Source organism: Drosophila rhopaloa, unplaced genomic scaffold (assembly GCF_018152115.1).
Source record: "Drosophila rhopaloa isolate 14029-0021.01 unplaced genomic scaffold, ASM1815211v1 contig_150, whole genome shotgun sequence".
In the NCBI taxonomy this organism is placed as follows: Eukaryota; Metazoa; Arthropoda; class Insecta; order Diptera; family Drosophilidae; genus Drosophila; species Drosophila rhopaloa.
Window position 1 is genome coordinate 2123773 of NW_025335029.1, and position 133368 is coordinate 2257140.

Consider the following 133368-nt stretch of genomic DNA (forward strand, 5'->3'; position numbering starts at 1 on the left):
CTCACCGTGGGCATTGTTAACGTAAGTTGATATGGATACGGATGTAATAAAATAATTTATTACTGATTTAGTTGGTAGGGTTTCATAGCAACAGAAGCCATTTAGAAATATACAAACTGTTAAATGTCAATATTTATTCAGCTTGAAGGACTATTTTTTTGTTTTCAGGAGTTTGAAATATGAATTTCTAAATTCTTTATGCTAATACAAGCAATATGAATGCATTTTTCCTTAACCAGTTTCACGCAGCTAAATACATTAACAGTATTTTATCATATTTTAAATAGGGCATCAATTAAATTATTTTTCTTAAGCTTATGTCAGCAAATCATAAAGTTTGTAGTTTATTATTTAGTGTTTTAGTGTCTAGTATTTAGTGTTTAGTATCTAGTAATTTCTAGATTTCGGATCATTTTAATTAATTTCTAATATTTCCACAGCTCCTCATGGCTTTTCTAAGACTGGGAACCCTGTCGTCGCTGCTGAGTGAACCTCTGGTCAATGGATTCACGACTGCTGCAGCTTGCCACGTGGTCACCGCGCAGCTCAAGGATGTCCTGGGTATCTCAGTGCCCCGGCACAAAGGCGCTTTCAAGATCATATACAGCGTTATTGATGTGATCAAGGGTGTGCCAGAAACAAATCTGGTGAACTTTGGCTTTTGTATGGCGGTGATCTTGTTTATGACCATCTGCAATGAGTGCTTGAAGCCGCGCCTGAGCAAAAGATGTCGCTTCCCCCTACCCGCAGAGCTGATCATGGTGATCGGAGGCACGCTGATCTCCAAGTGGTTGAACCTGAATGTCGACTACAAGGTTAATCCAGTGGGGACAATACCCAGCGGTTTGCCGGATCCTGTTCTGCCGCGCTTGGATCTGGTGCCAAAGGTGGCCGTGGATTCAATAGCCATTGCTATCGTCACCTACTCCATTATCATGTCCATGGGTCTAACTTTTGCCAAGAAGCATGGATATGAGGTCAGGCCGAATCAGGAACTTTTTGCCATGGGCATTGGCAACATGGTGGGCGGCTGCTTCTCTTGCATTCCCATGGCATGCTCCTTGTCGAGATCCGTGATCCAGGACCAAACAGGTGGGGTGTCGCAGATCGCTTCTCTGGTTTCCGCCTCGCTGGTGGTAGTTACACTCATGTGGATCGGTCCCTTCTTCAGCAGTTTACCCAGGGTAAGTAATGCCTTTGCCTTCCGCATTTTTATTTTCTTATTAACTAGTTTGTTATTCATCTTTTCAGTGCGTTTTGGCTGGCGTGATAATAGTGGCATTGAAACCGATGTTTATGCAAGCCAAGGAGCTGAAAAAGTTCTCTAAGCAAGGCAAACTGGAGATGTTCACCTGGATATCCACCTTCCTCTGCGTGGTGATAATCGACATCGACATCGGGTGGGTCTTAAATGAATTTTAAATGCCAGTTGTAGCAGATTACTTATTAATTTGATTATTATTCCCTCAGTCTTTTAATCGGCATCTGCATCTCGCTGTTGGCCCTCTACATTAAGGGCCTGAAACCCTACTCCTGCCTTTTGGGTTATATGCCAGAGGCCCCGGGAATCTATATGGATCTCAACCAGCACCGGAATGCCCTGCAGGTTCCCGAGACACGTATCTTCCGCTACAGTGGATCGCTGAACTTTGCGACGAGTTTGTTTTTCCGACGGGCTCTGTTCGAGGCGGTGGGTCTGGACAAGATTCCGCCGACAAAGGTCAGCAGCAGCAATAGTAACAGTCCCAGCAAGGGCAGCAAAACGAGCTATTCCCCGGTATCGCAGAACGGCGGCAAGGCAATCAATGGCCAGCTGGTGGAGTCCTCTGGTGGATTCAAGGTGCTCATCCTGGACTTCTCGATGCTGGGACACATAGATGTGGCAGGATGTCGCACCCTCACCGATGTGAGCAAGGAGCTGAAGGTGCGCGGAGCCCGTTTGCTGCTGGCCAGTCCCGTGGATAGGGTGTACGACACCCTGGTCCATAGTATGGCGCTCAGCGAAGGACCCTTTGAGATCTTCCCCACGCTGCACGATTGCGTGGAATATGCCAATGCCTGTCGGACTGCGTGAGAGGGTAATCCTGATCCGGATCCTGATCCTGCTCCTGACTTCCCATGTAAAGGGGATGCGGAGGTATAACCAGTTTTGTGATATGTCCAAGTGATAGCTTGTGAATCGTAGCACCAAAACCCCCTTCCTAGTGGCTAAGACCTATTTTAAACTAAATAAATACAATGTCGCCGTCTACAATCAAGCAGAATAGGCTAAGTTCGTTTAAGTGCCTCCACAATATGGATTTTTTGTACTTAAAACATACACAGCCCACCAGTCAAGGCAACCGAAGAACTTTTGCGATCAATGAAGCGCATTGATCTAGAGCAATTTGTACCAAAATGAACAATTCAAACACACACAATTAGTATTTAATTAATATGTATGAAGATGTATAAACTGTACATAAACATTAAACTGAATTTGTTGCAATTGTTTTGGAATGCTTTCTAAGCTTATTGGGGAAGGTAATTTATTGGAAACCGAGCAATAATTCTTAATATGTTTATATATACCTAAATATTTTAAATATTATACTTTCTGGGTTGCCACAATAAGGTATTCCTTTTACATGATAAAATATTTATAGGTATTGGAAATTGATTTCAAATAAATTAATTAACTTACCTTTTTTCATTTTACATGTTAAAATACGATTAAAAGTCTGAACCGATTTTTCTTGATTTTTTAAAGCCGACTTTCAGGCTGTACTTGAAATCATAGGTAATTTTAAAGAATTTTTTTTGCCTAAATATGTTTTTTTTTTACCATTTTAATCATTTAAAAACGTTAAATCTTTTTTAAGTCATATGATTGTTTTTTTTTTTATTTCAGGAAGGTTGCTTAAATTTTATAAAAATTCAGAGTCTATGTCATTTAACCGTGTTAAGTTTTATATACGAGTGGGAAACGATAATACCGAGCATTGATTTTTTTTTTACTATTATTGTACAAAATTTATAAACGAAAAATGTTATTTCTTAAATATTTTCATTATAAACATCCTTCTATTAATTTTTGCAGCTGATTTGATGAATATGTATTAAAATATAAGTTGCCAATTCACTTTAATGCTGCTAGAAATTACATCGCGTTGCCAACCACCTAAATTGAACTCTGGGTGATCCCAAGTCAGAGTGTTTCTTTGATCAACATTTAACATAAGAACAACTTAAATATAAACTTTTTTGTTTTGCCAAGGTAATTTAAACAAAACAAACCCAGCTAAATCACAGTAGGACCGAAGCTCGCTCAGTTCTGATGAACTGTTTAAAAACTCAGTCGCACTGAATATATTAAAATTTGTTCTACCTGAGTACTATGCTTTAGACATTCGAGGAGGATTGATAAATTAAAAAAAATGAAAATTACATTACATAATATGTTTGGCTTATTAGATTAAAAAAAAGAATAAATAAAAATGGCTGAGAAGTTAAGAAAAAAAATTAAGCTCATGTGGCTTAAATGAAAGAACCATTATTCCTGTTTAAAATAACTTTTTGGAAACTAGATATATTATAAAATTGCATATGACATTTTTTTGTTTCATTATCTACTCGGGATTGTAGTCGGAAATGCCTGACCTGATCGAAAAGCTGGATGCTTTTTGCTGACAAATCGCCACGTACAATCGCTGGAGCTGACACCGAACAATTAGCAGGTACATGACTAAACGGAGATGAATATTTTTGGGCTATTTGTTTGGCCAATATTGGTATGTTTGCGTGGGAGGAGGTGGAACATGCCCTAAGCGGCGGAAAAAAGGGAACACAATTGTTCCAACTGATTAGCCATTAAATGACTTCTGCCCAAGGCAACAAAATGCACTTGAAGTTTGTTTTGGACTTGTGTGAGACATGGGAAAATCTACATGCCTTGGGTTGGTCAAGATCTGAGAGTCGGTTGCGTTTTGTGGTTGTCGACCAAAATGATTGCCAACCCCCAAGCTCGAGTTTCTTGAAGGTCACTTTGCGTGGAAACTGAAATTTGGTTCAGGTCGTATAGTATGATTAAGAATTTTATTTTAAAGTGCCCTTATAAGAGCAATTAAATTCTATAAAATTACCCCTTCAACTTTTCCAATGAATTATTCAAGAGCTCAATGCATTTCCAATAACTCATTAATTTATTAATGAAATATGCAAATGATTGTTTAATTAAGATAGCTTAGATCAGTAAATGTTGGGGGCATCAGTCTAGCTTTGGAATTTACACACGATTAAATCTTTACTACTATGATTTTAATCAGATTTGTTTTATTTTTAAAATACTTTAATGAAAATAATCAATACTTTATATGGTTAAATTTTGAAAAAAACTAAAAGGTTTATAGATAATCTTATGTTTTACGTAAATTTTCATTTTAGACGTCAGTTCTTTCTGTCAGGTATTAGGTGGTTTATAGATAGAGTTTATAGATAATCTTATGTGTTACGTAAATTTTCATTTTAGACGTCAGTTCTTTTCTGTCATTATTATGCTTTTTGTATGCACAATTTTGCTTAAATTTTAATTATATCCCCTACTACGTGTTGTCATTTATTTTTAGCCTTATCTTTGACTCATTCCAATCATTTTAAGTGCTACAATTTAACGCTTCTGAAGCTTGTCACCTTCGGCGAGCTCAACGAGGCTTTCAACTCGCTCACGTTAATCGCATTTGAGTAAGTATATTTTCATAGGCAAAATTTACTTGTTTTAAATCGAATTAAGAATTTCCCGCAGTATTAATGATGCCTTGGTCACTTGAGAAGTAATCACACAGTTCGATTTCGACTTTTGTGCAATATTTTATCACAAGGCGCCTGCATACAAGTGTGTGGAGATAGATTTTATGGCAACTATAAAACGCAAAAGGTTCCCACAGCGAGTGTATAAGATGCGAAATAAACAGGCAGAGTAATTGTTTTTCATTTTTTATTATTTATTTCTATTTTTGCCATGCAACTTCCACACTTGTGGGAAACTACGGGAGTGGGGGCGGGTGGTTGTTGTTAACACGGCCATAAAAGTGCTAAACAACCCAACAAATTGTGGGGCCAACAACATATTGAGCTTTTTAAACCGTGCCGTGGAGTGTAAGTGAAGCTTGGGGGCTGGAGCTATTTGTGTATCGACAGCCAACTCTTTGACCTTAGCTTGAAAATGGCTTACAAATTACAACACAAAAATTTTAAAAAAATTAATTAAATTATGAAACCACGATAATTACTCCAACACTAAATTTTAGTTATTAAACTATTTGTTTGGGTAACAACAAAATTAAGTTGTTAACTACCGAAGGTTGTTCTCTGATGCAGCAATTGATACAAATTCACGTAGGTGAATGAAAAACTTAACTCAAATCGTTTTTTATTTCTTGATGCTTTTCAAATATTATTTTCTTGGAGTCCATCTCGACAAAAGCACAAGGACTTTACACTTTGCAACTGCCACCTGTTATTTACAAATAAAAAGTAAGACCGCAAATTAATACACGGGTGGCTATGTACACCAGTCAGGAAATCTGGATCTGACACAACTAGAAACCTATATTATTTAATAACTCGTGCTTAATCTGCTTTGTCAAACGACTTTTGGTGTCTCGTTTTGCGGGCTTGCTGCATGTCGGTTAAATTGTTTATCGACTGTTTTATAAATTATCTTTATATTTGTTGTATAAAGGCTTTGCGAATGTGTGTCATTCGGAATAACTAGAGGGAGTTCCTGGTGAAACAACTTGCAATCCTATTTTTGAGCAAATTTTAGTATATTGTGCCGACTACAATTATTATTATAGCACTGTTAGTCTTAAATCTAAAGGACTTTAAATGAAACATATACTTTTATCTCCGCGAAATACTCCAATGATCTAGTGAAAATTCTGAAAAATATTATGCTACATTGGCAACTGTGACGTAACGTTAAAATGTTCAAAGCAAGACGGCAAAAAAAAAGTTGTTTGCCATGGGAGAACTGCAATTGACAATATCAGCAGCAACAGCAATAGTCGAATAAAAACTCAATAACAATTATCAACTGCGAGTGACTCCCAAAACAAATGCAAGAAACCTGTATTAAAAAAAGTAAACAAAAAGTTCAAGAGTAAATATTTACGAATATTGAATAAATTGTTATCTACGTAAACTTAGCCAGCTCTTACGATCTAAATAAAATAAAATAAGCCTGCAAAAAGGATCTTCTAGTATATTTTTGAGTTACAATCCAATAAATGTGGTTTCAAAAGACACAACACCTAGTATACAATTTGATGAAAAATAAAATTTGACAATAAATATTGTTAATATGGTAGAACCAGGTAATAACGATACAACAACATCCATTTTTAAATTGTTTATCAGGCGGTGCATAAGACTTTAGACTGTCGTTCAAGAATAACGTTTATCGTTTTGAAAATTTCAAAATTTTTTTTTTTAAGATTTTTTAAGATGATGAACACTAACTCACCACTGGCCGCCAATAATTTTAATTTGATTGTTTTTATTTTCCTTCGTTTATTCAATTGGTTTTGAGATACCACCAACAGAAAAAATATTTATTTTAATGATAATTCTGTAATCAGTTTTGAATGATTTCCACCAGATAGGTTCTTTTTTTTGGTTTTCAGTAAAAATGATTTCAAAAAAAGTTTTTTGAAATACTAGCTAAACATCTATCTACCTTTAAGCAAGAGATAATAAAAATAATATTTTGAAAAAGGGCTCTCGAGCCTCTCTCGAAAGTGCGGCTGAAACGCATCTAACAAAGACGACTGCTGTCTAAACTTAAAACCGATCGCGATCACGTTTTATTTGCGCAAAGTATTTTCACATGCCGATTCGGCGAAGGGAAGCAGCAAAAGTCGAAAAATAGATGAATAAAATAAAAGGAAGTACGAAAAAGTTTCGAAGTATTTACGGTTTCCCTTCTCCCTTGCACCTGCAGCGCAGCTAAGCCAAGCTTAAGTCGGAGAGGCAAAAGTCGAACAACGAAGCTCTTTGTGAGCGGAACTTAATAAAAAACCCCAACTGTTCCTACAACCAGTTTCAAGCCAGCTGTCGAGCGGTACGGTAGGGTCGTCGTTCCCAGTTTGTGTAGTTAAATCGTTAACAGTGCGCGAGAACGGGTTGATATTGTGATGGATAAACATTGATCGATATTACCGATGTTTTGAAAACATCGATGTTAAGTTTATCAAAGGAAAAAAATGTTAATGTTGAAACTGATTTGGACTCTAAAAAAAACTATACAAAATTAACGAGAATAATTAATTACCACCAAAATGTTTAATAAATTGGTAAACAATAATTCCCTTCTTTTTTTTAGCCAACCCGCGCCGTCCATAACAATTTCCCAAAGTTTCTGTGCATTCAAGTGCAACTAAAATTAGTAGCTGTTTCTTTTGTGTTTGCTTGTTGTGCTTTGTGTTTTGGCAAAACAACAGTTTGGAGGCAATTCACACAGGCGAACACTGAGAAAAGAAAACCGCCAAAATTGGTTACCTAACGAAAACTTCGTTTGTGCTACGGGACGGCAGACTTGTAAGTAAATTAATTTGTTTATTCAAGCAGTTTTAGAATTGATTATACGTGTGTTTCCACCATTGGCAATACAAGTAGTTCAACTAAAAACGTTTTTAATGAGCCTAGCTCTCATTACCTTAAATCGTATTATATCTACTGATAAATTGATCAATTTTTGAAGGTTTATATATAAACTATAGCTTATAACTACTTTAATTTTATTTTTATCTATAGTATTTATTATTACACACTTAGCAAGGCTAGTGTGAGGTTGTATTATATATACATATATAAATTTATTTAAAGTGTTAGTTATAAGATATAAACCTTTAAAAATTAATATTTACATATATAATTATATAGTTAATCTAGCTGTCACTGAAAACTTTTACAATACTAGTTCTACTACTTTGTTGAACAGATAGACATGTCTATGCCATAAATGAATGTTCAAGATATGAATGTTCGATATGAAAAATCAAATTACTTACATTTGAGTATATATGTTTTTCTCCTCCATTTATGACCCACAGAGGATATTTCTTGCGAGATTCCTTAATCATTCCAATAGTTTTCTAACGCCTTCAAAACACTTTACAAGACAAGCTTATGAAAAGTGAGAGGTCTCAGAATCCGAGTTTTAAGTGCTCTATTATGATGTGTAGCACGTATGGCTTAACAATTACCATAATTTTAATTGGTTTCAGCTTACAGGCAGCAGATATTGGTAGTGAGTCGCCTCTCCGCCAACGCCCCGTCATTAATGGCGACTTTCAGATGACTTACTGTCATCTCAGGCACGATTCCCGCAACTTGATAACGTCGAATGAAAAATAGTGAATATTCAGACAGTGTGAGAACATTTTTTTAATAGCCCCGCGCCAATTACGTGGCTATCTCAACTGCGGCTTAGCTTATTTGAATTTGGAAAATAATGCTCGAAATGAGATGTCGTTTACAAGCTAGTTGAGAGGAGGGGGACATCATTGCTCAGCCTGCAATTAACTTTAATTAGCATTTAGAACATCGCAGTCTGCTTAGATGAATCAGAGATGGGGCGGCACTCGTAAATAAGTCACTATAATTAGCTAGCAATTTTTCGGGCAGGCTATTACTTTGATTTATTTGTTTTGATTGCTCCAACTTCAACTGGGAACCCTGAAGTGGGCATAATGATCGTATGTAACCGAAGTCTCTTATTAAGAGCCGTAACTGACAAAATCCACAAAACCACCTCCGATAATGAACGCTTGTCTAGGCGCATTGCGTTGGAAGCTTTGCTGCGGCTACGCCGCTGCCAAAAGTGGGTCATGGTTAAGTGTACTTCGGTCGCTTCGCGGTTCGCTTCGGACCCGGCTTAGAAACAGCAAATGGTCGGCCGAAACCACAGCTGCGCATGCGCACCACTCTCCCAGCTCCCCTCTTATGTCACAGGTGGAAAACTATCAATAGCGGAGTATTTCGTTCTATTATTATTTAAACTTAAGCACTTTTTTGAAAAGAAAAATGGCTCAATAAATATTAAAAGTTATCCATGTATATACTATGTAAGTTAACACGGTCAACCGGCAATAGAGAAGTTGACAAGCTGATCACTCGTAGCCGGGATGAGAATAATGCAAAGCCAGCGACACCTGCGGATATTGAACAACGACGGTACCAGAAGCCCAAGCTTCGGTCAGCGCTATCAGCGGGCAATGCACTGCAAAGCAACCGACGGCTACCCAACACCAGACACGGGGCGCCGGGTCAGCACTTTTAGGGCATAGGGCTAGCTTTCGTTATAAGAATTTATGTACTTAGTATTTAGTTGAATTTTGGAAATAAATCGTGACCGTCACGCCTCTCGAAACCTAAGTCTTCTCATTCGCGCAGTACCGCGCGTCTTAAGTAAATCCCGAATAAGGAATTAATTAATTTGTATATACATAGAAGACACTCAATAAAAAGTCATTAAAACTAATCTAAAGACGGTCTGTTAATGTGAAATTTTCCGTAATCACCTTTGTAATCCAAAAACTCATTAAAAATATAGTGAACAATTTGTCAGTTAACATATTGAATTTAAAAAGGTTTGTCAGGTTATAAATTAGGAGAATCATTATGTTAGGCACGGAAACAAATATTTAATTCGAATATTCAAGTTTTTTTTGTCTATATAATACTATAATTATCTAAATATTAGAGCTCGAGCTTTTAAAATGCTCAAAACTGATCGAGATTGGAGGACTCAATAATTAATCTACTAACCACTAAATCAATTTACTAATACTTAACGCAATTGAAGCTAAGTGTAAATAATCCTTATCTGTTTTTGCCGTCTAGAGCTGTCGCGCCATTAAGAACATCTGCATCTTTTCCTATCCCAAACTCCTTGCATCATCTTCCTTGCATCAAATTCCTGTTCGGATTCGTCTTTTGTAGACAAAAGTAAAAAATGTGAATTTAATATCCTAAATCGAATGGTTTAATAACAACTTTGTAATACTCAATAGGAAGACGACATGGGCTTCAGTTCGCGAATGGACTGCTGCGGGCAGTTCGTAAAGTACAGCCTTTTCATAGCCAACTTTGTGATATTCGTGAGTATCTTTGGGAATCACTTTATACACAAATAATTATATAATATTATTATTAATAAATTCCAGGTGGGTGGAGCCATTGTATTCTGCCTTACCCTGTGGACCCTTGTGGATCGCAGCTTCGTCAATGAGTTGCTCGGAACAAATCTCTTCTCGGGAGCTGTTTACGTCCTGCTGGTTACATCGATTATCATCTGCCTGGTTTCCTTTTTGGGCTGTGTTGGTGCAGGAAAGGAGGTCAAATGCCTGCTACTTACGGTGAGTAAGCGATCTAATGGATCTGAATAATTTTAATGCTCTAAGAAATATTTTAAAACAACATTTAACTTTCACTTTCCCTCTGCTATTTATACTCAAAATATATTTGTATAGTATTATTTGTATATAAAAGTACTATTTACTTTGTAAAACCTTACTAACTTCTAGTATATGAACTTCTATATAATTTCTAATAAAAACAATTCATAATTCAACCATAACATTTGGTTATCAAACCAAATTCTTTCAATGTTGTTCATTAGGTTATCTTTCATAATTTTCCTTAAGAGATCCCACTTATATACTTCTTAACAAATTTGCAAAGACCATTTGACATGTATATTAACCACCCGATTTCCCTTTTGTAGTATTTCATAATCGTGGCTTTAGTTTTCGTCACCATGCTAATTGGCGGCGTCTTGGGTTATGTGTTCCGTGAACGGGTGCAGCAGACCATGCGGCAGGTGAGTCGAATCCCCCAATAAATATGTGGAACTCCATTGAACCTGTTTAATATTCCAAAGGAAATGCGATCCACGATGGCCTTGTACGGCAGCAGGAGGGAGATCACCCAGGCCTGGGATTTGACCCAGGAGCGGCTGCAGTGCTGCGGAGTGGACACGTGGCACGACTGGAATAGGTACGGACCTGTGCCCGAGTCCTGTTGCCAGGAGCTTTTTGGGGGGCAGCGAAAGGAGTGCACCATCTTTCCCACCATCACGAATCTTTATAACCAGGGCTGTCTCTACGTGACGACCAACTTCATCAGGGATCATGCCGCGGTTATTGGGGGCACCTCCATAGCGGTGGCCATTTTAATGGTAAGAACAATCAAATCTAATAGATTCTAAACATATTAAAGATGAATCATAGATTTTAATTTTAAAGAAATTATTTCCAATAGAAAACTATTTTTGTTGTTTATTAATTTTATCCTATTTATTACTTTCAGATCTTCGGTATGATATTCTCTTGTCTACTGTTCAATATGATCGAATAGCGCCAAAGATATGGGGAATTCCTTGGCCAGGCAGAAAAATCAGCTTCCGAGGTCCACAGTCCTGAAGAGACCCATTTTTGAATGAATTTCACTGGTGGAATATAAGAGTATTATCAGAGTATATGATAATGTTGGCTCTGATCAACTTTCCGTTTGTATTATGTATGTATATACGTGTTTAAATGAGTATTCATGAGCGAGAAACTGGATTGTATTGTTATCATCTGTTCTATCATTTTGTATTATTTCTAAATAATTCTGTAAATTTAGTCGTAAGCTCCTGTAATCAATACCCCAACGCAGTTGTTAGTTTTAAGTGAGCTTTTCTATTGTTTATAGAGAATTAATATGTCCGTCCATTGTTGTTTCTAATAAAATTAGTTGAAATCAAATAGCTAGGGAAGATTAATATTTATTTGTTTGCAGATCATTAAAGCTTTTGGAGTTAGACTGAAGTGGTTTGTTAATAGTTAAAACGTGAAATAAAACTATTGGAATAAAATGTTTGTCTGAAGATTCAAGTTAAAATATTATTAAAATATTTTTTGAACATATCATAAAAATATCTTTTGTATATTAAAATACTTTTGGTACACCCAGAAACTTTTTAAAATTTATCATATTCCATGAATGAAAATTATCGAGAAAACCCGGCCTTGATGAAACAATTATATATGTATATTATAAACAAACCAAATCAAAATATTACATTGAAATATTTTAAAAAATTGTACTTTATTCAAAGCTAAACTAATCTGAATTAACTACTCGAAACAATAACGATATACTAACCCTATAATACTTAATATCATAGTCAATAAGTGTAGCGAACAAGTGCCGGCACTTGAACCCGTTTCCGTATTATTCCACCACTCCCAATTTCCATTGTGATAAGCTGGATCAGCCCTCGAATCCGAAATGGGAACTCGGGCGCTGGGAATCGCAGTTCTCCGGATTTGCTCCACCTCATCGGCGAGTTCCTGCAATTGGCGTGGATAAAGTGTGGCTAAATTGAAGCGCTCGCAGGGATCTTTTGCCAGATCGAAAAAGCAGTGGGCTTTAAGGGGATCACATATGAATTTCGGATCCTGGGGATCCTGCCCCTCCACAAGGGGACACTCCTGAGTGGCTTCGCTTCGCATCTGACGGATGCGATCCTCGGTTAATCCCCGATTTCCCAAGATACGTTGAACTTCCGATGCCAGGACATGCTGTCCGTACTTCTCGCTCAATGGGTCGTCTTCGTTGGATTCCAATTCACCCAACCACTGATCGTATTGACCATTGAAGCTACTTCCGTTTACGTACTTTAGGGAATCCCTCATGTACGATGAGTAACCGAAGACATCATCCAGCACATGAATCATTGTTCTGGGCTTCGGTTCCTCATTGCCACTCAGCGAAGGCCAGAGATTGATCCCATCCAGCTGAAGATCCTGTGGCAAGGAGACGCCAGCAGCTCCAGCCAGTGTGGGCAACCAATCAATGGCGTGGATCGCCTGATTGGACACATATCCTTGCTCCTTGAGCAGCGGACTCCACAAAGCTCCTGCGGATCGAATGCCACCCTCCCAGGGAGATTCCTTTTGCTGTTGGGAAAATACAATGAAATTAATTATATTTAAAATATATTTAAGATACTAAGATTTTATGTCTGGTATTCTTTAAAAAATATATATGTAACTTAAGAATTAAAACGAGCCCCTTTTTTAGACTCTTTAGTTTAAAGTTCAATTCAACTTATTAAATATTAAGTTAAGAAGTTTTCAGTTCTTTAAAGGTTTTATCTTGTGGTCTGATGGACTATTAAGGAGCTTACAAACAAATCGCTTTAATTTATTTTGTATCTACTTATACTTTTTAAAATACTTTTCTCTGTAGATATAAAAAGACTTACCCCGCGATAAGGAAAGTTAGACCCAGCATTGGAATGAATGCCCACGGTTGGTGCTCCATTGTCTGAGTAGAGTAATATAATGCTGTTATTCAGCATGCCATTATCCTTCAAGGCACCAATTGTCTGAGCCACACTCTTGTCCAGACTTGAAATCATACCTTGATAAGCACAATATTTTAAGGTTAATTTGTCAATAGAACAAATCAGTTATCGAGCTAGGATCCCCAACTCACCAGCGTAGGTGCGCCGCTTGGGATCCTTGATGTGTGGAAATTTGGCCACCTCCTCCTCAGGAGCCTGCATCGGATTATCCTCGTTTCCTGTGTGGACGGCCAAGTGACTGAGCACCATGAACAACGGCTTGCTCTTATCATGCTGCTCAATGATTCGTTTGGCCTCCGAAGTAAAGGCTTCCGTGGCGTAAGTTCCGTTTGCTTCGGGACAGGGCTCCAGATCCCGTCGAAAATCCAGTCCTGCTGAATAGTTCCTGTCCAGCATTCTAACCTCGTGGTCGTAGTAGTCAATGTACCCATTGTAATAGCCAAAATGGTGGTCAAATCCTCGCATTGTCGGCGTGAGATCCTTTCGCCAGAATCCCAGGTGCCACTTGCCCACCAAATGGGTCGAATAACCCGCCTCCCGGAAAAGTTCCGGCATCAGACGTTCTCGCTGCGGAAGACTCCAGGGCTCATCGGTTATAATCACAAAGTGCTGCATTCCTAAAAATAATCAAACATAAGTTATAAGGCAATATTTGGTTTGGTTGAGTCAATATTTTACCCGTGTGTATGGGATATTTTCCGGTTAGGAGAGTGGCCCTTGACGGAGTGCACAAATTCGGGACATAATGCTTATTGAGGAGAATGCCATTGTAGGCCAGGGCATCGATATTGGGTGTAAGGATCTGGTTTGAGCCATGGAAGCTCACATCGTTCATACCCTGGAAATATTGTATTTATATAGTCTTTGGTTTTTAGGAAGTTCATTAAAGAGTACTTATTTACTCCGACCACCTACTCACCATATCATCGATTAGTATTATAACTATGTTTGGCTTTGTGGAATGTCCAGATCCATTTGCCAGGCTGAGAATGGCACTCACTACCAGCAGACCATGGATTGTTCCCAACATTGTGAATAAATTAAGAACCTCCATTTCGTACGATCGTAAAATTCTTAAGTCCTGGACCTAAATAATAAAATTCAAAAAGGAATAAATTAAGAATGTAGCCATATTAAAGTCTTAGTGCTAATTTAAATTTTCAAAATTTTTCAATTTTCTTAAATTTTACACCTTGTTTTTATTTCCGAACATTTTTTATTTATAAATAACCCATATGTTTCTCGCAATTGATTTCCTTTCAAAATTCAAAATAGTGTAAAAGAAACCAGTTTTTATACCCGTTACTCGTAGAGTAAAAGGGTATATTGTATTCGTGCAAAAGTATGTAACAGCTAGAAGGAAGCGTTTCCGACCCTATAAAGTATATATATTCTTGATCAGGGTCACTAGCCGAGTCGATATAGCCATGTCCGTCTGTCCGTCTGTCCGTCCGTATGAACGCTGAGATCTCGGAAACTATAAAAGCTAGAAGATTGGCATTTTGCATGCAGATTCTAGGAGTTCCTACGCAGCGCAAGTTTGTTTCAAAAAGGTGCCACGCCCCCTTTAACGGCCACAATCGCTTATATACGATTTTAAAAATTTAAATATTTCGGAAAAGTAAAAATGCAGTTTTATTGTGTTTATCAATACCTATCGAAATGTAGAAGAAATTTTTCAAATCGGACCATTCGTTAAAAAGTTATGCGTGATCAAAGTTTCTATCTCCATCTCCCTCGCACTCCCTTTACCTGAGTAACGGGTATCTCTCTTGTTAGGTTTCTTTTTTGCATTATTTTGAAATTAAAGAAAGAGTTTTCCCAAAAACAAATTCTGTGGGGCTATGTTTAAAAGATAGTAAAAGATACAAAAGTTAAGATGGAGCATAGCTTGTTGTGAAGCTCCTGATCGTTTTTGGTAATACGTATGTTGAAATGCCAGCATGTAACTGATTTAATTATAATGCTGCACATCTAGGCGGTATCTGCCGAATTTTCAGCGCCATAATTGGCAATTGTACAATCTTCAATCTGCCGTCATCCACAGGTGCTGCCCCCAACCACTTCCCTCTTGACCTATCCCAATGCATAGTGTGCCATGTGGCCGAAAAGTTCATTCAACCATTCCCGCAAGTGTTGTCGTTTTATTTTGTTGCTATTTAGCAACAATTGTTAAGGCATTATATAAAACGAAATACACTAACACTTGCAAACTTGTACTTGAATTACCCTCGCAGTGAAGAGTTTAATTTCTTTTTATCTTGGCTAAAACTGTGGCTTAATTGTCGCAATAGGCCATAAAAAACGTGGCAATAATGAAATCCAGACAGATAAGCAAGAGATGTCGTAAAAATCTATGATCTGTGCAATTGTTTTAGCATTTTTGACGAGTTTAAATGTGTTAATAATGCTGCATAATTTGGGTGGAAATAAAAGTGTCGTGCGCACGGGATAGAAATCACAGTCACGACATTGGAATGTGAATGAGAATGGGAACTCCCAGCTGTCAGGTGATAACCTTCACAGGTTGTTAATATCGTGACCTTGCTTAAACACATATTATGTAATCAGATCATCGTACATCAATGAAAGGTTCTTGAGTTTTAAATCCCCAATCCAGACAAAACAGGTTTATTTCAATAAGCTGCGAAATCTTTCCAATTTGGAAACTTTCAGGATTGTCACTGGGCCCATAAGGTTCGACCAAAACCATGTTAGTTAATTACAATGTAACCTGCTATTGGCCAACTAAAAACATGTGGCAAGACTTCATCGAGGAATTGTGAAAAGGTAAGTTTTGTGTAAAAGATACAAGGAGAGAAAATTTAGCAAAGCTTGATGAGCTGATCCAAACAATTTTTTCATATTTTTTGTCTAGGAAACGGTTTAGTTAGAAATTAAATAATGTTGACCATAAAATCAAAAAATGCCTTTTGATTAAGGTAAGTATCATCAAACTATATCTTCTCCGGTCTTGTCAATTGTTTTCAAAATTCCATTCTATGGCCTAACTTTTAAGATCACAAAATTTTGACAATTTGGTTCTGTACATTTTTAAAATTTATTTCTGTATTCTTAAAAGCGGAATCGTTTAGATTTTATGAAGCTTTTATGGTTGTCGTTATCTTTTTTCCCAAGTGTTCTGTAATTTCACTTCAAAAGGCTGCGCTGTTTTTAATGACTTTATAAATACAGAGACTTTTTAAAACAAGAAAGGAAAGCTAACTTCGGGCGGAGCCGAAGTTGATATACCCTTGCAGAATACTCTGTAAATTATATTCCCCAAATTTATTCATATGATGCATTCTTAATACTCATAAAAAATCCCAACTTCCTAACTTTAAAAACACCAAAGTTATGGCATTTCCAATCGTTCAGTTATATAGCAGCTATAGGATATAGTCGGCCGATCCTTATGAAGTTCGGTAGGTCGGATTGATTGGCCAAAAATAAAACCCATAGAAAATCCCAACTTCCTAACTTTACAAACACCAAAGTTATGGCATTTCCGATTAATCATTTATATGGCAGCTATAGGATATAGTCGGCCGATCCTTTTAAAATTTGGTACGTCAAATTGATTGGCCAAATGTAAAACCCATAGAAAATCCCAACTTCCTAACTTTACAAACACCAAAGTTGTGGCATTTCCGATCGTTCAGTTATATGGCAGCTATAGGATATAGTCGGCCGATCCTTATAAAATTTGGTACGTCAAATTGATTGGCCAAATGTAAAACCCATAGAAAATCCCAACTTTCTAACTTTAAAAACACCAAAGTTATGGCATTTCCGATCGTTCAGTTATATGGCAGCTATCGGATATAGTCGGCCGATCCCGGCCGTTCCGACTTATATACTGCGTGCAAAGGAAAGAAGGGTGTGTGCAAAGTTTCAATTCGATATCTTTAAAACTGAGAGACTAGTTCGCGTAGAAACAGACAGACGGACAGACAGACGGACAGACGGACAGACGGACAGACGGACAGACGGACAGACGGACAGACGGACATGGCTATATCAACTCAGGAGGTGATCCTGATCAAGAATATATATACTTTATAGGGTCGGAGATGTCTCCTTCACTGCGTTGCACACTTTTGACCAAAATTATAATACCCTCTGCAAGGGTATAATTATATAAAGGTGTGTTTAGCGAAGCAACAAACTGGTTCAGAACACAATATGCTAACCAACAAGTTATTGTTTTAAGTAATACATTAATTAAATTTTATTTTGATTGCTAATTATTATTATTGTTAATTTTACAGGTAACAAGAAAGGAAAGCTAACTTCGGGCGGAGCCGAAGTTGAAATACCCTTGCAGAATATTCTGCAAATTATATTCTCCAAAATTATTCATATGATGCATTCTTAATACTCATAAAAAATCCCAACTTCCTAACTTTAAAAACACCAAAGTTATGGCATTTCCAATCGTTCAGTTATATGGCAGCTATAGAATATAGTCGGCCGATCCCTTTGAAATTTGATATGTCTGCTTGGTTGGGCAAAAATAAAACCCATATAAAGTCCCAACTTCCTAACTTAACAAACACCAAAGTTATGGCATTCCCGATCAATCAGTTATATGGCAGCTATAAGATATAGTCGGCCAGTCCTTATGAAATTTGGTAGGTCGGATTAATTGGCCAAAAATAAGACCCATAGAAAATCCCAACTTTCTAACTTAACAAACACCAAAGTTATGGCATTTCCGATCAATCAGTTATATAGCAGCTATAGGATATAGTCGGCCGATCCTTATGAAATTTGGTACGTCGTACTGATTGGCCAAATATAAAACCCATAGAAAGTCCCAACTTCCTAACTTAACAAACAGCAGAGTTATGGCATTTCCGATTAATCAGTTATATGGCAGCTATAGTATATAGTCGGCCGATCCCGGCCGTTCCGACTTATATACTGCGTGCAAAGGAAAGAAGGGTGTGTGCAAAGTTTGAATTCGATATCTTTAAAACTGAGAGACTAGTTCGCGTAGAAACAGACAGACGGACAGACAGACGGACAGACGGACAGACGGACAGACGGACAGACGGACAGACGGACAGACGGACAGACGGACATGGCTATATCAACTCAGGAGGTGACCCTGATCAAGAATATATATACTTTATAGGGTCGGAGATGTCTCCTTCACTGCGTTGCACACTTTTGACCAAAATTATAATACCCTCTGCAAGGGTATAATAAGATTGAATTTTTGAAACGGAAATATAAACCACTTTAACTAAAACGGATTTTACTTCAAACTTCTAAATTTATTGGTCAACTTTACTTTATTAATCTTTTGTTGTGTATTAACCGAATACTAAAACCAATACTATTTTATGATTCTCATTCATGTGTTGTGTTTTGCAATTTAGTATCTTAACCCTTTTAACACTCATCACTTAACTGTTTTTCCGGAATCAGCTGAAGGTTTCAACGATGCTGGGTGATCGTCGGTGATCCTTCCCCCAGCGGCTTCTCCACTCGACTAAACGCTCCGCTGGCTTTTGGCGCTTTTAAAGTGACAACGTTTTCTCGTACTCCGACGTCTGTGACGTCACGAAACGTGCGCGAAAAATAATCGCATGAAAGTCCAAGCAGTCTGCTATAAAACCGCCAACGAAACACTGCTATAAAAGCAAAAGCAAAATGTGGTATTACAAAGGCAGATATACAAAGTAAATGCAAAGATTACCGAACTTTTAAAGGGACCAAACCTTTCAACTAAGGCTTTACATTGATTGTTGACTAAGGTCGGGGTTTTTATAGCTGTTTCTTTGATAAGATGGCTCAATTGATTAGCCACAAACGGGTTTTTGCACTCTAATTAAATAAATTTTGTATTCTAGCATTTGATTCCGTACAGTCTTGGCCTTGTCGATTTTTGTGCCAAGTTTTGAAGGTTAATTAGTTCAGAATTTGCCACATATGTGTAATTCAACTATTTATTTTTCAGGAAAAATATTGTCTTAAATTTTACAGTATTTAAAAAACAATATTAAACATTTAAAATTGTTTAACTTCACACTGTCAAGATGTTCGTGGGGTTCCACAAATTGATATAACAAATTCCAATTAAATTTTAAAGAACTTTCGTTTAGATACTTCAAATCTTAAAAAAAATATACATATTTCTAAATAAATATGATTTAAGTTTCCGAAAAATACTACATTTTTTATACTTTCCTAGCAATAACTACAGTGTTATTTTTTAATTAAGTAAAACTTTCTTTTTATGATAAGTATGTATTAAATTGCACAAAACTTATTGTAAGGGGACTTCCATTCCAGGAGCTCTGCAAATAAATCACCACGAAACTTATAAGTGTTAATCATCAATCCTGTGAAGTAGTAAATTATCTAATCACCTAAGAACCCCCCTTTAAAATCTTATCTGAAATCTTGACCACCTGGGACCTATAAAAGCTGTTACCAGATGGTGATGGCCACAACACTTCCTCAGTCAACGATCGAATCATGTTTTCAACCAAGAGCATTGTAATTGTGGCCGTAGTCCTCGTCCAGTTGGCGACTCTCATCCAGGGAGGAGTCTACAGCAATGACGACAAGTGGGTGCTCCTGGACAAGACCATGGATCTGCCGGAGGAAGCGGTTCTCGGTGGCTTCGATCCCAGTGGCTACTACAACTACGTGGGTCGTGTGTCAAACAGCGGTAATATTCTGCCCGCTAGAGTTGTCCCGGAATTGGGAAAGGCCACCTACAATACGGACAGTTACGGCAACCAAGGCACAAGCTATGAGGTCCTGGTGTCCAATGCCACCGTCAGCTACCACTGGATTCGCAGTTTCGATGGCTACCGGGAGAAGAACGCCGTATCCGTGGGAACCAACTTCTCCAACGATCGTGTCTTCATCTGCCGTGTCCGTTGCGACGAGGGTCTCTTCATTGGAACCCTTTACCTCGCCAAACGGATGTGCAGTGTCCAGTACGAAAACCTGCCTCTCCGCCAGTTCGACAAGTACGAGATCCTCGTCAGGGAGCGCCATGTGGCTGCCTTCTCTCCTTTTGTAGATGGGTACATTGCCCAATGAATATTTCAAAATAAATTACCTATTTATTGAACGAAAACACATCGTAAACATTTATTTATTTACTTTGGCAGCAACATAAATTCATAATGGATTTCTGATGATGGTTGGGATAGAATCTTTGTTAAAGTCTGTCAGTCAAATTAGTTTTTATATTTTACAAATATTTTTAAACAACAGGAAGAAAATGTTTTAAGCATATTTTCTTGACAGTTCGAGTCCTAATAAAAATGGATTACAAATAGTAATTGCTGTTTTTATTATCTTTTTAGCTAAGTAATTCGTTCGGTTTTTTGTTTTAAGGCAGTTAGACTATAGCAGTCAATCAGAATTTGAATTTGTCATTACCGAATCATGTTTTTTTTATAATATTTTTAAAGCTTAAAGAAAAACCTTGATTTAAGGCCAAATCTGCTTTTATTTTTAGGAAGAGAGGAAATAAGTAAGTTAAAAAACTTAAATTTACAAAGCCTACAACTTTTTCATCAGCATTAACTGCAATGTCTGTTAACATGCAAACAAGTCTGAAAGTTAAATGTAAACGTCCAACTTATTTTATATTTTATTTAGCTTTGTATTCTGAATATGTAAGTTATGAATTAAATATTTTAGATTTATACAGATAATTTTTAAAGAGGCTTTCTAACACTACACGTCAAGGGGACTTTAATTACAGGAATTCTTCTAGAATTTACTAAGCCTTACTAAGAATTGACAAACTAACCAAATATCTAATCTATGAGTAAACCCCGAAGAATGATTTACAATATGAGAACATTTGCCCCAAAAGCAGAAAAAGCTATACAAATTGTCGTCAAATGGAGTTGGTCATCCAAGCATCGACTCACCCAAGAGCTTAGTAATTCTAGCCGTAGTCCCCCGTCAATTACGAAATCCTGGTCAGAAAGCGCCATGTAGTTCCTTTGCAACCACACGTACTATAGATCGAAACATTGTACACTGAGTGCTAGCAGATAAAATACATATTTATTGATCAGATACATTTCTTTTGTGTTCCTAATTGATTTGTCTTGTTAACAAATTTGGGCTAATTTCACCAAGTTTTTATGTATATCATTTTTATTTCTTATCTAAGTGTAAGTGCCGCTTTTTATTTATAAAACAAACAAGAAAGGAACAAAGCTTCAACAAGTTAATGTTTATATACCCTTGCAGCTATTACAAAAATAAAATATTCTATAAATCGAAATGACAGACGGACTTGACTCTCCTAGTGAGGTTTATTAAGAATATACATATATATTTTAGAAAATCGGAAATATCTCCTGACGCAAACTGAAATAATGACTAAATTCACTGAAATTTTAATACCCTCTGCAAGGGTATAAACATTATAGACCAATGTTTTGATTCTTCAGAATTGTTTAGACTTCAGGGAAATGGTTTAGACTTCTACAATAAACGGAGAACTAAAATTTTAAAATTTAAATTTTAAACTCGCAAGATTATATTATTAAATTTCATATCTAGCTATAAAATGGAATTTACACAAAAATTTTATTTTTATAAAATATTACGTGATATTCCAAATTGAAGTTGTAATGTTAATATTTTCTTATTTTTATTTCGAAATTTCCTTTAATAGTCACCGTATTAAAAGATTATACAATAAACTAAACTTATGAAATAACACCAAAGGGGCTTTTTTTAATTCCAGATATCTGAATTTCGAAGGTGCAATAAAACTGCGAGGCGAAAGTCTTAGGTTAGTCACCGAATCCGATGCTATCAATACCAATCTCCGATAGCGATAAGTGAAATAGAAGTCCGAAGATAAGGAGCGACTATAAAAGCAGTTAAATTGTTGGCCAGAAACTCAAAGCGAATCAATCAGCCCGTCAAGATGTACAAAGTTGCTTCATTGGTTTTGGCCCTGTTCGCAGTGGTTTACGCAGTTCCTTCGGCATATGGTGAGGAATATAGATAAAGGAGGCTTATCTGAATGCCAAGTAATACTTTGTATTTCTGCAGATACCGTGCACGTGTGGAGGGCTGGAAACCTGTCGTACACCGTTCCCGAAAATGCAATTTTGGGTGGATTCGATCCCTATGGCTACAACACCTATGTGGGCCGTGTGAAGTACGTTAATGATGTCCTGCCCGCTCGTGTTGTTGTGGAAACTGGTACTGCTTACTTCAACACCCCCACCGCCTCCTCGAAGCTCCTTGTATACGACCTCCTGGTGGCTGAGCGCAATGTGAACTACGTCTGGGTGAGGAGTTTCGATGGGTTCTTCGAGAAGGGACTCGTTGCCGCCGGCACCACGAGCAAAAATGAGCTGTCGTTCTTCTGCCGGGCAAGGGCCGATGCAGGATACCTGATCGGCACCCTTCTCCTCAGCAGCCAGAAGACGTGCATCATCAAGCACGAGTCCCTGTCCCTACGTAAATTCGACAAATACGAGGTGCTGGTGGCCCAACCCAAGGGCAATGGAACCCTCTACTATTAATGACTAGGAAAAAATATAGCGGATTCTTGGATTCCCGCTAAAAATAAATAAAACATAACTTATTTGAAAAATGTTGTGTATATTACCTTACACAGGTGGAACAAATTTACAAGGCACTTGAAATATTCTTAATACATGACATATTTATTAAAATATACAAGTTTCCTTTACAATATACAATTTCCCAAAGTTAAATATAAAAGTATTCTTATATTTTTAAGGGACTTCAAGTTCCTGTTAAAAATACACCTCAGATAGTTTTGTTAACAGTTTGATTAACTCGGAATAAACATTTTTTAGATTGGGAGGGCTGTTTTAACTAAAATGTATTCCCGAAGCTTAAAGAAAAGCTTAATTAATAAAATATAATATAAAAAGCAATAATAATAATAGCTTTCATAATAATTATTATAACCAGTTAGAAATCCTTCACAGGGTTTTTTTTCTCATAATGATGGAAAGCAAACAAATAAAAAAACGAAGTTTAATAAAAGATTTTAGCAGTTTATTTAAACAACATTAAATAATCTTTAATAGATTATTTCATAACTAAATATAAATAAGACAATCAATATAATTTGACAGTGTTTATCAACATTTTTCTATTGGTACAAAAAAATTAACAAAATCTCTAACTAATTTTCATTTGATAACAATAAAATCTGCTAGCGAATATTGTTTACCAACACAAATCTCAAACCAAAGATCTTATCGTGTTTTCACAGGAATTTATACTACACTAACCTTCAGTATCATACAATTAATTAAACCCTCAAATTATATTATATTTCCGTTAAATACTTTGTAAACCCATTTGATTGACAAAGATCTCTTCCGTTGATTATTCGATTGATTTAAAGGGGGTTTTGCAATTATCAGCTTTCACAGAAGTGATCGATAAGATAAGAAAGGGGATAGCCTATTTGACACTGGTGCTGTAAAGACATTACTCAGATACGTTTACGGTTTGGTCAAACTAAAGCTATAAATTATCTAAATTGGTTTGCTCCAAACTCTCGATTCACAATGAGTTGTCTAGAAAAAACCACTGTTTATATCAACATATGATTATTTTGAACTAGCATATTAGTATTACAGTATAGGATAAAACTTAGGAGTTTAATTGTTGGTATTGATTCTGAAAAGAAATGAAAAAATATATTTATTTATTTTTTATAACTTCAATTTAGATAATAGGTAATTCATTAACGGCATAGCTTTCAATTATTGAAATAATTATTTTATTAAAAATTGAGTAAATTTTATTTTAAAAATTACTCTGGAAAATCATCTGTTTTCATATTTTATAATCAATGCACTATATTTTCTTTACTTACGCTTATCTCAAATTTAGAGAAACCACCGACTTGTCAAGACGAATCCAAGAAAAAAGGTAACGATTTTCATCCGCCCCGTGGTCCCCGAACTGGAGGCCTGTTCGTCCTGCCACCAGGTCCACTCATCATGATAGAACCGGGGGTTGCAATCCGGATCCGATGGCTTATTGTTAGGAGGATGGGCCTCCTTGGCAAACTGCTGGATACGCTGCCAGAGATCCAGATAGATAGTCGTATTTCGATACTCCTCATACAGGTTGCTCTGCTCACAGGGATCTGCCTCGATGTCGAAGAGACAGGGTGCCTGGAGGGGCAAACAGGGCTTGATGCCAGTCGCAGGTTCCGGGCACTCGATCCTGGCCTGATCCCTCAGCTCGCTGATGTTGCGCTCCCCGGCGGAAACCAGCTGTAACTGCTGCCAAACACTAGTGTTCCGGATGAGATCCTCGTAGTCCCCGGAACGGGGATCCTCCTCACTGGTCTCCCTTCGACCCAGCCAGCCGTCGTAAATGCCGCCACTGGTGGTGCCGCTGATTACCTTCCACTTGCCACGCGTATAGGACAGATGGGGCTCCGCCACATCCTCATCGATCACGTGGACAATCTCACGCTCCACCGACTCGTATCCGTACTTGAGGGCCGACCAGAGGTTCAAGCCATCCAGGTGGAGCGCCGGATCCGGAGATATTCCAGCTGCAGCCGCCAACGTGGGCAGCAGGTCGCCAATGTAGATCTGCTGTTTCCACACGCTGCCCAGGCGCTCGAACTCAGTGCTCCAAATGGCCGCCGAGGATCGCAGGCCGCCCTCCCATGGGGAATTCTTTTGCTGGAATTAAAGAAAATGCAGCAATAAATAAAGTTATTAAAGATTAATATTGCCCCACAAGCGTTCTATACTGCGAACTGAATTCGAATTGAAACGTTTTTCTAAACTAAGAGCGCCCTATACCATTCAAAAATATTTATATGTGTATCATAATAAGTATTAGATAACAAGCATTCTCTGAAAATAAACGAAAACTGATTGTTAGGTATTAAGTTTTTAATTTCGGCAAATTTTTCATTTTTTACAAACAAATATTTTGTATAATAAAGCAAAGAAGATAGAATGGTGATTAAAGTTAATGTTAATATGGAGAAGTCATTTTCAAAATATTGTGTTATTGTTTATGGAATAAGAATTAGAATTAGAATCTTACAAATGTTATCTAACAACGGACTTATGTGAACGTTCTCATAACTTCTTAATTGTTTATTTTATTACTGCTTTTGATGGTAGTTATTTTTATACCCTTGCAGAGGGTATTATAATTTTGGTCAGAAGTTTGTAACGCAGTGAAGGAGACGTTTCCGACCCTATAAAGTATATATATTCTTGATCAGGATCAATAGGGGAGTCGATATAGCCATGTCCGTCTGTCCGTCTGTCCGTCCGTCCGTCCGTCCGTCTGTCGTCTGTCCGTCTGTTTCAATACCATTTGGAGCTCAGTTTAAAAGCTAGCGATCTGAAACTTTCACAGTCGTCCTAAAACAAGTGTACGCAGATCAAGTTTGAAACCGCCCCGATCGGATGTCTATATCATATAGCTCCCATAGGAACAATCGGATATAACTTGCAAGAATGGAAGATATTTCGCGCAGTGTAAAAGCTATTGACATAAATCTTTCCAAATCTTATTTTTATGCGTACCTTGATCAGAGTAAAAGGCGTGACGATCGGACGTCTATATCCTATAGCTCCCATAGGAACAAAAGGGTAAAATCGGTTAAAATGTAATGATTTTTAGGATATTTCACGCAGTATACAAGCTATTGACATGATCTTTCCAAATCCTATTTTTTATGCTACATTGATCAAGGTGAAGCGCGTGCCGATCGGACGTCTATATCCTATAGCTCCCATAGGAACAATAGGGTGAAATCGGTCAAATTTGATGATTATCAGAATATTTCGCGCAGGTGTAAGCTACTAACATAAAATTTTCCAATTCTTATTTATTTAGCATATCTTGATTAGGGTAAAAGCGCTTGGAAGTCTATATCTTAAAGGAGATAGGAAAATTGTTAAAGGCTGTTTAGTTTACTTATGTATACCTTTTCTTTTTTTCACTTTTAGAATTTCGTCAAAGTCTGCAAGGGTATTAAAATTTTAGCTTGTCTTTTGAATTATAATTCATTAATTTAATTTTACTCACCCCTCTTAATGGATAGTTGGAGGCGGTGGTTGAGTGCTGTCCCTGAGTTGGCCCACCATTATCAGATAGGAAGAGCACGATGCTGTTTTGGAGCATTTCCTGCCTGGCAAGGGCGTCTATAACCTTTCCCACACTCTTGTCCATTCGCGACACCATCGCCGCATAATAACGATGGGTCTCATTTCGAATATATCCAAATTGGGCCAACTCATCTTCAGGTGCCTGCATTGGACTATCATCATTTGCCGCGTGGGGAGCAAGGTGACTCAGAAGCAAAAATAGTGGCTGGCTATTGTTTTTCGATCCCTGATCCTCGATCTCCTGGACAGCGGCATCGGTGAGGACATCGGTGACATATTGACCCACCTGCTCGTGGGTGGCCTTCAGATTGTCGCGAAAATCGTGGCCATTGTAGCCTTTGTTCTAGGCAAAAAAGAATCAGTAATATTAGCGAAAAATTATTAATTTATTTAACAACTAAAGAAAATAAATGGTATTAGAAATCTTATCAAAATCAAATAATATACATTGATAAATAAAGTTCAGGCATTAGTTTTAAAAATGTTTTGAGGTTTCATTCTTCTTGAAATTGTTTGAAACCATGAAATGCCCTGATTTCAGAAAGAGAATGGTCTACTTTTTGGCGGCTTTATGAATCTTGTAAATATGGGGTCAGCTAAAAATATATGGCTTTCTCACCGTTTGTTCATAAGTCTGGCTGTAATAATCCACATATGCTCCAAGGTAGCCCAAGTGGCGATCGAATCCTCGTTGAGTGGGTGTAAAATTGCGCTGCGACATTCCCAAGTGCCACTTTCCCAGGAGACTAGTCCGATAGCCATTTCCCCGGAAAACCTCTGCCATGGTCGTCTCGTTCAGCGGAAGACTCCAAGGCTGATCGTTTACGATCACATAATGTTGCATACCTGAAGCACAGATATAACTTATAATTAAGGTTCATAAAAATGAATTTCCTAATTAAAATATGTACCATTCCGTGAATGTATCATGTGATTAATCAACAAATCTTTACTTAATTGATTTTTATACCCTTCCAGAGGATATTATAATTTTGGTCAGAAGTTTGTAACGCAGTGAAGGAGACGATTCCGAACCCATAAAGTATATATATTCTTGATCCTTCCGTCTAGCGATCTGAAACTTTCACAGTCGTCCTAGAACATGTGTACGCAGATCAAGTTTGAAAACCGACCCGATCGGATGTCTATATCCTATAGCTCCCATAGGAACAATCGGATATAACTTGCAAGAATGGAAGATATTTCGAGCAGTGTAAAAGCTATTGACTTGAATCTTTCAAACCTTTTACCAGAGAAAGTCGTCCTAGAACATGTAACAGCTAGAAGGAAGCGTTTCCGACCTATAAAGTATATATATTCTTGATCAGGATCATAACCGAGCATGAATCTTTCCAAATCTGTATTTTTTTCTGTCCGTCTGTCATGTCCGTATGAAGCGCTGAGATCTCGGAAACTATAAAAGCTAGAAGATTGGCATTTTGCATGTAGATTTTGAAGTTCCTACGCAGCGCAAGTTTGTTTCAAAATGGTGCCACGCCCCTTTAAGCCCACAATGGTTATATACGATTTTAAAATTTAAATATTTCGGAAAAGTAAAATGCGTTTTATTGTGTTCTATCAATACCTATCGAAATGTTGAAGAAAATTTTCAAATCGGACCATTCGTTAAAAAGAATATGCGTAATCAAATTTTCTCCCCTCTCCCTTTACCTGAGTAACGGGTATCTGATAGTTGGCACCCGACTATAGCGTTTCTCTTGTTTTTTATGCATATACATGATAGGGGAAAAGGGGGGAAGAGAAAAAAAGGGGAAATTTTTCCAAGTCTTATTTATTTTCAAATATTTCGCGCAGTTTGTAAGTCTTATTTATTTGATCAGGGTAAAAGCGCTCGCTTCCGTAGGAAAATTGGTTAAAATTTGCGAAAATATCCCTTTTTTCCTATTTTTATAGGATTTTTTGGCAGTATAAAAGCTATTGACATTCATAGTTTTTTTATGTATACCTTATTCCCTTCGCTACTTTTTCAATTTTGGCAATTTCGGCAAAGTCATAAAGGGTATTATTATTCGGCTTGCCGAAGTTAGCTTCCGTCATCGTTTTAAATGGTTTATCTTTTGTCTTTCTTTTAACTTCACATTTTACCACCTGATCAATGACTTGCCTGTATTAATGGGGTATTTGCCAGTCAAAAGAGCAGCCCGACTGGGCGTGCACATGGGGGCGGCATAGAGATTGTTCAGGATCACTCCGCTATATGCCAGAGCATCGATGTTGGGTGTGAGGAAGTTGTTGGAGCCGCGGAAACTTACGTCGTCGAAACCCTGTCGGTATATCACAGCCAATCGTATTTAAAACTATAAAACATCGCATTAGACTCACGAGATCATCGGCCATTATAATGATGATATTAGGCCTTTCGGATGTGGCGGTCAGAGAACTGGATAAGGCAATACAAAAAACTAATCCAGCAGTTAACAACGAGGCAATACTGCTGAATTTATCCAGATGCGTTGACATCGCCGTAAATGGAGTGTGGAAGATGTGGGACAGATACTAAAAACAAACAAATGGGAATTAGTGCAAATAAGCATTTTAAAAATTAACATACCGAATGGGCGACAAGTGAATGATGGATGAGCTCGTCAGACCGTTCCGGATATATTAGCAATATAATGACTCCCAATTTAACCTATTTCATGGAGTTTTTACTAGTTAATTTTCGGAAATTTACAGTTTAGCTGTTTCTTTGAAGCTTACATAAATAAATTGAATAAATAAAAGAACTGATAACTGAAAACGGACATCTCGGCAATAGGCATTTACGGCTATGTTTTCAATAAATTGGGCGTTAAAGTGTTTTGTTCCCACAACAATTACGAATAAATGCAAATGAGATGAGGCTGGGAATTAGTTAAATAGGAAATTGTGTGTGATCAATGTAATAATAAAACTTTGGCTTGAGAATACACTTGTAGTATTGTATTGGTACAATGGCTTTTTTTAAAGTGCTCAAAAAATTACATAAATTATCACCTAAACTAAACCATATTTAAATATTTCATTTCAAACAAAAACAATTTTAGGAGCACTAAATCGCTTCAGTACAATATTACAAGTGTTTATTATATGTCATTTATTTAACACGTCAAGAGTAAACAATTATAATAATAATAATTTTAAGTACACACTTAGTTATTTATTCTTAACCGTTTTTAGAATAAGCTTATTTATTTCCTTTTATTGTTTTCAGCTCCAAGCCAATAAATATAATCGTCGAAATCGTATTTGATTATTGGGCTCGTATGTTATTGCCGAATCATCTAATTCTGTTCACACACTTTTATTATCGCCAGCGACAGACAAATAAACATGTTCCCCGAAAGAGAATAAAAGGAATCCGAACAACAATGGGCTTATCAGCTAGATTCGTGCATGCCAAATCCACTCACAGATATTCGCGATCGGGTTTTATTATATTCCGTGTTCTGATCTCTGATCCGCCGGACTCGAAGTGCGGAGAGTAACTGACTGACAACTGAAAATAATTTGATACTGCCTTAAAAGCCAGTTACCGGTTAATATATATCCCCTTCAAATTAACATCAAACCAGCTTTAGTGTGGGTGGTATTGAAAGAGAAGGAAAGAGAGATCGGTAGCTCTTAACTAAATTCTGGTAGATTGGCGATTGTTGCATACTTTTCGGAGCTTGAAAGTATTTGAGGCACCGACTACTTAAAAACTTTAACAATGATGTACAAAACATAGTTTTATATGGTTTATTGAATTTTATTTTTACCATCGTTTTGTTTTTATACATTTGTTTTTATATTTTGACACACAATTCATAACTTACCAAGTAAAACAAATACAAAGTTTAGTCATCTTCACACTCCCACTCACACTCACATTCACATTTACTTTCAACATTTTCCGCTTTATTGGATGTGGACGTGGATGAGGATGAATATGAACGCCCAATTCCACCAATAGCAACAACTATAGCACAGCCAACAGGTCCTGGACTGCACTTTTTATACCCTTGCAGAGGGTATTATAATTTCAGTCAAAAGTTTGCAACGCAGTGAGTCGATCTAGCCATGTCCGTCTGTCCGTCTGTCCGTCCGTCCGTTTCTACGCAAACTAGTCCCTTAGTTTTAAAGCTATCTGCTTGAAACTTTCCCAAAAGTTGTCTTTCTATTGCAGGTAGTATATAAGTCGGAACGAGCCGGATCGGGCGACTATATCATATAGCTGCCATATAACTGAACGATCGGAAAAGCCATAACTTTTGTATTTTTAAAGTTAGGAAGTTGGGATTTTCTATGGGTTTTATTTTTGGCAAATCAATCCGACCTATCAAATTTCATAAAGATCGGCCGATTTTATCATATAGATGCCATATAACTGAACGATTGGAAATGCCACAACTTTGGTGTTTTTAAAGTTAGGAAGTTGGGACTTTTTATGAGTATTAAGAATGCATCATATGAATAATTTTGGAGAATATAATTTACAGGATATTCTGCAAGGGTATATCAACTTCGGCTCCGCCCGAAGTGAGCTTTCCTTTCTTGTAATTAAATTAAAATCGGACATCATTATCATATGGCTCGCATAAATAAATCGAAAAACTAAAAAAAATAAAATTTTATTTTTATTTATTTACTATATCAGAATTACGCTTTTAGTTTTGTCAAAACCGGACAACAATATCACATAGCTGGCATAGAAACGGTGCCAAAGTGCAGCGCAAAATCGACATACATAGGTTCATTGTTTTTAGTAATATAGGCATTGAAATCGAAATGTAGTCGCTTTTTAATAACTGCCAGGGTATATAAACTTTGGCTTGCCGTAGTTAGCTTCCTTTCTTGTTTTGTCTAAGAACGTTATCTTTGTTTTAACAAAAAGCTGCTGACCCAGATGAAACCCGGTGGGGTGCGACATGAAGAACACCGCAGTATGTTAAGCCCACACTGATGCCGACGATAAATTAAATCGTAGATTCGATTTGCTTATATAAACGCTGTAATTTTTATTTTAATAAGGCAATTTAATAAGCAATAAGCAATCATACCACAACTAAACATTTCAATTAGGGAAAAAAAAGGTTAAGGAAGTCTGATGATCGAGACCGTCTCGTGAAAAACTTTCCTATTCCAGACCAGCATCAACAATCGAGTCTTTCTCGTGATCTAACGATTTATTTTAAGCAAAATTCCTAATCAGGCTGTACCTCGTGTTGGCAGAAACGTATACTAGAAAATAGATGTTTAACAAAATATTATATTAAACATTAGTATTAGTAGAACAAACACATTTTTTGATGTGCGATCGGTATTTTTTTATACATTGACGTTTGAAATGAAAACGTCCTTTAAATCCATGTGACTGGTATTTTAGACTTAACTTGACTTAACCGACAATTATTTCGATCGGGACTCATCGGAAGTCCTTTTAAGGCGAATCCTCCTGCCATCAATCAGCATTTGAGAACTAGCATCCAATTTAAAACACGAACTTTTTGTGATTTTGTATTTGAATTATTAAAATAATGGTAACAGTGTTGCTAAGCTATAAACAAGAATTGGTTCTAAGGGGTGTCAGGATGGGCGTGGGTTTAACTTTAGCCTGCGATCTTCAGATCCAGAACTTGAATTTCTTGCCGCCCTTCTCCCCTTCTTGCCGTTCTTGCACCCCTGCCCTCCCCGGACTCCGAGGACCCCTGTGCCCCTTTATGGTTCCGTTAACTTTTGGTCTGGTTATTGTATGGCGAGGGATTTCTATTGCTTTTATACCAGCTCTTGCACCTGGGCTTATACAGAATCATGAGATGCCACGCCACCTCTTCAAAAGTGTGTCAGCCAAAGCAAGAAAACCGTTTTTGCGCAAACAAAAATTTGCAACATTGAGTTTTTTGCACAATTGATTAAACAGCCAACATAGAACTTTTAACTTGCGATATTTATTTTATTTTGAGCACAAATGAATGATGCTGGCTAAGTATATAATTCCAAAATACCTTTTTGTTACTGAACGATTTGGTTTGAAAGTCCTTGGCGAAAATCCAATTTATGTTTACCAACACTAAAACGTATTTAGACCCTTTGTACTTGTAAAATATATGTACTGACTAAAACTTGTTGCCTAATTACGTATAAATATGTGGTACTACTCTGTAGTACGAAACATGTTAAAAATCGGTCTTCAACAACATAAGTACTTTTAAAAGTCCTCTGCTGTTTAATAAATTTGGGCTTACCTTATATATTTTATAATCAAATATCGAAAAATAAAAACAGCTTTTAGTGAATGCGGATCAAAGCATTTAAAAGTATGCCACTTTTAAATATAAATTCAAATTTAAGGTTTTGGTATTTTTCTTATTTATATATTTTCTTATTAAACTAAATATTACAGCGTTGCTATAAACACTAAATTGTCTATACGCGGTGTTCTTAATTTATTATCGGGAATCCTTCCTGAGCTTAGTTTCCTTTTCCTGGAACGTCGTCCTGACCTTCTTGGTCGCAGTGGATTCAGGCAGATCGAGAGTTCGAGTTCTGCAGTGATCTTCATGTCGCACGCCTCTGGGTTTATCCTCATCTGCCAAACTGTGTCAGCCGTTTTGGGCCAAAACAAAGATAATGATTTTGGCAAAACAAATAAAATTCGCAATTGTTCGCTTCAGCGCATTTGTTTAAACAGCCTAGAAAGTGAAGTGCAAATATTTACTTAAATTGCTTCTGATGTGTGAGACTTTATAAGTTATGTATTCCGTCTATGAGATTTGGGGGGATTATATAACAGAGCGATTGAGTATAAAAGGCCATGGCGGTGTGGCTCAAATCATCAGTCTCCCATCCACTGGCCATCCAACATGAGGTTCACCTGTGTTCTTTTGCTGTCCACCACGGTCGTCTGCTGTCTGCTGATCGGGCAGACCAGTGGAGCCACTCCCCCGCCACGGCCACCACAACCACCACGGCCACGGCCACCACAACCACCACGGCCGCCACAACCACTGTCGCCGCGGACACCACCACCACAGCCACAGCCACCACCACCTCGGCAAGCGGCACCAAGAAGATCTATGTTATAAACCGTACAGGGAATACCACAAAACCAAAGGTAGTAGGTAAAATCCATGGCAAACGCAGGAAACCAAAAAGAGGCAGCAGCGAAGAAAGCGGCAAATGGAGCAAATGGGGCAAATGGTAAATGAGGCAACAGAGGCAGCAAGAGCGGCAAAAGCGGCAAGAGCGGCAGAAGGAGCGGCGACAGTACCCGCAACCGTAGAAATCGACGTCTCGAGTACCTCCTTGACTCCATCTAAAGGACCCCCACCACACACTACCCACCAATCTGATCTGATCCCGATGACTACATTGACTCTTTTTTTATAGTTTTTATTTTTGATTACAATTAAGGCAAATACATAATATCGATATTAACTGGTGATGATTTTGTATGGCGATTTTTTGTCCACGCACTAGCAACTAGGGATTTCAAATAATTTAAATTTTAACTTCTTTAAAAACTTGCTAAAGACGGCTAGACTGTGCATTAAATCGATTGGGAAGCTGCGTCCTTCAGGTCACTTATCCCCATGCGTCTCAGTTCCATCTTAAAACAAGAGAGAACGCTATAGTCGGGTGCCCCGACTATCAGATACCCGTTACTCAGGTAAAGGGAGTGCGAGGGAGATGGAGATAGAAACTTTGATCACGCATAACTTTTTAACGAATGGTCCGATTTGAAACATTTCTTCTACATTTCGATAGGTATTGATAAACACAATAAAACTGCATTTTTACTTTTCCGAAATATTTAAATTTTTAAAATCGTATATAAGCGATTGTGGGCGTTAAAGGGGGCGTGGCACCATTTTGAAACAAACTTGCGCTGCGTAGGAACTTCTCAAATCTACATGCAAAATGCCAATCTTCTAGCTTTTATAGTTTCCGAGATCTCAGCGTTCATACGGACAGACAGACAGACAGACAGACAGACAGACAGACAGACAGACAGACAGACGGACAGACAGACGGACAGACGGACAGACGGACATGGCTAGATCGACTCGGCTAGTGATCCTGATCAAGAATATATATACTTTATAGGGTCGGAAACGCTTCCTTCTAGCTGTTACATACTTTTGCACGAATACAATATACCCTTTTACTCTACGAGTAACGGGTATAAACACTCTCACTCCCAAAAGTTTTGAGCCAATTTATTTACAACAAGAAAGGAAAGCTAACTTCGTGCGGAGCCGAAGTTGATATACCCTTGCAGAATATTCAGTAAATAATATTCTCCAAAATTATTCATATGATGCATTCTTAATACTCATAAAAAATCTAAACTTCCTAACAAACAAACACCAAAGTTATGGCATTTCCGATCGTTCAGTTATATGGTTGCTATATGATATAGTCGGCCGATCCCGGCCGTTCCGACTTATATAAGGAAATAATGTTGTGTGTAAAGTTTCAATTCGATATCTTTAAAACTGAGAGACTAGTTTGCGTAGAAACAGACAGACGGACAGACGGACATGCTTATATCAACTCAGGAGGTGATCCTTTATAGGGCCGGAGATGTTAGGAAGTTGGGATTTTCTATGGATTTTATTTTTGGCCAATCAATCCGACCTACCAAATTTCAAAGGGATCGGCCGACTATATCCTATAGCTGCCATATAACTGATTGATCGGAAATGCCATAACTTTGGTGTTTGTAAACTTAGGAAGTTGGAATTTTCTATGGGTTTTATATTTAGCCAGTCAATTCGACCTTCCAAATTTTATAAGGATCGGCCGACTATATCCTATAGCTGCCATATAACTGATTGATCGGAAATGCCATAACTTTGGTGTTTGTGCAGTTTGGAAGTTGGGATTTTCTTCGGGTTTTATATTTGGCCAATCAATCCGACCTACCAAATTTCATAAGGATCGGCCGACTATATCCTATAGCTGCCATATAACTGAACGATTGGAAATGCCATGACTTTGGTGTTTTTAAAGTTAGGAAGTTGAGATTTTTTATGAGTATTAAGAATGCATCATATGAATAATTTTGGAGAATATTATTTACTGAATATTCTGCAAGGGTATATCAACTTCGGCTCCGCACGAAGTTAGCTTTCCTTTTTTGTTGTAAATAAATTGGCTCAAAACTTTTGGGAGTGAGAGTGTTTTTAAGATTGAACTGAGACGCATGGGGATAAGTGACCTGAAGGACGCAGCTTCCCAATCGATTTAATGCACAGTCTAGCCGTCTTTAGCAAGTTTTTAAAGAACTTAAAATTTAAATTATTTGAAATCCCTAGTTGCTAGTGCGTGTACAAAAAATCGCCATAAAAAATCATCACCAGTTAATATCGATATTATGTATTTGCCTTAATTATAATCAAAAATAAAAACTATAAAAAAAGAGTCAATGTAGTCATCGGGATCAAATCAGATTGGTGGGTAGTGTGTGGTGGGGGTCCTTTAGATGGAGTCAAGGAGGTACTCGAGACGTCGATTTCTACGGTTGCGGGTACTGTCGCCGCTCCTTCTGCCGCTCTTGCCGCTTTTGCCGCTCTTGCTGCCTCTGTTGCCTCATTTACCATTTGCCCCATTTGCTCCATTTGCCGCTTTCTTCGCTGCTGCCTCTTTTTGGTTTCCTGCGTTTGCCATGGATTTTACCTACTACCTTTGGTTTTGTGGTATTCCCTGTACGGTTTATAACATAGATCTTCTTGGTGCCGCTTGCCGAGGTGGTGGTGGCTGTGGCTGTGGTGGTGGTGTCCGCGGCGACAGTGGTTGTGGCGGCCGTGGTGGTTGTGGTGGCCGTGGCCGTGGTGGTTGTGGTGGCCGTGGCGGGGGGAGTGGCTCCACTGGTCTGCCCGATCAGCAGACAGCAGACGACCGTGGTGGACAGCAAAAGAACACAGGTGAACCTCATGTTGGATGGCCAGTGGATGGGATACTGATGATTTGAGCCACACCGCCATGGCCTTTTATACTCAATCGCTCTGTTATATAATCCCCCCAAATCTCATAGACGGAATACATAACTTATAAAGTCTCACACATCAGAAGCAATTTAAGTAAATATTTGCACTTCACTTTCTAGGCTGTTTGAACAAATGCGCTGAAGCGAACAATTGCGAATTTTATTTGTTTTGCCAAAATCATTATCTTTGTTTTGGCCCAAAACGGCTGACACAGTTTGGCAGATGAGGATAAACCCAGAGGCGTGCGACATGAAGATCACTGCAGAACTCGAACTCTCGATCTGCCTGAATCCACTGCGACCAAGAAGGTCAGGTCGACGTTCCAGGAAAAGGGAACTAAGCTCAGGAAGGATTCCCGATAATAAATTAAGAACACCGCGTATAGACAATTTAGTGTTTATAGCAACGCTGTAATATTTAGTTTAATAAGAAAATATATAAATAAGAAAAATACCACAACCTTAAATTTGAATTTATATTTAAAAGTGGCATACTTTTAAATGCTTTGATCCGCATTCACTAAAAGCTGTTTTTATTTTTCAATATTTGATTATAAAATATATAAGGTAAGCCCAAATTTATTAAACAGCGGACTTTTAAAAGTACTTATGTTGTTGAAGACCGATTTTTAACATGTTTCGTACTACAGAGTAGTACCACATATTTATACGTAATTAGCCAACAAGTTTTATTCAGTACACATATTTTACAAGTACAAAGGGTAAATACCTTTTAGTGTTGGTAAACATAAATTGGATTTTCGCCAAGGACTTTCAAACCAAATCGTTCAGTAACAAAAAGGTATTTTGGAATTATATACTTAGCCAGCATCATTCATTTGTGCTCGAAATAAAATAAATATCGCAAGTTAAAAGTTCTATGTTATCTGTTTAATCAATTGTGCAAAAAACTCAATGTTGCAAATTTTTGTTTGCGCAAAAACGGTTTTCTTGCTTTGGCTGACACACTTTTGAAGAGGTGGCGTGGCATCTCATGATTCTGTATAAGCCCAGGTGCAAGAGCTGGTATAAAAGCAATAGAAATCCCTCGCCATACAATAACCAGACCAAAAGTTAACGGAACCATAAAGGGGCACAGGGGGTCCTCGGAGTCCGGGGAGGGCAGGGGTGCAAGAACGGCAAGAAGGGGAGAAGGGCGGCAAGAAATTCAAGTTCTGGATCTGAAGATCGCAGGCTAAAGTTAAACCCACGCCCATCCTGACACCCCTTAGAACCAATTCTTGTTCATAGCTTAGCAACACTGTTAACATTATGCAGTTACGAAGTTGTGACTGCATCATATAAATAATTTTGGAGAATATAATTTACAGAATATTCTGCAATGGTAAATAAACTTCGGCTCCACCCGAAGTTAGCTATCCTTTCTTGTTTTTAGTTTCAATTCGGTTTATATTACTTTACACTTTTATTTGGACAGCCAGTTGTATTCTTTACATGTGGTTTATCCTTTTTTTGTAAATCAAATTCATTCTTCACTACCACCGCTGCCACCCATAATTACATTCCATGTCTTCTGAAGCATACCCCAACTACCTTTCGCCCAATCCCACCACTCGCAACAGAGGGCACAGAAGCCACATATGAAACTCCTGGAATGGGATGGGTTTTTCATCATGGCCCTAATTAACGATGCAGTGTCATTGGTAATGACCACCTTGAATTGGTCCGAACTCTTGCAATCTTGCACAGGCTCCGATTCGTTGCAAAGATGTTGGAACTTGCCATCAACTCCGGTGGTGCAAAACTTTCCGGCACTGACAGCATACTCGTATATTAGGGAGTTTTTCTTTGGTGAACAGCTGTAGAGGCAGGACAACCACTGCTGGGTCCATCCATTTTTTCATTCCTGGCCATGGCACAGCCCATTCGGTTACTGGGGCCCACCATCATCCTCAGGAAGTGTCCAACTTCCGTTCTGAAATGAGAGGATATTATCCGGAACACAAAACACGGATGATATGCATCACTCACTTATTATTCGACAAACCATCAATTAAGCTGGCTGCAGTAACGTGTTTGTACTGATCGTACCAGGAATTCAGCTGGGATCTTACCACTCTGAAGGCATCCTCGTTCTTCTTGAACTTGTTGTAGACCGCATGGAAGCTAGGGGCGGAGAACACCTCCGTGGACATGCAGTGTTCAGTGGGCTGGAGATCGCAGCGCTTCACCAGGAGCTTGGCCAGATAGGCCAGATCGGAGTCCCACATCATTTTCAGCATGCGACCCGCTGTGGGCAACCTGTGGAATCTGGTGCCGGCCACAACATCGCGATAAGTGTTGTGATGATTCAAGATTAAATTCTTTATGTTCTCGGGTATGGGGACAATTTGTGGGTCTTTTCCGCATTGTAACGACCAGCCCTGCCAATTAAACAACATAAACACTATATAAATAGTGATGCTTACTAACATTTGAATGTACAAAATCATCTAAAAAGCGTTATTTTAATAAACTTTTAGCGAGTTAAGGAAAATTAAACTTTCTGTTGTTTTAACTTAATACTTATTTCTCAGCTACAAAGCATACCCCTTTGTTGTTGCAGGCAATATGTGGTAGTTTCTTGTCAACTGGGCAGTTTTTCAATTGGCAGTAGTCCGTTTCTGGCATCAAATTAACCACGTCCACGATTGAAAAAAACAGCAAGCCAACTGCAACGCAAAGACAACTCAACAACTTCATATTCTCCTTGGAACTAACAGTTTGAATCATTACTCGGTGTTTAAATTAGCTTCGAGTATCGAGTTTGGAATTGTATGTTAGGGGTGTGACCGAATAATATCTGGTGACGAAAAAACAAAGGCTAGATAATATGGTAAACAAAATATTTGGCACCTCATAAAGACAATCTGATTTCTTATTAGAGCCAAAAATAACAATAATTCAAATTTATTGAAGAAACAAAGCCGAAGTTTATATAGCATGGCAGCTGTTACAAAAATTAATATTCTTTATTTTGATTTTGATATTTAAAAACAATGAAGATAGCTCAATTTTCCGAACAATTTTGCAATAGTCATTCGGTTTTGACACCCTTGCAGAGGGTGTTATAATTTTAGTCAAAAGTTTTCAACGCAGTGAAGAAACCATTTCCGACCCTATAAAGTATATATATTCTTGATCGGCATCACCAGGAATGTCTGTCCGTCCGTCTGTCCGTCCGTCTGTCCGTCCGTCTATCCGTCCGTCTGTCCGTCCGTCCGTCTGTCCGTCCGTCTGTCCGTCCGTCCGTCTGTCCGTCCGTCTGTCCGTCCGTCTGTCCGTCCGTCTGTCCGTCCGTCCGTCCGTCCGTCCGTCCGTCCGTCCGTTTCTACGCATGAGTATGAGTATTAACAATGCATCATATGAACACCCGATCCGATTTTGGAGAATATAATTTACAGAATATTCTGCAAGGGTATATCACCTTCGGCTCCGCCCGAAGTTAGCTTTCCTTAATTTGGTTTTATTATATAATTATTAAATTACGGTTTTAATTAAATTAAAATCGGACAACAAGCGAAGCGCAAAATCGATGTAGATTCATTGTTATACCCTTGCAGAGGGTATTCAAATTATACACCTGCAGAGGTGATTATAATTTTGGTCAAAAGTGTGCAACGGAGATATCTCCGACCCTATAAGGTATATATATTCTTGATCAGAATCGCGTCCAGAGTTGATATAAGCATGTCCGTCTGTCTGTCCGTCTGTCTGATTATACGCGAACTAGTCTCTCAGTTTTAAAGATATCTAATTGAAACCCCCTTCGATCCTTTGCACGCAGTATATAAGTCGGAACGGCCGGGATCGGCCGACGATATCCTATAGCTGTCATATAACTAAACGATCGGAAATGCCATAACTTTGGTGTTTGTAAAGTTGGGATTTTCGATGGGTTTTATGTTTGGTCAATTAATCCGACCTACCAAATTTCATAGGGATCGGCCGTCTATATCCTATAGCGGCCATATAACTGAACGATTGGAAATGCCATAACTTTGGTGTTTTTAAAGTTAGGAAGTTGGGATTTTTTATGAGTATTAAGAATAATGTTGGAGAACATAATTTACAGAATATTCTGCAAGGGTATATCAACCTCGGCTCCGCCCTAAGTAAGCTTTCCTTTCTTGTTAGTTTCAATTCTGTTTATATTACTTTACACTTTTATTTACATGTGTTAATATCTTTTTTTTTAAATAACTCTTAGGTTCAAAGGCGAAACAAAAGTAAAATTCATTCTTCACCACCACCGCCGTCACCGCCGCCACCGCCGTCACCGCCGTCACCGCCGCCACCGCCGCCACCGCCGCCACCCATAATTGAAGCCCATGTCTGCTTAAGCCTACCCCAACCACCTTTCACCCAACCCCACACCTTGCAACAGAGGGAACAGTAGCGACATATAAAACTCCTGGAATAGGATGGGTTTTTCATCATGGCCCTAATTAACGATGCAGTGTCATTGGTAATGACCACCTTGAATTGGTCCGAACTCTTGCAATCTTGCACAGGCTCCGATTCGTTGCAAAGATGTTGGAACTTGCCATCAACTCCGGTGGTGCAAAACTTTCCGGCACTGACAGCATACTCGTATATTAGGGAGTTTTTCTTTGGTGAACAGCTGTAGAGGCAGGACAACCACTGCTGGGTCCATCCATTTTTTTCATTCCTGGCCATGGCACAGCCCATTCGGTTACTGGGGCCCACCATCATCCTCAGGAAGTGTCCAACTTCCGTTCTGAAATGAGAGGATATTATCCGGAACACAAAACACGGATGATATGCATCACTCACTTATTATTCGACAAACCATCAATTAAGCTGGCTGCAGTAACGTGTTTGTACTGATCGTACCAGGAATTCAGCTGGGATCTTACCACTCTGAAGGCATCCTCGTTCTTCTTGAACTTGTTGTAGACCGCATGGAAGCTAGGGGCGGAGAACACCTCCGTGGACATGCAGTGCTCAGTGGGGTGGAGATCGCAGCGCTTCACCAGGAGCTTGGCCAGATAGGCCAGATCGGAGTCCCACATCATTTTCAGCATGCGACCCGCTGTGGGCAACCTGTGGAATCTGGTGCCGGCCACAACATCGCGATAAGTGTTGTGATGATTCAAGATTAAATTCTTTATGTTCTCGGGTATGGGGACAATTTGTGGGTCTTTTCCGCATTGTAACGACCAGCCCTGCCAATTAAACAACATAAACACTATATAAATAGTGATGCTTACTAACATTTGAATTTACAAAATCAGCTTTCTAAAAAGCGTTTTCTTAATAAACTTTTAGCGAGTTAAGGAAAATTAAACTTTCTGTTGTTTTAACTTAATACTTATTTATAAGCTACAAAGCAAACCCCTTTGTTGTTGCAGGCAATATGTGGTAGTTTCTTGTTAACTGGGCAGTTTTTCAATTGGCAGTAGTCGGTTTCTGGCATCAAATTAACCACGTCCAGGCTTGAAAAAAATAACAAGCCAACTGCAACGCAAAGACAACTCAACAACTTCATATTCCCCTTGGAACTAACTGTTTGAATCATTACTCGGTATTTAAATTAGCTTCGAGTATCGAGTTTGGATTTGTATGTTAGGGGTGTGACCGAATAATATCTGGTGACGAAAAAACAAAGGCTAGATAATACGGTAAAAAAATGTTTGGCACCTCATAAAAACAATCTGATTTCTTAATAGAGCCAAAAATAACTATTTATTCAGCATGGCAGCTGTTACAAAAATTAATATTCTTTATTTTGATTCGATGTTTTAAAACATTTTTCGAACAATTTTGCAATAGTTCCCATGGTCATATAGCTGACAGTCGTCCGGTTTTAATATGGCAGCTTTATTACACAGTCGTGTGTTTTGAAACAGAACAAAGTCTTTATGCTAGGTTTTATATAAATAGCTTTAAAACCGAAAGACTAGTTTGCGTATACCTACTTATGACTGAAATTATAATACCGCCTGCAAGGGTATATAAATATCTTAAAGGTAATAAAATAATGTAAATATTCATAGTCACTAAATCGAGATAAAGTATGAGTACTCCCGTGGGTAATCCCTAAAATGGACTTTACAAATGTTACAATCTCTATTTTTATAAAGAGGTCAAACTCCACAATTTATTTTTTATTTGCTTGTACACTAGTGTAATCGGAGACTATTAAAATTATAATATGCACCAAAAACAACAATCCAAATTCAAGCCCACATATTAAGCAAATTATTCATTCAATCAATAGAATCGTCGCTCTCACCGATTAGCACTTGTGGTGTTAATAAGAAATAAATCATACGTTTTGTTTTTAGTTGTCTATAAATCTGATTGAATTTAAAGTTCTGCGTTCACTTTTATTTGCATCTGATTACGGATCTTTGATTTTTACACAAATTAAAATATTTAAATGCATACACTAAATATGTTTAGTTTGTTCAAAATATTTTTCGATTCGGCAATCGTTTCTTCATATTATTTAAAAATATGCAAATGGTTTTGGGTGACGATGCCGAATTTTCAAAACAAATTTTAATTGGTTTATCGAATTTTATTTTGACCATTGTTTAGTTTTTATATTTTGACTTACATTTCTGTTCTCAACAGGTAAAACAATGCAAAGTCTAGTCATCTTCACACTCACACTCGCACTCACACTCACAGCACTCAGTTTCTTTTTCTTTTTTCTTATTATTGGATGTGGACGTGGACGTGGACGTGGTCGTCCACGAATATGTTGTATACGAATACGTATAATATCCAAACGCCCAATTCCACCAATAGCAACAACTATAGCAGAGCCAACAGGTCCTGGATTGCACTTTTTTGTGCATCATGCCCCTTATCAACGATGCGGTGTCATTGGTAACGGCTCCCTTGAATAATTCCGAGTGCGAGCAGTTTTCCACAGGCTCCGTTCTGTTGCACAGGTGTTGGTACTTTCTATCCACCCCGGTGGTGCAGAAAGCTCCCGGTTTGGTTGAATACTCATACAGGGCTTGGTTTTTCTTCGGTGCACAGCTGTAGAGGCAGGATAGCCATTGCTGGGTTTTTCCGTCCTTTTTGATCCTGGCCATGGCACAGCCCAATCGGTTGCTGGGACCCACCATCATTCTCAGGAAGTGTCCAATCTCCTTCCTGAAAGATATAATCAAGAACCCAAACCACCACGGTGCACCATGGCGGATGACAACGAATACTTACTTGGAGCTGGACACTCCATCTAAAAGGCTGAGAGCAGAAACGTGCTTATACTGATCGTACCAGGAATTCAGCTGGGATCTGACTACCCTGAACTCATTCTCGTTCTTCTTGAACTTGTTGTATACCGCATGGTAGCTCGGGGCGGGGAACTGTTCCGTGGACAAGCAGTGTTCAGTGGGCTTTAGATCGCAGCGTTTCACCATCAGTTCAGCCAAATAAGCCAGATCCTGACTCCACCTCATTTTCAACATCCGACCTGCATTGGGTAACCTGTGGAACTGGGTTCCGGCCACAATATCCCGATAGGTGTTGTGATAGCGGACGATGAACATCTTTACTTTCCTGGTCATGGTTATGATCTTTGGGTTTTTTCCACACTGTGGCGACCAGTCCTGCGAAATAGAAAACATTTGGTCTTATAAAAAAACATATTTTTAAACATCGGAATTTCAATGTTTAAAGTAAAATGCTTACCCCTTTATTATTGCATGCAATATGTGTCAGTTTCTTGTCGGCTGGGCAGTTCTTTAGCTTGCAATAGTCCGTTCCGTTCATTGAATTAACAACGTCCAGGATACAAAAAAGCAGAAATCCTGCAGCACAGCAAATACAACTCAACTTCTTCATATTTCTTTTGGAACTAACAGAGTGGGACATTACTCTGTATTTAATTTACTTTCGAGTATTATTATAATCATGTGTGAACATTTTTTTGAAGTTTTAGTAGTGAAACAATCCAGGAGCAAAGTTTAGCATCGACTATCAAAATTTAAACGTAAACAAATACTAAATTAATGTCCATAAGCAGATAAATTAGTTTTGATTTAAAAAAAAAATTAAATCGGTTGCTTATTATAAAGATTTAGTAGATTTGAGTTTTGATTAATTTTTTTATTAAATTATATTCACAAAATAATAAAAAAATCGGACTCAAGATTTAAGCGCAGATTTTTGGAGAAAAAAAGCACTTTTAAAAAAATGACCCACAAATTTAAACCAAGATTTAATATCAGAGATTTGGAGAATTGAACCACAGTCATTTAAAAGAGTGTTACTATGAAATCAGATTTCTGTAAGAAAGTTTTAAATATGCATTATCACTACCGTAAAATAAACTTTACAAGTGTTTACAATCTACATCGTTTCAAACTGAATCAGTTACCATTTTTTTTTTTTGTGTGTACACTAGTGTAATCGGAACTAATTTAAATTATATTTGAACCGCTGCCCCAAAAGCAACAATTCAAATTCGAGTCCACATATGAGGCACATGATTCATTCAATCAATAGAATCGTCGCTCTTACCGATTAGCACGTGAAAATGTGACGTTACTAATAAATAAATCATACATTTTTGATTGTAGATTTTTTTAAATTTGATTGAATTAAAAGTTTTGTCTTTCCTTTTACTTGCAGCTTTTTTTGAATTCTTTAATTTTTAAATTTTATTTAATTCATTTAATTTAATTAAGAATAAATCTCTTAAACAAAAAAAATTTTTGTAAAATGCTCTAAAATTTGAAAAAAAAAAAATGTTTTCTCAAATAAATTATAAGGTAAAAACTTTCAAGCCCTGAATTTTTGTTTTTTTTAGTTTAAAACACAAATGACCCATCGCTCAAACATTTGAAGAAATGCGGTTAAGGGTGGAAGTTATGGCTGATGAAATATAAGGGGCGAAGAAATAAGCACAACAACAAAGGCGCAAAGAGAGCCAACATGTGAGAGCGGTTTTTTACCTTTTACCGGCTAAATCAGTTCAGGGTTGCCAGTCCACCTATTTGCCTATATAAATATTGCTAGCATATCTAGTTCGTAAATGTTGACTACCCAGTTTCTCTCACTCTTCTTGAGAATAATGGAAGATTGACATGGGCGTAGGCATGGGTTAATTTCCACAATATATTTATATTATGATAACAGAAAAATCAAAAAAAAAAAATTCATTGATTTAACATATTTTATAGAAGGCTTTACTATTTTGGATTTTTTTTTAGAACTTCTTATTGTCATTTTAATTATTTACATATTTGGATGTGTGTAAACACAAACTTCTTCCGACCATAATACGAGATGTATTTTGATAATAAGACGTGATTTTAAATTTAGCCAAAAAATAGGATTTGGGAAAAACAAAAGCTTGGACTGAAATTATTTTAAAACACATAAATAAACATTTCTCAAAACGAAATTTGCGTACACGATTTTTTACCAATTCTTCTACAATCCTGAAAAGACTTAAAGTGGCAACACTTGAACTCACAGAAAGTTACTTACGCAAACCGTAGTTCAATTATATATTATAAGGAAGAATTAATTTTAATGACATTTTCCATTTTGCAAAGAATTAAGTGACACATTATATGTAGGTACATATATGTATATGTACAATATATGGGGCAAATCCCTGACAACTACGCCCATGGAGAATGGGAGAGAGTTAGGCCAACAGAGAGAGCGGCAGCTGCAATGTGTTGCGTGGAAATGTGATTTTATGGTCGGTAGTCAAGAGACCAAAACACATGGTTTGCGGCAGAACGTTTATGTGAAGAGCAGAAAGCGGCCGCAAATTGATGAGCGGCACGGTATTAATTGAATTTAATCAAATCGATTCGGATGACAGCAATGGAGGAGTTTGCCGAGTACTATGGGTGAGTGGATGTCAAGAACACGCATGCAACAAGTGTCTAAAATTAGCGTTAAATGCAATCAAACACGGTGGCTAATTTTAGCCACGATTTAGCACCCACCTCTCGGCCACACGACGCGAATAGCACCCATGTATCAGCTGAGTTGCGTATAAACAATGGCCAAAACTCCACGCGTCCATGCCAATGGAAAGCTCAAACAAAGCCAAATTAGTAGTGCCGTATGAAAACAAATGCCATCACATCAACTGAAAAATACTCTGCAGGGAGGTAAAACTATTTTTATACTGGGGCTATAACTTCAGCTGGCTTTTTCCATTTAATGGAACCAAAACTCCAGCTGCCTTTTTTCATTTGCCGCGAAAACAACTTCAATCAGACCAAATTAAACATAATTTACGTGCTAATAGAACGAATTTTAATTTTTTATGGACATTTAATTTATTGTCTTTAAATCATTTTTTTCGTTTTGTTTAAAATACAATTAAAAATAACAATTTTTTCTGAACCTAATATGCAAAGCTCTGTTGGGTGCTCGTGTTTCTTTATCACAAGGTTTCCCAAGATATCAGCAGTTTTCAGTTGTTTGTAAGTAAACGACTTCTATCGAAAAAAACTGTGCACAGTACGATAAATTAAGCTTACAATACTTAAAAAGTTATTTAACAATATCAAAAAAGACAATAAATAAGGACGGCTTGATGAAATACTAGGTATTATTTTTATTTCCATGTTTTTTATAAAATAAACATTTCTTTTGGTTTGACAGAAAATGAGAGTATTGACATATAAAAAATTATTATAGATTATTTTCTTAGGGTCGGACCAACTTATTATTTGTATTTCACTCCGCGAGGATCGGGTATTCAAATTACTAGGCCTTCGAAAAATATTGGTTTTCGTATAGCGAGTTTTAAAAAGATGTATTTTACTTGTTACAATCTATTGTTCATTTTTTTTGTCCAAAGGACCTTTAATATTATAGTTAGTAAAAAAAAAACAACATTTTTCTAAAATATTGATTGCAAAGGTTTGCGTTAATTTTACAGGATGCCACAGCTTAGCTACTAACCTTTTAATTAAATAAAGTCGTAAGTGTCAACTATTTGAACCGCTAATCTAACGCGACAATTCATTAGGGCTTGCGGTAAACTTGGCCCATCGACCTGCGCAGTCATCCGGTAAAACCGAGAGTTCCCACCCGGGGTATGCATTCGGGAATAAACAATCAATGTTTATATACAATACTATGTATTCAGGTGGGGAAGGAGGAGGAGGGTTACCAATTAGCGTTATCAGCGTCAGAGGCGTGATTCCGACACGTTCGTGTCCGACCTGAGGATGCGAAAGCTTCAGTTCGATCTGAACTCACCACGATCCCCCGGAGCCGTAGAACCGATTCGCTATTTAATGGCGCTGGCATGCTCGGCGTACGCTCAGAAATAAGTGGAACGCTTTCCGGCGCTATACGCAACTCGATCAAATTCCAAACTGCGAATTTCAATACCCAAACTCAATTAAGTGGCAACCAGATACAGATACAGAAGTTTTGTGTCCCTCAAATTTTAAAACTCGATTCACCCTTGCAAACCAACTATGGCTTTTAGTTTGTGATATTAAATAAAGTTTGTGATAGTAAATACATAAGTGATTAGTTTTTAGGTTGTTAAAGGACTCGCCATTTCAAGAAACCAGGTGAGAAATGTATAGGTGACAAAAATACCCTCATTTTAAAAACTTTCTAAGGGAAATTGTTATTCATTACGTTTTCTGTTCTTATCACCAAAAGATATCCTTTCTAAAAAAATATTTTTTAATTTGACTATTATAGACTGCCTGATATTACATACTTGTCCTTTAGCTTATTTATTAGTTTGGTTTTGAAAAAAGAGTCAAACAAAAGAGTCAAAAATTTGTAAATGTGCTTGCATCCATTTTATTGGTAAACACAACTAATAAAGACATATGTGAAAAAATTGCATTTAAATGTTTCTAAAATTAAAAAAAAACATTAATCTGTTCAGATTATCAAAAATATAATTTCCCAAATTTAAAAGATAATTGTTTTAGTTAAGGCACTGAATTTTAGGAGATGGTAGCATGGTGATTTCCCCCTCTTAGTCATCGGAGATAATTCCCGATGATCACAAGACTCCAATTTAGATCAGCTTTGACGCGACCTGGTGGTCGTAAAACCGTTGTCTACATTCGCACATTAACGGACGCCCACTAATTTTCTTATGGCCCATCCATAAACCAAACTCCGCACCATTTCTTGACCCATCTACCACCACAGGCACTTTCCACAAATTGCGAACGTGTTAATATGTCGGTTCTGTAAACATCGAGTACGGCGGGTTATAAATATATTGCACGGCTCAGCAGAAGCCCTTAGCTCCAATTGCACACTTACCCATTATAATAATTGTTTAATGAATTAATAATTTTTATTCCAGAATGCCCAGCTGGAGCGTGACGAATGCGTTTCGCGTGCTCACACGCAAGAAGCCCCTGGAGGACTCGAATGAATCCAAATTGGCCAAGGTCTTATCCGCCTTTGATCTCACCGCCCTGGGAATAGGATCGACTTTGGGCGTGGGTGTCTATGTCCTGGCTGGCGAAGTGTCCAAACAATATGCGGGTCCTGCGGTGGTCGTTAGCTTCCTCATCGCTGCCATCGCCTCGATCTTCGCCGGACTATGCTATGCGGAATTCGGAGCCCGGGTTCCTAAGGCGGGATCGGCGTATATCTACAGCTATGTGACCATTGGCGAGTTTATCGCCTTCCTCATCGGCTGGAATCTCATTCTCGAATACGCAATTGGTAAGCTTTCAATTAGAGGCGCCGCCGTCTGATTGATTTGATTTAATTGCCCACAAATTCTGATGTTACTACTTGTATATTAATTTTTGATAGGCTCTGCCAGTGTCGTCAAGGGTTTAAGCACCTATCTCGATCAGCTTTGCGGCAATCCGATGAGCAGTTTCCTGGGCACCCACATGCCCATCAACATCGATGGTATGGGTGCCTATCCGGATCTGTTCGCCTTTGTGGTAACCATACTCTTTTCCCTGGGCATTGCCGTGGGAGCCAAGGAGTCCACCAGGGTGAACAATGTCTTCACCATGCTGAATCTGGGAGTAGTGCTGTTCGTGATCATCGCAGGACTTTTTAAAGGTGAGTTTTTTAAAATTGTAATTATTTTTTATACGACTTAAATTTATTCTAAAGAAGTAAAGTCTTTTAAGGTTACTATTTTAAATGTTTTTTAAATTTCAAAGAATCCATTTTATTTTGATAATAATAATTATTTTCTCTTTGTTAACAAGTAAAGTAAGCTTATTAATATTTCAAAATGTATGATTATAATTTTTTCTAAGGTAACCAAATTGTAAAGCGTTAGAAATCTATTAAAGATTATTTAATTGTAAATATAAAAAAACTTTAAGTTTTGGCTTTAAAATACATTTATCAATAATAATATTTTATATATCAATCAATAACAATAACAATCTTTTGTGCAGTTTCCAGCAGCAATTGGTCCATTCCAAAATCGGAGGTGCCCGAGGGTTATGGCCACGGTGGATTCATGCCCTACGGAGTTTCCGGCATCATAAAGGGAGCTGCAGTTTGTTTCTACGGGTTCATTGGGTTCGATTGCATTGCCACTGCTGGAGAGGAGGCTAAGAACCCCAAGAAGTCCATTCCATTTGCTGTGATCGTCTCGCTGGCCATGATCTTCCTGGCTTACTTTGGAGTGTCCACGGTGCTGACCATGATGCTGCCCTATTTCGACCAGGACGAGAAGGCCCCTCTGCCTCATGTATTCCGGATAAATGGCTGGCATGTGGCCGAGTACGTGGTCAGCATTGGAGCCATGTTTGGACTGTGCTCCAGTATGATGGGAGCCATGTTCCCATTGCCAAGAATTGTATTCGCCATGTCCAACGATGGATTGCTGTTCAAATTCCTCGGGGACATCAGCGAAAAGTACAAGACTCCGTTCAAAGGAACAATGATCACGGGTCTGCTGACGGGCATCCTGGCGGCTGTTTTTAATCTCAGCCAGCTGGTGAACATGATGTCCATCGGCACCCTGCTGGCCTACTCCATGGTGGCCAGTTGTGTGCTCATGCTGCGCTACGAGGTGGATGATCGCAGGGAGAGCCGCATCGTGGGAAACGGACGTGTTATGGTTCTGGAGCAGGATCGTCCCTGTGCCCTCTGGAGGCGGATCTTTAACCTCAATGGCCAAACGGTGCCCACCAAGCAGACTTCGAGGATCGTCACCTACAGTGTGACTTTGTTCTGTAAGTTAAAAATACATTTTTTTTACTTTAGAAATAAGAAAATTAATAAAGCCTTTTTTACTTTCAGCTCTTTGGTGCATGGTCTTCTCTCAGATTCTGACCAAGTTTGAGGAGGATCTGGCGAACGTGACGTCCTTCGATGGAATTAAGCTGGTGCTGGGCACCATACCCCTAGTGCTGCTGTTGCTGATCGTCTCGCGCCAGCCAACCTCGGGGGTGAAGCTTTCGTTTAAGGTGCCCCTAGTGCCATGGCTACCCGGAATTTCCATTCTGATCAATATCTACCTGATGATCAAGCTGGACATCCTCACCTGGGTGCGCTTTAGTATTTGGATCGCCATCGGACTGGCCATCTTTCTGTCGTACGGCGTCCGTCACAGTCGTCTGAGGCAGCGGGAGCAGCGCAACAATTCCATTGCCATGATGAGGGACTGCAGCAACTCGGCATTGTTGGGCGGACAGGAGAACTCCAAGTACAGCAACGAGGTGCCCCTGATATTGATGCACAGTACATCCTGAGTGTACAATGATATTTAATTACCCTATACATACATTTATTTTTGCCAACAAGATACGCGATTTAAGCCGCGATGCTCATCATCCACATACTCACCAATGTAATTTACACATGCACTTAGCCTCATATCGTAAAATAGGAAACCAAAAACTACGAAATGTACAATAAGGTAGCTGAAAGCAATAAACACGAATATTCTTATGCTAAGCAGTGTGTTAATTTATTTTGATGTTCTGGATTCGATTATAATTTGATGCCAAATCGATCACTCACGCGTTTAACATTTAATAATATTTTTATGTTACCTTACTGTAACAGTACATAAAAGTAAATTTAACAACAATTATAGCGATCAAATGTATTTCAGTTTTACTTGTCATTCGATTTTAATACGTCAATTTTTTGGTTTAAAATAATTATATGTCATCGACATACACTTTAAATATAGACTATTTTTTCCGGTAGAAGCACGACTATTTTCATAAAAACGACAGATTTGAAAGAAATGTTGCTAAGTATACTTGTACTACACTAATAACAATTGCAATGTTTCCTAGACTTAGATCTCGACTTTGGTAGCTTCGGAGGCTTTGCGTTCGCCATTCTCCCTTTCCCGCTCCACTGCCTCCTCCTCTTCAGTCTCCTCGCGTTGCTCCTCTGAGGAGTTCTGCTCCTCCTCCTCATTCGCAACAATAATAAACTCACTGTCTTGCGCCTTGGAGGAGCTCTTCTCGCTGGAACGATTCGAACTTTGACGTGAGTCGAGGGCAGATGCGTAGAAGGCAGAGTTGGCCACATTGCAGGTGAACTCCTGCTTCTTGGCGGCATTTACTTCACGTGCTATGGTCGACACCGCACTGGGATTAACGTTCTGGCCGTGTTTGGACGAGCCTCCATGCGAGTGCTGTCCGAATCCCATGCTTCCGGAAACGGGTTTTACTGTCGGACGCTTGTTCTTTGCTAGTCCACCAGTGACCAAGTTGGCAGAAAATCCAGGTGGCGGCTTGAATCCAATGTGCGGGGCATTGCAGGTGTCCATCTGGAATACGTGACGTGTCCGGGTGCTGCCCAGTTGCTTCTCCACGCGCAGGGATTGGGCCGGCACGACGGGCGGGCGACGGGGCACGCGCGGCATCGACGCTTGAGACATCTCCGTCAGTTCCCCAGTGGCCGACTGGCCAGCTCCACCGCTTGGCTGATCCCCGAAGCCGTACATCCGCTCGTGGCGCTCGTGGACATTGCCGTCGAAGTCCTTGGACATGCGCCTGCTGGCCGAGGTCTTGGGAACCTCGGGTGCGGGTAGAAGCGGTACCACATGCACCGCAGCCGGCATATTGACGCTAGTGCCCAGTCCCAGGCGCTGCTTCACGTCGTTCAACGTCTGCTGCGCTTGCTGACGCGCCTTTTCGGCACCCACCTCCAGCAGATAGACCATCTCGTTGCGCCTGGTCATGTGATGGTGGATCTGCTCCCGGATCGGACGCAGGTGCTCGACCACAGCCTCAGCCACACGGTCTTTGTACTTGGACGTGTCCAGAGTGGCAGCCTCATCTACCACTGTCTTGATCGACTGCCCCGTAACCTGGGCATGGATGTTGACGAGGTTGCTCACGCCGGCACGCTTTCCAGGATTGTAGGTTATGTCCGACGTGAAGTCTGTGACGGCTTTCTTTATCTTCTGCGTGATTAGGTCAGGCGAATCGCATAGATTGATGGTGGCCTTGGGATTGGCCTCTGATTTTGACATCTTTTTGGAAGGATCTCGCAGGGACAGCACCCGGGAGGCGTCACCATCCTCGACGATGGCGTGGCACACAGGGAAAGTTTCGCCATAGCGACCGTTGTAAGTTTTAGCCAAGTGCTGGGCCAGCTGGATGTGTTGTATCTGGTCAGCGCCCACAGGAACATGGGTAGCCCTAAGAAGAAATTAAAGGTATCAAAGTGTTAGTATTTTTATAAACTCTTCCTTTAAGTATGTAATAAAATATACAGTGTCCTTATCTTTGTCTTTACTTTGATCATCGATGATGATTAAGAATATACTAAATTTTTAAGTCGCAATCGAAATTATTTGCTTTAATTCTTGGCGGATATACCTATGTATAGCTCTCAAAAATGCTGCAGCTAAACAGTTGTGAATAACACTCAGCAAAAAGTAAAAACTTACTTATAAAGCATAATATCGGCTGCTTGAAGAACCGGATAAACGTACAATCCCAGTGGGACATCCTTAAGCAGGCGGGACTTCTCCCGGAACTGTGGCAGTTGAGCCAGACGCGGCATCGTTGTCATCGAACTGAGGATCCAGTTAAACTCGGCGTGCTCAGCGACGGCGGACTGGACGAATAGTGTGCTCTTGGCGGGATCGATGCCGCAGGCGAGCAGCGTGGCGGCCATGGTGAAGATGTTCTCGCGCAGCAGCGGCGGATTGTGGGGCATGGTGATGGAGTGCAAGTCTACGATGCAGACGGTCACGTCGTCGCGGGCATTCTGCAGCTGCACCCACTTGCGCACGGCGCCCAGGTAATTGCCCAGGTGCAGGGATCCCGTGGGCTGGATGCCGCTGAATACCTTCCTTGGCCAGCGGCTGTTCTGCTGGGATTAGGGGAACAAAATAAAGTAGAGTGTTATGTAAACTAAGACCACCAATTAACTCACGTCCTCGGGACCGCTGTCGATTGTATGGGACTGCGGCTGGACCTGCTGCTTGCTGCCACCAGTCACTTGGGCCGTCGCCGATAGCGTTCCTGGCGTTCTACTGGCCAATCCCGGCAAGAAACTCCTTGCCTGAATGCAGCGCCGCTGGAAACGCACCGGTCCCGCTTCCTTTTTGGCCACCTCAGACAGGCTGCCTCTAAGCTTGCCAACTCGGAACATTGCAATCAGCTATGAATTTTGTACCCCAAATCTTTAGGCAAAAAAAGTTGGGAAAAATGCCGTGCTAAATGTAAGAACTAAAGCCCGAAAATTAACTATTTTATTCGTTTCAAACGGGCCGAAATTTTGACACTGAGTGCTCGGTGAGCGTTGCCAGATAGATGGTTTTCGGAAAGCCGGCGCGTCAGCTGTTCACAGTGATGCACACTTTTGACTGATTTCCGCTGAATCCCTTATTTTTATGATTTGGGCACTCATTAAAAATATAAAGTATTATTAAATTGCCAAAAATTCTAACAGGTTCACAAAAAAAATTTAATTATAATGATAAAAAACTTTAATTAATATTTAATGACCGATAACAGCCTAATGCAATAGTTGTAACTTTAAGAATAAGTACTTTCTACACTCTTATAAAATTTAAATTTTGAAAAAAAATGTAAACTTGTACATATATACATACAAATTTTACTTGGCCTTTAAAATCTTAGTGAGTTACAAAATTTTAACCCGAAGACAGGGAGCTGCAGCTCTAGAAATGGATTTCTTTAGCTTTATTAGTAGTTACCAGAACATCTTACAATACAATACAATAAATCTATTTAACGCTTTGAGTTTCGAGTTTTCAAATTGTGTTGTATTTATTCTAGCTTAATACACATATTACATTGCAATTAACGCCTGGCGCCATTACCAATATTTATAGTTTCCACTTTACTGTTCCTACATTGAGAGTTACAAATATGCGGAGACTTTCGTTTCGGCTGTCAGGATAATTTATCGATTTGGGGGGTTTTTCAAAACTTTCAAACGCGGTGCAAAATTCTCCAAAAGCTGGCAGGGATTGGGAGGGAAGTGCTTAGAAATTGATGGGTTTGCCGAAGGCAGCCGCCACGTTGGCCTCACGTAAAGCCTCAGCACAGGTCTGAAAAGGAAGATAATACGATTTATTAGCTCTGCTAAATCATGATAATGTCAAACACTTTCATCACTCAAAATTAAACACTTTTCGCTTCAAAATACTTAAGCTTATTAAACTCTCAAGCAAAAGTTATGAAACTTTTCGATAATATGGAAAAGTGATTTTTGAGTTATGTAAATCATTTGTTGGGTGATAACTCACTGGATGCGCATGGCAAACGCGGGCAACATCCTCGGCTGCAGCTCCGTATTCCATAGCCAGCACAGCCTCATTGATCAGCTCGCCGGCAGCGGGTCCGATGATGTGGGTTCCCAGGATCTTGTCGGTGGCACTGTCGGCCAGAACCTTAACGAAACCATCGGTCTCGTTGTTGGTCTTGGCGCGCGAGTTGGCCAAGAAGGGGAACTTGCCCACCTTGTAGGCAACGCCCTCCTGCTTCAGCTGCTCCTCGCTCTTGCCCACCCACGCGACCTCGGGATGCGTGTAGACCACACTGGGCACGCAGTTGTAGTCGATGTGCACGTTGCCGCCGTTGATGCCCTCGATGGTGATGAGGCCCTCATCCTCGGCCTTGTGCGCCAGCATGGGTCCGTGGATGCAGTCGCCGATGGCGTAGATGTTTGGCACCACAGTCTGGAAGGTGGCGTTGACGGGGATCCTGCCGCGGTCGTCCTTCACAATGCCCACGGCATCCAGGCCCAGACCCTCGGTGTAGGGACGACGGCCCACACTGACCAGCAGGGCGTCGCACTGGATTTCCTCCTTCTCGCCAGATTTGGCATTCTCCACTGACACGGTGACATCGTCTCCGCTGCGCGAGGCGGCAATCACCTTGGTGCCCAGCTTGAACTTCAAGCCTTGCTTAGTGAGCACCTTCTGGAAGGTCTTGGAGACCTCGTTGTCGATGCCCACGCCTCCGATGGTGTCCATGAACTCGATGGCAGTGACCTCGGCGCCAAGACGAGACCAAACCGAGCCCAGCTCGAGGCCAATAACGCCGGCGCCGATCACAACCATGTGCTTGGGCACCTTGGCGAGCTTTAGAGCGCCAGTGCTGCTCACAATAACCTCCTCATCGATCTATAAGGGATGACCATGAAGGTAAATAAACATTCCTGCTTTTTTTCAGCTTTTTCGCACTCACTTCAATGCCCGGGAAGGGGGTAACCTCCGAGCCGGTGGCGATGAGAATGTTCTTGGTCTTGACAGTCTCCGTGGAGCCGTCGGACTTCTTGACCACCACCTCGTTGGGATTGACAATGCTGCCGAAGCCCGTCAACTGTGTGACCTTGTTCTTCTTGAAGAGCATGGCAATACCGCCGGTCAGGGCCTTCACAGCGTTCACCTTCTGACCCATGAGCTTCTCCAGATCAAGGCTAACGCTGCCAACGTTGATGCCGCGGCTCTCCAGATCCCCTGAGTGGGCCATGTGGTAGTAGTGGGAGTTGTTCAGCAGTGCTTTCGAGGGGATGCAGCCAACATTAAGGCAGGTGCCGCCCAAAGTGGCCTCCTTCTCAACACTGACTGTCTTCATGCCCATCTGGGCGGCCTTGATGGCGGCCACATAGCCACCTGGTCCGGAACCGATCACCACAATGTCTGCCTCGTGCGTGCTAGAGTAGCAGCGGGCGTTGAGGGCGCCTAGAATGGCGGCATTGGTGCGCAGAGGAGTCTGGAAAGATAGTGGATTACTAGTGGTTCTGGGACCTTATCATTTATCACGCCAATCGCACGCAGTCAGCACTAATCTCCGGCCGCATATCAGCTGATAATTGGCCCAATTAGCGACCTTGAAAGCGGGGCCAAACAAATCCGCCAGACGCCAGTGATTCACCCACTGCGATCATATGAGCACTGCAGGTGATCCAAGTGCATTTTCCAGGCTTTTCCTGCCCATTTCAGGGCCCCCTTCGGTGAGGTTAGATTGCATAACTTGGGGGGCGAAAGGCGATTGGTGAATCGGCAGTATCGGCCGATTTTTACCTTGGCTACTGCCGACACAACATGTCGAAGCGTGGACTGCATGGCTGGTGTGGGCGAGTTATGAGGATAATCGTTATTTAACTACAAACACAACACTAATTTGATGTGTTTTTCCGACTGTTTTCCGTGCTGTGGAGAGCGGAGCGGTCGCAGGGCTGGCAAAGCGCTTTCGATAGTGGTCATATGACGGGTTGGGACTTATCGATAGTTCTAGGGTTCAATATTCACACTTTAAAATAAAAATATATTATGATTATTAAAATTAAGATTACGTAAAAAGTAGCTTGTTATTCCTCAAGAAGCTTTTTTCGTTATATGAATATCATTCGATAGTTGTGAAGGTGTACGAGTGATTACATTATGATCAGCAAAATAAGAGCGTAGTGATATTACGCCAGTTTTTCTTGATCTATAGTGTTTGTGGCTCAGCGAAAAAATCTTTTTGAATTAAAAAAAATGAAATATACTGTATATACGATGAATACTCGATAACTTACAATGCAGCTGTGTGTGGTATGCGCCAACAGTGGTATTTTCTAGTACACTTTTGGTATTTTCGCGGTGCGTTCGCCTCGCGTTTTCGCCACAGCCTCAGTTTTTCGCTAGCTGTCGCAATGCGGTCACACTGGTTCGCGGACACAACAAGATGGCGAGACTTGCCCCCGAAATCTGTTAGAAAACGCCACAAGAGCAGATAATTAATTGAGTATTCGACCAGAAAAGAGTCTGCCGAAGTGCCGGGCAGCCGCGGCGCATTTTGCAGAGTGTAAGCTTGGCCGGCGTTGCCCGAGAGTCGCGAACGGCGATACCTTCTGCTGGCCTTGCGTTGTTGTTGCTGTGCCTGTTTGTGTGCGCGGTGCGAGTGTGTGCGTGGGCTGCCAAGATTGCCAAGAATCCGAAGATTTCCACCACTTCCATGATGATGAGCAACTACGGCAACATGATGGACTCCCCGAAGTCATCGCCCCACGGTGGCGGCCGATCCCCCGTGGTCGCCCGTCAGGACTCATCCGGCACCCTGAAAACAACCATTTCGCTGGGCAAAACGCCCACGATCATCCACACCGGCCCCTTCTATTCGATGAAAGAGCCGCCCGCCAAGGCGGAACTCACCGGCGACAAGGATCTCATGACCGAGTACGGACTGCACCACACACTCACCAAGTTCAAGGAGAAGAAGTTCAAGGAGTCGCTGGCCTCGTTTCTGCAGAACATCCCCGGCATCAACGACCTCATCACGCATCCCGTCGAGAACAGCACGCTGCGGAGCGTGATCGAGAAGCCGCCGATCGGTGGCAAGGAGCTCCTCCCGCTAACGCCTGTGCAGCTGGCCGGATTCCGCCTTCATCCCGGACCGGTTGGTGTTCTTATATGACTGTATTACTCTGATTAACGAAACTCAAATGTTTGGTTAAATCAGTTTTAAACTGTTACAATTCGAATTTTTGGTTTTATGAATCTTATCTATTTGCACTTAGTCCAAAATTGTTTAATCAGTGATCAATTTTACTAACAGTTGTTTAAAAAAAATGTTGAAAGAAAGTTTTTTTGATTTGACTTTAAATTTGGTAATAGTTAGGGTGTTATTTCAGAAAATATGTAAATTTCTGCAGTTAGTTGCTTAATTTGTTTAAAGAATTTTATTTAAAATATTTCTTATTCACTTACCTGTGATCTTTTTAATAATTAAATGTTTTTAGATTTTTATCTTTTATTCAAATAATTTTTTTTTAATTTAGTTAACCCTTTTCTGCGTATCTAACGTTTATAAAAAGCTCAAAGTTTTTTTGTGATCTTACTATAATTTTCTTACCAACAATAACACATTATATTTATTCAAGCTAAAACAAATTGTAAACCAAAATATAACATTTCAAAGACTTTTTTGTTAAAGCTAAGTAAATATTGTTAAGATTTAATGAGTTTTAGGGTTTTGAAAGGTATTTCGTAAATTTAAAAACCAATATATTACATTTACTTGTTTTGAATTTTATAATTATATCCTGCTAATTTAACCGATTCCGATTTCCCTTGCAGCTGCCAGAACAGTATCGTACCACATATGTCACACCTGCGCGAAAACACAAAAACAAACACAAAAAGCACAAACACAAAGACGGCGTGACCACGGGACAGGAATCTACGCTGCTGGGTGAGTTTTCTGCTGATATGTGGCTAAGCCTGAGATTGTCTAAGCAAATGATTCCAATCTCACAGATTCGGCCGGCCTGGAGACTTACGAGAAGAAGCACAAGAAGCAGAAGCGCCACGAGGACGACAAGGAGCGCAAGAAGCGTAAAAAGGAGAAGAAGCGTAAAAAGAAGAACCAGAGTCCGGAGCCGGGCGTGGGTCTGCTGCCCGGTGGCGGGGGCCTGGGCGGAGCAGCGGGTGTTATGGGCGCCACCAGTCTGGGATCGCTGGCCGGTGGTCCTGGCCCAGGATTATCCAGCATGGGGGCCAGCATGGGACCCGGCGTAGTGGGCGGCATGAACAGCTTTTCCTCGTCAATGCAGATGCAACAACAGCAGATGCCCATGCAGCAGCAGCAGATGCCAAGCGGTCTCCTCGGATCTGTGCTGGGCACGAGCGGCGGTCCTGGGGGCGGAGTTGGGGGAGGGGGAGGCGGAGGCGTGGGGAGCGGCGGCGGCGGGGGCAGCCTGCTAATGTCGCAGTTCTAGGCAGGATCCTTTAGCAAAATAGACTTGGCTCATTACCTCTCATCAGCAGACGCACCCCAGATGGCGACACAAAAAAACGCAGACGGACCACCGGCGGTCCTCTAAATGCAATTTTCTCGATAACGTTTCGTGTCTAGTTATTAATTTATGATTATTGTAACTGTAAAATAGTTTATTTCTGTAATTAGCCAACAATTTTTCGTTCGTTTTTTTCGCGCTAGCTTAATGAGATTTATTTAAATGCAAGTTATGGTACAAAACGCACGCAAAACGTTTTCGCTCTCGATTCCAGCTCTCCCCCTTTACAAACACCCAAAACCTGCCCGCCCCCCACAAAAGCGCTTTTTCGCAACCTTATTTTTGCTCACCAACCTTGTAATTTGTAGGTTCAGTATTTCAAGTATATTTCTGCAATGGTTTGTTCTTCCAGCAAGTTTAAAAACACAAAAGAAAGCTGAGATTCAACAAAATAAAAATGCCTGTACTATAAGTAATTAATTTAAGTGATTAGGCGCATAAAACAATAATAAACAAGCATACAAATGATCAATGTGTGAGTTTGGTGGTTATTGGGGCTTGAATAAATATAAATAAGGAATCTTCTTTTTCAGAAACTCTAACAGATTATAAGCAATACAACACATGGAATCAAATGGAGTTATATAATAATTTTTGTAGTAATAAATGGGGTGCAATTGTTTTCCAGTTCAAAACTGGCGCCAAACACTTGTTAGCACTCTGTTCACTTTAACATGGCCCCATAGCAGCCACGTTAAAATCTGACAGATAGTAACATAGCTTTTACAGGTCCCAAAACAGCTGCTTTATTTCTCAGGGAGTTCCTCGCAATCGAGAGCCAATTAATAAATTAAAAGTGATGTATAAAAGATAGCCGTCGCTGCAAAGCCATAAATGAGTTCTAATTTTGCCACCTATTCGCGAAAGGCAGTTTTAAACATGTATAAACAGACGTGCACCAATCTCCTGGAATTGTCCTCCGCCAAGGTGAACGAGTGGATTTCGAGTTTCGATTCTGTTATAACAGATTGCGATGGTAAGTGGGGGTGGTGGGAGGTGGGTGGGGTGTTCCCGGTCACGGAAGGATTCCCACCAGGAAGTTGCGTTACATAAAGATACATATGTGTATACCAAAAATCGGACGCGTTGTTGCTGCGTCGCCAATTTCAATGTCAAAGAGTGAAATGCGTGACATTTATGAGTGGCAAGTCGACTTTCGGATGCCCTCATAATTACAGATAGGATGATAAAAGTTTGACGATCATTTAAATGATCCTGTTGTTTGATACTGTTGTTTAAACTTGATAAGTATAAAAACTCAAACCGATAAATGGAATTTTTGTATTTAAATAATAAATTTACATTATTATTTGTTTCTTCAGCTCAAAATAAATGTTCATTGAACAGAGGTTGTATTTAACTCTGGCGTAGCTTTAGCCTCTATGAATAATATTTTTCTTGATCAAATGTAGATTATTCTCATATCAAATTTTTTTTTAAATTTTAATGTGATGAGCTGTAGTACTACAGACATTCTGAATCATTTGTTTTTTAAAGTATTTCTTTAAAAAAATTCATTCTCGACCTTGAGTTGTTTCAAACTGTAATATTACATTGCGAGTCCTTAAAGCAAAAACTTATTATATTATAGTACATATATATATATATTAGTTGTAAAAAGATTATATCTTAAATCGAAAATAAAATATTATACCCATAACTAAGCTTATTTACATATATAGTTTAGATTTCCGAAAGAAAGACAGTTTTTTACCCGAAAGATAATTAAACCTATTTCCACTATCACTGAAACCATTATTTTTCATCGCAGGAGTTCTTTGGATCTACGGCCAGGCCCTGGAGGGCTCGGCGGATGTAATGAACCAGTTTAAAGCCATGGGAAAGTCCATTTACTTCTGCACAAACAACTCGACGAAGACCCGGTCGGAGCTGCTAAAGAAGGGCGTCGAGCTGGGCTTTCACATCAAGGAGAATGGCATTATATCGACGGCCCATGCCACAGCGGCGTACCTGAAGCGTCGCAACTTTAGCAAACGGGTATTCGTGATCGGAAGCGAGGGAATCACCAAGGAATTGGATGCCGTGGGCATAAAGCACACCGAGGTGGGACCGGAACCAATGCAGGGATCGCTGGCCGAGTTCATGGCGCAGCATTTAAAACTGGACACGGACATCGGGGCCGTGGTCGTGGGCTTTGATGAGCACTTCAGCTTCCCCAAAATGATGAAGGCCGCCTCGTACCTGAACGATCCGGAGTGCCTGTTCGTGGCCACCAATACGGATGAGCGCTTTCCAATGCCCAATATGATAGTGCCTGGCAGCGGGAGCTTTGTGCGGGCCATTCAAACCTGTGCGGAACGGGAGCCCATTGTGATCGGAAAGCCCAATCCGGAGATTTGCGAATCGCTGATTAGCCAGAAGAAGATCGATCCCTCGAGGACTCTGATGATCGGCGATAGGGCCAATACGGATATCCTTCTCGGCTACAATTGCGGATTCCAGACACTGCTCGTTGGCTCTGGTATCCATCAGCTAAAGGACGTGGAGCAGTGGAAGCTAAGCAAGAATCCCGAGGACAAGAAGCTCATACCAGACGTTTACCTGCCCAAGTTGGGCGATCTGCTGCCATCGATTGCAAATAGCCTGGAGGGCTTGAAATGATTGAGATGCAGATCACTTATTAGTAATCAGTATGTAGTACGGACATGTGTTTGTATTGTAGTTACATTCACCGGCAATAGACAGGAAAAGTTATAAATACCTAACGTAAATTTATAGTACAATTTATACTACCAAATAAAATATTTAAATAAAGTGAAAAGCATTTTGCCAGACGGTCAACTTAATCGATATGCTCGACTCAATATAGTTTTTATAACGAGCTTTGTGCCAAAGTGAGATAGCAGGTTCGGTTCTCCCCAATCATCGTGAATTGGAATCAACCAGTCCATCGCCGATTTAGTCGAGTCGCAAACATTTGGCGGAGCGGTCTACGGAGCAGAATGTCCAGAGGCGGTGCTATCAACTTGACGGACTTATCCGGGGGGCAGGTGGGCGAGTGGCTCCAAAGTTTCGACACGATTCTCTGCGATGGCGACGGTGAGTTTGAAGGGCGGTTAAGGTGGTGCAGAGAGCGCGACATAGTGTTTATAAAAGCTTTTGCCAGAGTTGTCATTTCCCCGGAAAACTATAGCAAATATCGGTGGTAGTTTACATGGGTGGGGGAAAAGCTTATATGATCGCGGTTACTAAAAGCTTATGTATTATTAAAAAATTAATTACAAGAGTTGAATATTTAATTTCATAAATTTTGCAGTTCCTTACCATTACATTACCTGAAGTATTGGAAATGTTTTTGAAAATTCAAATTAATTTGCTTTTCAATTGGAACGCTTTTTTTTTTGTTTGTTTAAATTAAAATTCAAGTAACGAAACCCGAAACTCAGTTGTGCTCATAGTTTTTTATAAGCCAGTGCTGCTTCTTATAATTGTCTAAGTTAAACTGAAACTACTTTACGAAACTAAGATAATACATTTTCATGACTCGTTTGAAACTACATTAGTTTAAAGTGAATTGCATTCCGGGCTTATGCACCCTAACATCAATTAAAAACCAATTTGTTGTGTTAGAATTTTCGAACTCAGAGTTCGCATTATAAAAAAATTTTCAAAAGTATATTTTGTAATGTTGTAGAAAACCAATTAGCAATCGTTTAGGGATCCATGTAAAGATTATTTTGTTGACAAAATGCCTACTCGAATGTACATAGTCACTGATGAGAAATGAAACCAAATTAAATATCCATTTGACGCACAGGCACCATTTGGCAGGACGACACGGCCATCGAGGGCGCTCCGGATGTCCTGAATGCCCTGCAGCAGCGCTTGGGCAAAAAAGTCTACCTGATTACCAACAATGGACTAAAGACGCGCCAGGAGCTCTTTGAGCGCTCCCAGCGACTGGGATTCCATTTACCCAGCGACCGATACATCATATCGCCCACGGCTGCTATTGCTGACTATCTGGTTGAGAGTCCGGATTTCGATAGAGCCCGCCACAAGGTCTACGTGGTGGGCAATGCGGCCATCGCCCGGGAATTAAGGCAGCACGGAATCGACAGTTTCGGAGCCGGGGAAACGGAGCAACTGGCTCCGGGCGACTTGTGGCCGGACTTTGTGGCTCGCGAGTTCGGGAACCCGGAGGCGGCCAAGGATGTGGGTGCGGTGGTGGTCGGCTGGGATGAGTACTTCAGCTACTGCAAGATGGCCCGCGCCTGTCACATCCTGTGCAGCAATCCCGACTCCGCTTTCCTTGTCACCAACCGGGATGCTGTGCACAAGTATCCGGCCTTCTGTATCCCCGGCACTGCCGCCTTTGTGGCCGGAATCGAGGCCTGTTCGGAGCGGGAAGCCCTCGAGATGGGCAAGCCGAATCCTTTGGTCCTTGAGCCTCTGACGAAGACCGGCGAACTGCGTGCTGAGCGAACGCTTATGATTGGTGACTGGTAAGCGGGTTTAACACATCCTTTCAGGACACTTCTAATGAGTTCCCCCGTCTTCTTCTGTAGCCTCAAAATAGATGTCGGCTTTGCCAGCAATTGTGGCATGCTATCGCTTCTGGTGGGCACTGGTCGATACAGTAATCTCTCGGATGTCCGACGGGAAAAGGGCAAGCTGGCCCAGCCAGATTGTTATCTACCCCGACTGGCCGATCTGTTGCCCTATTTGTGAGCCATAAATCCACCCGATTCCCGTGCAGCTATCAACGCGTTATCAACTTCTTAATTCGACTTTTATTTGGCTTTAGTTTGTGTGTTTACACATAGTTGTACATATTTTATCTGCCGGCAAGTAACACTCTCTGCTGGATATTTTCGTTATATATTAGAGTGGGTGAAAAATTGCAGAGTCTGAAAGTTATCTATGAACTCGTTTAAACTATACACCTTTTATCAATTTTCAAAGCATATTAAAAACTGTATGTGGATTTAGTAGTAGTTTGTAACTTTAAAAAATGTAATTTAAATAAAATGAACAAATAAATCTAGTGCGGATCGACATAAGCATACTTCACTAACCATTTGCAAATATTAATATGTATTTCAGCGACAGTTTGCGGATAATAAATCTTATACAAGTCCTTAGATACATTTCAGGCCCGATAATTTTTCTTTGAATTAACAATATAGGCTGCGTGACTTATTAAAATACTTTCTTATTATTACTTGCCAGGACAGAAAAGCAGAGACGGCAATTTCCTAACATTTTTCCCTATTTCTTGGTGATCCCATGTTTAAGTTATAATTTGCAGTGAACTAAACAAATCTCTGAACTAAGTGCAAATTCCTTGTGCTGTGACTTTTAAATTAACATTAACCATTTAAAATACACACAATTTGTAACTAATTAACTTATTGGTTAGCTGTACAAAAAATTTACAGGACACCCCAGGTATTCGGCAAATAGTTGTCAAAATAACGAAAGCAAGTATCACAGAAAATCTTATTTTCATTGAAAAAAGTACAATTGATTTTTTATGAAGACAGCTTTTGAAAATCAAAAACATGTTTTCGAAATGTTCCTCACAATATTTTCACCGTTAAAGCTCGATATTTTGAAGGGTGTCCGTTATAGCAAGTCCTCTGATATGTTAGAGTTGAGTTCTGTTTTCTGTACTTTAGCAATTTAGAGCGAAAAGAAATCTCATAAAGCGTTGACACGTTTGGTAGCAAATCAGAATAAGAGCGTAACTGAATCTGAAAAGTTAAACCCATTCCCTGCTTTTCCCAATCCCCCAACCGATTTTCCCCCCCCACGCGTAATCTTCGGCTGGTTGTAAGCGTTGCATCGGCAGCAATTCACTTCATATGCTGCAAGGCTGCTGATGCAACATTTACACCCCAACTTTAGTTGTCTGTTCGCTGCCGGCGATCGCTTACTGATTTCTTCGAGGACCCTGTCTAAATTGCTAAAAGGTAACATCAGGTGCTCGCGTCCGGCGTGTTGGCCAAAATCCGGGAGCTCCTCGACAAATAGCCGTACCAGTAGAACACATTGATCAGGATGAAGAGCAGCGGGAAGACGATCCGCGAGGCCCGATCGATCTTCGATACTGAGTTGTACTGTGGCGTGCGTTTGCCCTTCCTGCGGGCCTCCATCTCCTCGCGTCGGTAGTAGGACATCCGGCGGCGACCTCCAGTCGGAGGACTAATCCGAGCGGCCTGTGCCGCTGCAGCAGCAGCAGCAGCAGCAGCAGCTGATGTGGTTGGAGCTTCGTTGGCCCTCAGCTGGGTCTGCTCGTCGTCCTCCTCCTCATCGGAATCGGCCCGGGGTGGCTTTCTTCTGCGGCTCCAGTCGAAGAGGCCCAGGAGCTTCATGCTCCACAGGCCATGTCGTCTATTCCGAGGGCCCCGATTCCTGGAGGTGAGCATGCCCAGCCGGCTGCTAGGTGGCGGCGGCATGCTAATCGCGCACATGGACAGCGGAATGACCTCGTAGATCTTGGACTCGGTGCTGTCCCGGAAGTCCGAGGTCAGCTGCTCCGTTTCCGACTCGCCGGATTCCGAGTCCAGCTCCTCGATGATAAAGTAGCACTCCCCCGATCCGTACTTGGTGTAATAGTGCACCACGGCAAACTGCAGGATTGTGGCGAAGATGAAGCCGAAGGAGAGGAACACGAAGAAGTCGAGGGCAGTGGGATAGGACACCTTGGGCAGATCCGTGCGCGCCTCCAGTCCGAGGAAAGTCATCGTCAGCACAGTGGTGATCCCGAGGGAAACCCGATCCGCGGTGGCCTCGCGATTCAGCCAGAAGGACACCCAGCTGAGGACCACCAGCAGGCAGCAGGGGCCGTACACCTGGATCAGGAAGTTGCCCATGTGCCGCTGCAAGTGAAAGTTCACCATCAGCATCGAGTACTCCGCTGAAAGGAAATAGGAGTGGAATAAATGACTGGTGTTTTTAAGGAAAATTAAATATTTTTTGCACTTGCAAACTGTATTTATTCTTACTTAAATGTTATAAAAATTAAATCTAATGCGAATCGACACAGAAATAAAAAATACTTAAAAAAAAACAATGAATTTCAATTAATAGTTTTGACAAACTAATTATGTTTTTATTCCTACAATGTTTTGGAAAAAATGTATATTTAAAGAAAACATTTTTGAAAGTTTTTAAGTTGTTTGAAATAAAAGTGTAAGAGAAACCAGGGGCACGAACTTAAAAAAAACAAGAAAGGAAAGCTAACTTCGGGCGGAGCCGAAGTTGATATACCCTTGCAGAATACTCTGTAAATTATATTCTCCAAAATTATTCATATGATGCATTCTTAATACTCATAAAAAATCCTAACTTCCTAACTTTAAAAACACCAAAGTTATGACATTTCCAATCGTTCAGTTATATGGCAGCTATAGGATATAGTCGGCCGATCGTTATGAAATTCGGCATGTCGGATTGATTAGCCAAATATAAAACCCATAGAAAATCCCAACATTCTAACTTTACAAACACCAAAGTTATGGCATTTCCGATCAATCAGTTATATGGCAGCTATAGGATATAGTCGGCCGATCCTTATGAAATTCGGCATGTCGGATTGATTAGCCAAATATAAAACCCTTAGAAAATCCCAACATTCTAACTTTACAAACACCAAAGATATGGCATTTCCGATCCCGGCCGTTCCGACATATATACTGCGTGCAAAGGAGAGGGTATGTGCAAAGTTTCAATTCGATAGCTTTAAAACTGGAGACTAGTTTGCGTAGAAACAGACAGACGGACAGACAGACGGACAGCAGCGGACAGACGGACATGGCTATATCAACTCAGGAGGTGATCCTGATCAAGAATATATATACTTTATAGGGTCGGAGATGTCTCCTTCACTGCGTTGCACACTTTTGACCAAAATTATAATACCCTCTGCAAGGGTATAATTAAGATTAAAGGAAGTACCCGAGTTCTTGTCCTCACACTAAGCTAAAAGTAGGTTTAAGGACTTTCAGGATATATATATTAAGGACTTCTTACCCTAAGGACGAGAGTAAGTATCTAGGTCTAATATTTAAAATCAGATAAAAAGTAAAAAAATAAATTATACATTTTCTGTAAACCGACGTTTATTACATACATGGGTGATTGGTCTCCAGGGTGATGGTGCCACTTAGACCAGTGGAGGAGCCTGCTCCGCCGGCAGTATCCCGACCTGTTCCGAAGGCCCCCTTGTCCAGCTTGAGTCCTGTGCCACGGACATGCTGATTCTTTGCAGCCGGACCGGCGAAGGTGGTCAGGACCTTGCTGGTGGGTCGCGGTGGGTCCTTGTTGTTGAATGGGCGACGTTGCGGCCTTGGAGCCGCCGCCTTGTACACAATGTCCGTCAGATTGCCAGCCGGACAATCGACCAAATCGAATTGCGACAGCTTCATGTCCTCGGCTATGGCGACTGGGGGTCGCTCTTTATTCCATCGGTAGATGACGTCGGCCGTGGTGTATCCAACTGTTTCGATTGTTTTACAGATTAATGCAACACATCCTGCACAAATGTCAATTAAAAGGGTGACATGCGGAACTCAGGAATGTCCTGCACCGTGACAAATCATTTGTTTACCATTTTTATATCAAGTAGATCTTCTTTAGAATACCCTTCCAGATAAAATACATTTAAAGCTGGTATGGAATTTATGAAAGTTAGCTAAAATGTAATATATATTTTTCAAAAATACTACTATTAGAGTTCTATGTATCTTGATAAATATATATGTTCCTATACAAAACACTTTTCATTTAATCATTTGCAGCACCTATCCACCCACAGTTTGTACCCCTCAATCACTACCTCACGTTTGTTCAGTTATTTTATTTGATGCTGCTGGTGCTGCCTCGCCAAAATGCACAAATTGCCAAACATTGCGCCATATGTGGGAAAAGGTTTACCTACCCCCCAAATCCGCATGCCGCATCCTCCAAACCACCGCCTGAATCTGCTCCTTCTGTTTGGCAATCGCTGACTTTGGCAATATTTTCAGTTCGCTCGCATCAAATGGGAAATTGTCAACATTAAGCGACAGGCAATGCAGGGGACTAGATAGAGGGGTAATTGAATTCTTGACTGCTTCCATCCAGCATTATTCACAACAAATCGGAAGTAATAATACATTTCTAGGTTGGGTGGCGGCTTGTTCATTTGCGATAAGCTGCAAAGGCAGTTAGTGAGTTCCAGACGACACCTTGCCTACCATCAAAAATTGTTACCAAATATTAAACTAGTACCTTTTTGCATTCATTTATTTTGCATACTTTCTGTTTTGCATATGAATAGGAGGAAATATGATGAAAATTCTTCAAATGCCAGAAGGTGTGTTTTTTGTTAACTGAAAAATAATGGAGATGCCATGGGCAGGACAAAAACTGGCACTGAATCTTGATGGGGCGAAGGAGGTTTTTCGGTATATGGTAATCAAGCGGTATTACAGCATGAACAAATGACTACGAATATGAATTCTGAGCAATTAATTAGTTTTTAGTAAAAACAAGGTTTTTTGATTGAATAATTAAATGTATATTTGAGGTTATTTTAGTTAACTAATTTTAACTTACTCCAAAAATAAAACGTTGTTAATAAAATTCTGCGATTTGATCTTTTCATGCTAAGTCGAACCACCTTAAATTTCCAAAAAACTCAAACTGATAACGTGAAAGACAATAAGGGAAAACAATGAGGCAATAAAAAGCAAATAGTTATGTGTGTAAATAATGTGCGTGTACTTTAGGCTTTGCGCGAAGTAAAAATTCCTCTTACGTTCAAAAAGGTGGTAACTGATCTAACAAAACATCGTAAATAAGCAATGGTACTGTAATTAAAACAAAAGCCATAGGTATTCCCAAGGGACACAACTGTGTTTGCATAAAACTTAACATAATACCTCTTCAGCTCATAGGCACTATAAATACCAACCCGTTTTGTTCATTGGCATTAGATCCCGATTTACTAAGAACACTATCACCATGCGCTCCCTTCTAGCTCTCTCCCTGGTCGTCCTGGCCATGCTGATCCTCCAGAGCCAGGTCTCCTCCGCCACCACACCCGCCACCACCAGTTCCTCAGCCAGCACCGCCACCACGGATGCCGCCACCACCACCACCACGGATGCCAGCACCACCACCACCACCACCACGGCTGCCACCACCACCAAGTCCGCCACCAAGAAGAAGCACCGACGTCGTCGTGTCATCATAAGGCGAGTGGTCATCCGGGAAGGAGGAACCAGTCGCAGGAGGTCAGGACAAGCCGGAGAGACCGGAGAGAACGAAGGCAACCGCCGACGCGTTGTGGTCCGAGTTCGCAGGACAGCCAACTAAAACTCCCAGACGAAAACAAACCTCATCTCTTTATACCAGCTGCTAGCAACTCAAAATAAATCGATTGAACTTTCTTTCAAAAAAATTCTTGAGAAATTGAAATTGCAAATTTTGGGACTAACTCTAAGGTGGCGCAATTCACAGCCATTTATTTTTTATCTGAAAGGGAATTGGACATTTTTAGTTCTTAGGCTGTGTTTTAAAGAGCTATGAACCCAATTGTAAAGCAAATGAGAAATGTACCAAATTAGAAAACTTTCTAATCCACTAATTGAATTATATATATTCGCAAAAATGTGAGGTAACCAAATTTATATTGGAAAAGTACGACATATATTAGCTCAAGCAACCCACCCTCTATGGTTGCCTACAATACTTTAATATCATTTCAATGACATTAATTATAGATCTTTTCGCCTAAATAAACAAAATAAAACTGAAATTTTATTAATCTGATACACAATCAGTGTCAACGTGATATTTCCCCGTGTTTATATATTATATATATTTAGTATCCATTTCCCCTTTTTGATTTATGTCGTATACTTTGGGCACTCTTTAGTATAAAATAGAAACTCCAGTTGACACGTATACAAATGTATTAATAAATCAACTCTAGGATATCTAAAAGCCAAAATATTTTGTTAAGGAAATTCTTATTGAATAGCGAGAAACCCACATTTATATATTTTTTTCGCGTGGCATACATTATTCAATTCAAATAGTACAGATTTACGAAACTAATTTCCAAAACAAGTAACAAGTTAAAATGGCTTAAAAACACTGTAAGCAAGAAAATTTTCCAATGTAATATTTTACACAGTATATTTTTTAAAGGCGATTTGTAATTAATGTAATATCAATTCCCCACCTCCTGAAACATGGACAAGGATCTTTGGATTGTTGTTCATAACATATGGGTCTTTATATACACTAACCGATGCGTAATTTTTTTTTACAAATCATGTTTGTACAAGAAAAAATATAACTGCCAAAATTCTTAGTTGTAGTAGTTATAATGGTTAAATATTTTATTTAATAATAGTGGTTCTGTTAAGTTCTTTATTTATATTCTAATGGTTTAAAGATTCTTGACCCTATGCGAGTGAGGTTACGGTAGATATTTATTTATGTATATAAAGTACGCGTATGTTTTTGGGTTTACGCAAAACTAAAATTCTATTTCTGTTCTATTTATATTCCTATTACGTTCAGCAGGTGTAAAAATATCTAACAAAGCCTCCTAAGTACGCAAAGGTACTGTAACTGAAACAAAAGGTACTGTTATTCCCAAGGGACACAACTGTGTTTGCATAAAACTTAATATAATAACTCTCCGGCTCACAGGCACTATAAATATCCACCCGTTTTCTCCATGAACACTAGTTCCCAACTAACTAAAAATACTATCACCATGCGCTCCCTTCTAGCTCTCTCCCTGGTCGTCCTGGCCATGCTGATCCTCCAGAGCCAGGTCTCCTCCGCCACCACACCCGCCACCACCAGTTCCTCAGCCAGCAGCGCCACCACGGATGCCACCACCACCACCACGGATGCCAGCACCACCACCACCACCACCACGGCTGCCACCACCACCACCACCAAGTCCTCCACCAAGAAGAGGCACCGACGTCGTCGTGTCATCATAAGGCGAGTGGTCATCCGGGAAGGAGGAAGCCGTCGCCGGAGGTTAGGACGAACAGGAGAGACCGGAGGCAACCGCCGAAGAGTTGTGGTCCGAGTTCGTAGGACACGGAACTAAGACTCCCAGCCCAAAAAACTTAATTGAGAGAGCTAGAGGATTGGATCAGTTCCGATCTCAATTGTCTTTCTATGGCCTTTGCTAGTTACTTCAAATAAATCTAAATACATTTGCACACATTTCGTTTATTTTTCCGAAGAAGTTGTATGGTGAAAACATTTAGGCCAGAGGGAATTACAAAAAAGTAAGCACATTTATAACATAAAAACTCTGTGCTATCGAAAAAATACTTAGTTCGTCTATAATCTAAGCATTTAAAAAAATATTCGAGCTCCTCCTTTTCACAAGAATAGTTAATCATGAATTTTGTAAGCTTACTATCCCCCATCACCGATTTGGATTTACAAAGGGGCATGAAACAACCGTGTGGCTCGTTTGGCATGAAGGACTTTTATACAAATCTAGACGGACCGCACATTTTCTGTACTCGTGGGCAGCTTCACTCTCACCAAACACCCTTAACAGGCCGGCGTAACTCAAGGATGCGTCCTGGGGCCATTACCTTACTCTATTTTCACCTCGGACCCAACCAAGTTTAATAGGCGGCTACTCGCACGCGGGCGACATGCGCTAAATGCATATACGAATTTACAGACCAATTACAAGAATACTTACATACTTCTAAACAATGGACTCAGAGGAGGCGCATATGAGTCAACACGGACAAAAGCGCCACCGTCACATATTCGCATACAAACTACTTAAGCTGCACCAGGAGCATTGTATTGCAAGAGTATTCCCTAATGACACGTTACTCCCCCTTTCCAACTCTTGCACCTACTAAGGATTTACACTGGCCAGACTCGCTTTCAGTCCTCTCATTACAGACTCCTTAAATTATACCCAGATGACCTAGCACCACGCTCCATATAACAACAATTCTTTATACCACATTTATTTTTCAAGTGGGAAACGTTTTAATCTAACACTATATTAAAGAACGTTTAGAACAAATATTGCAAAGGTATTTTAAAATTATAAATAAAGCGAGATAATGAAGGACATGGTCCAAAAAGGATTTTATTTTAAGTTTTTTGCGATGCTCAATGGCTTCCATAAAAATTACTCATACGATACGTTTGCCAGTTAGCATTTTTTACAAAATAAATCTTTCTTTTAATTTAGTCGTCTCAGATTATTGATCTAGTTCAAATAAAAGTCAATTTATGAAGCACAAGAAAAGTATTTTTTTATGGAAAAACAAAACTATGGTAATGAATTATATAGTCAGAGGCAACAGGACGTATGAGTGTTAAATTTTAAAGTCAATGCGCAGACAATAGCACGCATTTTTTCTAACAAATAACTTCTGCTTAAAATGCTTATACAAGTTGAAACCACTAATATACACAAATACAGTTTTAAATATGACATATGGTCAATTTATCGAATGTCTCTACAAGGCAAACTATCTCGTCTACTTTTAATAAAAATAAAACAATCCCTAATAGTTTGCTTTAAAATAAAAGCACTTTCTCCTCTAGATTTTACAATTTTCTTTACAATTTTCCTGCCAAAGCACATCAGGATATCCCATTAAACCATTACCTCATCTAATCCGCTTCCAGCATTCAGACGCATGGAACCACTTCAATATTTCCGGCCCTTGTGCCATTTATTTCTTTCTTTCATTTCCCCTTCAATTCAAAACACATCTCACTTCACATTTCTTGTCGCCAACAATTCGTCCAACCCAATCCAATCCCATCCCATCTCATCCAATGTCATGGCATTCAGCATAATCCCCACCCAGATTCCTCGTCATTGTCCTTCGGACCCAACAAGTGGACATTTTGCCGACACGAGGAGAACAAATCACATCAAAGCGCAATGAGCAGCCATTATGCATAATTATAGCGTAGTTCTGAGTTCCACATGCCACTTGGCATTCTTTCGAAGTTCCCATCCTACTCACATGAACCGAATTTCAGGGGACACTTTTGGATGTCCATGGGGAAATCGGCGAGATTCATCGGGCAGCCGGCTTTAATTGTCAGCCGACTGGAGTACAGCACGCGTCCGTTCTGATAGATCCTCACAAACTTATTTGGCGTGGTAATCGTGTGTAAATAGCTCTGCTTGCCGTTGTAAAAGTACGTATCCGGCTTCCAAATCCGGGCCAGCATCGAGACGCTCAGTGCCAGCGTATCCTGGGCCCCCTCGAACGCGAGACGTTTATCCACCCAGGATTGGCGAAAATAACAGTCCATCGAGTAGGTCTGCAAAGGACACGGAGACAGAGTCAGAATCGCAGGAAAAGAAAGGAAGCCAGTCAGGATATGTCACGACAAATTGAATTGGGAAGCAGGAAGTGGTGGAACATTGTCAGTTAATATATGTGGGTTTCTTATACACAAATAGCGTGAATCTTATATGTTTGATCTAAATTGGATCAATGTTAACAGAAATCAAACTATATCAAACAATATATAAGTTTTGAATAGATTTCGTAAACAAATTAAAACAATTCCAAAATTTTTTATATTTTTGTAATAAATTAATAAGAAAAGAGAATATTTAAGTATATTGTATTTTTATTTTATTTTGTTAATATACAAAATTATACATTTTGGTTTGGCCATCGTTAAATTTTCTTTATGAATACGTGATTTGGCCAATTTTAAATAGAAACTCTGATTGAAAGCCATTTAATTGTACATACCATATCGACCTCTGATATTGGTCCCATGCTGCGAACCATTATATCCACTTCCACTGTGGCTGGAGGTCCTGAAAGATTTTAAAGGTAAGATTTATATAATGTTATGTTTTTCTGTGACCTAATCTGATTTAATATAATTTGATTAGATTGCCTTTGGAATTTTAGGTTAAGTGGCTGGGAAAGGGCTTAAACATTTACCTATCATACCAGTTCCATTCAATTTGCTATTCGAGCCATTGCCTAGTTTAGATATGGAAAATGGGATTTCTTCAACTGAAGGCCACGCAATCCAACTATATAATCCCAGTACTCAACGTATCGGTTTTGTTCAACTATGAATATTCATATGCGAGTCGCAGGACCCAAATGAAAATGTTAAATGGTTCTCTGTGTGAACAATGACACTTAAGCCGCTTCGCAGACAGTCCCAAACCCACTGAATCTGTAACCATGCCCCGCCGCCGCCGCCCATTTTTATCTAGCTTTTCTGCACTAATATGCAATTTTTCAGGCCCTAGATTCGCCTCCTCCCGAGGGCCCCAGGAATTTTTTGTATTTTGCCTATGCGAACAGTTTTTAATGACTTTGCTGCTGAGCTCGTTCGGCAAACATGCGTCGCGCTCGCAGGATGCGGATGTGCATTGCCACGTATCCTTTGAGTCCTCTCATCCTCTCCAGCTGGCGCCAGATGACGAGGGCGGCGGGCGTCGAGCCGCGGAAGGGGGCGTGTCACGGCCCATTCTTAATGAAGTGTTAAAAACAATGTAATTTGGTCTTAAGCCGTTTCGCGAGCGAAAACAATTTTCGCCACGTTAACCAAAATCCATTCCCCCCAATTGAGTGGATGGCATTTTAAATTTCGAAAATATTTAAATTTTTATTGCTTCGACCATTTGCAAGATTGAAAAGGAATCGAATTGCCCATCCATTTTGGGCGAAGTCCTCGGGGGAGAAGTTCGTAGCAAGGAGCCATGGAAAACGCAATAAAATTGTTTGTATGTAGGTAAATATTTGTCGGTTTTGACACTTACTATTTACCGAATAAGCTGCGAGGCAATCATCACGGGAGGCCTCATCACCTTGGTGCCGTTTGTGAGTGATGTGTCGCCTGGCAGCGATTTCCACTTCATTAAATGCTTCCGTTGAGCGGAAAATCTGCGAATCTGTGCTGATTACACCTGGGAAGGGGGCCGGAGCCAAAAAGGGTAAACAACGCAAGATTTGACGCAGACAGAAAGATTCAGGGGGTATACGCCACTCCATTCTACTCTACTAATCTTTGTCAGTGGTACAATTTTTATTCAATTTTTTGCTTATTCAAAACACTTATAAACAATTTTCCAATGATAGACGTTTTTTAATGAAATCGACATTAAACTTACAGTCAAACTTCCCTAACTTAAGAAGACTTCAGGCTTGATTTTACCTAATATTTTTACTAACTATTTCACATAAATCAAAATTAAAACTCCTGAGCTTACCAAATTAAAATTGGTCAAGGGTCTGATTAAATATACAATTGTGTTAGTTCAAAAGTTTTTAATTTGTTTGGTAATATATTTGTATTCTCTATTGCAAATAATCGATCAGAAAATGCTGTATCTCCTAAATTCATAAAATGAAAATGTATCAATCAATAAATATATATTCATTACAGTTCAAGAGTGTCAAATATATTTGGGAACAAAATTCTTTACTCACCACCGAAATCCGGACGTATGCTATTGTCATAGCCGCGCAGCAGATTATCCAGCAACTCGGATATATTTGCATGGTTATTGCTCTGGGTGAGCCACGAGGACGGCAGGGAGGAGGACGAGGAGGTGTGGGACTGGGAGCCCATCGTGTCCAGGCGATGGGCATCGCCGCGTCCCTTGATGCTGTCGGCCATGACCCAGAAGGATCCCGATCCCAGTCGCAATCCCGATCCCAATCCCGAACCGGGGATGATGGACAAGGGCCAGGCATTTGGATAAATGCTGAGCATTACGAGGCAGCAGCTAATCAAAAGTTTAAATATGCGCAAGTTTGGGCGATGTCCTTGGTGGCAGGAGTGGCTGTGGGTCCGGCTCCTTTCTCCGATGAGGTCAGCTGATGTTGATGCATCGCCGGAGCCGGATGCATCTGTTGTTGCTGGCATTGTGCACATATTGTTCGGTTTTGTTTGCTGTTTGTTCGCTGGCTGCAACTATTGTTTAGTCGTCTGACGGCCAAGTCTTCTGCCGTTGTTGCCGGTCTAATCTACACATCCGTTTGTCTAACTTTTGTCGCTCCAACTGGCCCCTGGCTCCCATTGCCACGCCCGATCCCAATCCCATTCCCATTCGCATTCCCATTCCCATCGCCATTAAAATTCCCATTCTGGAGGTCCTGCTGCTGATGACAGTGCCTTTTTCCTGAGCTGTATGTTGACTCGTCGTCTGTGCTCGTATTTATTTTCATTTATGCACCGGAAGTTGCACTCGGGTCGAGAGCAATTTCATGAAGCGTTTTCTTCTTAATTTCTGAGATTCCTTTCAGGCTGGCATTAGTTCCGTTTGTCTTGGCCCGTGTCCTCGTCTCCTTTGCGATGAGTTTCCTTAGATTCTTTTAATTGCTGGAACTTGTTGGACTTGCAGTTGGCAGTTTTTGATTGGCCAATTAGCCAGCGGCATTTTTCAGCTATCACTTATCAGCTATAAACTATTAAGATTGCGGATCGGGGTTGACTTGACCCGAATTCACAGATCCTTGCTTTCGTTGATTAGTCTTTTTATAAATGTAATATTTTGTTGTAGTAATTCAGTAAGGGGCTAACCTTCTCTTTATCTTTGTGAACTTTCATTATAAGCTAAATGAAACGTAAGTTTTTATTTTTAATATTTATTTTTTACAAATAAAATTTCTTTTTACACACTTTTCATGCTCATAGTTTTAGTTTCTGAACCACACGTCGTATGAATGATGTTTAATTTAAAACTGGTTACATACCCTTGTTATAATTTTGTTTTTTGTTTTTTAAACTTGTTATTAAAACATTTTGTTGGCAAAGTCAGTTTTTATTTTTAATAAATTTAAAAAGTTTATCAAAATTTGAAATACATGGCGTATGCGTAATATACATAACCTTTAAAAGACATATTAAGTTTTTAGCGTTTTGGCTAATTTGGTCACTTTTTCATTTATTGTACATTTTAGCTGATATTTGGCTTAATATTTTAAAATATTTAACACCTTAGAATTGAAAACTACTTAAATGGATCTGATAACTACGTGTTTTATATTTTATTCATGAACCCCTTTCTTAGAGATAGTAAAATCCGTCGCTTTTTTAAATCGAAGTAATTTCTTTGGTGTTTTGAAGTTTTTTATTCAATGACATGAGAAAGTGAATATCGTAAATCATATTTTAATAATTTCGCACTACGTATGCTCAATCTTGAGTTAAAAAATTACACGTCTGGGAAAAGTCGAAGATTAATGAGTCCACTTTGCAAAAAAAATGAAGTGTAAACTTTATGCCTGCGGCGGCATCACATTTTTGCCGTACGCATACTACAATATTAATCTTTGCTGAACTTTGGCTTAATGGATGGCGAGTAATTAAGATCAACTATGTTGGGGATTCAGAATCCGATGCCGCTGCCGCAACCAGCTCGTCAGCCGGGCGATTCGTTAATGAAAAATCAACCGGAAATGTCAAAGGCGGTGAGAGAATAATGCCGACGATGGCACCCAAGTCTGATGTCCTCAAGGCAGCAAGACAACATCTCATTTAATAATGCGAAAAATAGTAGAAAAAACAATGCGACCCCATAACTTAATTATGTCTCACCCACTAACCTAATTTTATGCATGGCCAATGGCCAATGCCGACATCCACGCCACGTTGCGATTACTATTTTCAATACTTTGGAGTGGTCTCTCGGCCACTTGGATATTGCCTTCAAGTCGGCCGTCTGATATCGGCCATCATCTGCTGCAACGTCAGCCTCGCCGTCAATGCTACTTGCCACTTGATTAGACGCTTGTGTTGGCTAATTATGGCCTAGCCCGAAGGAAATTCGCATTATTTAAACTTGATTTGTCACATGGGAAACACCAACCAAATTGGTGGTAAAGATGATTTTCCTAAGAACTTATTTGTGTAAAATTTATATCTTAAAACGGCGACTTACTGTTAAATATATTAAATGAAAATGTCTACATTTTAATAAAATAGTTTATAGAAACCTAAATGGTAAAAAACAAAATTTAAAGCCGGTTTAAAATATTTATTTTTATCGTTTTGCTGCGTTTTACCAACATTTTATGTGGCAACATTGTAATAATAATTTTTACCGATATATTACATATTAAGAAATGGATTACAAAAAAATATTATAATAACCATTCGAAGCTTATTAATTTTGCTTAAAATGAGACCCGTTTTCATGAGATTATAATAAGATAAAAATACATTTTATACTGCCAAAGTTTTCTCAGCTTAAAACAACGACTAAGAAAGAATATATAATTTCATTACCAGCGTTCTTCCCAACTATTATAATGATAAACTCTGTATTTCACCCAGATAATTTTTGCTAAGTTAAGCAGGAGTCCCATAAAATCTCATTTGTTGTCTGCCGTGAAATCTGAACCACATGCTTGGCTCTATTTGGCTGTTAATTACACTTCACTTTGCTTTTTGATGGCAGATTTCGTGAAACAAACAAATTGCTGCCAGAAGCACAAACATCAACAGACGTCCCCGAGAACCCCATCCAACGATGTCTGGACGTCCCTTTTCGTTTATAATTTCTAGCTTAGCCGTCTTCGTTTTCATCGCCTTTTGTTAACTGCTGCGAACGGGTTAAAGTTAAATGTAGGAATACCCACTTTTGACGCCTCCCACACAATTTTCCTCGGTTTGGCACAGAGGACAACTTGAGCACGTTCAACGCATTTTCTCATCAGCGTCGAAATTGCACTCAATTTTTGAAGGCTGCTGACGGTTCGCTTCCCCGCACCCTCAACCTTCCTTTTATACCCTTTGCCTGCTAAGGAATATTTTGCCACATATTTTTTTTTTTGAAGGAAGGAAATGCATTGTTAAAAAGCGTCCACTTAAAAAGGAGGGTATGCAGAGTATCATAGTTGGTCTATGGACCTTGCTAGAATTGATTGCCATTTGATAGGAACTTGTCAGTATTTACTTCAACCACTATGACTAGTAACATTTTTTTCTGCAATTTATTTGCTGTATGATTTAAACCGTATAAATATGATTAAGTTAAGTTCATTAGTAAACCCATTGTATAATTCAATAATATTATTTTCCACTCAGCACCACACATATTTGTAAAGTCTTTTACTCTAGCTTTACTACTATAAATTAGTTTTTAATTAATTTTAAGCCAATCGTCTTTGAACAACCTTAATGACAAGGCATACATTTTTCTCCGCAACCAATAGACTTATTTATTACAAGATTTATCTCAGCGATGAAAGTGAAGGGTATTGCATATGCCGGATTTCCCCCAAAACTACAAAGAGAGTTCCTTATTTGGCTGATGTGCCTGGCATCTGGTGCCTATCTGTGGGTGCATTATGGGGTCGTCCCACTATATTTTGTGGCTCATCGGAAGCCCCAGCAGCAGGTGGTTTAAATGGAAAATTTGGGGGCATTCTGTTGGCTTTATTATTTGTTCGCTGGCAAATGAGAAGCGCATTTCAATTTGGCCACAGCCCACAGAAGCCTGCGGAATAATAAATGTATATATGAGCAGCTTATTTCACGGTTTTGTGGCCTTTCGTGTGCAAATGGGAATGAGAACGATGCCGTAAGTTTTCCAGTTAACCTAAGTAGCATTAAAGTGGCATTTAAATTACACGAAAGTCAGAAATTTCGTTTTTGTGGTCAGTTTGCAATTGCCCCACTGCGAACTTTATGGCCCCAGGCCAATGCAATTGCACTAATTATTTCACAGTCAAGCGACAAGCACGTGCCCAGTTCCCAGTCCCCGGAATCCACGATCCCAACTTCCAGTAGCTTTTGCCCCCTGTCGGATTTGCCCCCCCTAACTGGCTCACGTTCTGCGGAAATGTTTGTTGAAGGGAGCTGGCGAGGATTAGGGAAGCGTGAAATGCAGCTGAATCGCTCTTGCCGGGGCATTATAATGCACAAATGTTTGCTCTTGTCTCTGCTAAGTGGGTTCCCTTGTTCGGTAACCGATTTTCAGGACATAGACTCCAGTTAATGTAACAAATTTGAATTTATTGATAGCTTATGCTGCAGTTTTGAATTAGAAATGTTTTATAAGAGGAGCTAAAATATTATTAATTCTATTAAGGTTGTAAAAATGCGTTCAAGGTAATAAAAGTATCGAAACCAGTTCTGCGTTTCTGATGGAAAATGGAAAAGAATATACCATTAGCTGTGGAAGTGATAGAAGCGGTTGTAAAATTGTATTATTCAACTCTAGCTTTGACTTTCGAAATCGAAATTACACTAACAGCATCACAAATCAATGAAAATTAAAGAAAAAATTAACTAAATTTATTAAACCTAAAGAAAGAAAAGCATAGAAAAGCTGACTATAAAAATAAAAAGAAATAATTATCGAAACTCAGTTACCAGAAGCGAATAAGTTTAAACCAAATAATACTATTAGTTCAGAGTAGAAAACCATTTCGGCACTTTTGCAATAGCTCACAAATGGGAATGCAAACTCATTTATAATTTTTGAACATTCCATTTGGCCAGGCTTAGAAGGCCAGTTGTGGAAGTAAACAAAAACATTTCAACTTACTTGCAAATTTAATGAACACAAATGCAGGCGAAGCCCAGTCGTGAGCAGAGCATACAAAAAATGGAAATGGAAGAGCCTTCCACTCCGCTCCCTTTGAAATAATGACACACAAAACGCATTCGGACGACGCCTAAGTAAACTTGTGGTGCCCCTGCCTCAACAGACACGCCACAATCTTGACTTGTGGGTCAGCCAACAAATCCCCAAACCAATTCAATAAGAGCAATAGAACCGAAGGACAGGATTGTCGGGGCTGTGGGCCTTAGACAGACCCTCTGACCAACAAAAAATGTACAAAATTCAATTAATTTAAATGCAGTTTTTTGTGGGCCTGCATCGCATACTACACATTGTATAGACGACAGGGGAAACGAGGGTTCGGATCACTTTACAATGTAAATCTCAAGAGTGAGATGCCGCAACTGCCGCTTTTTATGCTTTGCATTTTTTCTATTTAAGCGATGTTTCGTAGCCTCAAGCGGTGTCAACAAAAAAATGCAAAATCTGCCAAAAAAGATAAAAGCTTTTGAAAGACCGGATACCAAAACAAGATGACATAAAAACTCGGCTAAGGCAACCTAAAACTATGCGATAACGAGGAAAATTATTTACCGGTCTCTGAGATATTAAAAAAACCTTAAAAATAAATAAATCAATTTAACAGATGCTTTTAATTTATGCTTGCATTTGCCCACAAATGGTTTAATAGACAATTTACTATCTTTCCATTTATAAACGATTTAATCATAAGTTTATCTGCTGAATTTAAAAATTCAAATGAGTTTTTTTAGCCATATTTGAAATATTGGTTATCGCGTACGATTTTCAAAATATGCAAATCAGCCAAAGTTTGCAAATCTTTAATGTTTTCTAAAGATAATTGCTCAGTCGATAATACATTGGCAATACACTGTGTGTTTAACTTAAAACTTGACAAAATCCACGTCCATGCTTGATAATCAATAACAATAAAATAAATTAAACTGCTGGCGATCCAACAATTGCTTCTCAAAATCGTTTCGTTCTTTTATTTGCTATTTTCTATACAGTTGCCGTCGCCAAACCGCATCCCCCAGTAAATGGTTTTTGTTAATAGTTCGTTTTCGTTCTGCTGGTTTACCAAAATCCTCTGGTGGATTATTTGCGGGTGTTGGAGTAAATTTTCTGCCCTCGTCCCTGTGGCCATGTGGTGCTCATGAAAAATTTATGATTCTCTAATGCCCGTTTAAATCAGCGATAATTGCATTTTATTTGCACTCAATGTCTGCAGTCTCCGCCACCCAATGCAGTTTTCAGTCTGTATTTCGTGTTGTTTTAGTTGTTTCTTTCCAAAATGTCATATTTGTGGTTTATTCTGAATTTTTCATTCATTGGCCCAGTGCGGATGACCACATTTCAATTGATTCTTAATGTGTTATTTGGTTTTATTTTTTTTCAAACGAGCTGTAGCATTTATTTTTAATTGCAAATGTATTTATCCAATGCTCAATTTGTCTCTAATGGAATGCTCTGATTTGGATGTTTATTTACTATTATCACTTTTAAAATGTTTTATTCCAAATTGGTTATAAAGACATTGTTAATTAGGTTGATTTAGACAGTTTAATTGGCACTCAATTGAGGAAACACAGAAGTGAAAGGGAAATTGTGGTAGGGTTATGTAATTAGTATTTGACAGGTCAATTAGAGGCCGTTGGTTAGAGAATCTCATGGATTTATGTTTGCCATGTTCCCAGAGATATCTAATAAATATACGCTTTAAGCACTTGCAAGAAACGACAGATAAATAACTTCATTTTTCTTAATAATACATTATAATACAATATAATGCAATTGGTTATGAAAAAACACAAAAAAAGGTATTTTGCAATTAACAAACAAACTTTTAAATCCATAAATTTAAATTTACGTATATTCAAGGACTAAAAATTGTCGTTATATAAATATCACGCATACGCCAAGATGTCCCCATTTGAGTTATATGTGATTTACAAAATTTTATTTTTTTGGAATAAAATGATGGTTGTAGAAATAAAAGGTGTATTAGTTTTGTATCTAAATAAAAATTTATTTGAAAATACACACAAAATTGAGACGAATTAGACCTTTACTTTAGGTATTAGACATTTATTTTTAACCGAATTTATTACATATTTCAAGAAAATCTATTTTATCCACATCCTTATTACATTCTGGGAAAAAAATAAAGCAAATTATGTAAATTTTAAACAATGCTGAATTATTGATGCGTGTTATGTTTAAATTTATTAAAATCTTGTTTCATTCAATTTGTCAAAATTACAATAATTAATTTTTTGCTATTCAATTTATAAGCACAGCTAGGTTTGTTGGTAAGATTCATACAAATTAAACATTTTTCTTCAGATTTTGAATATTTTTATTTGTTGTAAATTTTTTGTAGGCGTATTATTTAAAACTTGGTAAAGATTTGTAGTCACTTTTCACACGCAATGATACCACACACACACTCCAGAATTATCATATCCAGCTGTGTTTTTTCAGCCTTCGTGGCTGCCTTGAATCTAAACGCACTAATCATACCAAAAATACACACAAATCTCCAGAGCCAAACGACAATTACGGCGACGACGGGCGGCGAAAATAAACAAACTGGCAAACCAACCAAGGCAAAACCAAACCAAACCGAATCGAACTGAACATAAATGGGGACCGAGCGGATATTCAGAGAAAGATGCGGAGATTCGGAGATACGTCAAAACGCGCCAAGCGCGCAACGCAGACTGAGCCGAAATGATATTGAGACCAACCAAGTCAGAAGATTGAATTGTGCAGCGACGACATCGTGGGGCAACATGCAAAAGGCGCAAAATCACTAAAGCCTGCGGCGCTGCCCTCCTGACCCACAATCCCACCCCCATCAGCCCGGCTCAGGAATCCATTAGCACCCACCCACCTTTCTGCCTTTCATTCATAAATCCCTCCTGCACTTTTGTTTACGCTACCGAATCCTGCGCAGGCGCCCTTTTTCCAAGTCACTTGTTGCTTTTTGTTCGGGGTATTTCTGGCTGAAATTGGTCCCAAAATTCGACTGACCTGCCAATCAAAAATCTCAACTTTGATGACTAGCCCCGAAAATTTGAGTCTAATGACTTAATTGGCCTCGTTGGACATTGCAGCTTGGGACTATAAAAGGGTCAGACGTCTGGCCAAAATCTAGAAAAACCCGGTCAAGATGGCTAGCTTACCTTTGTTTCGCCTGATTGTTTTCAATCTGCTGGAAATCAATTTGAGTAATCTGATGGTATTTCACTGCTGGTCGATAAAGGGTGAGATTTGCTACACTTTCATATGAATATTTCAACATTCCCATTGGATTGAAATCATAAATTTTAGAGGCATTTCCTCTGGCTGAAATGCTAAATGAGAACGGCATTTATTCGCAATACATTGACCTGCAACAGGACCCCGAAAACTTGGCCAACATCCACAAGGACTACTTGGATAGTGATTTAGTCAGGTTAGGTGTCTTTTTAGACCTGGACTGCGACCAGGCTGAATTCATTACTAATCAGGTGGGTCTTTAAGAATATTTTTATCAATATTACAGGACTACAAATTTTATTTCAGGAGTTTTAATAAACTTAAATTAAATAGACATTTTATTATTTTGTATTATTCAGTACTTTATTTATAATTTGTATTTACACCTACTTTTAAAATCTAATCAAATTTTTATTTCTATATAAAATGTTTCATTATAGTCTTACTAAACATTTTTTCTTCATACAGTCTAGTCAAGCGCGCCTTTATAACAATAATTTGCACTGGCTGCTTTACGATGAGGCAGGTAACTTCACCAAGTTGATTGATTTATTTGAGGGAGCCAATCTTAGTCTGAATGCGGATGTGACCTATGTAAGTCGGCAAGATGAGGAGGTCTTCGTTCTGCACGATGTCTACAATAAGGGGAGCCACTTGGGAGGCCATCTCAACATCACCGTAGACCAACGTCTTCAGTGCAATCAAAGTCACTGTCAGGTTAAGGATTATCTCAGTGATTTGCATCTGCGAACTAGACAGCAGCACCGCTTGGATTTATCGAGCGTGACCTTTCGATTGGCCGCTTTGGTGGGTGGACTAAAAAGTGAAATAAAAACCACAGGATTAATGGTTTCCCTTCAGGTTTCTGTGCTGCCTATTGATTCCAGTGAAGAGGCACTTCTTGAATTTCTGAATAGCGATAGGGATTCCCATATGGACTCGATTTCTCGCATTGGCTATCGGCTTATTCTGCACACTCAGGAAGTTCTCGGTTTCAAGTAAGTGATATAAGAAAGATTTTTAAATAATAAAATATATAGATGAGCTTTCTTAAGTATCGATTTATTTATATAGTGAAGCAATGACTTAGATATATTAATTTAATAAATAAACAAGAAAGGAAAGCTAACTTCGGGCGGAGCCGAAGTTGATATACCCTTGCAGAATATTTTATAAATTTTATTGTCCAAAATTATTCATATGATGTATTCTTAATACTCATAAAATGTCCCAACTTCCTAACTTTAAAAACACAAAAGTTATGTCATTTCCAATCGTTCAGTTATATGGCAGCTATAAGATATAGTCGGCCGATCCTTATGAAATTTGGTAGGTCGGATTGATTAGCCAAAAATAAAACCCATAGAAAATCCCAACTTCCTAACTTTAAAAACATCAAAGTTATGGCTTTTCCGATCGTTCAGTTATATGGCAGCTATATGATATAGTGGCCCGATCCGGCTCGTTCCGACTTATATACTACCTGCAATAGAAAGACAACTTTTGGGAAAGTTTCAAGCAGATAGCTTTAAACTGAGGGACTAGTTTGCGTAGAAACGGACGGACAGACGGACAGACGGACAGACGGACGGACAGACGGACGGACAGACGGACATGGCTAGATCGACTCTCCTGGTGATGCTGATCAAGTATATATATACTTTATAGGGTCGGAAATGTCTCCTTCACTGCGTTGCAAACTTTTGACTGAAATTATAATACCCTCTGCAAGGGTATAAAAACTGGTGGTTTGATTGTATATATTTAATGAAAATACATATTAGAAATGTTATATTACTAAATTAATTTAAAACGAATTTCCATACATATACCTTGTAAAAGAGTTTTAGATGAAATCATTGAGTTATGGTGCCTTGGAATTTTGATCCTATATTATTTATTTAATATAATAAATATTTCATATTTATCCATTAGGTTTTCTTAGCTTTAGTCGTAATTTTAAACCACTAACGTCCCTGCATTTTTAAGGCTGCACTACATTTGGTGTGGCACTTGGAGCGTTCAAGATGCATTTGGCGGAGCTATTGGCATGTTGACCAATGAATCGGCCGAGCTCTGTACTTCTCCGTTCGTTCCCTCCTGGAATCGCCTCCACTACGTCCATCCCATGACGGAGCAGGCCCAATTCCGGGCCGTCTGCATGTTCCGCACTCCACACAATGCCGGGATCAAGGCAGCCGTGTTTTTGGAGCCCTTCATGCCGAGCGTTTGGTTCGCCTTCGCCGGACTCCTGATCTTTGCCGGGGTGTTGCTATGGCTGATCTTCCACCTGGAGCGGCATTGGATGCAGCGGTGTCTGGACTTTATTCCCTCGCTGCTCAGCAGTTGCCTGATCAGTTTCGGGGCTGCCTGCATTCAGGGCTCCTATCTGATGCCCAAGTCAGCTGGCGGGCGATTGGCCTTCATTGCCGTGATGCTCACCTCGTTCCTCATGTACAACTACTACACGTCCATTGTGGTGTCCACTCTGCTGGGATCTCCAGTGCGATCGAACATCAGGACCATCCAGCAGTTGGCAGACAGCTCCTTGGACGTGGGCTTCGATACGGTGCCGTTCACAAAGACGTATCTGGTGGTGAGTGTGATTATCGGTGTCTTCTGGGAAGAATTCTAAAATATTCCTATAACAACAAATATTGATTGAGGAATATCTTAACACTATTAATTTTTCCAAAATTAAATTTAGATTTCCTTACCATTTGAAATGTATCTTTTTGAAATTTTGTCATTTCCTCCATTAATTTATACTCATACTATCATATCGGAAAGTAAATGATAGTAATAATAAGCTGCTTTCGAAAATCATAAGATGTCTTAAAAATGGTCCAGTTCTTAACATTTCTTTATTATTACGTAGATATGTTTAAATTAAACTAAATTATTTGAATATATTAATTTTTGAAAATATTTGATCATAATTTTCCTAAAAGAGATTTTTATCTTTCATTTTAAAATACATATCTAAATGATATCTATAAACATTTGTCATTTGATCTAAAACGTACCAAAAATATATTTTCGAGAGGTGTTTATTGGGAACAGAATTCTCTGTTCCATTTTTTAGGAAATCCGTTAATCAATAAAAGCATATTCCAGTCCTCGCCCCGTCCAGATATTCGCAGCCTGTACAAACAGAAGGTGGAGAGCAAGCGGGATCCCAATAGCGTCTGGCTTTCTCCGGAGGAGGGTGTGCTCCGGGTGCGAGATCAGCCGGGATTTGTCTACACATCGGAGGCCTCCTTCATGTATCACTTCGTGGAGAAGCACTATCTGCCGCAGGAGATATCCGATCTGAATGAGATCAAATTGCGACCGGAGAGCGCCGTCTACGGAATGGTGCACCTGAACTCCACCTATCGACAATTGCTCACCCAGTTGCAGGTGCGCATGCTGGAAACCGGAATCATCTCGAAGCAGAGTCGATTCTTCAGCAAGCCGAAGTTGCACACGTTCTCTAATAGTTTCCTGATCCAAGTGGGCATGGAGTATGCCGCACCCTTGTTTATCTCCCTGCTGGTGGCCTACATCCTGGCCTTACTGATCCTGATCCTGGAAATCTGCTGGGCCCGTTATGGCAGAAAGAAATTGTTCACCATTTTCCCCTAGAATCAGTAACTGGATAAATGTAATTAATCTTGGTGAGTGGCAGAAGGTTTTCCCTTCTTAACCATTTAAATTGCCTGAAAATTGGTCCCATTGCCTTACCACTTTGATTGGACTTGACAGGAACTGTCGATACCTATTTTCGCATACCCATTAAATTGTCAAGTCAAGTTCAGTCAACGATTACTTATTGTATATTGATTATGTGACTAATGGTGGTATTATGAGTGCCCTATAAAAGCCCGAGTTGGCTCATAATCAGTATCATTAATTGCCAAGTTCTTTGTTCGAGTTTTTAACATGCTGCAATTGCACAATTTTATTCTATACAACTTTATTCACATGGCCAAATTGAGTCACGTCTTCATATTGCACTGCTGGTCAATGGACTGTGAGTTGTCTGTGGTAATTCTCTGATATTTGATTTAATCTTCTCATTTCAGCACTTGCACACTTAGCGACGTTGGCACAGTCTAAAAATGTTTTCACTCAATTTCAACCACTAGACTCGTCACTTCATTTAAATGATAACTTTCTTAATCACAATATTCTAAAGTTGGGCGTGTTCTTGGATATCAATTGCAATCAAAGCGATGTTGTTTTGAAAATGGCAAGTAACAGGGCTTTATTATTTGGAAAACTATTTGAGAAATGAAAAATTACAGGCCAGTGCTAAGAGACTTTATAGTCATCGCTATCATTGGCTCATCTACGATACATCAATGGATTTTTCCCAAATAGAAACTCATTTCAAGGAGGCCCAGCTCTTTGTTGATACTGATCTGACCTATGTCACGCATGATCCTAACACAGAAAACTTCATACTCTACGATTTGCACAACAAGGGAAGGCAACTAGGTGCAACATTAAATATAACAGCCGATCGGGAAATTAACTGCAATGAACGAGAGTGTCGAGTTAAGCGATATCTGAGTGATCTTCACACAAGGAATCTCCTGCAGCACAGAAAGTCCTTTACGGGATTAACCATGAGGGCCACTGCTGTAGTATGTATATCTGCTCAGAGATTATACTGTCTACTAAATAATCGTTTTAAACAGGTGACCGCTTTACCACTGAACAGCTCTATAGAGAAGATCTTTGAGTTTATGGAGGCCAAGGATCGACTTTACCTGGACACATACGGCAGATTGGGTTATCAAGCCCGACAACCCCTGAGGGATATGTTGGACTGCAAGTAAGGAATTGGCTGAAATGAGTCTGAAAATTTGTAAACTACAGCAAGTGTAACCACTAGGTTTAAGTACATATTTAGAGATCGCTGGTCGGATGGCAATGCAACAGGCGGCATGATCGGCGATCTCATCCTGGATGTGGCTGATTTAGCAATAGCTCCTTTCATCTACTCGTTTGATCGTGGCATATTTCTGCAACCCCTCACAAAGTTCAGTGTTTTCCGGGAGATGTGCATGTTTCGGAATCCCAGATCCGTGTCCGCTGGCCTGAGTGCCACCGAGTTTTTGCAACCCTTCAGCGGGGGAGTTTGGCTGACATTCGCGCTTCTACTTCTGCTGGCTGGCTTTCTCCTTTGGATCACCTTTATTTTGGAGCGTCGGAAGGAGTGGATGCCGTCGCTACTAACCAGTTGCCTCCTTTCCTTCGGAGCTGGCTGCATTCAGGGGGCCTGGTTCACACCGCGATCGATGGGCGGTCGAATGGCCTTCTTTGCCCTGATGCTGACCTCCTTCCTGATGTACAACTACTACACGTCCATTGTGGTGTCCAAGTTGTTGGGTCAGCCATCCAAGTCGAGCATCCGGACTCTGCAGCAACTGGCGGACAGCAGCCTGGAGGTGGGCATAGAGCCAACTGTCTACACCCGCACCTATGTGGAGACCTCCGAGGAGCCGGATGTGCGCAGTCTGTACCGGAACAAGGTGCTGGGCGGCAAACGTTCGCCAGATCGCATTTGGATTCCCACCGAAGCTGGGGTCAAGTTGGTGCGGGATCAGGAGGGCTTCGTCTACATATGCGGAGTGGCTACGAGCTACGAGTTTGTCAGGAAGTACTTCCTGCCCCACCAGATCTGCGAGCTCAACGAGATTCCATTGCGCGACGCCTCCCATACTCATTCGGTTGTGGCAAAGAAGTCCCCATATGCGGAGCTATTCAAACTAAAGTGGGTAAACATTAGAATCCATAACGATTAATTTGACTATAACACTGTTTTTATACCCTTGCAGAGGGTATTATAATTTTGGTGAAAAGTGTGCAACGCAGTGAAGGAGGCATCTCCGACCCTATAAAGTATATATATTCTTGATCAGGATCACCTCCTGAGTTGATATAGCCATGTCCGTCTGTCCGTCTGTCCGTCTGTCCGTCTGTCTGTTTCTACGCAAACTAGTCTCTCAGTTTTAAAGCTATCGAATTGAAACTTTGCACACACCTTCTTTCCTTTGCACGCAGTATATAAGTCGGAACGGCCGGGATCGGCCGACTATATCCTATAGCGCCATATAACTGATTGATCGGAAATGCCATAACTCTGCTGTTTGTTAAGTTAGGAAGTTGGGACTCTCTATGGGTATTATATTTGGCCAATCAATCCGACGTACCAAATTTCATAAGGATCGGCCGACTATATCCTATAGCTGCCATATAACTGATTGATCGGAAATGCCATAACTTTGGTGTTTGTAAAGTTAGAAAGTTGGGATGTTCTATGGGTTTTATATTTGGCCAATCAATCCGACCTACCAAATTTCATAAGGATCGGCCGACTATATCCTATAGCTGCCATATAACTGAACGATTGGAAATGCCATAACTTTGGTGTTTGTAAAGTTAGAAAGTTAAGATTTTCTACAGGTTTTATATTTGGCCAATCAATCCGACCTACCAAATTTCATAAGGATCGGCCGACTATATCCTATAGCTGCCATATAACTGAACGATTCGAAATGCCATAACTTTGGTGTTTTTAAAGTTAGGAAGTTTGGATTTTTTATGAGTATTAAGAATGCATCATAGGAATAATTTTGGAGAATATTATTATAGAGAATTCTGCAAGGGTATATCAACTTCGGCTCCGCCCGAAGTTAGCTTTCCTTTCTTGTTTTAAATTAAAATGTAAGTCAATTTTTAGATTTCTTTAAGTCCAAGTTTTAGTTTTCAAGTTGTTTTACTTTATTAATTGTTTTAAAGAATTCGCGTTATTATTTAGTTGAGTATTACATGATGGGGCTTTAAATGTCCATATAGGTACCCCTTTATGTGAAGAGTCCGCCATTTATTAATCACAAAAATTACAAATAAATACACTCTAAGAAAATTGCCAAGCATTTTGGTAATAATAGATATTTTATGAAAGATTACCAAAAAAACTTACCATCTTTGTTTAGAGCTATTTTTACTAAAATATAATATATGGGTTCATGTTTTGATTATTATTCCACAAACTTTAATCATTTTGTTATGTGGTGAAGTAAATGAGTTATTCGACATCACAGGGTCATTTTAACAGCTGTGATGGTCTCTAAAAAAAATCTTTAGTTTTTTAAATTTAGAAGAATAATTATTCTTCGCTCCCTGTTTCAGTGAGTTACGGATGTCGGAGACAGGGATTCACTTCAAGCACGAGCGGTATTGGATGCAGACCAAGCTCCACTGCTACCAGCACAATCACACGGTAGCAGTGGGTCTGGAGTACGCTGCTCCCCTGTTCATCCTTCTACTAGGAGCGATCATTCTCTGTGTGGGCGTGCTGGGATTGGAGGTCATTTGGCACCGCCATTCCACGCTACATTAAGGTGAGCAGCCCAGGCCAAGGTCATTGGCAATTGACGGGCAATTTCGGGCAATTTAAAAACAAACAACGCACATCGATGACAGTTAAATTGGGGGACTTTGTAAACATATAAAAAGGAACCTCCGACCTGGAAAATCAAAGTGAAAGAGTCAACAATGCAGCTGGTGCAGTTGGCCAACTTTGTGCTGGACAATCTCGTGCAGTCGCGAATCGGATTCATTGTTTTCTTTCATTGTTGGCAGCGGGATGAAAGTGGGAAGGAATATTTTATATCCTTTTAATAATGGCTAACCTCTTTTACTCTTTTTCAGGTCTTCAGTTTGCTCAGCAGTTCATCAAACCCATCCATCCCCTCCTTTTCTATCATCAGTTTGTTCAAATGAAGGGAGTTCAAAATTGGTCACATTTAGAGCTAAATTACATGGGTCATTTGCAACCCACTCTGGGCATCTATGTGGATATAAAGTGCGATCAGGCCCAGGAATTGTTAGAGGAGGTATGGTTCTTTACAACATAATATTATATTTTACTGATCTGCAGTTCTGTTTTACATTAGGCTAGTCGAGCCCAGCTGTACAATCAGCATTACCATTGGCTTTTGCATGGCAACCAGTCTGTTTTGGACTTTTATGATTTATTTTCCCCATTTAACCTATCTATTGATGCGGATGTCAGTTATGTGAAGGAGGAAAGCCAGGAAAACAACTCTTCGGTTGTCTTTGCCGTCTATGATGTCTACAACAATGGTAAAATCATTGGCGGTCAGCTGAATATGACTGGATCCCATGAAATGGCTTGTGACCCCAATGAGTGTCAGAGGATTCGATATTTGAGTACCTTGCAACAGCGTTCTAAATATGGAAACAGAGAACAGCTAACTGATGTTGTCCTAAGGGGTAAGATAGTACTTTACCTTTTAAAGAGTGTTACTAAAAGCTCTCTTTTAGTGGCCACGGTGGTCACTCAACGTCCACTAACATTGTCGGATGACGAACTTATAAGTTTTTTGAGCCAGGAGAACGACACCCACATTGATTCACTGGTCAGATTCGGATTCCACCTGACTCTAATCCTAAGAGATCAGCTACACTGCAAGTAAGAATGGCGTTCCGGGGATTGAAACATCTCTTAACCGATTTTTCCAGGATGAAGTTCATCTTCTCGGATAGCTGGAGTAAATCCGATGTGGTGGGTGGTTCAGTGGGTGCCATCGTGGATCAGACGGCGGACATCACGGCCACGCCTTCTTTGGCCACCGAAGGCAGGCTCAAGTATCTGTCCGCCATTATTGAGACGGGCTTCTTCCGATCGGTGTGCATTTTCCGGACTCCTCACAATGCTGGTTTACGGGGAGACGTGTTCCTCCAGCCCTTTAGTCCATTGGTATGGTATCTCTTTGGCGGCGTACTCTCCTTAATCGGTATCCTTCTGTGGATCACCTTTTATATGGAATGCAAGCGGATGCGAAAACGCTGGCGATTGGATTACCTGCCCTCGCTGCTGAGTACCTTCCTGATCAGCTTTGGAGCTGCTTGTATCCAGAGTTCGTCCTTGATTCCACGTTCCGCTGGAGGCAGACTTATATACTTCGCCCTGTTTCTGATCAGCTTTATCATGTATAACTACTACACTTCGGTGGTGGTCTCGTCGCTGCTCAGTTCACCCGTTAAGTCAAAGATCAAGACAATGCAGCAGCTGGCGGAAAGTCCACTGACCGTTGGGTTGGAGCCACTACCCTTCACCAAGAGCTATTTAAATGTTGGTTTAGTACTCTATTTAACTTGTTCACTATATAAAGTATTATTTGTTCCAGTACTCGAGACTTCCTGAGATCCATTTGTTTATAAAGCGAAAGATCGAAACGCAGGCACAGAATCCAGAGCTTTGGTTGCCCGCTGAACAGGGTGTTTTAAGGGTAAGGGATAATCCGGGATATGTCTTCGTGTTCGAGACCTCTTCTGGATATGCCTATGTGGAGCGTTACTTTACAGCCCAACAGATTTGCGATTTGAATGAGGTTTTATTCAGACCCGAACAATTATTCTATACGCACTTGCATCGCAACTCTACGTACAAGGAGCTCTTCAGACTTCGGTGAGAAATTATTGTTGAAGAGATATAACTTATTTTACTTAAGTTGTATCTCTTTTTAATAATCGGTGACGAAAAAAAATGTTTTATCACATTATTCTTAACAATTGAACTGAACTAAAGTGCTTAATATGCGATATCTTAATTGAATGCATTTATAAAGGCCTAAAAGTGTTACAAATATTTTTTTATATTTAAAAATTACTCAGATTTGATAACACTAATATATTTCAGACTTCTTAGAGTCCTGGAAACTGGCGTCTATCGAAAGCAGCGCAGCTACTGGGTCCACATGAAGCTCCATTGCGTGGCCCAGAATTTCGTGATTACGGTGGGCATGGAGTACGTGGCTCCTCTGCTCCTCATGCTGATCTGTGCAGATATCCTGGTGGTGATCATCCTTCTAGTGGAACTGGCCTGGAAGCGCTTTTTCACCCGACACACCATTCAATCGTAGTGCTTTAAAGTCCCTTTAAGCTGCATTATAAGCTATATAGTATTTGCACCCAGGAGAAAATAAAAACACTTTGCGTTAACTTTTCGCATCGCAAAATTATGCAGGGGCAAACACGCTTTTCCTCACTTCCTGTTTTTGCGCCGGAAAATTGCAGCACGCCTCGTTAAACGGAGGGAAGGATGGAGGGATTTCAAAGGACTTGGTGGCGGTGGCCATGTTTCCATGCGATTTTCGTATTTGCATTAAAAACTTTTCGTGTTTGGCGGTTACTTTTTATTCTCCATTTACACTTTTGGAAATGATTTTATTCATCCCTTTCTGGCCATTTTATTTCCATTTTTATGCCCAGCCACAGTTGCAGGCTTATTCTGAATTGAAAACTTTGTCCCCTGATGCCACGTGTGAATGGTAGATAACAGAATGTGGGCCTAATACGGCCTATTAGAAACAGTTAACAACTGTGTGCTTGGTTTTCCGCATTTTCCACCCCAACCGAAATCAGTAGTTTTCCCACCACATCAATCACATTTTGCCTCATCATGATTTATGTTATTTTAATGAATTTGGCCGACGGCGACAGATATTAGAAGAGATGTGTCAAAGCTTTATCGAAATTGATTGTACAATATTTATTATTAAGTGGAGTTGGGTGACCATCTATACGGACAAACTATTAAATAGTGTAACATTTTGAGTATGAAAGGGTAAAAAAACAGAATGAGACGCAAGGTAATGGCTTTTATAGTTTCATCTTGAAAAGAGAAGAGGATGAAGTTTAAATGATTATCTACAATATGGCTTTCTATATTTTTGAATTTTTTTTAGAACTTAAACTATTTAAATAGTGTGTATTTACACAAGTGCGTCAAATATTTTGAAGCGAATATATTTCTTAAATGACTCCCTGCCGACTGCAAAACTGCAACTGGCAGAAATGTTTGCCAAACAGCAGTCACTGGCGTTCCGGAATCCCTCTACACATTACTATAATAAATTGCCTTAACAATTTGTCAGCTCAATCTTGCTGTCAACAGGCCGTCTCATGGGCCATAGTTTGCCCCATAAAGGGATACTTTCCCTTTGCAGGGAGGACAACTTTGGAGTGACTCGAAATTGACAGCCAATTGTGAATTATTTACAACAGTGAACACGGGTTTCCCTTTTTCCCACCAGCAGCCAGCCTCAACCACTTTATTTTGCAATTTGTCAACAACAAGTTTTATTTTGAAATGCAATGTATAACCCAGAGGCAATGTAAAAAAGTGTTCCCTGCTTTGCGGCTGCGGTGTGAAATTGGTTTTGGCGGTTTCCGTACGTGCTAAATGAGCGCGAAACGGATTTAATTTAAACGGCATACCGTTTAATATTTTTTGGTAAAGTTAACCCCGAACCCCTTGAATTTATTATGGCCCGCACTCTCGGCAAGGTCCGATAATTAGATTTAAGTGTACTGCCAAAGATAAAGAGAGAGCAAGTTTATGGCCATCACTTCGCAACTTCATCAGTGCAATGGTTTGATTACCCTTTCTGTTGGCCAGAGCCTGTCATATACGAGAAATGCCGTTGCCGAGTGATATCTTAAGATTTATATGGCCCAATGCTGTGAACGTCTTATCTGTAATTTAATCTGTTGCCCACTTAACGATAATGATAATGTCGATTGCAGTCTGTACGGCCGTAATCTAGGCCCGTATTCGACAAGTCCTCAGTAGGTTTTCATTGCTCGAGCGGTTTAAGTCGCAGCCGGAAATACTTCGACAGTGTATGTACGGCTTTTATTGTTTGTTATTCACTCGGGGGGCGAAACAGTTTATTGCATTTTATCTCAAATTTATTGCCATCTTTCCATAGAAAGTGTCTCGAAAAGTGTACAGATTTCCGTTTCATTGCGGGGTTAAATAAATTATTCTAAAATTAGCATGTATTTCCAGTTAGACGGGTAAATTCCGTTTGCATAACTGAACCGTATTGTGTTGAGTTAAATAACCTTTATATTGTTAATTTGTGTAAACAGTATGGAAACAAATTAGCCGTGTTGTTATTTAACTTAATTTTAAATTCATTCAACATTTTTTTTAAACGCTTTTCTTAGCCCTTAAAACAGGTGTTTTTGTACCATTAAGAATTTTTTGAGATTACGCATACGCCACGTGCTTCGATAGTAAAACCATAGGCGTTAACCGAACGATTAGTGCTTATATCAGTAATACAAAACCTAGCAATTAAGCCAACAGCTACGGTATCCGCATTAAAGCTGCCTAACTTAAAATAAAATGCAATTAAAACGAGCTTTGACTTTTCATTAACAATAGCTAACAACAAGTGTTAACAGATTTAAGAGACGAGTTTTAAAATACACTTAACTAAAATCAAGGGCTAGAAATAATAAATAATCTTTAAGATCACTTTATAGAATCGTTATCTTTTGTGACACAATATCTCGATAATCTAATCGATACAAGTTCGATTTCAGATTGCTCGGGATCAACGAATGTTAAGAACGATTCATACGAATTTCCCACCATAAACATTCACAAGGTTCAAACATCTTATCGTAATCTCCTTACTCTTGATAAGTGTATTAACTTCAATTAAAGGCACTTGCCAACCTGAAAAACGTGACGTTCGCTGACCGACCTCAACTCCCCCGCTTTTCTCAATCGAATCGAAATGAATTGAATTGAATTAAATTTTATGTGTAATGTGTGTTACCTGCTGCCGATCTACGTATATCAACCTGCCTGATCGGCACTTTGGCACTTGTTGCATCTGCAATTGTTTTAGTTTTTTATGCTGCCGCTGGCAACTCGCGTGATACCCCGCACTTTGGGTCCCAGTCGCTTGGCTTTATTGTTGTCGCCGATTGTTATTGGTTCTCGTTCCGTTCGGAGGGTTCAGTCACTCATTGGCCGCCTCGAAGCGCGAAACGTCGTCGTTGCCGTTGTTATCAATAATTCTCGGAACTCTCACAACCAAATAGCCGGGAAATAGTGCCAGGAATGTAAGACTCTACTCTCAAGTGCTCAAAAATTTGAGATCAGTTGTTTCAAAAGCGTTTTCAAAAATTAAAAAAATAATATAACTCTTCGAATTTAATTTAAAATTTAAAAATAAAAGTTTATGAATATTTTGAACGACATCCTCCTTCATTTCTAATTAGTAGGACATTTTAGTATTTTTGTTTAATAAAAAACTTTTTGGGCTTAAAGCGATTTTTCTTTTAAGAAACATAGATACAGAGAAAAGCTATTTAAAATGAACATTTTGTATTACTTAAAACAATAATAATTTAAATTGTTTTTTTTTAAGTAGAAAAGATCGCTAACTCTTTTTATTAAAAATGAGAAATATAAGTATTCTAAATGTGTTTTTTTTAATAAGTGCAAACATTAGAGCTCAATAACTCTCTTAAATGGAAAGTAAAAAAATAATAAATTTAACCAAAATAATGATATCCAGTCATGCAAAACAGTTATTTAAAAAAAGATCATCGAAGAAAGGGAATCGACACAAATTTTTGCTGTGCTATTATTTTGAAGTCCAAGGCAAGACATGCAAAAGTTCATCTATCATTCTCAATTTACCGTCGATATTTCGAAATACATTTCGGTGGGTATCAAATTTTTTGGATACAAAGCAAATGTAATTGGATAAGAAAGTGCACTCCAAAGTGGGTCATCAACTTCATAACTTCGCAATTGGATCGAGTGAATCTTGTGGATGAGTCAGTTGCTAACAAAATGCAAGACGGCTAAGAAGCTATTGCGGTTGCCTGAACTTAATATATTTCAGCACGAACTAATCGAATCCGCCAGTTAAATTGTTTTAATTACTTGCCAGTTGGTTTGTTAAACCTTTGTTGGGTAACGGCACTCGCTGCTAATTGTTGATTTTTTAATTTGATTTGTACTTAGCTTATTTCACACAATGGCAAGGTCAACTCAAATGGTTTGGATAATTAAAGGTGTCAGTAAGGGGCGTTAATATAAATTAGTTAAGTGATATGGGAATAAGTAGGATGGTCTATATCTGCTTTGACCGGAATAGTTTCCCATTTTTTATTGTCCCTACTTCCTCTTCACTTAGTCATGAGACACAAGTTCTGTCGGATGTAAACAAATCGAATAATCTGCACTTTGCACTGCACAAATCATTGCCAAAAAACTGTTTCTCTATATATGTATACCAAATGATATTCGGTAGTGTCCCACAAAGTTAATTTCCCTCTTTTGCTTCAATTAATGATTTATAGAACAGTATTTACATTGTATGTAAATTTTTATTTATATACTCATATTGCTTGTTTATTACAAATTCAAATAGATGAGTACTATAATAAAAGTGCTGTGAAAATAAGCCGCAAGGCACTTAAATATATGTAAATAACTAGGCTTTTAACCCGTCAAACCCTGAGTTTCAGCTAAACAGCTGTCTTTTACTACCTTCAATACAATATGTATACTATTTAGCATTAATTGCACGTATTTTCCACGAAACTTATTTTAGCGACTTCCCCTAGTGATCATATTTTGTCAAGTTCAAGACCACCGACGCACATGCTCAGCTTTACAAATTAAACAATTTCGATTTAGCCAAATACTAGTTCACAATAAATAAATACAAACTAAAGAGTGCAATGTTTGTAAAGAGAGAAAAGCATTATCGTTATTTAAGAGTTCAAAAAGCTTTTGCCTATAAAGAAAATGTTGTAAGTTGTTGTTTAAGTAAAATGGTGTAGATTATTCAATAAAAAAGGACATCACATTGGTTAGGATCGCCTTTACTCGTAAAGAGTTCAATTAACTTAATTACAATATACCGAACAGGTATATAATTCAGCATTTGTTTGCACGTTCTTGCAGTTCCCAAACCGATAATTTTTTCAAGTTCAAAAAAGCGTGAAAAATAATTTATTTATTGAAATACAACTCAAGCAGAGTGCATTTTTTTTCAAAGAGCGAAAAGCGGTTCTAATTTTTTTAAGAGATAAAAAGCTTTTGCCAAACTGATTTTTATTAATAACTAAATCTTATTTAATATGAAAATTTAATATAAACATATGGATAATTTTGTATTTAATATGAAAATTTAATATAAACATATGGATAATTTTGTATTGGTCAAGTGGAAATAATTAAAATATTTTCCTCTTTTTAGTTGGCCGGTTCAAAATGACGGCGAGCAAGCAGCAGGAAGCCGAGGCCGATCAAGGTTCTCAAGTGGTGGTCAGTCCTGTGAATACCTCACACAGTTCTCGAAAAGATCGGGGAGTATGGAGGGATCTGACTTCCTACTGGATCCTCGGTCTTTGCAACAACTACGGATATGTGGTGATGCTGAGTGCTGCCCACGATATCATCAAACAGTTTAATCCGGTGAGGAAAAAAAAAACACTTAGAGCAAATACCCAATATCTTAATTTAATTTCAAAATTAAATTTCTCTGCAAAGACAATCTTATAACATAATCCAAAATATTGTTTCGATACAGAATGATGAAACAGAAGAGAGCTCTTCTGGAAGAAATTGCCATTTGGTATCAACAGGCGCCATTTTGCTGGCCGATGTCCTTCCCTCATTGTTTGTCAAGATGCTGATGCCCTTCTTTCCTTTTTGGGTCAAGTAAGTATAGTCAAACTAACCACTTAAAATAACCAATCCCATTGGCATTAAAAGTGTGTCATTTACTTTTTTATGATTGTTTTTTATAAGAATGTGTTTCATAGAAATTCGGATAATAATGTTACTAATTTTTTTAAATGTGGATGTAGATTGAAAATAAATATTCTTTCGTTTTCCCAGTTTTCGCATAGCCCTCGCGGTTGCCTTTTCTGCAGCTGGGTTTCTCCTAGTTGGATTTGCAAATGCCGAATGGATGGCCCTGTTGGGAGTGATCATCACTTCTGCTAGCAGCGGAATCGGAGAGACTACTTTTCTGGCCTATTCCTCGCGATACAACAAGTGAGTTTGTCTAAGGAAATTAACCCGAAATAATCTCCCCAACTTATTATTTTTCCTTTAGAAATGTGATATCCACTTGGTCATCCGGAACTGGAGGAGCGGGAGTCATCGGTTCCTTGAGCTATGCCAGTTTGAGATCCCTAGACTTCAGTCCCAGAGACACCATGCTGATTATGCTGATCTTTCCGGTGATTGAGGCATTCGCCTTTTGGCTGCTGCTTCGTCGTCCGCAGGTCGATATTCTGCCGGTTACCACGGTTGAGTCCACAGAAGTCCTGATCACCGATGAGAAGCCGCTAGTCGGTTTCAAGGAGAAGTTCTTCTATATCAAACACCTGATCAAGTACATGCTGCCACTTTGCTTGGTGTATTTCTTCGAGTACTTCATCAATCAGGGCTTGGTATGTTAAAAATACAAATTAACAAAAATTCCATAATAATATAAACCAATCTTCCAGTTCGAGCTGGTCTACTTCGAGGACATTTTCCTGGACAAGGACTCGCAGTATCGCTGGCTGAACGTGGACTATCAAATCGGTGTCTTCATCTCGCGCTCCTCGGTCAACCTCTTCCAGCTGGACAAGATCTGGCTAATGTCCGTCTTCCAGTTCGTGAACGTGGTCTACTTCCTCACCGAGGTCATCTGGTGGTACACGCCCAGCATCTGGATCGTGTTCGTCATTGTCCTGTGGGAAGGACTCCTGGGCGGCGGGGCCTACGTGAACACCTTCTATCGGATGTCCAAGGAGATATCGCCGGAGCGGCAGCAGTTCGCCATGGCCATGGTGGTCCAGTCGGACTCCTACGGCATCGCCCTCGCCGGATTCCTAGCCATTCCCGTCCACAATGCCATCTGCGGTCTGCCGGCGGCGGCGCGGAGCCTTGTCTGGTGATCGCGATCGAGGTGGTGATCGGGAACGGGATCATGATCAGGATCAGGTTATGCCTTTACTGTGTGCGAGTGTAGCTAATATAGTGTGTATGTGAGTGTCCCTATAGTATAAATCACTGGATTTCTGGACTCCCAGGAGCCAGATGGATGGTTATATAGTTAGTATGCATCTGTTCGACTACTCTTTAAGATTTAGTTTAATAAAAAGAAAGAGCAAAAACTTTTTGCACTAAAGTAATTCGTTGTTTTGTTGCATGTCGTATCCAAACGGCATGTATTGTACATATAACGTTTGTTTTGTTAATATTATTAAATAAGAGGTTTGGTGGTATTCAGATCTATTAGATCTATCCTAGATATTTGAATAAATTGAAAATTCGTTTGTTGTTGAAAAATCATATCAGGGTAAAGGGATCTTTTACTATTCCTATATAGGTTACTTACCCTGAGTATGAATAAAACTTAGTATCAGAACTTTGTCTTGAAATTATTGTTTTACTTTTAAAAACTCTGGAATACATTTCCACAATCAATTTCTTTCTTTACTATTGGATACTCTAAATGTCTCAAGAGATAAAAATCCAAAGATGGTTTATGGAAAATATTGATATTTATGGAATACATTTTATAATTTCCACAATAAAATTATTGACACTCGGGGTTTCTCAAATGCTCAGGACCGGCTTTTCAATCAAAATGGTTGCTGTTTGAATGTTTTCCATTGCCAATGTCATTCTTAGTTTATTCTGATAAAACTGATCATGACTAATCCGCCTTGATATTTATACCGACCCGTGATAGAATTTGCCCCACTTGTTTGAGGTTTATTCAACTGTCTCCAACAAAAATCCACTTAAAATTTACGTTTTTACACTTGCTGTTATAATTATTGTGTTTGCTTTTGTTGGAGGTGCGCAGTAATTATATCAAGTGGATTGAGGCTGCTAATTTGGTTTGATCGATGCCGAATCGAACAGCGGAGCGAGACCGAATCTGGGAGTGAGATGGCGATGATGGCGGAGACAGATTGGGAGATCGAGACCCAAACCGAGTCGAGGCGAGATGTTACGTGGACCTCGCGGTTTCAGTCGATCGGGAGCCGCCGTGCCAAGCGGAACGCGGCAGTCGAACAATAATAATACGTGTTTGTCCAAATCGGAAATTGAGTAACCAAAATGTGGGCCTTATCAACGTTTCTGCTTTTACTCTGCCTCCAACGGGTGAAGTCGGATGAGGCTGCTGCTGCTGCACCACGGCGACCCAACATAATCATTATAATGGCCGATGACATGGTGGAACTAGTTTCGCGGCCATAAATCAACTCATTTCTAAAACAAACAAAAAAATTTCAGGGCTTCGATGATGTGAGCTTTCGAGGTGGCCGGGAGTTTCTAACTCCCAACATCGATGCCTTGGCCTATCACGGTCGTCTGCTGGATCGACTTTACGCCCCGGCGATGTGTACTCCCTCCCGAGGAGCACTACTTAGCGGACGATATCCAATACACACGGGTAAGTACTAATCGTCATTGAAATTGTCCGACTAAAATCACAAAAGCTTTACAGCCTCTAAACTGAGAAAGTACTATAAATTTTTTTGACATCTTAGACATTATCAAATCTTTACATATTTACATAATTAGAGTTTGAAAAGTAGTTATCCTGGGTGACTTTCAAAATATTGCAAGTTCAAGGTTAGAAATTGAGACAAATGAAGGAAGAAAATTCCAAAGAATACATGTAATAAGCCGACGTAATATTTACTTATTAATGTTACTTTGAGTCACTTTTATAAGTGGTGCATGCAAAATTTCCCATATTTTATTACATAAATTATAAATAAATCAACTGCTTACCTTAGGCACCCAGCACTTTGTGATCAGCAACGAAGAGCCTTGGGCCCTGACCCTCAACGCCACTTTATTGCCGGAAATCTTAAAAACTGCGGGCTACTCCACCAATTTGGTGGGAAAGTGGCACCTGGGCTTCTCCCGGCCGGAATACACACCCACCCAGCGGGGCTTTGACTACCACTTTGGTTATTGGGGCGCCTATATAGACTATTACCAAAGAAGATCGAAAATGCCGATAGCCAATTACAGTCTGGGATACGATTTTCGGCGGAACATGGAACTGGAGTGCCGAGATCGAGGGGTTTACGTCACCGATTTGCTAACCACCGAGGCGGAACGACTGATCAAAGAGCATGCCGATAAGGAACAACCCCTTTTCCTGATGCTCAGCCATCTGGCTACCCACACGGCCAACGAGGATGATCCTCTGCAGGCTCCCGAGGAGGAGATACGAAAGTTTTCCTACATCAGAGATCCCAACAGGAGGAAATTTGCAGGTAAGTACTTTACTCTTAACAAACGCGGAAGCCGTTCTTTTTATAATTTGTATAAAATATTGGCAAATAAATATTTATAATATTACGCCTGTTATCCAAAAAGTTCTAATAATTCAATTTAAAGAAATAATAAGTCAAATTAAAAGTAACTTATTGAATGAAAAGCTCATTAAAGTATTAATATGGATTTATTATGTGAAAGTTAATATGACTTTGTAACCCCATTAGCTTAATAATTCCAAATTGTTTAAACTATACATGTAATTGATAACTTATAACATATTTTTAAAAGATTTATAAATGGTTGTAACATGACTTACCCTAGAATTTATCTAATCCCTAGCAATGGTTTCCAAACTAGACCAGAGCGTTGGACGTATAATCAGCACTCTGGCCGCTACGGATCAACTGGAGAACAGTATAGTGATCTTCTACTCGGACAACGGAGCCCCATCGGTGGGTATGTTTGCGAATACGGGATCGAATTTTCCGCTCCGTGGTCAGAAGAATACTCCGTGGGAGGGCGGAGTGCGGGTGGCCGGTGCCATTTGGAGTTCCCAACTGCAGGCACGGGGCTCCATCTTCAGCCAGCCCATCTACGTGGCCGACTGGTTGCCCACCCTGTCCCATGCGGCGGGCATTGAGTTGGATGGCTCCCTAAAACTAGACGGGATTGATCTGTGGCCCCAGTTGGCGGGATCGGCGGATGCTCCCCATGTTCCTCGAGAGATCCTGCACATTTTGGATGACGAATGGAGAGTGAGTGCCATCCAACTGGGCCAGTGGAAGTACGTGAATGGTACCACTTCCGCCGGGCAATACGACTCGGTGCTTACCTACCGGGAACTGGACAATCTGGATCCCCGCGAGAGTAGTTATCCGGTGACGGTGCGCAATTCCGCTACTTCAAGGGCCCTTTCCCGCTACGATTTAAGGCGTCTGACGCAACGGAGAATCTCGACAATCCGGCAATCGGCTACCGTGCATTGTGGGGATCTCCAAAGGTCATGTAATCCCCTGGTGGAGGAGTGTCTGTACGACACTGAGACGGATCCCTGTGAGCAGAACAATCTGGTCTACTCCGCCAGGCACTCCGATGTTTTAGCCGCCCTGCAAAGACGCATTCGGGAATTGAGAGCAAGTGCTTCGACTCCGGGAAATCGGGCCAGTATGGCGGAAGCCAATCCCACGTGGCATACCTGCGCCTGGGAGACCTTCGAAGTGCAGAAGCCCAAATTAGGTAAGTTACTTACATTATTATATGTTATAACTTATATTAATACGATATTATATCCACATATTTTGTAGTCCCTTTAGAATGCGATTACCAAGGTGTACCCTGTTAATCAATTCAAAACAGAAGGATGAAAGGATGGATTAAATTGGAAAGTGAAATTCGAACAAAATTAGCTTTATCTTTGCAGCTGCAAGCACATATTCATAAATAAATCTAATTTTATAAAGTTAGGTTCCAGGACGTCAATACGGTGCTGAATTTCTGGTCGCATTAGTTGATACTTATGAAAAGTGTCTGCGAATCACCAGTGTTAGCTTTTAAAAACTCTTGCTTAAAAAATTGTTTGATTTTAGTAAATATTTTTACTATATTTTTATAAATCTGTAAAATATATTATTTTGAAAATAACTGTTTTGTCTGTCCACATCTAACATCACTGTTAACGCAAAGTAGTGCTCAAAAATCTGTTGGCCAATAAATCTCTATCTGGCAACATTGTTTTTACTGCAACATGGAATGTTAGTCAAATTAACATATTTTTAATTTTCAAATGAAAGGGTTTTAAGAAAAGAGAGTTTGATTTTTATCGTTGGTTTTAATCCAAAAATTTAATAATTAATAATTATTTTTATGCTTACAATAAGACCATTTTTCCACCCTGGAAAGGGACTCCGAACAGCTGACGAGTCATACACACACACCAAAAAAGGGGGTTGATTAAACTGGGTGACAGGATATAAACCAGAATCTTAACTTGAACCTGAATCCGAAGAGGACTCGTCATGGAGGAACGTGCTGTGCTGGCCAACATTGCCTCCATAATCACCAAGGACCTGCTCATTGACCAGCCACCGGTGAACATTATTCCCGGCAGTTATCCACTGTTGTCCTTCGACGAGGACGACGATGAGGCGGAGATCTTTGCCCTGATGCAGAGGAAACGGTCGTTGGCCGTCAACCGGAAACGAAGGATGCTGCAGGAGCCGGAGGACCGGAAACAGGACATCAAGCTGCCCAAGCTGGAGTGGGTCCACTCAGAACTCAACCTCCTGCACCGGTACACGGATGCCCAGTTTGAGTCCTACCTGCACATGCGCAAGCTCACATTCCTGGTGAGTTTTGGATGTGGTTCCTCCGTGCTTTAAAGATCTATAAAAGGTTATTTGATCTGCTGATTTGGCTGTCCTTTTTTTAAAACTACATAAATAGGTACTACTATCATACAAGTTAAAAAAGTTCATTTCACTTCGGATCCAATTACATTGCTCACTTAAAGTAAAGAACTAAAAAGAAGTGAGTATGTTATGTTTACTTTATTGCTTTGTGTCATTATGAGTCATGTTATAGAAAACGTTTATTAATTCCATTATAATAACTTTTACGTAATTTCAAGTTAAAAACTAAATACGGTATCAGCAAGATCCCCAAATCTAACAACTTTATCAACTCCTTGGATCGTAAATTGAACATAAGTTTGTCAATGACGTATAAAAGATTTTAAATTTTTAGAGTATAATCAGACTTTTTAAACTTACAAATAGTCTATACTACACCTCTGCTAACTGAAACTTGTTTTGGTGGCAGATGGTTGCAGGAGTTATAGAAGTTGTTAACCTAAAGCTATCAAAACACTGTATTCTTAAATATATTCTGTAGAAAATCCAGCAAACACTGGAGGAAACCCTGAGCGGAGTTGCGCTGCCCGGCTATCCGACTCCTCCGGCGCAGACGATGCTCTCACTGGCCATGTGGAGACTGTCCACGGACGAGCACTTCGAGGAGATCGCCCGGAAGTTCCGGCTGCCATGGGCCCTCTGCCAGCAGGTGGTGCGCGGATTCTGGCACTGCATCTCCGACAACTACGAGAGCTTCATCAAGTGGCCCAATTCGCTGGCGGCCCAGCGGAGCACCCTGCAGGGCTACCAGAAACTGGAGCAACTACGGTGCTTCCGGGAACTATTCGGCATCATAACTCTGAGGCGGCTGGACGTCTTTCTGGAATCGGAGCACGCCGAGGTGCCGGTGGTGCTGCAGCTGATCTGCAACGCGGAGCGGAAGATCGTCGACTGCTATGTGGAACTGGCCATGGAGTACAGCTTCGAGGACTCGCCCATTGGTCAGACCTTGGCCCTGAATCCAAGGACCATGCCGGCGGGCACCTATCTCATTGGAAACGGGGTCTTCCCACTTAAATCCTACTTGATGCGGCCCATCGAAGCCGAATGCTTCCGCAAGGATGCGGTGTTCAACGAACTGCTGCGTCCCGCCTTTCAACTGGCGGAGCAGGTCCTGGACACCTTGGCTCGACGTTTCAACACCCTGTACGCCCTGGAGGCCCGGGATCTGAACGAGGTGCGACTCATCGTGGAGAGCATTTGTGCGATGCACAATCTCTGCGAGGAGTACCAGGATGACGGACTGGAGGATACTGGACCGAGCTCCTTTAGCTGGGGCGGACTTCCTGAGGGCATCAGGGGCAGCGAGAAGGACTCCAAGGGACTGCAGCGAAGGGTGGAGCTTCTAGACGAACTGGTGGCCATCGAGCCGGGGGAATAAAGACGCCAACGTTTCAACTGAATATTGCTTACTCTTTTTGGGGTATATTTGCATTTAGCCTATAATTTCGAATTAATCTAAAATTCGGTTTGTAAGAATGCGGAACAGATAAATCGTATATGTAGAGTATCAAAACTGATTAGCAAAGGTGTCTAAAATATTAAAAAATGTTATGCTGTTATAATTTCCCAAGTAAGCCTTTATAGGGTTAATATGCGGTTTCTTGTAACAGCACTCTGTAAACTTAAAATTCAATTTGTCAGCCAGCCCTCTGTTAACTATAAAAGTTGATAGATCTGGCAGCTCTGCACCCGAATCAAAACAAATGCACGTGCGTTGTTTTTAGAAACATGGATGAGCATGATATATTTAAACTTATTACGGCGGGCGTACGCTTTACCAAGAAGTCCAAGGTGAGTGACTACTCAAGAAGGTGTTGTCCACATGCTAATTAACAACATTGCAGAAGGAGCAACCCACCAAACCACAGTTGCAGCCCAAGATTTCCAAGAAAGAGGAGCCGGTAAAAAGTAAAAAGTCAAAGGAAGATGACCAGGACTCCACAGAATTTCGCCTGCTGGCTGGAGAATCCACCACTGAACCCAAACGCAAGAAGCCCAAGGAGGGGAAGGCACCCTCCGCCAAAGAGTTAGAGCTGCAAAAGGTCGCCGATCAGGCGAATGAGACCAGGAAGCAGTTCGGCATCAGTGCGCTGGGCAAGAGGATTCCCCCACCAGTGGCCAGTTTTGAGGCACTGACCAGGGACTTCAAGCTGCTGCCCCGTCTGCAGCAGAACCTGCTGGCCCGCAACTTCGATCAGCCTACGCCCATCCAGATGCAGGCACTGCCCGTGCTCCTCCAGCGACGAGCTCTAATGGCTTGTGCGCCTACTGGATCCGGAAAAACGTTGGCCTTCCTAACGCCCATCATCGATGGGCTGAGGGCCCACAAAACCAGCGGTCTGAGGGCCTTGGTCTTGGCCCCCACCCGCGAGTTGGCCCAGCAAATCTACCGGGAATGTGCCGAACTCACTCGCGAAACGGGCCTGCGTACCCACTTCATCAGCAAGGTGAGCGAGGCAAAGCAGAAACACGGCACCGAATGCAAACAGCGCTACGACATATTGGTCTCCACCCCGAACCGCGTGAGATTTCTTCTGCAGCAGGAACCACCGCTGCTGGATTTGTCGCAAGTCGAATGGTTTGTTCTGGACGAGGCGGATCGCTTGATGGAAGAGGGCCAAAACAACTTCAAAGAGCAGCTGGATGACATTTACGCCGCCTGCTCCCTTCCAACCAAGTGCGTAGCCTTTTTCAGTGCCACCTACACGGTCCCAGTGGCGAAATGGGCTCTACGTCACCTTAAGAACCTGGTGCGCATCACCATTGGAGTGCAAAACAGTGCCACGGAGTCGGTGCAGCAGGAACTGCTGTTCGTGGGATCCGAGGGCGGCAAACTGGTGGCCATGCGAGATTTGGTTCGCCAGGGTCTCCAGCCGCCGGTGCTCGTTTTCGTGCAGAGCAAGGAGCGCGCCAAGCAGCTGTTCGAGGAGCTGCTCTACGACGGAATCAACGTGGACGTGATTCATGCCGAACGGAGCCAGCATCAGCGTGACAATTGCGTGAGAGCCTTCCGCGAGGGCAGCATTTGGGTGCTTATCTGTACGGAGCTCATGGGCCGAGGCATTGACTTCAAGGGCGTCAATCTGGTGATCAACTACGACTTTCCGCCCACCACCATCTCGTATATCCATCGAATAGGAAGGACTGGACGAGCAGGACGCCCAGGACGGGCCATAACATTCTTCACACAGGAAGACACAGCCAATTTAAGAAGGTAAAGAGTTACAAAACAAGGTTATAAGACTTCATCTAACCAAAATTTATTTTTAATTAGCATTGCGGTTATAATTAAGAACTCTGGAGGGACCGTTCCGGAGTATATGTTACAAATGAAAAAGGTTAAAAAATCGGAGGCCAAAATACGGGCCAAGAAACCTCTAGATCGCGAGGACATATCGACCAAGATCCGCCCGGAGACAAAAAGCGACGAGATCCACAAGTCCGCAAAACTGAAAAAAGTCGAAAAGACGGAAAAAATTATTAAAAAGCGTCAAGGCAAAGAAAAAGATTTAAAGCCGAAGCAAAAGAAGTTGGGAAAAATCAAGGTTGACCTCAAGGCTGTCGATAAAAGGAAAGGAAAAGCGTCAAAAACAAGAAAAGAAAAGGTGTAATTTTAAAACAAATTATAAATTACGTACGCTTAAATGAGAAAGAAAAAACTTTTTTATTTTCTCCAACAAATCTGCAAATTATAGTTAAAAACCGTTACAAAGAATATTGCATAATATTTTAATAATAATAATAGTTTTTAAAATACGAACTGCTGAACTTAATAATATTAATCTTAAAAAAAAGTGTTCTTGGGCTAAATTTCAAATTCAAATATCAACAAATTTTCAAAACGATCTTGTAATATTTGATTATTAATTTTTTATTTTAAAATAAATCGTAAAAGTAAACGATAAAAATCATTTGAAAACAGTCAACTTATTGTTGAATTTTCACTGTTTTAATTTTGGTCGGTACGTGGTTTGCGTCTTTGGTAGGAGGAGTGGTATATTGACAGTATGTTTCCCGTTTCTTTAGGTATTTTTTTTATAAATACAATTAATATCTTGTTAGTGCAGTACGGTCACGCTGATCAACAACATCTCCGACACGTCAGAATATATTCTTCAGAATATTTGTTTTTTGTGGGGATATTTGCACAGCTGTCGTTTTGTGTTAGACAAAACTGGGAAGTACTCGCCATAATCACACACTTGGAGCCATGGCGCAGAACGTGGCCCTGCTGGGATTGGCTCTGATTGCGATTTCCGCCTCGATCTCCACGGTTGTTGCCCTGCCCGTGACGCAGAACAAGAAGAGCGATCACAAGGAGTCGGATTCCTCCACTCCGGCCACCGCGGACGTGGAAACGGCTTTGGAGTACGAGCGCTATCTTCGGGAGGTGGTCGAGGCCCTCGAGGCCGATCCTGAGTTCCGGAAGAAGCTGGACAAGGCTCCGGAGGCCGATATTCGGGTGAGAAGATCGGGTATTTTTGGAAACTCGAAACGTATAGTCATCCACGTCTGGAGAAAATATTAATTTTATCATAGGTATTGCGTATACATATAATAGACAGGAAGTAGAAAGTAGGAAACTTGATGGACTTAAAACCAACCGCCGAATGATGTTCATATTCGATTTATTAGATATGTATAGCCACGGCTACATTTGGCACCCCTTTGTTTGGTAATCCAAGGGCAGTTACTCGTAGATTATATTGGAATAACTGGAAAGCGAACATTTTAAGGATAAAAACCCTTTTGTGATCCGTGAAAAACTTTCGGAAAAGTAAATTTTCTTTGTTTAAATCTGTAACCCTGTAAAAATATCATATAAAGCCGTTTGTGAGTAACTTCAAGGTTTTAAGCTGAATTTGTGTATTTGGTCTTAAAGTAAAAAGTGAATTAGAAGTACAATTTTTCTTCTACAGATCTAAAAACTAAAGCAATTGGATATTGTTCACAGATTTCACGAACACCTCGCAAATTACGTTCCATATAGTTCTGCGGATCGCCTTATGTCATGTTCATTAACCTTGTATTTAACACGTAAAGTGCATTTGTTCCGTTCATTCCTGTTGTAGTTAAATATTGCTTCAAACACCGAGCAAACGAAATTTCTTACCACTTTAGACTTAATACATATTGGCAGCTAACATTTTCGCACCATTTAAATCTTAGATCTTAGATATTATTTAGATTATTGGATTTTATACGGGATTTGGCTTTGCATTAAAACTGAAGAAAATTTGATGGCGATAAATGCAAGCTAACAAAAGATGTGATATTACAATATGAGTTTCTAGATTTTGTATGTCCTTATAATAATATAATTCATGTTCCACCGTCTCATTTTGCAGAGTGGCAAGATCGCACAGGAACTGGACTACGTGAATCACCATGTTCGCACCAAGCTGGACGAGATCAAACGTCGCGAAGTGGAGCGTCTGCGAGAATTGGCTAACCAGGCCTACGAGCTCTCCAACGACATTGACCGGAAACACCTGAAGGTGTCGCAGCATCTGGACCACGACAACGAGCACACCTTCGAGATCGAGGATCTGCGCAAGCTGATCCAGAAGACCTCCGATGACTTGGCCGAGGCGGATCGCAAGCGGCGGGGCGATTTCAAGGAGTACGAAATGCAGAAGGAATTCGAGCGGGAGGCGCAGAAAAAGGAGATGGACGAGGAGTCGCGCAAGAAGTTCGAATCCGAGGTCAAGGAGAAGGAGCAGAAGCACAAGGATCACGAGAAACTCCACCACCCGGGAAACAAGGCCCAACTGGAGGATGTGTGGGAGAAACAGGACCACATGGACAAAAATGACTTCGAACCGAAGACTTTCTTCTCTATTCACGATGTTGACAGTAATGGCTACTGGGACGAGGCGGAAGTCAAGGCATTGTTTGTCAAGGAACTGGACAAGGTCTACCAGAGCGATTTGCCCGAGGACGACATGAGGGAGCGAGCCGAGGAAATGGAGCGAATGCGCGAGCACTACTTCCAGGAGACCGACACCAACCACGATGGTTTGATCAGCATCGAAGAGTTCATGGTGCAGACCACCAAGGAAGAGTTCCAAAAGGACCCTGAGTGGGAGACGATCGACCGCCAGCCACAGTACACGCACGACGAGTACCTGGAGTACGAGCGCCGTCGCCAGGAGGAGGTGCAGCGCATGATCGCCGCCGGCCAGCTTGCGCCGCATCCGAACATGCCGCAGGGTTACTACCCTGCTCCACCACCTGGAGGCGTAGCGTACCAGCAGCCGCCACCGGCAGGCGGACAACTGCATTACCAGCAACCTGACCAGGTACACGCACAACAGCAACAGCAATACGCACAGCAACAACAGCAGTACGCCCAGCAATACCAGCAGCAGCAGTACGGACATCAACCGGTGCAGCTGCATCCCAATCAGGTGTACCAGCACGCTGGACAGATTCCGCAGCAACAGCAGCCTGTATACCAACAGCAGCCCGTTTATCAGCAGCAGCAACCCGTGCATCAGCAACAGCAACCTGTGCAACAGCAGCAACCTTTGCAGCAACAACAGCAGCAACCTTTGCAACAACAACAGCAGCAACCTTTACAACAGCAACAACAGCAACCTTTGCAACAACAACAGCAACCTGTTCAACAACAACAGCAGCCTGTGCAACAGCAACAGCAACCTGTGCAACAGCAACAGCAGCCTGTGCAACAGCAACAACAACCTGTGCAACAGCAGCAGCAGCAACAAGTTCACAATCAGAGTCCTCCACCAGCCCAAAATCAACAGCTGCCAGTTCAGCAGCAACAAAAACAACATCAGGAAACAGCAAATCAGGCAAATCAGCAACATTAAACATTCCTTTGCTGCCGCATTTTATTAAGGCCATGCAAGCAAGGCATTACAAACCTTTGGTAACGAGAACACAATGTGATTGGACTGAAATAGCTAATTAAAATCAATATATCTCACTATGGTTATGTAGAACATTTACAATGAAAAATTTATTTCTTTTAAAATTGTAAACTTCTATCTTTTTGTACTTTGTTCTCGCCTATCGTAGTTCTGCATTTGCGCGATGTATTTTTTTAACGAATTTTTTGTACATATGAGTTTATGCATTAAATACCAGATACATAATAAATGCAGTAAAACTAAACATCTTTGCCTATACATTTTAGCATACCTGTTGTTTTAGACCGTTGGCTACAAGGCAAACTAAAGTGAGTATCATAAGTATCAGAAGGTAAAAAAAATGTTCTTCAAAGAAACCTATTTTGACTAGCAGTTTCAGGACTTTTTAAATAGTTTATTCAAATTTGAATATGTTTTTTGCGGACTTGGGATACTTTAAAGTCAAAAATCTTCGATGAATTTTTGATTTTATTTAATTTATATTAAAAATTTACTTCGAGACTTATCCGAGAAATTGCTAAAAAAAATGTTTATTTAAAAAGTAGTGCTTGAAATAATTGTCACATAATATTTATAAAATGTGTGTATATTAATTTTGTCATACACAACAATTTATTTCTTCAAAAATGTCGAGTATATACAAATTTTGTTTTATTATTCTCGCTCTAAGCCTTTTCACCATCTGTGCCACGTTTGATAAAGCTAAGACAATGTGTAGAGACTGCACGGAGGATAATAAGGAGCATTGCCTTATTGAAGGTGAATCAGGATTTCATAGGGCACTATCATATCGAAAATTGCCGACTAAGTTTTTGAGAGACTCCAATCCATCCAATCCGCTGACAGATGACTTAAACGTATGCATACCATCCGGCATGACCATTGAGGGTATTTAGGGCTATGGCCAGCAGGAACTCTTATTGACTTATCCAATCATTTTACAGCTGAAGATGGAGATTTTCATTTTATCTGCGTTTGGTCACCAGAACTTGGTTGTCAAATTATAGTTCCTAAGTACGACGCGGAAACGAGTTGTGAGATTTGCCGATCTCCTTCTGCTCTTGGAAAGAACGTGGGTTGCCCGTGCAAGATTCCCTTAAAGAGGGATCTTGGAAATTCGGGACCAAGCGAACTCTACGCCAGCTCTCTTCTTATTACGGTTGGATATTTTTTGTGCAGCATATAGCTAGTTCTTAAATATACATACGTTTTTAGTAAATTAAAAAAATTGTTTGTTTTATTATTCTCGCTTTATTCCTTTTAAAGCGACAATTTACTCCAAACATGATATTTTTATTTCCCCGTGCAGTTGGGCTCCCTGATTTAGCTTACGTAACTTTCTTGGTATCCGCCGATACCCTGTAATTTTGGGCATAGAATCTGCCGAAGAGAAACAGGAACGGCAGCATGTAGGCGCCTCCAGCGAAACTAATCCATGTTCCGTACTCGCAGCCCCGGATAACCAGCTGCGATGCCCAGAGCAAGCCGATGGTGAACTGCAGCAGCTGGAGGCCAGTCAAGTAACGCTTCCACCACAGGTACTTCTGTATCCGTGGGCCCAGGACACTCAGCGCATAATAGCCGTACATAATGACGTGCACGAAGGAGTTCATCATGGCCGGAACAAAAGCTGGTACGAAAAATAAGGGTAACGATTTTAACGCTTTAAAGAAACATAATACTTACTAGAACCCGTCGGCTTCCACTTGACGAAGACCCAGCACAAGATCAACATGGTGCTATGGTGGTACACATGCAGGAAGCTCAGCTGCGTCCACTTATGGCGCAGGATGAAGAAGGCCGTGTCGGCGAATTCCAGTATTTTTGAGATGTAGAACCACCAAAGGGCCGTGGCAATCTGTTTTACAAAAAGGGACCCTCTCTCAATTTGATTCTGTCAGCCGGTCTGCGGGCATTTCATACCCTTGCAGAGAGTATATCATATCTGATCAGTAATTTGAACAAGAGCACTATCTTTTGTTTTTCATAAATCTCATGTCATAAAATTATTGATTCAATTTATTTATAACTGTCCTATATACAAGAAAATGGTTTGGTCCACCTTTGTTACAGGTGCTAATTAAAATTATAGCAACTGGCAGCTACTTCTAAATAATTAATGAAAGCCAGTATTTTTGAGGCCAAGAAACTCAACTGTAATAAAGCTTAAAAGAATTAATTTAATATTTCACAAAATACAAAAATTGGTGCACATATTAGTTGTTTCAATTCTTAAAATTATTATTTTTCTGTTTAATAGTTTAAATCTGATTTTAGTAATTGGTACTGAAAAAATGAAATCAAATCTGAATCAGATACGCAGGCCAGTACTATTTGGAATTTCTACTGCAAGGGTATTTAAATCTCCGCCTTTAAAAGTTCACAATTTTCCCAATTTTTTTTTCGGGACCAACTTACACGCATTTCATGTGGGCTATAGCTCACCCGACACGGCTGACAGCTGAAGCTATAGTCGAGGGCCCGCGTCGCCGTGAAGAGCTCCAGGCAAATGTGGGCATTCAGGAGGCCCATGGCCAAACTGTGACAGAACAATGGCACTCGCAGCTGCAGCGGCTTGTACCTGTGCACAGATAAAAAAACAGATTCAAAATTGATTTTTCCAGCTTATAAATGTATATACTTATATGTTGTTCGTGTCTTTTTAATGAGTGAATAACTTAAAATGTAAAAGTAGTTAAGACTTTAATACAATCCAAAAAAATACCAAAAAAAATTTGAGACTTAAAAATTATTCAAAAATACTTGATTCGATTACCGGTGCTGAGGTGGCAATAAAAAAAGTGTGCCAATGAAGTGGAATTAAAAGATAAACCTTCTTCTAAACCAGTAGTAAAAACTACATGGTCAGATTATAAATTTAATCATTTTATTTATGATAAATCCCTTGATACTCTCAAAAGCATTTTTTTATATTTTTTACATGTCGATTGATACGAAAATGTCCTATCATTTCATAATAATTTTTTTCGTGTATGTCCTTGATGCCAGTGGGCGTTTGAAATGGCTTGTTGGATGGATGGATGACCTGACCTCACCTGGCTGCCCACTTGGGCCCGTAGCGCACCATCAGCAGATAGAGGGTCAGCAGGGCTGGTACATTCCAAGGCGATTCCACCAGCGGCCATGTCCGTGTCCGCTCGTCCGCAAATGGAAACGAGTAGCTGCCAATTTTCGTACTATTTTCATCGGACACCATCGAATATGTGCTTTAGGAACTCCCAGATGCGACTGTCTAACCAGGGCACACGACTTTCAGCTCTTATATACGAATTGTATCCCAAATCCGTTAATTTTTTAATTAGGTGTCGCTGGAGCATACCTAAGTGTTGGGGCAGGTCCGGGGTTTACCTTTAAGACTTTCAATTAGCGTTTTGTGACTGCATCTCAGCTGGTGTCCAAGGTCAATACTTTATTTCTTGGGTCAGTTTTTAGTGGTATATAACAGCCATTAAATAACAAACATCTCAGAATCCGTTCACTAATGTAAGGTAATGTGCAAAAATTGCATTTACCTACGTAATATATAAATCAGAGTTCTTTCATACCGGATAATGAAAAAGTTAAAACATAGAAAACTGTGTCTTTGAGCAAGTCTGTAACATGTAAAAAAAATTATTTTATATTCTAAGCTGAGAGAAATTATGACTCTCCTATTTAAAGTACATTCAACATTTATCGTTCTTTATGGTCAGAGCACTTCAAATTCAGCCAACACAATCCTTTGTTGTCGGTTTCACATTAATTTCAACTCCATTTGTATCTTGATTAAGCAGATGCATTCATTTCTCGATTGCCTCTTAATCAATGAAGCGTTAAATATAGTTACATACATATATCTTTTGTGGCGCCCTATCATCAATATTGAAAAGTGCAATTGCAGGAGCAAAAATAACAAGAAAAACAATTGGAAAGCACAATAAAGTGTGCAACGTGAGAACGGTTTGCTGATGGTGATGGGAATGGCAGGTTGATGGGTGGGAAGGAAAATCGGAAAATCCGGGAGAAGGGAATGAGGCTGAAAGCCAAAAACGAAAAGAAAACATTTTACGAAGACGTTTCGAGTAAGTGCAGCAGCCTCCAAAAACTGTGTGAGCGAAAGGTATTTTAACCAGCCTAAAAATACAAATATTATCTAAGCATCCTAAATATAGGGGATCCGTTCAAATTTTAAAACAGAATAAAAATATAACTTAAGTGTGTTTTATATATGGTATCTATATTTTGAAAACATATGTTAAAGAACCCCTTTTTTCGGGTGGCTTTTGACTTTCCACCAATAACTATTAGCTTAGAATATTGCCTATAAAGAAAACTTAATTATCCATATTATTATTGAAAGAAGGGTATTTAAGTTTCAATAGAGTTAGCCACTCTGGGTCCAGTTGTAAGCCCTCAGCGCTGGTAGATGTTTGCGCTTTTCTCTGGCTTTCGTCCTTCCATGTCTCCGGCTTCAACTCCATTTTCTATTATTGTTTTCTTTATTTGAATTGCAGTACGTGTTTGCACCTAGGGCACTTTGTGTTCCTGGCGCTGCTGTTTACATTTTGGATGCCGTCGGAGCAGCTGCGTCCAAAGGGTTGAGCTCCGCATCCGCACACTCCGCACACTCCGCCACATCCACATCCAGTTCCTCCATTTGATGTTTGCATTATTATTATTTCGTAACCCTTGTTCCGGCAGTCGTAAAGCGCAATTGTATCGTAAGTTGACCACAGCGGCAGCAGTCGGAACCATTTTATGGGCTCAATCATTGGATTTTGGGGAGTGGTTAGGGAATGCCGCCCTCCGAATCAAGAGTCAATTTTCATTAAAATAATGTCACAATTCAGCCTCGAAATGGTTTCAGTCCCGGTATTGGGGTGCACACTTCGCATGGGGCACAATCGCCTCCTCTCCTGCGGTTAACCGCTTAGCTTTGCCCATCATCGGGAGGCTGCACATATGCCATGATGTCCTGCGGCTACGCGTGTCCTTCGCCCCTCAGTCTTCCCTTCCTATTTCGTGTATCCTTCCCATGTATACATCCTATATCCCTCTGACCCCTGGAATGTGTGTGCTTACGAAACCGTATAATTGAGTTAGTGTGATTGTCATAATCTACTATCGGTTTCTTTAATCTGAAGATTAAAATATTCGCAAAAAGGTTTTTTTAAATATAATAAATATGTAATTCTTAAAGGCCTCATTTTCTCTTGTTCATTTAATATCCGCACGATTAAAGAAACATGTTAAAAACTTTTTAAATAAATTTATGATTAGTATTATATAATAAAATCTTTATAAATTGTATATAGTATATATAATATATATAATTACACTTTTTCTTATGGGTTTATAACCAACGGTATAATCGCAGCCATCTCGAAAACAATTTCACCTCTGTCAATGCAGTAGCCTGTGTGACTCCAAAATGTAAACGAAGTTTTTGTCCGATGGCAAATACATATGAGAGATGGATGGTTGATGGTATTTGCGAATACCGATCCATTCAAGCGTTCACAGGGCTGAATAATTTATTTTTGTGGAGTGATGTTTGGGTGTAGAGAGTTCCCGAGAGGTGTGGGGGTACACAGTTCCACCTCCGGCAGTTCATCGTGCTGACATCGTCGCCCCGAGTGGATCATGTGGTTTATTAAATAGATTACAGTTTTGTGCCCCCAACTTGATGCTGCACATTGGACTAGACAAATGCTGGTCAGACACTTAAACTGAGAAATACTAAATTACCATTTTACCAAAGATTGTGGTACAAATTATGAAAACAAAATAATCATAATCAAAGAACAAATAATAATGATTTTGCAAACTCTTTTACGATTGAGCTTTTTAATATCAAATCCAATTTATTTTGAAACGTAGTATGAAAATGAAATTATATTAAACTAAAACGAATTACAAATAAAGTTTTTCTCAGTGCAGTCTGGCCACAGAAGGGATAACAGGGTCCCATTGTCAGCAGCATTCGCCTGCATGACGAATTCATGGCGGTTCGCTGCAGTTTATGTCATCTTTGACCCCGCTGGACTCTCATAAGTATGCATATGTAAATGTGGTCAACGGGTCAAAGTTGAAAAGTTGAATGAACGATTTCATGAGAATACAAATTTGAAAAGGGAATCTTTTAACAAATAAAAGGCTATTCTATTATATTCAAAAGCTATTCATTATACAAATTCGACACTGACGTCGGGAATAAATAAAACAAACAAAACAGGCAACACAAAATTTCCTTAAAAAAACTCTCTCAATAACAACGAATAATTTCGCAATCAAAAAGAAATGCTTCGCGATCTTTAAAAAACAATTAAATTTAAAGCAGCTTATAACCGGGCAGACAACAGAATTGTCATACACGAATACAAATGATTATTATTATTTTCTTTTATTTTGCATCGCAGAGATGTTTTTACCCAATGGACATTGCACTGGCCGCATCATTATACCAATATTCGTGTATTGACAGCGGAGAGCAATTGATGTCAGTGACAAAAGGGAAATAGCATCAAGAAAGTCAAGCTGCCACCGAGGGTTGTGCTTTCCTCCGTTTTACTCAATTTTCCCACTTTTCTTTGGAAGTTTGTGCAACTGAAAAAAAAGATTGACATATTTCTATATTTCATAAATATAAAAAAGGTTTTCAAAAGTAACTTAACAACAAAAACGCAATTATGAATCATATTTCAGTATGTAAAATTGTGGGGTAAAGATTAAAAAAAATGTATCTGAAAAATTAAACTAAATTAAACTCTTATAAATTACTTATTTACTGAAAACTATTAAATATTAAAATTATTTTGTTTGCCCTTAAATATATTGGAAAAATGTTTTAATATCATATATTTTTTTGCAGTGCACTCTTTGGTTTGTTATTGCATTGTGATTTTCTTGTTGCTGTTTGCGGGGGATTATTGAATGCGAATGACCTGACCCAGTGACTTTTCCTCGGACTTGCTGTCCTGTGGATGTCCACTGTCGACTTGAATCGCTTTTTGTGTTTACTCGCATTTCCTGCACATTTCCGGCTCAATGGGAATGTGGCAAACTGTTTCCCGATGTTCGCAGAAGCATGAGGAATTGTGGGTTTGATTGGTAAAATACCTTGGCTTTTCAATGGTTTTCCTTCTTCGGGCTTTTTTTAGATTGAAGCGCAATTGGTTTCGGTTTCTGATAGGAAAAATCATGTTGGTTTCGATGATGCAGATAGCAGTGGCTTTTGGCCTTCATTATATTTACCCATTCCTGTCTTAATTGACTTAATATTTATTTTAAATTAAAATTTATTTCCCAAGCTTAACTTAGATTTCAAGTGATCCCAAATAAAGATTGTTTAAAATTTGGTATTCAAATAATTTTATTAAAATCAAATATGTGTGATTAAAATAAACCTTAAACATAATCTTTAATGTAGGGTAATGACTTTGCATTGTAATTTTAATCCTGCAAATAAATTGTATAAAAGGGAACTTTCACTTCCCTTATACGAGTCATTTGTCTCCTTACATATTGTTTTCTTTAGCAGGTGCAACTGCGCGTGGCAATGTGTGCAACATATTTTATTTGTCCGTTGGTTGAGTTGACTCTGTTTCTGCCATTACCCATACGCCACGTTGGCGCATCGCCTTGAAACGCGTTACTTGCAATACATTTGTCATGGCCTTGGTTCGTTTAGATCGGAAGTGGAATAAGAAGAGGGGATGGGATAAGGACAAATGTTATAGGATAATGTCATCTGCTCGGCTGAGTATCGAATGCATTTGGGGAATCTCAAGGGTATTATTGAATCACGTGAAATTAATGGTCTACCATTTTGTCACCAAGGTTTGATAGTCTATTTAGCAGTTGATGGGTTCATCAAAGTTTTTATATGTGCTGATTTGTTGGGAATATCTGTAAGGAATCAGAAGTCTTTAAATTAATTTAATCTTACAATCGAAGTATATGTTAAATATTAAAAAATTGTTTTGGCTACCTATATTCTCGTGTGCACAAACAAAAATAGGAAAATTTGATTAAAAAAGTTTAAGTATATATCTGCAGACTGGTCAATTATTACATGGTTTCTTTAAGACGTTTTTGAAGTAGTCCAAGTTTTGTGTTCTTAAGGGTAGTTTGAAGAATAAGACCTCTAGTGTAAACATTTGTTTGAAGGAATTTAAACATTGTTTTGATTAAGTATTCTAAATAAAACGCTTCGATTACTGTTGAATGAAAATAAATATGTTTAACTATAGCATAAATTCCACTTACCAATTAACCGTACGCACTTAAATGCAGTGCATAATTAAATTGATTAAATGAATGGCACTTGAATTGAAATTCTGCAATCGGTAATTAATTCACTTTCTTGCTTCGTTCAAGTAACGGAAATAAATGTTTATCCAATCAACAATTAGTTTACTTTCACCCTAGTAACTGGAAAGCAGAAACAAGAAACAGCTCCTCTAGCAAAACGATGTATGTTAATTACTTTAAGCTAAACAAAGTTAGTATACAACCACAAGAACCCCCTGGCCTTTTATCCCTTGCCTTTGCTCTGAGCTAAATTAATTAAATTGAGCTAAGAAATTTCACAAACACGTTTTAGTGAGGAAAAGGCAAGGCAGCTTACCCGCAATTTTTAATTGCATTTTAATGACTTTATTCCGCTGAAATATGCCAGAACACAGAGAGTGCCATTAAACTGATTAATCTCAGCCATTGACACCTCAAGGCTGTAATTAAAGTGGCCCAAGCCAAAGGGATTCCATCATAACTCGACAGTCAACGATGTAAGCCCTGGAAAAAATTCAACTTTCTATTGAGCTGGCTGGATGTCTGTGTCAGGCGGAAATCGAGGGGATATTCTATATAGTCGGTACAGAAACAGAACGAGAACATTGCCATGTGGCATGTGGCATGTGGCACCGACAGCAGCATGAACAAAAAGTAAGTCCGACAATTGGCAGTTTCGCAAAATAACTTTGTTGCTGCTACTGCTGCCGCTGCCAGTGGCCCAAAATAGCCGACACAGCATATATAACTAATACTCCCAGTTGGCAGCTGACCACAGACCAGCCATCCGACCAAATATCCAACCACCCAATCCATTCCCCCGAAACCGAACCGATGGACAATAAAACAAATCGAATAGAACTTCATTTTCTCCAACAATTTTTTGTTCGCTTTTCTTCTTTTTTTTCGGGAGATTGGGTTTGAGCGAAGTGTTCGGTTTTGTGTTGTCGCTGGCTGTGTGAAAATGGCCATAAAATGTGAAGGCAAAATCAGTGTTTAATTAAGTTATAAAAATGTTTTGGTCATTTAAGCCCGCGTGCAGGAGAATGTTCGGATCGGGCTCAATAAGGGCAAATGAAATGGAAACTTTTCTGCCGATTAGGAGAAGATTTTAATTTTTCTTTTTGGAGGTAAGGATAAAAAGTATTTTTACTTATTAATTAGTTGAAACTTACTTTCTTGCACAATTAAGGAAAAATATTAAATTTAAGCGCTTATAACATATACTTAGTTTATATATAATTAATATAAACTAACATTTTTGTTAATTATTTTTTATGGTTTAAAATCCATTTCAAGCCAAAAATTAACCTAATTTAATTTAAGAAGTTTAACTAGTATTAGAAGAATGTCAAGAGGTTAGCTTTAGGTTTGATTATGGTACCAAAATCATTTAAGTTTTTTAAATGTAAAACTTGCATTATGGTGCTTTCACATAAGGTTCACTTTGTATTTTGCTAAAACTTGGAGACACAGTTTCACATTCCTGTCGCATCTCTAACCATAAAGAAAACATGCAGAAAAAGTACTGCATATTTCCAGGCGGCACTCAAAAATTGCTCACCACCACTGCACTATGGGGTTTTTGACCTGTTTTTGTGGCATTAATTAATAACTCGGTCAGTTTTGGAGATATCGACATGAAACTTTACCAATCGTCATTATTTGTCCCTAGGCACATATAGTGTGAAAATCGTTTGGATCAGGAAACAATATCCTATAGCTCCCATAGGAACGATCGGTTAAAACTAAAAAAAAATTAATGAAATTTAAAGAGCTGAAATTTGTTGGTCCATGCCTTTAAAAGATGATGATAATAAGTGCAACAAAAGCAAAAAGAAAAAATTTCATCAAACTCAAAACTCAACGGCAGCCACGGATACATATCGACTAACAATTCGCCAGTTTGTAGGCAAAATGATTCGAATTTGTCCAAATTGACGGCCAACTGACAGGACAAACATTTAAAAATGATCCTCATATTATAAATAATTTGTTCATCAAACATTGTTTAGCCTTTTCTTGCTCAAGCCGGCCCTTCCTGCTATTCCAAACAGCAACCAAGTCGGCGTTGGAGAAAGTGAGGTTATCTAAGAAAAATTCAAATTGCACCAATAGTGCGGAAAAGTGCACAATAAGACTAACATATTTTTGCTCAGAATTGACAAGGCTACAACATACACTTGGACGCATTGAAAACTAATGCAAACTTCTATTTCAAAACTCTTCCCAAAGTTGAAATTTGTTCCTCAAAATTCAACTTAAGGTGCATTTATAAAGTGACAAAATATTAGTATAAACACGCATAATTTAAACAATTAATACATTTAACATATAGTACAAGCCTGTGAGATCAGTTTACTTTTATTTTTTTCTTTTCAAATGGTGTTTTACACGAATAAATTAATTTCAAAGAACGCCTTGAAAAAATTGCAAACTTAGCGCTGGTACTTTCGCATGCAACAGCTGACTTTACAGCTGTTATGCTAACATATGCTGTTAAGTATTAACATTTTGAGTATGAGGCATAACAGTTTGATGTTCTGTTAATGCATTCCCATTTTTTTTTTTTTAATTAGAGCACTTTTAAAAAATGACTAAATGCCACATAAAGTGGTCAAAAACCCCATAGTGCACTGCATCCATTCCACATTCCTTTTTTTCCTTGCTAGTTTTTATACCCTTGCAGAGGGTATTATAATTTTGGTCAAAAGTGTGCAACGCAGTGAAGGAGACATCTCCGACCATATAAAGTATATATATTCTTGATCAGGATCACCTCCTGAGTTGATATAGCCATGTCCGTCTGTCCGTCTGTCCGTCTGTCCGTCTGTCCGTCTGTCCGTCTGTCCGTCTGTCCGTCTGTCTGTCCGTCTGTCCGTCTGTCTGTTTCTACGCAAACTAGTCTCTCAGTTTTAAAGCTATCGAATTGAAACTTTGCACACACCCTTCTTTCCTTTGCACGCAGTATATAAGTCGGAACGGCCGAGATCGGCCGACTATATCCTATAGCTGCCATATAACTGATTGATCGGAAATGAAATAACTTTGCTGTTTGTAAAGTTAGGAAGTTGGGATTTTCTATGTGTGTTATATTTGGCCGATCAATCCGACCTACCAAATTTCATAAGGATCGGCCGACTATATCCTATAGCTGCCATATAACTGATTGATCGGAAAGGCCATAACTTTGGTGTTTGTAAAGTTACGAAGCTGGGATTTTCTATGGGTTTTATATTTGGTTAATCAATCCGACCTACCAAATTTCATAAGGATCGGCCGACTATATCCTATAGCTGCCATTTAACTGAACGATTGGAAATACCATAACTTTGGTGTTTGTAAAGTTAGGAAGCTGGGATTTTCTATGGGTTTTATATTTGGTTAATCAATCCGACCTACCAAATTTCATAAGGATCGGCCGACTATATCCTATAGCTGCCATTTAACTGAACGATTGGAAATGCCATAACTTTGGTGTTTTTAAAGTTAGGAAGTTGGGATTTTTTATGAGTATTAAGAATGCATCATATGAATAATTTTGGAGACTATAATGTACATAATATTCTGCAAGGGTATATCAACTTCGGCTCCGCCCGAAGTTAGCTTTCCTTTCTTGTTTTTATTATTATGGAAAGGAATATTTATGAGCATTTATACATTCCCTGGGCTTGAGCCGTCTGAACTTGAGGGTATATAGGGCTTAAGGTATTCAAAATAGGTATTGAAAGTTCAACTATTTAAAAATTATTTTAAGTAAATATTATTTAAAATCAGGAAATAAAAAATGAAATAATCAATTGAGTAAACAAACCAAAAATATACAAAGTTATATAAGCAAAATATGTTCTAACAATGTATAATGTTCTTATCAAATAAACATACAAGAAAAGGTAAGTCTGTACTCATTTGTTTTCTCTTAAGATCTAATAGAATAAATATAGCTAATGCTTTAATGCATATTATTGTAACCGTTGCAAGTTAATAAATTAAACTAAGGTATACATTTAGTCATCACTTTGGTTGTTCTTTGTTTTCTTTATATATAAAATTCGTATGAGTTGCTGCAGCTTACTTATTCTGCAACTTCTTCATCCGTTTCCTTATGCGAATGTGCATGCTTAAGCTGCTTTTCCACGCACACACGCCCAAGCACAGAGGAAAAGCGAGGAAACCCCGGGAAAAAGCGGGGGAAAAACAACACATTGAGCTGAGCTTAACGGCTGGCGCATAAGTTTCAAAGTCAGCATGGAAGGTCCGAGTCTCAGTTCGACTGTCTTGCAACTTTTGCAGCGTAGTCGTCTTTTGGCTTTAAATTGTATACACACGAAAAATTAATTGATGTCTAATATGACAATCTTTGTTTTAAGCTGAAATTAATCTAAATAATTGTTATCATGTATTTTTTTTATTGGATATTAGATCCATATAATTATGCACTGGAAAATATAAATTGACTTTTAATATAGACTGCATTTATCTAAATAGTTAAAAATCGGTTGAAGTGAAACAATTTAAAAGTTAAGCTAAAAATAACTGAAATATCAAATATAACAAAGTTGTGCAGTAATTAGAACAACAAAATCAAAAACATATAAAAAATTGTGTATCGGATATGATGATATTTTAAATATCAGTCTCAAACTATATTTAGGTAATTATAATTATTTTTCTAGTTATTTTTTTTTGTGTAGGAAAGGGATTGCATATGGGAATGTGACTGAGGATGAGATTGGGGAAAATTTATCTGGGCACGTCGTCTGTGTATTTCAAATGCAATCCATTGTACTCCTATGTGTGTGTGTGTGCTGCTTTATGTCCAGTTTGTTGTGTTTGTGTTACCAAAATCCCCCTGCGTGTGCGTGTGTGTGTGAGTTGACTTGAGAAATATCCGACTTGGGGCGCTGCGTTTGCACTTTGGGAAACTCTTTTAAACGCCTCTCGCAAACGCACGTTATGCTGCAATTTCAACAAGGCCATTGGCCTGGCTCTTAGCTCGTAAATCTCCTGCCTTATCCTTCTAACTCACAATTACACAATCTACACTTTCAAGCTTATTTCAACAATTTATACTCGTTTGTTTAATTTATTTCCTGTGAAACGAGACACAATTTTAGGAGATGCAAATAATATTTTAGGCATACTTTCAAAGTTATTTGTGTTTTCTTTCAAGGTTCAGTTTTAAATGATTTTAGATATAATAAATATTTATTTACAATATTATATTAATTGATTTATCTTTTTTTTATGTTCTTGAATGCTTGAATTTTCTTAAAATAAAAAGCGTTTAGAAAATTTCCTTAAATTTAGTTTATTCAAAATAACACCAAATAATTTGCAAAATAGTGTTAGGGGTAAGCTGTGGAAATTTCATTCTTTTGTTATTGAAAACCCCGAAAATAAATTATTTTTTTAAATTCACTTTAAGCTAAAATATAAATAACAAAAACAACAACTGGGCAAGTATTATTTACATATCTTTTAGGCTTGTAGCTTTAGGAAAACTCTGCTTTAAATGTAGAAAACTCTAAATTGCATTTGTTTATCTAATTAATCTTTTTCGTAAATTTAATTTTAAATTAAGCTGCACTTCGCCGAGGATTACATGTAATTGAGCTTAAAGTTTATTTGGCCCAAACGGCATCGCGAAACACGTAATTACAACGAGCATGCGAAGTGTTTGATTGAGAGATTGGCCCAGATGGTAATCGAATTTCAATGAAATTATACTGCGGCAACCAGCAGATGAGAAGGATGACGATGTCGATGATGATGTTGTGTGGTTATATTAGGGGTTCAAAAGCTCAAGGGTGTGGTGTTACCTTTGCCGACATGGTCAAGAGTCGAGGATAAGGTGTGTGGCTAATTGGTTTGCTGTTCGAAAATTAATTCAATGCTAATTATTGGCTAACATGCACACAATAAACGCAATTATAATTACGAAACAGCAGCGGTAACAACAACAAAGACTGCAATTAGGTTTGCACAATGCATATTTGCATTTTATGCATCGTCACTGTCATAAACAATCCTCCGATGTTGTTATTTGTTGTTTGCTGTTTTTTGTGGATTTGTTTTTTTTTTGCATTTGGGCTTAATTAATCTGTCAACACTTTTTGGGTGGTGTGAATATGAGTGAATTTGGCTCATTTAGCTGCGTCAACAATTCTCATTAGTTTTGACAGACGCGATTTGCATGAATAGCAGAAGCTGTTAATCGAGCGTGGAGGTAAATGATTTAATTCTATTCAAAATTTAATATTATTTACCCCCATAGGCAAATCTAATATGAAATTTACCAGCTACCTTTAAGAGGAGAAACCGGGATTGAGTTTTTATATAAATGTCATTTAATACATCGTATTAAAATTTAAAGTTTAAATATACATTTTAGGTCTCTTTTAGCAAAGATTTAAGTTCCCATTCTTAAATTATTTTCTTAGCTATTTTAATCAAAAACTGAAAATAAATATTTTCTAAGTTAAAAAAATATATCTAAATTTGTTGAATTGACTGTGGACAGCCAAAGACATCTTATTTCCGGGGTAAATTTTTGACTATTATACAGAGGTAAAAAAATTACAAATCTCTTGCATTAAAAGTAAACTTTTATACAATTCCGCAAATTTCGTAGTCTACACTACACAGTTTAAAGATAGTTCAAATCCCAACTGCCCTGAAGCTACTCAGCAGCGCATTGCAACTAATAAACATCAAAGTTTATGCAACAATTCTTTTGAGTTTCACCTGTCAAGCACACGTGCACACTCACAGAAATCGCACACACACACACACACACACTAACAAAACACCGTGTACATATTTACACAGACACGAATGCATAACTTTTGGTTTTCGGTTTGACATTTTGTGGTTAGATTTTAATATGTGGCAAAGTGAATGAAAAGTTACGCAGGACCCGGAACCAGCAAGATGGCTAAATGCATTATGCCACTGCTAGCTGCCACAGTGGAAACTTTGGCCGCAGAACCCTCGAACCCACCTCCGTATAGAATTTCCCACCCAAAACACTATCAGTGGCAGATGCTTATGCTGGCGTGTGTGAGAAGGCTAAATTAGCATTCTCGCCACCAGAAATTTGGGTGCGTGTGTGTTGTTTGTGTTGCATGCTTCACTGTCTCCACTGTCTGGCATCGTTTGTTGTTTGTCTTTGAAAAGGAGATGCACTGCACTGGGAAAAACTGTACGTTATTTTGAATGTTAATACTATTACAAAAATGTTTATCACTTAAATATGAAAGTTCTAAAAATGTAAATGAACAATTTAAAAAAATTTTAATAAGGATATTATATTTTAAATATATACCTAAACAAGATACAGAAATATTGATTGTAAGCAAGATAATTAAATATCGCAAATTTCCTATAGAATTGGGTATAACCTGTTAGACAAACTGTTAAAAGACATCTCACCTGAAAACCGAAAATAAATGAACCGAATTTATGAAGGAAATAAATTTCTCACTCATTCAGTTTTGAGCTTAAATATATTTATTATGATGGCTTAATAAAGATGTTTACTTTACTTATAATTATCGCACTAAATGCTCTTTCTGATTTAAACTGACACACATACTCCCACATTATTTAATTTTATTTTTCCTTGTGTATTCAAGGCGAGGCTTAGGCTGTCAGCGAGCTGCAGCTTAAAGCCTTAAAACGAAGCCAGTACGACCACATGGCGGATGCGTGACATTGCATAACTCACTTTGTCGAAGTGGGTGGTGAAAAGGGGAGGGTTGAAAGCGGTTTGAGTGGGTAAATTACAACTTCAGCAGCATCGCCAGCCCAAGGCCTTGGGCGGAAACTTTGTCTTGTGAGTTGAAGTTGACGTTACAAACCCCTCAAATCCCCATTACCTTGCCTTGTGCAACAAGCAAATGCATTGCAACTTTATTAAAAAGTCGTAAAAGTTATAAAAACTACTAAAAGCAATGGGTAATAAGTTATTGTTTTTGTTAATAATACCGCTGTTATGGTTGTTCTACCACTGCTCCTTTTTGCCCAGCGCAAAGGTGGAAACTTTTCCGCTGTTGACAATGTGCAATGTCGAAATACGGGGCGAATGCAAATGGGAAAAACAAGGAAAAATCTTCTGTGTAATTTGATAAGTGCGATACGCGACATGAAACTTTATTGTTCGCCGTTTTCTTCCGACAATTCCGGTTGCTATGAATTTTCTCGAAGCGGGCATACCAACCCATTATAATCAGAGTACAGTAACGATTGCGTTTCTATTGCAGCTGACTGCAGAAACGGAAACGGAAGTTGGCCTCTGCGTTGGCTAGAAGTGCACTTAACAAAATAAAGTGGCTAAAATATAGTTTTTGCCAGAGCTATGAGGTATTTGATTTGGTCATGCGGGAAAATAGATAATGTATAACAAGATGAGATATTAATAAGAAAATTGAGTGTATTTTAGCTAATCATTAAGAGGTTATTCCAATTCCACACAATTTAAAATTTCGATATACATCAAATAATATTTTCCTAGCTATAACCTTTTTATTAAACCTACATAAATATTAATAGTTATTTTAAGTGTGCTTTCAATTTGCTGGGCTCTTTTGTGGGCATTGAGACTCGTGTTTGTTTCCTTTGAAAATGTCATTGTTAACCGACTGGTCAAACGTTTGCTGGGATTCCGTTTGCGATTCCTGCTCGGGATCATGTGGTTGGCCAGCTGCTCTTGGCATAACAATGGACCAGTTGCCTGCTCGCTGATGTTTATGATATGTAAGCATCTTCATTACAGGTTTCCGGCTGCCCTGGCCACAAATCCTTTCTTTCAACAGCAGCCATTAAGGGATTCTTGAAAGTTTGCCCAAGCTGCTGCCGTTTGTTGCAACTTCCAAGTAATAATTGCACTCGCGGTTAAGCACACACTCGCACACGGGATGGAAATGAGTTGCGTTGCCGGCACTTAAAGTTCCAGTACACTTGGAAAAATACTTTATATGAACCTTTGAAATTTGTTACTTGAAATTTTGTTGACTTGAATATTTTACTTGTTTAATTATTAAGTTATAAGTTGGGCTACTTAGGAATATATAATAAAATGTGTTCAACTAAATGTGAATATCATATTAAACCTATATTTGGAAAACAACGTAATATGCGCGTACAGAAAATTCATCTTTTTCTTCAGACTGATGGCTTAGTACCGGTAATTTGTTTTATAGTAGGGCTTAAAGCTCGGTTTTATTTTAAAGTGCAACAGCCACAGCCACATGCTCTGCGCTTAAGGCGGTGGGCGTGCCAGAAAGTACCGCAAGAAAAGCGGTACCCGGGGGCGTTAAGTGGGCGGTGGGTGTGGCAGCTCAGGAACAACAGCAGCTGTAATAAGACAGCTCGTCTGATCCGGCTCTGTGTTGTTAACTTTTGCTCATTTGTGCCCCAAAATGCTGCAATGGAGATGATGGAGAGCAGGGGGATGAGGTGTTGAAGTTTAGCTGCTTAACTTGACATATTAACGCGCCTCGCTTAGAGCAGCGCTTTTAATGAGCAGCCAGGACAACCTGGCTGCACATCGATCAATATAAAAATAAAATAAATATTTAAGAGTTGCAACTGCCATTTTCTCATTTTGCAGCAAACTTTTGTAATTAAAAACTTTCCCATGGCCAAATGAACCAATAGCTCCGATACTTGCAATTAAGCATTGGCTTAACACAAAAGGGCTTTTAATGAGCATTAAGATAATGTCACATCGGTATCGCGATATACTCGTATGTCCGCTGTTTGTGTACTTTTAATGGGGTCTATATGCATCGCGTATCGCATTTCCGGCCGTTCTGCGATTGACTTGTTAACTGTCACCGATAATCGCAGCCAATTTTTAATGCCACTATAGACGGCGTAAAAAGTTCCGAGTGAAATGTTTTTTATGAGGTTTTTTACTTGATCTTTTAATTTTAAACGTTGAAGTTCTGAAATTTTTATACCCTTGCAGAGGGTATTATAATTTTGGTCAAAAGTGTGCAACGCAGTAAAGGAGACATCTCCGACCCTATAAAGTATATATATTCTTGATCAGGATCACCTCCTGAGTTGATATAAGCATGTCCGTCTGTCCGTCTGTCCGTCTGTCCGTCTGTCCGTCTGTCTGTCCGTCTGTCTGTCCGTCTGTCTGTCCGTCTGTCTGTCCGTCTGTCTGTTTCTACGCGAACTAGTCTCTCAGTTTTAAAGATATCGAATTGAAACTTTGACACACCCTTCTTTCCTTTGCCGCAGTATATAAGTCGGAACGGCCGGGATCGGACGACTATATCCTATAGCTGTCATATAACTGAACGATCGGAAATGCCATAACTTTGGTGTTTGTAAGTTAGGAAGTTGAGATTTTCTATAGGTTTTATTTTTGGCCAATCAATCTGACCTACCGAATTTTATGAGAATCGGCCGACTATATCTTATAGCTGCCATATAACTGAACGATCGGAAATGCCATAACTTTGGTGTTTGTTAAGTTAGGAAGTTGGGATTTTCTATGGGTTTTATTTTTAGCCAATCAATCCGACCTATCAAATTTGGTGTTTGTTAAGTTAGGAAGTTGGGATTTTCTATGGGTTTTATTTTTAGCCAATCAATCCGACCTATCAAATTTCATAAGGATCGGCCGACTATATCCTATAGCTGCCATATAACTGAACGATTGGAAATGCCATAACTTTGGTGTTTTTAAAGTTAGGAAGTTGGGTTTTTTGAGTATTAAGAATGCATCATATGAATAATTTTGGAGAATATAATTTACGAGTATTCTGCGGGTATATCACTTGGCTCGCCCTTGCTTTCCATTCTTGTTTTTAAATGAACTTTTAATTTAATGAACTGAATAACAAGTAGGTTAACATAAACTGAAAATGTTATTAAATATGGAAATGAAATAATAACCTTCAAGAGAAATACCAAAATCAAAAGTTTTAATACAAAATTCATAAACCTTGAACTAAATGAAATTTTACGTGTTTCCATTCTTTCTTTCTAAAAAAATGTTATACAAACTTATAAATAAAACAAAAAACCCGAGCTCTATAGAACGCAAAATCAATGTTTTTAATACATATCAATTTCGCTTGTATGTATGTTGCGCACACAGATAGCCACCCATACAAGGCCACAATGGCAGGACACACACATACACACACACTGACCGCAAGTGGCAAAATGACACTCAACGAGCGTGTAAGTGCATGTCAATCGTGTTTGCCAGGCGTCAATAAAAAGTAATTTCATCTCGCATTAAAAACAAGCGCCAGCCAGGACATCCGGAGTGCAGGTAAGTACTTAAAGCGGACACTTTAAAGCAGCCGTTAAAACAGCGTTAATTATGCAATTGCAATTATCGCCAGGTTTATGGTTATAGCCCAGGATATTCGCGAATACCTGGAGAGTTTTCCATTGCCAAAGAGGTAGCCGAAATGAGCAGCTTCAAATTAACTATGTATTGGTTGCAGGAAGAGCTCAAACAACAACAGAATACAAGAGAATGCACACAGATTCCCGTACATCTGTAATGGAATGACCTCGGGTCATTTGGTCTTGCATTGCAACAAAGGCACAATAAGTTGCATTTGTGTCATAGCCTTAAATATTTCTTTGGTTCTGGGCAAAAATTTCTCTACAGTAAATTTAAATTAAAACAAGAGAGAACGCTATAGTCGGGTGCCCCTACTATCAGATACCCGTTACTCAGGTAAAGGGAGTGCGAGGGAGATGGAGATAGAAACTTTGATCACGCATAACTTTTTAACGAATGGTCCGATTTGAAAAATTTCTTCTACATTTCGATAGGTAGATAAACACAATAAAACTGCATTTTTACTTTTCCGAAATATTTTAATTTATCGTATATAAGCGATTGTGGGCGTTAAAGGGGGCGTGGCATCTTTTTGAAACAAACTTGCGCTGCGTAGGAACTCGTAGAATCTGCATGCAAAATGCCAATCTTCTAGCTTTTATAGTTTCCGAGATCTCGCGTTCATACGGACGCATACAGACGGACAGACGGACGACGACGGACGACAGACGGACGCGGACAGACGGCA

The 133368-nt window shown here is 39.5% G+C and overlaps 25 protein-coding genes and 1 pseudogene across 35 annotated transcripts in view; 17 read left to right on the plus strand and 9 right to left on the minus strand.

Annotated features, from left to right (window-relative positions):
- LOC108043515 (sulfate anion transporter 1) overlaps positions 1–2488 on the plus strand; it is a 3650-nt gene extending 1162 nt beyond the window's left edge. Inside the window, exons 2-5 of the mRNA XM_017122261.2 lie at positions 1–21; positions 441–1184; positions 1252–1400; positions 1471–2488. The exon at positions 1–21 is cut by the window's left edge and continues 685 nt beyond it. Coding sequence (XP_016977750.1) covers positions 1–21; positions 441–1184; positions 1252–1400; positions 1471–2074 — 1518 coding nt within the window. The 3' untranslated portion in view covers positions 2075–2488. The remainder of the gene's footprint in view (positions 22–440; positions 1185–1251; positions 1401–1470) is intronic.
- Positions 2489–7033: 4545 nt separating this feature from the next.
- On the plus strand, positions 7034–11789 carry LOC108043517 (CD151 antigen). 3 transcript variants are annotated; one of them, XM_017122263.2, is made up of 8 exons: positions 7034–7104; positions 7361–7575; positions 9883–9987; positions 10053–10139; positions 10206–10397; positions 10766–10861; positions 10922–11218; positions 11350–11789. In XM_017122263.2, exons 4-8 carry the CDS (start codon positions 10062–10064, stop codon positions 11395–11397), a joined length of 711 nt encoding a protein of 236 aa, XP_016977752.1. In that variant the 5' UTR covers positions 7034–7104; positions 7361–7575; positions 9883–9987; positions 10053–10061; the 3' UTR covers positions 11398–11789. The 3 variants fall into 3 exon arrangements, with proteins under 3 accessions (XP_016977752.1, XP_016977754.1, XP_044312687.1); XM_017122265.2 differs by lacking the exon at positions 7034–7104 and adding an exon at positions 7118–7243; XM_044456752.1 differs by lacking the exons at positions 7034–7104; positions 9883–9987 and adding an exon at positions 7118–7243.
- Positions 11790–11895: 106 nt separating this feature from the next.
- LOC108043516 (arylsulfatase B) lies at positions 11896–18872 on the minus strand. The gene is made up of 6 exons (XM_017122262.2): positions 18816–18872; positions 14316–14483; positions 14075–14234; positions 13528–14013; positions 13295–13452; positions 11896–12986 (listed from the first exon to the last, which is right to left on the minus strand). Exons 2-6 carry the CDS (start codon positions 14448–14450, stop codon positions 12162–12164), a joined length of 1764 nt encoding a protein of 587 aa, XP_016977751.1. The 5' UTR covers positions 14451–14483; positions 18816–18872; the 3' UTR covers positions 11896–12161.
- Positions 18873–19872: 1000 nt separating this feature from the next.
- LOC108043512 lies at positions 19873–20498 on the plus strand. The gene has a single exon (XM_017122257.2). It carries the CDS (start codon positions 19886–19888, stop codon positions 20459–20461), a length of 576 nt encoding a protein of 191 aa, XP_016977746.1. The 5' UTR covers positions 19873–19885; the 3' UTR covers positions 20462–20498.
- Positions 20499–22297: 1799 nt separating this feature from the next.
- Positions 22298–23000, plus strand: LOC108048524. Its single transcript, XM_017129259.1, has 2 exons — positions 22298–22389; positions 22451–23000. Exons 1-2 carry the CDS (start codon positions 22323–22325, stop codon positions 22927–22929), a joined length of 546 nt encoding a protein of 181 aa, XP_016984748.1. The 5' UTR covers positions 22298–22322; the 3' UTR covers positions 22930–23000.
- A 412-nt stretch (positions 23001–23412) lies between these two features.
- Positions 23413–30032, minus strand: LOC108048523 (arylsulfatase B). 3 transcript variants are annotated; one of them, XM_017129255.2, is made up of 8 exons: positions 29955–30028; positions 29114–29194; positions 28885–29058; positions 28667–28826; positions 27161–27387; positions 26462–26884; positions 24267–25092; positions 23413–24067 (listed from the first exon to the last, which is right to left on the minus strand). In XM_017129255.2, exons 3-7 carry the CDS (start codon positions 29020–29022, stop codon positions 24280–24282), a joined length of 1761 nt encoding a protein of 586 aa, XP_016984744.1. In that variant the 5' UTR covers positions 29023–29058; positions 29114–29194; positions 29955–30028; the 3' UTR covers positions 23413–24067; positions 24267–24279. The 3 variants fall into 3 exon arrangements, with proteins under 3 accessions (XP_016984744.1, XP_016984746.1, XP_016984745.1); XM_017129257.2 differs by lacking the exon at positions 29955–30028 and adding an exon at positions 29263–29370; XM_017129256.2 differs by lacking the exon at positions 29114–29194 and having other exon boundaries at positions 29955–30032.
- A 7895-nt stretch (positions 30033–37927) lies between these two features.
- Positions 37928–39247, minus strand: LOC108046701 (annotated as a pseudogene).
- Positions 39248–40089: 842 nt separating this feature from the next.
- On the minus strand, positions 40090–42056 carry LOC108046700 (antigen 5 like allergen Cul n 1-like). Its single transcript, XM_044456778.1, has 4 exons — positions 41874–42056; positions 41312–41703; positions 40768–41255; positions 40090–40097 (listed from the first exon to the last, which is right to left on the minus strand). The coding sequence occupies exons 1-4, from the start codon at positions 42054–42056 to the stop codon at positions 40090–40092; spliced, it is 1071 nt and encodes a 356-aa protein (XP_044312713.1).
- A 558-nt stretch (positions 42057–42614) lies between these two features.
- LOC108046709 (antigen 5 like allergen Cul n 1-like) lies at positions 42615–45128 on the minus strand. Of its 3 annotated transcripts, none has more exons than XM_017126564.2 (4): positions 45020–45115; positions 44189–44307; positions 43715–44106; positions 42615–43648 (listed from the first exon to the last, which is right to left on the minus strand). In XM_017126564.2, the coding sequence occupies exons 1-4, from the start codon at positions 45060–45062 to the stop codon at positions 43135–43137; spliced, it is 1068 nt and encodes a 355-aa protein (XP_016982053.1). In that variant the 5' UTR covers positions 45063–45115; the 3' UTR covers positions 42615–43134. The 3 variants fall into 3 exon arrangements, with proteins under 3 accessions (XP_016982053.1, XP_016982051.1, XP_016982052.1); XM_017126562.1 differs by having other exon boundaries at positions 42617–43648; positions 44189–44473; positions 45020–45128; XM_017126563.2 differs by lacking the exon at positions 45020–45115 and having other exon boundaries at positions 42617–43648; positions 44189–44552.
- A 1075-nt stretch (positions 45129–46203) lies between these two features.
- Positions 46204–51397, plus strand: LOC108046722 (cationic amino acid transporter 2). 2 transcript variants are annotated; one of them, XM_017126582.2, is made up of 5 exons: positions 46204–46365; positions 48819–49186; positions 49280–49540; positions 49888–50673; positions 50741–51397. In XM_017126582.2, exons 1-5 carry the CDS (start codon positions 46331–46333, stop codon positions 51190–51192), a joined length of 1902 nt encoding a protein of 633 aa, XP_016982071.1. In that variant the 5' UTR covers positions 46204–46330; the 3' UTR covers positions 51193–51397. The 2 variants fall into 2 exon arrangements, with proteins under 2 accessions (XP_016982071.1, XP_016982072.1); XM_017126583.1 differs by lacking the exon at positions 46204–46365 and adding an exon at positions 47828–48057.
- Positions 51386–54229, minus strand: LOC108046721 (tryptophan--tRNA ligase, mitochondrial). 2 transcript variants are annotated; one of them, XM_017126581.2, is made up of 3 exons: positions 53849–54229; positions 53358–53782; positions 51386–53106 (listed from the first exon to the last, which is right to left on the minus strand). In XM_017126581.2, exons 1-3 carry the CDS (start codon positions 54065–54067, stop codon positions 51750–51752), a joined length of 2001 nt encoding a protein of 666 aa, XP_016982070.1. In that variant the 5' UTR covers positions 54068–54229; the 3' UTR covers positions 51386–51749. The 2 variants fall into 2 exon arrangements, with proteins under 2 accessions (XP_016982070.1, XP_016982069.1); XM_017126580.2 differs by having other exon boundaries at positions 53358–53785.
- Positions 54230–54682: 453 nt separating this feature from the next.
- On the minus strand, positions 54683–57146 carry LOC108046724 (dihydrolipoyl dehydrogenase, mitochondrial). The gene is made up of 4 exons (XM_017126586.2): positions 56973–57146; positions 56134–56661; positions 55191–56069; positions 54683–54992 (listed from the first exon to the last, which is right to left on the minus strand). The coding sequence occupies exons 1-4, from the start codon at positions 57012–57014 to the stop codon at positions 54927–54929; spliced, it is 1515 nt and encodes a 504-aa protein (XP_016982075.1). The 5' UTR covers positions 57015–57146; the 3' UTR covers positions 54683–54926.
- Positions 57147–57587: 441 nt separating this feature from the next.
- On the plus strand, positions 57588–59914 carry LOC108046723 (mediator of RNA polymerase II transcription subunit 19). The gene is made up of 3 exons (XM_017126584.1): positions 57588–58329; positions 59010–59124; positions 59190–59914. Exons 1-3 carry the CDS (start codon positions 57889–57891, stop codon positions 59648–59650), a joined length of 1017 nt encoding a protein of 338 aa, XP_016982073.1. The 5' UTR covers positions 57588–57888; the 3' UTR covers positions 59651–59914.
- A 544-nt stretch (positions 59915–60458) lies between these two features.
- Positions 60459–62535, plus strand: LOC108046726 (glycerol-3-phosphate phosphatase). The gene is made up of 2 exons (XM_017126588.1): positions 60459–60704; positions 61500–62535. The coding sequence occupies exons 1-2, from the start codon at positions 60563–60565 to the stop codon at positions 62348–62350; spliced, it is 993 nt and encodes a 330-aa protein (XP_016982077.1). The 5' UTR covers positions 60459–60562; the 3' UTR covers positions 62351–62535.
- A 36-nt stretch (positions 62536–62571) lies between these two features.
- On the plus strand, positions 62572–64757 carry LOC108046727 (glycerol-3-phosphate phosphatase). The gene is made up of 3 exons (XM_017126589.1): positions 62572–62788; positions 63507–64194; positions 64258–64757. The coding sequence occupies exons 1-3, from the start codon at positions 62692–62694 to the stop codon at positions 64418–64420; spliced, it is 948 nt and encodes a 315-aa protein (XP_016982078.1). The 5' UTR covers positions 62572–62691; the 3' UTR covers positions 64421–64757.
- Positions 64758–64865: 108 nt separating this feature from the next.
- LOC108046725 (gamma-aminobutyric acid receptor alpha-like) lies at positions 64866–77170 on the minus strand. Its single transcript, XM_017126587.2, has 5 exons — positions 76180–77170; positions 74479–74546; positions 73732–74035; positions 67827–68192; positions 64866–66611 (listed from the first exon to the last, which is right to left on the minus strand). The coding sequence occupies exons 1-5, from the start codon at positions 76625–76627 to the stop codon at positions 65671–65673; spliced, it is 2127 nt and encodes a 708-aa protein (XP_016982076.1). The 5' UTR covers positions 76628–77170; the 3' UTR covers positions 64866–65670.
- A 7292-nt stretch (positions 77171–84462) lies between these two features.
- LOC108046710 (ionotropic receptor 75a) lies at positions 84463–88178 on the plus strand. Its single transcript, XM_017126566.1, has 6 exons — positions 84463–84556; positions 84624–84802; positions 85020–85358; positions 85413–85549; positions 86541–87147; positions 87669–88178. The coding sequence occupies exons 1-6, from the start codon at positions 84463–84465 to the stop codon at positions 88176–88178; spliced, it is 1866 nt and encodes a 621-aa protein (XP_016982055.1).
- Positions 88179–88475: 297 nt separating this feature from the next.
- Positions 88476–91947, plus strand: LOC108046699 (ionotropic receptor 75a). Its single transcript, XM_017126551.2, has 6 exons — positions 88476–88566; positions 88619–88785; positions 88841–89182; positions 89237–89373; positions 89434–90315; positions 91737–91947. The coding sequence occupies exons 1-6, from the start codon at positions 88476–88478 to the stop codon at positions 91945–91947; spliced, it is 1830 nt and encodes a 609-aa protein (XP_016982040.2).
- Positions 91948–92102: 155 nt separating this feature from the next.
- On the plus strand, positions 92103–94495 carry LOC108046698 (ionotropic receptor 75a). The gene is made up of 7 exons (XM_017126550.1): positions 92103–92199; positions 92259–92443; positions 92504–92843; positions 92895–93042; positions 93093–93705; positions 93761–94041; positions 94273–94495. The coding sequence occupies exons 1-7, from the start codon at positions 92103–92105 to the stop codon at positions 94493–94495; spliced, it is 1887 nt and encodes a 628-aa protein (XP_016982039.1).
- A 1697-nt stretch (positions 94496–96192) lies between these two features.
- Positions 96193–101585, plus strand: LOC108046702 (battenin). 3 transcript variants are annotated; one of them, XM_017126556.2, is made up of 6 exons: positions 96193–96257; positions 99653–99870; positions 99986–100116; positions 100297–100455; positions 100517–100856; positions 100914–101585. In XM_017126556.2, the coding sequence occupies exons 2-6, from the start codon at positions 99667–99669 to the stop codon at positions 101346–101348; spliced, it is 1269 nt and encodes a 422-aa protein (XP_016982045.2). In that variant the 5' UTR covers positions 96193–96257; positions 99653–99666; the 3' UTR covers positions 101349–101585. The 3 variants fall into 3 exon arrangements, with proteins under 3 accessions (XP_016982045.2, XP_016982046.2, XP_016982044.2); XM_017126557.2 differs by having other exon boundaries at positions 96243–96261; XM_017126555.2 differs by lacking the exon at positions 96193–96257 and adding an exon at positions 97371–97496.
- Positions 101586–102453: 868 nt separating this feature from the next.
- On the plus strand, positions 102454–105251 carry LOC108046704 (arylsulfatase B). The gene is made up of 5 exons (XM_017126558.2): positions 102454–102639; positions 102700–102859; positions 103209–103697; positions 104041–104937; positions 105006–105251. The coding sequence occupies exons 1-5, from the start codon at positions 102523–102525 to the stop codon at positions 105041–105043; spliced, it is 1701 nt and encodes a 566-aa protein (XP_016982047.1). The 5' UTR covers positions 102454–102522; the 3' UTR covers positions 105044–105251.
- Positions 105252–105475: 224 nt separating this feature from the next.
- LOC108046705 lies at positions 105476–107512 on the plus strand. Its single transcript, XM_017126559.2, has 2 exons — positions 105476–106046; positions 106591–107512. Exons 1-2 carry the CDS (start codon positions 105717–105719, stop codon positions 107488–107490), a joined length of 1230 nt encoding a protein of 409 aa, XP_016982048.1. The 5' UTR covers positions 105476–105716; the 3' UTR covers positions 107491–107512.
- A 297-nt stretch (positions 107513–107809) lies between these two features.
- Positions 107810–109872, plus strand: LOC108046730 (probable ATP-dependent RNA helicase DDX52). Its single transcript, XM_017126592.2, has 3 exons — positions 107810–107903; positions 107957–109326; positions 109387–109872. The coding sequence occupies exons 1-3, from the start codon at positions 107841–107843 to the stop codon at positions 109721–109723; spliced, it is 1770 nt and encodes a 589-aa protein (XP_016982081.1). The 5' UTR covers positions 107810–107840; the 3' UTR covers positions 109724–109872.
- Positions 109873–110180: 308 nt separating this feature from the next.
- On the plus strand, positions 110181–113252 carry LOC108046729 (nucleobindin-2). The gene is made up of 2 exons (XM_017126591.2): positions 110181–110574; positions 111461–113252. Exons 1-2 carry the CDS (start codon positions 110323–110325, stop codon positions 112946–112948), a joined length of 1740 nt encoding a protein of 579 aa, XP_016982080.1. The 5' UTR covers positions 110181–110322; the 3' UTR covers positions 112949–113252.
- A 335-nt stretch (positions 113253–113587) lies between these two features.
- On the plus strand, positions 113588–114194 carry LOC108046708. The gene is made up of 2 exons (XM_017126561.2): positions 113588–113896; positions 113953–114194. Exons 1-2 carry the CDS (start codon positions 113635–113637, stop codon positions 114192–114194), a joined length of 504 nt encoding a protein of 167 aa, XP_016982050.1. The 5' UTR covers positions 113588–113634.
- A 22-nt stretch (positions 114195–114216) lies between these two features.
- LOC108046706 (elongation of very long chain fatty acids protein 4-like) lies at positions 114217–116521 on the minus strand. The gene is made up of 4 exons (XM_017126560.2): positions 116065–116521; positions 115427–115589; positions 114695–114866; positions 114217–114638 (listed from the first exon to the last, which is right to left on the minus strand). The coding sequence occupies exons 1-4, from the start codon at positions 116223–116225 to the stop codon at positions 114337–114339; spliced, it is 798 nt and encodes a 265-aa protein (XP_016982049.1). The 5' UTR covers positions 116226–116521; the 3' UTR covers positions 114217–114336.
- Positions 116522–133368: the final 16847 nt, after the last annotated feature.

What these genes read in the sequence shown, in the direction of transcription:
- LOC108043517 (XM_017122263.2), top strand. Translation starts at nt 10,062, where the DNA reads ATGGGCTTCAGTTCGCGAATGGACTGCTGCGGGCAGTTCGTAAAGTAC. An exon ending in TAGCCAACTTTGTGATATTC is followed by an intron (nt 10,140 to 10,205) that starts GTGAGTATCTTT and finishes AATAAATTCCAG; the next exon opens with GTGGGTGGAGCCATTGTATT. An exon ending in TGCAGCAGACCATGCGGCAG is followed by an intron (nt 10,862 to 10,921) that starts GTGAGTCGAATC and finishes AATATTCCAAAG; the next exon opens with GAAATGCGATCCACGATGGC.
- LOC108043516 (XM_017122262.2), bottom strand. Translation starts at nt 14,450, where the DNA reads ATGGAGGTTCTTAATTTATTCACAATGTTGGGAACAATCCATGGTCTG. An exon ending in CAAGCGGCGCACCTACGCTG is followed by an intron (nt 13,453 to 13,527) that starts GTGAGTTGGGGA and finishes GTGCTTATCAAG; the next exon opens with GTATGATTTCAAGTCTGGAC. An exon ending in CTAACTTTCCTTATCGCGGG is followed by an intron (nt 12,987 to 13,294) that starts GTAAGTCTTTTT and finishes TTTTCCCAACAG; the next exon opens with CAAAAGGAATCTCCCTGGGA.
- LOC108043512 (XM_017122257.2), top strand. Translation starts at nt 19,886, where the DNA reads ATGTTTTCAACCAAGAGCATTGTAATTGTGGCCGTAGTCCTCGTCCAG.
- LOC108048524 (XM_017129259.1), top strand. Translation starts at nt 22,323, where the DNA reads ATGTACAAAGTTGCTTCATTGGTTTTGGCCCTGTTCGCAGTGGTTTAC. An exon ending in CGCAGTTCCTTCGGCATATG is followed by an intron (nt 22,390 to 22,450) that starts GTGAGGAATATA and finishes GTATTTCTGCAG; the next exon opens with ATACCGTGCACGTGTGGAGG.
- LOC108048523 (XM_017129256.2), bottom strand. Translation starts at nt 29,022, where the DNA reads ATGTCAACGCATCTGGATAAATTCAGCAGTATTGCCTCGTTGTTAACT. An exon ending in TTATAATGGCCGATGATCTC is followed by an intron (nt 28,827 to 28,884) that starts GTGAGTCTAATG and finishes ATATACCGACAG; the next exon opens with GGTTTCGACGACGTAAGTTT. An exon ending in GCCAGACTTATGAACAAACG is followed by an intron (nt 26,885 to 27,160) that starts GTGAGAAAGCCA and finishes TTTTTTGCCTAG; the next exon opens with AACAAAGGCTACAATGGCCA.
- LOC108046700 (XM_044456778.1), bottom strand. Translation starts at nt 42,056, where the DNA reads ATGATTCAAACAGTTAGTTCCAAGGGGAATATGAAGTTGTTGAGTTGT. An exon ending in TTGCCTGCAACAACAAAGGG is followed by an intron (nt 41,704 to 41,873) that starts GTTTGCTTTGTA and finishes TTTAATTGGCAG; the next exon opens with GGCTGGTCGTTACAATGCGG. An exon ending in GATGGTTTGTCGAATAATAA is followed by an intron (nt 41,256 to 41,311) that starts GTGAGTGATGCA and finishes CTCTCATTTCAG; the next exon opens with AACGGAAGTTGGACACTTCC.
- LOC108046709 (XM_017126562.1), bottom strand. Translation starts at nt 44,371, where the DNA reads ATGTCCCACTCTGTTAGTTCCAAAAGAAATATGAAGAAGTTGAGTTGT. An exon ending in TTGCATGCAATAATAAAGGG is followed by an intron (nt 44,107 to 44,188) that starts GTAAGCATTTTA and finishes TCTATTTCGCAG; the next exon opens with GACTGGTCGCCACAGTGTGG. An exon ending in GATGGAGTGTCCAGCTCCAA is followed by an intron (nt 43,649 to 43,714) that starts GTAAGTATTCGT and finishes TATATCTTTCAG; the next exon opens with GAAGGAGATTGGACACTTCC.
- LOC108046722 (XM_017126582.2), top strand. Translation starts at nt 46,331, where the DNA reads ATGACAGCAATGGAGGAGTTTGCCGAGTACTATGG. An exon ending in GAGTTTGCCGAGTACTATGG is followed by an intron (nt 46,366 to 48,818) that starts GTGAGTGGATGT and finishes TTTTTATTCCAG; the next exon opens with AATGCCCAGCTGGAGCGTGA. An exon ending in CTACAGTGTGACTTTGTTCT is followed by an intron (nt 50,674 to 50,740) that starts GTAAGTTAAAAA and finishes TTTTACTTTCAG; the next exon opens with CTCTTTGGTGCATGGTCTTC.
- LOC108046721 (XM_017126580.2), bottom strand. Translation starts at nt 54,067, where the DNA reads ATGTTCCGAGTTGGCAAGCTTAGAGGCAGCCTGTCTGAGGTGGCCAAA. An exon ending in TCGACAGCGGTCCCGAGGAC is followed by an intron (nt 53,786 to 53,848) that starts GTGAGTTAATTG and finishes CCCTAATCCCAG; the next exon opens with CAGAACAGCCGCTGGCCAAG. An exon ending in GCCGATATTATGCTTTATAA is followed by an intron (nt 53,107 to 53,357) that starts GTAAGTTTTTAC and finishes ATTTCTTCTTAG; the next exon opens with GGCTACCCATGTTCCTGTGG.
- LOC108046724 (XM_017126586.2), bottom strand. Translation starts at nt 57,014, where the DNA reads ATGCAGTCCACGCTTCGACATGTTGTGTCGGCAGTAGCCAAG. An exon ending in TTGTGTCGGCAGTAGCCAAG is followed by an intron (nt 56,662 to 56,972) that starts GTAAAAATCGGC and finishes CTATCTTTCCAG; the next exon opens with ACTCCTCTGCGCACCAATGC. An exon ending in CCCCCTTCCCGGGCATTGAA is followed by an intron (nt 56,070 to 56,133) that starts GTGAGTGCGAAA and finishes CATCCCTTATAG; the next exon opens with ATCGATGAGGAGGTTATTGT.
- LOC108046723 (XM_017126584.1), top strand. Translation starts at nt 57,889, where the DNA reads ATGATGATGAGCAACTACGGCAACATGATGGACTCCCCGAAGTCATCG. An exon ending in TCCGCCTTCATCCCGGACCG is followed by an intron (nt 58,330 to 59,009) that starts GTTGGTGTTCTT and finishes TTTCCCTTGCAG; the next exon opens with CTGCCAGAACAGTATCGTAC. An exon ending in ACAGGAATCTACGCTGCTGG is followed by an intron (nt 59,125 to 59,189) that starts GTGAGTTTTCTG and finishes CCAATCTCACAG; the next exon opens with ATTCGGCCGGCCTGGAGACT.
- LOC108046726 (XM_017126588.1), top strand. Translation starts at nt 60,563, where the DNA reads ATGAGTTCTAATTTTGCCACCTATTCGCGAAAGGCAGTTTTAAACATG. An exon ending in TGTTATAACAGATTGCGATG is followed by an intron (nt 60,705 to 61,499) that starts GTAAGTGGGGGT and finishes TTTTCATCGCAG; the next exon opens with GAGTTCTTTGGATCTACGGC.
- LOC108046727 (XM_017126589.1), top strand. Translation starts at nt 62,692, where the DNA reads ATGTCCAGAGGCGGTGCTATCAACTTGACGGACTTATCCGGGGGGCAG. An exon ending in GATTCTCTGCGATGGCGACG is followed by an intron (nt 62,789 to 63,506) that starts GTGAGTTTGAAG and finishes TTTGACGCACAG; the next exon opens with GCACCATTTGGCAGGACGAC. An exon ending in ACGCTTATGATTGGTGACTG is followed by an intron (nt 64,195 to 64,257) that starts GTAAGCGGGTTT and finishes CTTCTTCTGTAG; the next exon opens with CCTCAAAATAGATGTCGGCT.
- LOC108046725 (XM_017126587.2), bottom strand. Translation starts at nt 76,627, where the DNA reads ATGTGCACAATGCCAGCAACAACAGATGCATCCGGCTCCGGCGATGCA. An exon ending in CATACGTCCGGATTTCGGTG is followed by an intron (nt 74,547 to 76,179) that starts GTGAGTAAAGAA and finishes AAAATCTTTCAG; the next exon opens with GACCTCCAGCCACAGTGGAA. An exon ending in CAATATCAGAGGTCGATATG is followed by an intron (nt 74,036 to 74,478) that starts GTATGTACAATT and finishes TGTCCTTTGCAG; the next exon opens with ACCTACTCGATGGACTGTTA.
- LOC108046710 (XM_017126566.1), top strand. Translation starts at nt 84,463, where the DNA reads ATGGCTAGCTTACCTTTGTTTCGCCTGATTGTTTTCAATCTGCTGGAA. An exon ending in CCTTTCGATTGGCCGCTTTG is followed by an intron (nt 85,359 to 85,412) that starts GTGGGTGGACTA and finishes GTTTCCCTTCAG; the next exon opens with GTTTCTGTGCTGCCTATTGA. An exon ending in CAGGAAGTTCTCGGTTTCAA is followed by an intron (nt 85,550 to 86,540) that starts GTAAGTGATATA and finishes TGCATTTTTAAG; the next exon opens with GCTGCACTACATTTGGTGTG.
- LOC108046699 (XM_017126551.2), top strand. Translation starts at nt 88,476, where the DNA reads ATGCTGCAATTGCACAATTTTATTCTATACAACTTTATTCACATGGCC. An exon ending in AGGGATATGTTGGACTGCAA is followed by an intron (nt 89,374 to 89,433) that starts GTAAGGAATTGG and finishes TGTAACCACTAG; the next exon opens with GTTTAAGTACATATTTAGAG. An exon ending in GCGGAGCTATTCAAACTAAA is followed by an intron (nt 90,316 to 91,736) that starts GTGGGTAAACAT and finishes TCCCTGTTTCAG; the next exon opens with TGAGTTACGGATGTCGGAGA.
- LOC108046698 (XM_017126550.1), top strand. Translation starts at nt 92,103, where the DNA reads ATGCAGCTGGTGCAGTTGGCCAACTTTGTGCTGGACAATCTCGTGCAG. An exon ending in AGAGATCAGCTACACTGCAA is followed by an intron (nt 93,043 to 93,092) that starts GTAAGAATGGCG and finishes CGATTTTTCCAG; the next exon opens with GATGAAGTTCATCTTCTCGG. An exon ending in TCACCAAGAGCTATTTAAAT is followed by an intron (nt 93,706 to 93,760) that starts GTTGGTTTAGTA and finishes TATTTGTTCCAG; the next exon opens with TACTCGAGACTTCCTGAGAT.
- LOC108046702 (XM_017126556.2), top strand. Translation starts at nt 99,667, where the DNA reads ATGACGGCGAGCAAGCAGCAGGAAGCCGAGGCCGATCAAGGTTCTCAA. An exon ending in TCATCAAACAGTTTAATCCG is followed by an intron (nt 99,871 to 99,985) that starts GTGAGGAAAAAA and finishes GTTTCGATACAG; the next exon opens with AATGATGAAACAGAAGAGAG. An exon ending in ACTTCATCAATCAGGGCTTG is followed by an intron (nt 100,857 to 100,913) that starts GTATGTTAAAAA and finishes CCAATCTTCCAG; the next exon opens with TTCGAGCTGGTCTACTTCGA.
- LOC108046704 (XM_017126558.2), top strand. Translation starts at nt 102,523, where the DNA reads ATGTGGGCCTTATCAACGTTTCTGCTTTTACTCTGCCTCCAACGGGTG. An exon ending in ACGATATCCAATACACACGG is followed by an intron (nt 102,860 to 103,208) that starts GTAAGTACTAAT and finishes TGCTTACCTTAG; the next exon opens with GCACCCAGCACTTTGTGATC. An exon ending in CAACAGGAGGAAATTTGCAG is followed by an intron (nt 103,698 to 104,040) that starts GTAAGTACTTTA and finishes TCTAATCCCTAG; the next exon opens with CAATGGTTTCCAAACTAGAC.
- LOC108046705 (XM_017126559.2), top strand. Translation starts at nt 105,717, where the DNA reads ATGGAGGAACGTGCTGTGCTGGCCAACATTGCCTCCATAATCACCAAG. An exon ending in TGCGCAAGCTCACATTCCTG is followed by an intron (nt 106,047 to 106,590) that starts GTGAGTTTTGGA and finishes TATATTCTGTAG; the next exon opens with AAAATCCAGCAAACACTGGA.
- LOC108046730 (XM_017126592.2), top strand. Translation starts at nt 107,841, where the DNA reads ATGGATGAGCATGATATATTTAAACTTATTACGGCGGGCGTACGCTTT. An exon ending in GCTTTACCAAGAAGTCCAAG is followed by an intron (nt 107,904 to 107,956) that starts GTGAGTGACTAC and finishes ACAACATTGCAG; the next exon opens with AAGGAGCAACCCACCAAACC. An exon ending in GACACAGCCAATTTAAGAAG is followed by an intron (nt 109,327 to 109,386) that starts GTAAAGAGTTAC and finishes ATTTTTAATTAG; the next exon opens with CATTGCGGTTATAATTAAGA.
- LOC108046729 (XM_017126591.2), top strand. Translation starts at nt 110,323, where the DNA reads ATGGCGCAGAACGTGGCCCTGCTGGGATTGGCTCTGATTGCGATTTCC. An exon ending in CTCCGGAGGCCGATATTCGG is followed by an intron (nt 110,575 to 111,460) that starts GTGAGAAGATCG and finishes CTCATTTTGCAG; the next exon opens with AGTGGCAAGATCGCACAGGA.
- LOC108046708 (XM_017126561.2), top strand. Translation starts at nt 113,635, where the DNA reads ATGTCGAGTATATACAAATTTTGTTTTATTATTCTCGCTCTAAGCCTT. An exon ending in ATCCGGCATGACCATTGAGG is followed by an intron (nt 113,897 to 113,952) that starts GTATTTAGGGCT and finishes ATCATTTTACAG; the next exon opens with CTGAAGATGGAGATTTTCAT.
- LOC108046706 (XM_017126560.2), bottom strand. Translation starts at nt 116,225, where the DNA reads ATGGTGTCCGATGAAAATAGTACGAAAATTGGCAGCTACTCGTTTCCA. An exon ending in GGGCCCAAGTGGGCAGCCAG is followed by an intron (nt 115,590 to 116,064) that starts GTGAGGTCAGGT and finishes ATCTGTGCACAG; the next exon opens with GTACAAGCCGCTGCAGCTGC. An exon ending in GTGGAAGCCGACGGGTTCTA is followed by an intron (nt 114,639 to 114,694) that starts GTAAGTATTATG and finishes TTTTCGTACCAG; the next exon opens with CTTTTGTTCCGGCCATGATG.